This window comes from Cucumis melo, chromosome 4 (genome assembly GCF_025177605.1).
Source record: "Cucumis melo cultivar AY chromosome 4, USDA_Cmelo_AY_1.0, whole genome shotgun sequence".
Lineage (NCBI taxonomy): Eukaryota > Viridiplantae > Streptophyta > Magnoliopsida > Cucurbitales > Cucurbitaceae > Cucumis > Cucumis melo.
In genome coordinates this window covers 14,552,496-14,696,674 of record NC_066860.1, presented here as the reverse complement: position 1 = coordinate 14,696,674, position 144,179 = coordinate 14,552,496, and the positions used below count along the sequence as shown (strand labels likewise).

General features: G+C 32.6%; 9 protein-coding genes and 3 non-coding genes across 14 annotated transcripts; 3 read left to right on the top strand and 9 right to left on the bottom strand.

Annotated features, from left to right (window-relative positions):
• Window positions 1-28,398: 28,398 nt before the first annotated feature.
• LOC103490076 (polygalacturonase At1g48100) lies at window positions 28,399-31,256 on the bottom strand. The gene is made up of 5 exons (XM_017044912.2): window positions 30,514-31,256; window positions 30,373-30,408; window positions 30,049-30,256; window positions 29,160-29,241; window positions 28,399-29,056 (listed from the first exon to the last, which is right to left on the bottom strand). The coding sequence occupies exons 1-5, from the start codon at window positions 31,162-31,164 to the stop codon at window positions 28,555-28,557; spliced, it is 1,479 nt and encodes a 492-aa protein (XP_016900401.2). The 5' UTR covers window positions 31,165-31,256; the 3' UTR covers window positions 28,399-28,554.
• A 6,912-nt stretch (window positions 31,257-38,168) lies between these two features.
• Window positions 38,169-42,151, bottom strand: LOC103490075 (glycogen synthase kinase-3 homolog MsK-3). Of its 2 annotated transcripts, none has more exons than XM_051084320.1 (13): window positions 41,820-42,151; window positions 40,777-40,978; window positions 40,564-40,656; window positions 40,426-40,485; window positions 40,037-40,309; window positions 39,796-39,870; window positions 39,612-39,668; window positions 39,384-39,524; window positions 39,245-39,295; window positions 39,035-39,130; window positions 38,862-38,945; window positions 38,682-38,784; window positions 38,169-38,590 (listed from the first exon to the last, which is right to left on the bottom strand). In XM_051084320.1, exons 2-13 carry the CDS (start codon window positions 40,888-40,890, stop codon window positions 38,508-38,510), a joined length of 1,230 nt encoding a protein of 409 aa, XP_050940277.1. In that variant the 5' UTR covers window positions 40,891-40,978; window positions 41,820-42,151; the 3' UTR covers window positions 38,169-38,507. The 2 variants fall into 2 exon arrangements, with proteins under 2 accessions (XP_050940277.1, XP_050940278.1); XM_051084321.1 differs by having other exon boundaries at window positions 41,781-42,109.
• Window positions 42,152-53,976: 11,825 nt separating this feature from the next.
• Window positions 53,977-57,011, bottom strand: LOC127148930 (uncharacterized). The gene is made up of 2 exons (XM_051083364.1): window positions 55,035-57,011; window positions 53,977-54,948 (listed from the first exon to the last, which is right to left on the bottom strand). Exons 1-2 carry the CDS (start codon window positions 57,009-57,011, stop codon window positions 53,977-53,979), a joined length of 2,949 nt encoding a protein of 982 aa, XP_050939321.1.
• Window positions 57,012-67,848: 10,837 nt separating this feature from the next.
• Window positions 67,849-72,316, top strand: LOC103489896 (uncharacterized). The gene is made up of 8 exons (XM_008449230.3): window positions 67,849-68,467; window positions 68,662-68,695; window positions 69,487-69,699; window positions 70,149-70,238; window positions 71,317-71,382; window positions 71,498-71,589; window positions 71,675-71,722; window positions 72,140-72,316. Exons 1-8 carry the CDS (start codon window positions 68,187-68,189, stop codon window positions 72,255-72,257), a joined length of 942 nt encoding a protein of 313 aa, XP_008447452.2. The 5' UTR covers window positions 67,849-68,186; the 3' UTR covers window positions 72,258-72,316.
• Window positions 72,317-73,232: 916 nt separating this feature from the next.
• TRNAA-UGC (transfer RNA alanine (anticodon UGC)) lies at window positions 73,233-73,305 on the top strand. Its single transcript has one exon. It is a non-coding gene; the product is annotated as a tRNA-Ala (tRNA).
• A 57-nt stretch (window positions 73,306-73,362) lies between these two features.
• TRNAF-GAA (transfer RNA phenylalanine (anticodon GAA)) lies at window positions 73,363-73,435 on the bottom strand. The gene has a single exon. It is a non-coding gene; the product is annotated as a tRNA-Phe (tRNA).
• A 4,499-nt stretch (window positions 73,436-77,934) lies between these two features.
• TRNAA-UGC (transfer RNA alanine (anticodon UGC)) lies at window positions 77,935-78,007 on the bottom strand. Its single transcript has one exon. It is a non-coding gene; the product is annotated as a tRNA-Ala (tRNA).
• Window positions 78,008-78,451: 444 nt separating this feature from the next.
• Window positions 78,452-90,571, top strand: LOC103489892 (uncharacterized). Of its 2 annotated transcripts, XM_008449225.3 has the most exons (20): window positions 78,452-78,717; window positions 78,822-79,108; window positions 79,182-79,308; window positions 79,496-79,578; window positions 79,887-80,089; window positions 80,184-80,295; window positions 80,920-81,002; window positions 81,615-81,824; window positions 82,229-82,588; window positions 83,492-83,657; window positions 84,866-85,057; window positions 86,048-86,260; window positions 86,353-86,445; window positions 86,546-86,745; window positions 86,921-87,475; window positions 87,562-87,642; window positions 87,730-87,815; window positions 88,411-89,133; window positions 89,555-89,708; window positions 89,800-90,571. In XM_008449225.3, exons 1-20 carry the CDS (start codon window positions 78,594-78,596, stop codon window positions 89,879-89,881), a joined length of 4,134 nt encoding a protein of 1,377 aa, XP_008447447.2. In that variant the 5' UTR covers window positions 78,452-78,593; the 3' UTR covers window positions 89,882-90,571. The 2 variants fall into 2 exon arrangements, with proteins under 2 accessions (XP_008447447.2, XP_008447448.2); XM_008449226.3 differs by lacking the exon at window positions 78,452-78,717 and having other exon boundaries at window positions 78,887-79,108; window positions 79,207-79,308.
• A 311-nt stretch (window positions 90,572-90,882) lies between these two features.
• Window positions 90,883-92,274, bottom strand: LOC103489893 (chlorophyll a-b binding protein of LHCII type 1-like). Its single transcript, XM_008449228.3, has one exon. The coding sequence runs from the start codon at window positions 91,793-91,795 to the stop codon at window positions 90,998-91,000; it is 798 nt and encodes a 265-aa protein (XP_008447450.1). The 5' UTR covers window positions 91,796-92,274; the 3' UTR covers window positions 90,883-90,997.
• Window positions 92,275-97,547: 5,273 nt separating this feature from the next.
• Window positions 97,548-99,865, bottom strand: LOC103489895 (S-adenosylmethionine synthase 2). Its single transcript, XM_017044940.2, has 2 exons — window positions 99,698-99,865; window positions 97,548-99,002 (listed from the first exon to the last, which is right to left on the bottom strand). Exon 2 carries the CDS (start codon window positions 98,991-98,993, stop codon window positions 97,812-97,814), a length of 1,182 nt encoding a protein of 393 aa, XP_016900429.2. The 5' UTR covers window positions 98,994-99,002; window positions 99,698-99,865; the 3' UTR covers window positions 97,548-97,811.
• Window positions 99,866-105,569: 5,704 nt separating this feature from the next.
• LOC107990887 (uncharacterized) lies at window positions 105,570-106,553 on the bottom strand. The gene has a single exon (XM_051083363.1). It carries the CDS (start codon window positions 106,551-106,553, stop codon window positions 105,570-105,572), a length of 984 nt encoding a protein of 327 aa, XP_050939320.1.
• Window positions 106,554-112,956: 6,403 nt separating this feature from the next.
• On the bottom strand, window positions 112,957-125,189 carry LOC103489891 (squamosa promoter-binding-like protein 1). Its single transcript, XM_008449224.3, has 11 exons — window positions 124,417-125,189; window positions 123,406-124,335; window positions 122,843-123,024; window positions 121,282-121,856; window positions 120,642-120,716; window positions 120,457-120,564; window positions 120,236-120,353; window positions 119,989-120,130; window positions 119,753-119,903; window positions 113,810-114,442; window positions 112,957-113,556 (listed from the first exon to the last, which is right to left on the bottom strand). The coding sequence occupies exons 2-11, from the start codon at window positions 124,008-124,010 to the stop codon at window positions 113,104-113,106; spliced, it is 3,042 nt and encodes a 1,013-aa protein (XP_008447446.2). The 5' UTR covers window positions 124,011-124,335; window positions 124,417-125,189; the 3' UTR covers window positions 112,957-113,103.
• Between the last annotated feature and the right edge of the window lie 18,990 nt (window positions 125,190-144,179).

The following is a 144,179-nucleotide window of genomic DNA, read 5'->3' as shown; positions in this document are numbered from 1 at the left end:
CACCACCTATTGAGGACTGTGTGGTCCGACGGGACACCAGTCTAGCATGGATATAGATATGACTCGAGTGACTCGACGGGGTCCTCGCATCCCGATTGTCCTAGGTGTCCCCCGGGCCACCGAAGACCAGAGTTACATTCCTACGGGAGCGCATGTTGCACGTGTTCGGGAACGTGCCAGAGATTGGGTACCAGTTACAGGACTCTGACAGGAAGTTAACAGGCAACTAGTGGGACTAGTAGTGGGTCCCTTACTGAGTATTTTATACTCACTCTCTTCATGTCATGTTTTCAGGTAGAGGACGAGGCAAGGCAAAGGCAAGCTGGCGAGCGACCCGAAGTGACCGTGGCGAGCCATAGGGACTCTGCTTCCGCTTATTCTTGTTTCTTTGACTTTAGTACCTAAGCTTGAGTATTCTTCATTACTTACCATCTTTTATGTAGATAGGGCCCGAGTAGGACTTTAGAACGCATTTCTTTTTTTTTTTTGCATATCTACCTTGTTTGAATTTTCATAAATAAAATTTCTTAAACCTTATGCGTTTTACTAAATTTTATGACTTAAACCACTTGTTCTATATTTAGTAATGACTTCGATTCAGTATAAGGAGTTGGGTCGTTACAGTATGTCCTTATAATATATACAATAACAAAAATAATTATCTTTGAAGATAGCGGTTTGTAAAGATGTAGTGTAAATTTGTAATCAATTTAGGTGTAACAAATTGGTAGTGTGTACCATGTTTCTTCCAACAAATTCAATACAACGAAACCTATAACCTAAAAATTGTGTGGAATGGACTTCATTTTCCATGCAGGCACAGTAGGCCCAGAACAACCTAAGTCAAAGGCCCTTTCTATCTCTCACTTACTTTCTTACTTCAATATATATATATATATATATATATATATATATATATATATATATACATACATACATATATATATATATATATATATATATATATATACATACATATATATATATATATACATACATACATATATATGTATAATGTATATATGTATGTATGTATCGTGTTCTCAACCAAATACAGTATTCTTTTTTAAATCTTCTTCTTCACATTTTAGGGTTTGTTAATTATTTACTAGTGGAAATTTGGAGATTTCATATCACCCAATTGTCTCAAAAGTCTTTAGGTTGATTTTTTAAAACTCATCCAAATTGTCTTATTTTGGCATTTTTTAAAAGAATAAATTTTGATGGAAAAGAAAAAGAAAGAAAACTTAGAACAAAATTACCATAAAAAAAAAATCTTTATAACTAAACGTAATTTACAACACCAACGAATTTACATAGGGATTGGTCCCCTCACATTATCGGTTTTTGTATTTTAATATTAATTTTAAACTATCAAATTACAATATATATTAAATAATGTTTTATTTTAAACAAAGTATGATCGTAATGCATCGACTTGACTTTGATTAATCGATTTTGTTGGATTAAGTTTGATTGGCCATCCATTTATTGCTCTTAATTTCACCAAAGACATACTCCAAATTTAATAAACATAAAGAATTAATAATTTTGATTCCCATATGTATATAGTTTATGATGTCAACACAAAATCATTTGAATTGTTTTGTTTTCTCTATGAAAGAGAATATGAATAAAAATAAATATTTAGTTTAGGATGGTATTAATTTTTTGTTATTATCATTATTTATTTATTTGTTTTTCCAAATTCTATAATTACAAATGTATAACCAAAATTCATTTGTGAATTTTGTTAGTACCTGATTTGTAACTTAATAGACATGTAAACATAGTGATTGGATTTACCTCTACTTACCCCTAAGTTAAAATTTAGAAAATAAAATCCCAAGTCCAAATCCAATAATCCTAATATAAATTTTTTAAAAAAAAAATGCCACAAGTAAAAAGGTGTCTTTGATTGTTCATACAATTAAAATTACATACCCAAAAATAAGCAATAAACAGAAAATTTTGGATAAATATTGTATATTTTGAAAATAATTATCAAACTATCGTAGTTCTAAAAATATGTGTGGTAGGTTTTTGTTCTCTCTCTAATGTCTAAGACCTTGTTTTATATTTTAAAGACTTTCTATGAAAATTTAAATTTAGTTATTGTCCTCTTTCTTTCTCCAGTTGACTCTGCCTTTTGTTTTTTTTAATGCTTTTGTGAAATTTTAAGTTTGATTATTGTCTTCTTTCTTTGAATATGAAAATTTTGTATGAATATTTTTAACTAATTAAATAACTAGAGATTTTTGCCTTTTAAATCAAACCTTGTTGAAATTTTAATTCTTTTATAGATTATGTATTTTTTTTCCTTCGTTTGTCATTAATTTTATAAAAATTTATAATTGTATTTTTTTAATTATTAAAAATATGATTGTTGAACCATTTTCTTAATAATAACCGATAATTGAAAAAATCTAAATATAAATTTATTTTTTTAAAAGCAAATTCCATTCATATGAAAGATAAAAGAAATATTTAGTTATTTAAATATAGTAAAGGAAATAAATATTTAGAAATTTAATGGAGTATAATATTGTAGTTCTTAGAAATGTGAAGTTTTAAAGAACAGACAAAGAGTAATATAAAAAAGATTAAGAAAAAAAAAAAGAAGGTTTGGTTTTAAAGACTATCCTTCCCTTATTAGCAATCTTCTTTGGCACTTTCTCTTCACTTTCTTTACCATTCCATAATAATTCATTTTAATTATTGTGCTTTTTTTTTAAAAAAAATAATCCCTCGCATTTATTTCCTTCTCTTTCTTCCATTTTTATTTATTGTCACTAATTAATCTAAAGTTTGTCTTAATTATAGATTTTATTTATATTTTAATACCATTGTTCTGGTAGCTATTTGTTGTTCTCTTAATTGATGACACTTTCCCTCTTATAAAATTTTTTAAAGAAATGTTTTTCTTACTTTACAATTCCCGAGATCCTTGGTCAAGAATCTTTAAAGATTATTTTAAACGAGAAATCTTTAAAATTTACTTTTTCGATTTTGGTTTCAAGTTATTCATTCTCTATCTATAGAAAGGAAAATTCATTCTTCTTTAAGGTATCGAATCAAGACGCTTTCAAGCTACAATCCAATGAAATATTTTTATGAAGGTAAGTCCTTGACTTCTTAGATATATTTTAATGAAGACCATATGATTTCTTCAAATCAAGGGGAGCTTGATATCTAAGCTTCAATTATTCAATTCAGGGAAAGCCTTGGAGTTATATAAATTCAAGGGAAGCCTGAAGTTATATAAGGATAAGAAATTCAAAGAAGACATTGATACGAGTTTAAGGGGATTAATATCAAAAAATGAAGAATCATCATCAATTTAAGGAAAAAGTAAATTGTTCTTCCATTTGTAAGTTTATTTTTGAACGATCTTGAATATTTCTGAGATTTAAATAAAATAATAAAATGTTTAGAAATAGAAGAAAGAAAATTTGGAAGTGGAGCTTAAGAAGCCAATAAGAGAAGATGAATAAATCGCAAGAAAAAGAATAAGAAGTGATGAATCGTTTGCAATATCAAAGGTAAATCTGGAATTTATGAAAAAATTCTACGGACTTCATGAGCTTTTGATTTTGTTACACATGCCGTAATTATTTTGGTGTTTTGTTATATTTATGAGAATTAACCTTTTTTTTTTTTGTTTACTTATTTTAATTATATTTTTTATATTGTATAATAGGAACATAGATTTTCTTCGTACAACGAAAATTTAATAATCAACTACGAAATGGGTTTTTGTTTTTTTAAAACATTAATATGTATATATATATTTGTTCAAGTTTTAATTTTCATAAATGTAACAAGCATCAAAATATCAACGGCACGTGTAACAAAAACAAAAAGCTCATGAAGCCGATAAAATATTTTCAAATTTCAGATTTGTTCTTAATATTGTAGAACGTTTGTCACTTCTCTTTCTTCTTCTTTGCAATTAATTGATCATCTTCTCTTCCAAATTTTCTTTCTTCTATTTTTATTTGTATTATTTTTCTTTCTTTCTTCGTGATCTTCTCTTTCTTTCTTCCAGCTCATCTTTCAGAATATCAAAATCATTTAAATATCACTTTGATATGATCTAAACCTTACCTAGTTAACATGATCGTTTAGCATCGCCAACACAATTGTTTAGATTGGAGCCATTTTTCTATCATTTAAAAAGAACTACACAATCGTGTGGATATGATCCAAACAATCGATTATCTAGTCAACATAATCGTTTAGCGTGGTCAACATGACCGTTTAGATTTAAAGCATATTTCCTATCGTTAAAAAGAACTACATGATTGTGTTGATATTACCTATAAAATAAAGTATCATTTTTTATACAATCGCATATCATGATCGTTTAGAAGAAGAATTACATACGCGCATATGACTGATTAATCACGTGTTGACTAGCGCATTTTTTAAATTTCTTATCGTAGAATTGCGATTTTTTTTCGTTTTTAAAATTATTCTATGCAATGTAAACATTTGGTATTTTCTAAAGACTCACGATATAATGTAAAAAAAGAAAAGAGAAAGTAATATGTGCTTACGTAGGGTAGATGACGTGAGGGAGTGAGTGAGAGCTTTGTCTCTGGCGGTGTCGTCTTCATGGGAGTAAAAACGGTGCCGTTTCATAGGAATAAAGTGGAAATTTCATTGAATACACCCCCATTGGCTGACGGATCACAAACCATGGAAAAAATATATCCCTCTTCCTTTTACTAATATTCAACCAACTTTTTTTTCTTCTCTTATTTCTTTTTTCTTTTCTTTATTAATTAATTATATTTCAACGTTTTTTTAAATTTTTTTTCAAATTTGAGAATATAAACCATATTTTATATGTTAACAAATTTTTCAATATTGTATTCCTAAACTAAAATAATAAAATTTTGTCGGTTTAAACCTCGTTTGGAAATGATTTTGTTTTCTATTATTTAGAAAAAAACTAATCACACAATTATTCGCACTTAATCATAAAGAAGAAGAAGTTGGATGAAATAAAATAAGTATAGGTGAAACATTTATACATATCTATTATTTCCGATTAATGAATTAAAATTTGTCTTTTTTATAAACTAAAGAATGACAAACTTAATTTTATTAAATATATATGTGCGAATGAAGTGTTATCTTCAAAAAAAGAAAAAAAAAGAAGAAAGGGAAAAAGAAAAAGAAAAAGAAATAGAGAAAATAAAGAAGCAGATGCCATATTTACTACTTTTTCTTGATAATAATATTTTTTTTTTTCTAATTAACATTCATATGTTTTGCATTTTGAATATTAATTTCACCTTTCCAGAAAATATCCCATAAATAAAACTAAAGACAAAGCTGAAGGTTTAACTTTTCCTCACTTTTACCTTTCTCTTCCACACTTTCAAATTCCGCTGCCGGAGCTTCCGTCTCTGACCTCGGGACCGCCCTAGCTTTCCACGACTTAATAACCTCCTCTTCCTCGAAATCCTGCAGAAGAAAACAGGGCATCCAAACATCGTCGTCGTCGTCGTCGTCGTCATCATCAGCATCATCGGCTTCAGCATCAGCATCCTCGTCCCCACTTTCGCCGGGCTTCTTCTCCTTCTTCTTCCGATCGCTGCCATTATTCGTTACAGCGGCGGCGGACGAATCAGTCGACGTTCGAGCTCTAAACCAGTTGTAAGGAGTTCGAAATTTCTCGACGATTTCGCTGAATTTCTGGATTTCAGCTTCCTCGCTTTCATTGTTCTCGTTCCTCTTCCTCTTCCCCGAAATCTCCATTTTCTCTGATTTAGGAAATATTTTGAATGGAAGTGAAAAGGAGGACTTGGAAATTTTGTCGATTGCTTCCTTGAAATCTCTCGGTGCTTCCGTACGTAATGACCCCGACTCTCTCGCACATTATTTATGCTTTTTTTCGTTGGTGTTTGAAGTTTTAAAGAATATTTTACTTGTCTTTAAGTGATTTTAAACGAGGATGAAAACATCAGCTTCATTCGCATCTATACATATATAACTAAAGTATTATATTAAAATATTTAAGCAAATTTTGGTAGAGGTAATAAAATACCTAATTATTTACTGTATTGTAACAAAATTCATAAAATCAGTCGATTTTTAAATATTGCAGGTTTGCCCTTCCATCTTTTTTGTTTGCATCGCGATCAAATCGTCTCTATCGTGCCATTTTTTCTTCCCCTCATATTTCTTATTTTTCAATTCGTTTAATATGTCTTCCTTGTTTTTCTCTTTTTCCATGTCTTTCAATCCTCTTTTGTAACCAAAACTAAATGACTATCTAAAAAAACAAAAGATTGTGTATAAAAATCTTGAAAAAAAATCATTTAGATTGGAGTAGCTAAATGTAAATGATCAACTAAAGAATTTTGAAAAAGATCATTTGGATTGGAGTAGTCAAATATAAACGATCGTGTAGAAAAGAATTTTGAAAAAAAAAAATAGATTTGGATCTCAAATCTAAACGATTGTGTAACCAAATTTAAACATAATTAAATTAAAAGATCGTGTAAAAAACATAAAAGATCGTGTATAAAGAATTTGAAAAAAAAAATCATTTGGATTGGAGTAGCCAAATGTAAACGATTCTGTAACAAAAGTAAACGATCCTATAAAAAAATAAATCTGAATGAACATTTTTGGTATTTTACATGACTGGTCTCCGTACTTTTTCCGTTTTCAGAATTGTTTTATAGATCGTAAATAATTTACTTTTTTTTTTATATTTTCGAAAAGACTCTAAATATTAATCAAACTCTATTTTCTTATAGATTCAAAAGGGGTCTTTTGGAGAAAAGGGTGAATTTAAAATTAAATTTGAAAAAATGGGTGAGTTTAAAACAAATTAGGTAAAAGGGTTGTTTTTTTGCATTTAGTAAAATCAAATATTTTTTATTTTTTTATTTTACAAAATGAAATTTTCTCAATCCTTGTTATATTTATTATTTATTATTTTAATGATTTCTTAATCATTATATATTTAATGATTTTTTTTAATTTTTTACAAATTCATATTTACTTAATTTATATGCTTAATTATTTTTTATTTAATGATTTTTTTATGATTTTTGTAATAATTTATTATTCATAAATTTTTTTACTATGCACCTCCTTATTTGTATAATCTCTTGGACAAATTCTTCTTTTATTTTATTAGTATATTTTTCTCCTCGATCTATTTAATAACAATATTTACAATGATTTGATAATTTTTCCAATAATTTAGGGTTTAGGAAATGATTTACAAATAGTCATACTTAGGACACCAAGTGAACAAGCCACCATGCATTTCATTCAAATCTATATGGTTAAAGGCTTCAGGGACATCATGAACACCGAATAGTGCAGCAGGTGGCTGATCTAGATCACTACCATCATCATCTACTTTAGCCTCCTATGCATTTGTAGCGATAGTGAGGTCGGAACAATCATATTCCTCATTACGAGTTTCAAACTCGTTGATATTATCAATCACTGAAACTGAATTTGACAAATTTGGTTGAAAAATATAAAGTTCCACTGTATGTGGAATGGGTGGAGCATTGTTCATCATAAACCGTAAGTCAGGTTCACTACATAAAGAGATGGGAATGTAGAATGTGGACCCCACCATGTAACTACCATACCTAAATATTATCTCTATCCCATCATTTCTATTTATAGACAAAGCATCACATAATGTCTCCATAAATTGGTTGAATTCAATTTGATGGAGAACATTTATGTGCAAACATGGTGGAACTGGAACGTCATGTTCAATCCCAGATGACCCATTAATAATATTTCCATTCATGTAGCATTGAAATCCCACCACGTCGAATCACAATTGATATTTAACGAAAAATAAAATGGTAAGGAGATATATTTTGTTGCAATAATTACAACAACGATATGAAGAAGCATTAACATTATCATTAATTTTTTAAATGTGGTATATTTAAACATTCAAATATGACCATTTTTTCATTTTACAATATTAGAACTCAAAATTGTGGGTCACCCTTCATTTACACTCAAACTTCTCCCCTCCCCACTGCTTTACTTTATGTCTTATATATATTAGATCTAAGTCCTATACATACACACACACATGTTTTTAAATTCGATTTTGTGTACTTGTTTATTAAATATATTATTCCTTTGTTCCTTCCAGTTAAGGTCTTTTTTTTTTTCTTTTTTGGCTCTATGTATAGTCAATAGCCAAAATCATTTTCTATTCTTTTTCTCTCTCTCTCTTTTTTTTTTTTTTCTTATTGTTGCAACTTCCTCAAATTTATCATATAGTTAAAAAAATGCAGAGGAAATCAAATATATGTTTATTGGATTGCAAACAAAAAATAAGAATAACAACAACAATAATAATAACAATAATAATAATAACAACAACAACAATAATAATAATAATAACTTTTCATATCTAAAGTTTGTTAATAAACTTATCAAAGTGTAAAATTATATCTCCGATATTGTAATTGTACAAAGATAGTAAACTTGTGTTATTTTGTAAAATAATAAAACGAAGTATTATAAAACTTATATAAAGGAAAAATATATTATTGAATACTTCGAACATGTGACTAAGTGAGAAAATTAGAAAATATGAGATATTATAAAATAGAAAGAACGAGAGTAGACGGAAGAAAATATATATATATTTTAAAATTGAAGAAGTAAGATGAAAATTGTGGGAAGAAATGGTGGTTTTATAGAAGAAGAAATGTGAAATAATGGTGGAAGAAGTGAGATGGGGAGAAGTGAAATGATGGAAGAAGTCAGATGGGAAGAAATGAAATAATGGGAAAAAAATAAGATGGAAAGAGGAGGTTATGGGAAGAAGTGAAATAATCGAAGAATTCAGATGTATTACGGTTTGTTAAACAAATTACAAAAATACAAATGTACATAATAATAAAAGATTAAAAATAATAAATTACTAAAAAAATCATTAATTAAAAGATAATTAAGTATATAATCATTAATATATAATTAAGTAAATATGAATTTGTGAAAAAAAATCATTAAGTATATAATGATTCAGAAATCATAAAATTAAAAAAAAAAATATAATAGATACATTAAGAAGTGAGAAATTTTAATTTTGTAAAATAAAAAAATTCAAAATAAATTGATTTCACTAAATGCAAAAAAAATAACTTTTTTATCTAATTTATTTTAAACCAATCCTTTTTTATATTTAATTTTAAATTCACCCTTTTTTCTAAAAGACCCATAAATAAAATGAATGGTGCAATATATTAAAAAAATTATTTTACTATATTTAGAAAATAATTCTAATAAAAGTTTTGTTGTATTTTTTAAAAAAATTTCAAACATTTAAAGTCCATATAGTATTTTAAAATTGGTGTTTGATTTTATATATTAATGTTTTAAAAAACCAAACTAAATTTTTGAAAAGGATTATTTTAGAAATAGAAAAAATAACAAATTATTTACCTTTATAAAATAAAACAATTAAAAAATAAAATTTATTATACTTAATTTTTCTATAAAGTGTAAATACTTTTGGATGGTTTTCCTTTTTGGTCGATTGAAAACTAATACGTAAAAGTAATTTAAGCAATCATTTATCACATTTGTGTATTTGATGTTTTTATTTTATAAGTTTTGGACACAATTATATTGGATTTATTGGAGAAAATATATTTATATTTATATTGTAAAGGGAATATCTCAACATGTGATTGTACTATATAATGACATTATTAATGGTCATGTGATATAGTTAGACTAAAGAAACATGTAACAAATGACAATATTTTCCGACTCACTTGTTTGATACAAAAAAATAAGAATTAATTTGAGAAAAAAAGTATTTCTTTCAAATTCATTTTTCATTTAAATACTTTTGATTAAAAAAATAAATGATGTGTTTAACAATTCTTTCTCAAAATTGCTTTTATATATATATAAATTTATTTGGTTCTTTTAATACAAATTGGAGTGTAGGGATTTAAACCTGAGATCAAATATAGGTGTCAATTGAGTTGAGTTATTGTTGATAATTTGTTATATGTTGAGAGTACTTTTATTTATATCGAATTATTATAAGACAACTATAAAATACTATGAACTAATAATTTAAAATAATGATCGTCAAAGTTAGTGGATGTGATTGTTGGAGGTAGTGGTTGTAATATATAATGATATCGAAAATATCAATGGCAATGCATCGTGCATATTGACTATAGTAAGAAGTTAATAGAAATGAGTATAAAATACCGGTGACATATACAAAGTTTGGACCCCAAACACCGCTATCTCATATGGCATACTAACTTATATCCTGACACCATTGATGTAGTCTTTTGAAACTTGTTTAAAAAATTTAGCTAGAAATTCCATTTTCTTTTACTTAGAATTTTGGAAAAAATAATAAGAATTAGTTGAGAAAAAAAATAGGTTTAATTTTCAAAATCCAACGATTAAAAAAAAACCCGAGGATATAAGTTATTTCCTTTCAATTTCTTCCGTTGGTATGCATATTTCTTAAGTACAAGGATTCTATTCTTAGGTTAATTCTAAAGATAAAAACTACTTTCTTCCATTTTCAAGCTTCATTTTATCGATATCTTTTTGTAAGATTCTGAGTACCTACTAAACACACAAATAAAATTAGAATTTGAAGGTTTAATTTGGATATAAAACTCAATTATATATTTAATAGATCCATTATCAATTATTTATTTGTAAATATATTAAATACATAAATGATCCAATTAAACATTTTTAGAATGATACCATCGAAATAAACATAAACTTAAAACTAAACTTTTAATTTAACCTTTTTAATATTTCTACTTTGAATTTTGTAGCAATTTAGTATCATGATCATGAAAAATATCAATAAAATTTAGTATAATTTTTCATATCAACACACCCACCGATTAAGAATAGACCGCTTAAAAAAGTATTTACAAATACTTAAAAAGTCAATTTAAACACATCCAAAATGTGTTTACGAAAATGAAATCACCAAATAATATAAGTGTTGTCAATCGAGATCAATGAAGTTTTTCTATAGTAGAAGTTAATTGGAAATTATTACAAATTTCAAACTACAATTACATTTTATTATAAGAAAAAAAGGGTTAAATATGGTTAATTGGAAGTGTTTGTTTATTTATTTATTTATACTTTTAATTTCATCAAATTGGACACTTTTTTTTTTCCAATTGGAAGAATCCTTCAAAGTTGAAAAAGAACATATTCTCATATTGGGTAGTTGAGAATATTCTCATATTTCGTGTTTTTTTATTTAACTATCAAAAAATTTCTCATTCAAACATTATTATTTTTACATTATTTTCTTTAAAAAATATTCGTAAAGTTTATATATTTTGTAAATAGATTTTTATTTCTTCTTTAAATGTATGCTCGTGTATCGATATTTACGCAAATATTTACTATTTGCAATTTTATATATCTATATTATGTTATACTTATATATATTACTAAAATCTAAATACAATTTCTCAAAAAAGGAAAAACAATATGACTATCACTGGGCCTAAAAGATCATATGATATCATTTTATCTTAAATTATATTTGTTGTTTCTAATTTTTAGAAAACAAGACTGCTTTTTTATTTGCTTTTGTTTCTTGTATTTATATTTGTTGCTGCATTTTATATGAAAAATTGAGTTTATAATTAAATTTGACCTTTAGTAATAGATGATATAACTTCAAAGACGAATAAATAACCAAATACGAAGGTGTAAAATGCCTTTGTGAGAAAAGTATTAAAATTTATGTGTATGTATAGTGGTTGAAATATTTGGCAATGTTTGTTGATATTTGGCAGAAATTATTGCTCATTAATTAAAAGGGAGTAGCAGAGAGTAGTAGACGTCAAGAACTCTCAAACAAAGAGTATAATTCATCGTCAATTTTATTTGTTGTTGTTATTATTTATTTTAACACTTTTACTAAAACCACTCTCAAATCCAGTTTCTAAACCTTTTTCTAAAAATGTGTATAACATGGTACTAATAGTAAATTAGAAAGTTCAGTTTAACTTCCGTCTTGGTCCGTGGAGTTTTAAAAATGTTTCATACGTAATATGTCATCGTCCTCGTACATACTTATCGTTATTATTACTTACTATTGATTATTTACATTTGTATATGTTCATTTGTAAACATGAAATATAGTTTTCTTTTTGGAGAAGAAATGAGAGATAAATACTCCCAATTAAAATATAAAAATAATTTGATTTTGTTCGTGAAGTATTAAGGGTATATATTTTATTTTTCTAGTGTCGACGTTTTTGTCTTTGTTAGGGGAAATTGTGAAAAAATAGATAAATTTTAAAAGTGAATGAGAAGAAAATCGAACCAAGGGAAATAGAAGATGAATTAGGCGTAGAGAAGAAAGTTGAGTATTTGGTCGTTCAACCATCCGTTAACCTCAATCTTGGCCTTTAGAACTAATTACCTCCTCGATCTTGGTCTTAGAGGTGCTAAGACAAGACGAACTAGGGCCAAGGGAATAAATGGTCAACTTTTGATGCTTAGGAAGTCCAAAATGCACAGGGGGATATGTCCAAAATGCAAATGCCTTTAATTTAACAAGTTTATGAAAGGTCTAATTCTTGAGTTGAATTCTATTATTTAATATATATTATAAATCTTAATTAGTACTTTTTTATTATACTCTTAAATTCTTTAACTTAAATAACTTTTAACATCCAACAAAATAAAATCTCAATAATTTATGATAATAATATTGAAAATTTTTATCTCAAAATTTTGACATTAGGAATTCAAATTAAGAATCTCAACTTGATGTATTAGGTGTGTTTTTTTCGTAAATAATTTTAAAAAAATAGTGAAATTAATAGATTATCCATTATCTTTGACATAATTTTAGTAATTCAATTTTGAATCTAAAATTAATTAATTTATGTATATTTTTTCGTAAATAATTTGAAAAATAAGAAAAATGGTGAAATTAATTGATTTTTCATTATATTTTGCATAATTTTAGGAATTCAATTTAAGAATCTAAAATTAATACATTGTATTTTGTATCCTAATAATTAAGAAATGTTGAACCTAATGACATATCTTTAAAATTGTTGGAACAATATAATATATTTTTTAATTTAGTTAAGAATTATTGTTTACAAATACATTGTATCTGTAATATGTGATATTTTGTTTGATTTTTTGATCTCAACAAATACATTGTATTTGTATATGGACAATTGTCATCCGTGAAGGGATAATTTCGGATCAAAAAAAGGTGGAAAAATATTTATGGTAGTTAGTTTTGCCATAAATCAAAATAATATAACAGTTTGCTATTTTTCTTTTTTCTATTTAAATATTTGCTATTTCCACGGATTTTCCTTTTGGAAATGGGATAGTTGCAAATATAGTAATTATATTCAAAATAATGAAGTATATAGCAACATTTTAAAAAAAATTTGTAAATATAGCAAAATCTGTCAAAATCTATCAATGATAGGAGTATATCATTGATAGACCATGTAGTAAATGTTGGTCTATCACTGATAATTCATAAGAGTCTATCAATAATAGCAGTCTATCATCGATAAACTTTGTTGTATTTGCAATTTTTTAAAAATATTGCTACATACTTAATTATCGTAAAAATGGCTACCAATTATAATTACCTTCTCATTAAATACAAAACCAACCATAAATTCTCATCTCACCAGGCTGACAGATTCTGGGCCGTTACTGGGCCACATAATATAAGCCCAATTTCAAGTAGTCCTTTTTTGGGATAACATTTCATATTGTTTAACCATTTTATAAAATTTGTTCGTTTGAATAATTATGGGCTTGTTGGGTGGAAAATCTAAAACACAAATTTGATAACAAATGATTCAATAGAAACGTAGTTGTATTTTATGTTTTCACATAACACATACGTGCTTTGTAACAGATTCAAAAATTAGATTATAGTTTTAAGGAGATGTTTAAATGCATTTCATATTATATATTTATAAATGGAAAACTTTCCTAAATATAACAAACTAGTAAAATATTTACAGTCCAACAAAGCTCGTAAAATTAGCTATTTTTTAAATATTTCAGGTTTGCCCTTCCATCTTTTTCTCGATTTTTAATATCTTCTTCTCTGTACTCTTTTCTACGATTTCTTCCTTTTTTTTTTTTTTTTTTTTTGTTTTTTAGATTTGGGTAACCAAATATATTTCTTTCTATCGTCTTTTTTTTTCTTTTTTAGATGCTAGTATGTCTTTTTCCTCTTTCTTCTTTTTCCTTTTTTTCATTCACTTCATGCATTGTATCGTCTTTCTTCTTTTCTTTTTTTAGTAACCAAATCCGATAATATATAAAAATCTTGAAAAAATTGGTTAGCCATTTAAATTAGGATAATCAAAACTAAAAGATTGTGTATAAAGAATATTCAAAAAAATCGTTTATACCAAATTTTGAAAAGAAATCATTTAGATTTGGAATAGTCAAATCTAAACGATCGTATACCAAATTTTTGAAAAAAAAAATGGTTTAGACGATCGTATAACAAATTAGTCAAATCTAAACGATCGTGTCCAAATCGCATTACCAAATATATTACGCGCTTTGTTGACGGGGCATTTTTTGTATTTTACACGTTGGTCCTCTGGGCTTTTTCCATTTTCGGAATTGTTATATACAGTGTAAATACTTTGCGGATTTTTTATATTTTTGAAAAAACCCCTTTATAAATCATAAAACTAATATTTAGTTCACAATAAACAATTATTTATGAATATAATTTGTCTAAAATATTGATTAATTTACAAGTTTTAGTCCCTACTGTTTAGAGAAATTAAGTTAGAGTTTAATCTATAGTTTGATAAAACATCATATATATAGTTCTTATGATTTAACAACATTTGTATAAATAGTACCTATGAGCACGAAACAATCTTTTATGATTTTATCAAACCAAAAGAACTAATTTTAGTTGTAAATTACATAAAGATTAAATTCTATCCTTTTAAAACCATAGATTGAATTTGTAATTTAACCTAAAACTTTATATAATTATTAGTTTGTATTATTATCTAATTTACAATACATTATACAATACATATTATATTAAAAAAATTGAGTTTATAACATAACATATTGTATTTCTAAATGTTTTTACAACGTAAAATTCAAATTCTTGATACAATGGTAGAAAAAATTGATTTCAAAATTTGCATTGTTTGGATGACAGAATTCGAAACAATTTTCAAAAACAAAATTTGAACTGTGCGTGTTTATATTTCATATTTCAATTATGAATTTCGAAACATTTTGGTGAGAAACTAGGGGAGGATTTAATATAGGAATTAAAAAGGAATTAGTCAAAAATTATTTTTTTAAAATGGCTATACAAACAAGTTTGAATGAAGAATATATAATAATAACAAATTTAGCCTAAATAAATGGCATAAAATGAAGAAAATAGGACAAATTAAATGTGCTATCAGTTCCCAAACATGCAACAAGAAAATAATTAGTAGACAGAAAAATTCGAGTGTTTAGGGTGGGAGCTTGTAAGAATAATGCCTCTTTATTTATTTAGAATCCTCCTCTTATATATATGTTCAATATCCTTCACTCTCTCTATGTAGTGCTTCATTAAATCTACATGCCTTCATTCTCTCCTACTCTACGTCTAATTACTTTTAATTTCATGTCTAATTGCTTTTGATTAACGATATAGAAGATGGACAGCCAACAAATTATATTGAAGTTGATATTCAACTTTGGCTTCCTGGATAGGTTAGCATAGTGCCACTTGTCGTACCTCTTTATCCCTACCTTTTTTCATATATAATTATGGATAGTGTCGCCACGTACCCGAGACGACGCGGAGCGGCCAACATCCTTAAAAAGGTTTGTTTTTTTTAAAAAAAAAAGAGGAGTCGCCACCAATCTTTTTTACGGTGTGATTGGACACCGAAATAAAGTGAATCATTTTAAATAAAATAAAAATTGGTCTACGAAAAAATTAGAGTTGAGTTCGGGAGTCATTTGTGTACGGGGAAGGTGTTAGCACCCCGTAACACCCGTTTTAGAAAACGGTGGCCAAATTTAATGTCTTGAATAAAATTCATTTGTTTTTAAAGAACCATGTCTTATTTCATTGCTCACCACTCCAATATTTAGAGCAATGATCCCATAAAATAAGTGGGATTTACCCATTAGTTAGACTATATTGAGGAAAAAGTTCTCACCTTAAGAGAATGAGAAATTATTACAATTTCTCAAATTCTATCATAGGCTAGTCTTCGAATAAAGTTTTTTTTTTTTAAAAAATATTAATTAAAATTTTTTTTCTTGGGATCAAATCTCGGACTCCCAAAGATATTGATCCCTCACCTCAAGAATCTAGAAATAACGGACTCCCAGAAATTTTTAGATTCCATCGTAGGATGTTTTTTAGTGAAATCGATGTGGGTTATTATAAAAAAGGTTGATTAGGAAAACCTTATCAAATATCTATTTAATTTTGAGTTTTAAAATAAATAATTTTAAAGCAAAAGAAAAAAAAAAGATTCTAAATGGTTTAAAGAGAAAAATTTAAAAAAAGATTTCAAAATTAAATATAATTATGGTTTAAAATATTTTAAAATTTTCAAGAAATTTTTAATGAAAGTCAAATAGAAGCAAAAAATATACCACACAATAAATTAGACAAATAATTTAGGATATCAATGTATGCATATACTAAATATAACAATAATAATAATAAATAAATTAAAAGAAAAGGAAAAGAAAAGATACATAATAACGATAAAGAAAATAAAAAAAAAAGAACTAAATGAAATAATAAACAAATGAATATGTAAAAAAGAAATTAAATAAATAAGTGAAGAAAAGAGGACATATGGATGATAATAAGTTAAAAGAGATAAAAAAAAAATTATGAAAGGAAATAACGATAATGATATAAGAATAAAAATAGCAAAAAGTTTTTTTAAAAAAATCATAAATATAAAAACACTAAATAAATAAATAAAGTTATATATAAAAAACATAAAAAAGGTTAAATATATATATATATATAATAATAATAATAAAATAATATTAATAAAATTACAAATAAAATTAAATTTAAATAAGTAAATAAATAAATTAAAAAAAAAAGAAAAAAAAAAGGAAATAGAGGGTGACGGCAAACCCTAAAAGAGAAAAAAATATATATATAATAATAATAATAATAAAAAGAAAAATGATAATAATAGAAATTTTCTTTTGTTTATAACTTTTCTTTTTCTCTATTGTTTTAGAGAGAAGAAAAATGTTAAAAGATCTTTTTTTTTTTCTTTTAGCATGATGATAAAAAGGTAGTAAAAATAAAAAAATAAATTTTCCTTATATATTTTTTTTCTTTCTCTTTACATTTGAAAAGAGAAGAACAAATATAAGGATTCAATTCCGAAGAAAATTACTTGTTGTATGAGTTGCGGATCATTGGGAGTAAACCCTACCTAATGCAACCTCCAACTAAGTTTTTTCTTCCTTATGGGATTAGAATTAGGATAAAAAAAAAAGACGATATGAAGATAAAAATAAAAACAATAAAGCGAAAAAGCTAATGACCCACCTTTATGCAGAGGAATACGTTTCTTCAAATTCTTTTTAAACACTTTTTTTTCGTAGAGATTCTCTCTAAAACAATTTTTTCTCAAGACTTTCTCTAAAACAATTTCCTCTCCCCCTTTCGAAATGACAAAGGATCCTATTTATAGACCCGGGGTGTGCCACAAATTAGGAAAATTTAATAAGTATAAAATCAAATTAGATATTGTGTAATTTTATTAATTTTCTATTTTCTAAAATAGTAAAAATATGATATTGAAAGATTTTGTCCAAAATAAATTTTTTGTTTTTTTTCCTAAAGTGATAAAGATAAGTCAAATATGGTATTAAAATTTTTTTGTATAAAATAAATTATCTTGCTTTTCCTAATATGATAAATCAAAAGAGATTTTGTATAAATAAATTAATTTGTTTTTTTTTCCTAAAGTGATAAGTCAAAAAAATGATTTGAAATTTTTTTTTAAATAATAGATATTCTCATTAATGACTTTATTTTCTATTTTAATAAAAAGATAAGAAAAAACATAAGATTTCATATTATTACAAAAAGATTTTACCTTTTTCTTTTTTTAACAAAATAAATTAATGAAATATCTTAACCGTTGCTACAATTAATAATTTAAAGAATAATAAAAAATGTAGGATAAAATTAGGTGGCTACAGCATGCCCCCCTTCGTGCATCCTTATAGAATTAGAAGGTGGACGAAGGTGTAGCCACTAACTCATCAAACTAAGATATTTTAAATAAATTATCGGCGTCAAGGGCCAGGGATAAAACAAGTGGCTCATTACAAAAAAATGAATAAGCTGGAGGCCAGGGATAAACCAAACGCCATCTCACTAACATGGTGTCAAGGGCCAGGGATAAAACAAGCGCCTCATGACAAATGAATAAATAAACTGGAGGCCAGGGATAAAACAAGTGTCATCACAGTAACATGGTGTTAAGGGCCAGGGATAAAACAAGTGCCTCATGACAAAAGAATGAATAAGCTGGAGGTTAGGGATAAAACAAGCGTCATCGCAGCAACATGGTGTCAAGGGTCAGGGATAAAACAAGCGCCTCATGACAAATGAATAAATAAATTGGAGGCCAGGGATAAAACAAGTGTCATCTCAGTAACATGGTGTCAAGGGCCAGGGATAAAACAAGCGCCTCATGACAAAAGAATAAATAAGCTGGAGGCCAGGGATAAAACAAGCGTCATCGCAGCAACATGGTGTCAAGGGCCAGGGATAAAACAAGCGCCTTATGACAAAAGAATAAATAAGCTAGAGGCCAGGGATAAAACAAGCGCCATCGCAGCAACATGGTGTCAAGGGCCAGGGATAAAACAAACGCCTCATGACAAATGAATAAATAAGCTGGAGGCCAGGGATAAAACAAGTGCCATCGCAGTAACATGATGTCAAGGGCCAGGGATAAAACAAGCGCCTCATGACAAATGAATAAATAAATTGGAGGCCAGGGATAAAACAAGCGCCATCTTAGTAACATGGTGTCAAGGGTCAGGGATAAAACAAGCGCCTCATGACAAATGAATAAATAAACTGAAGGCCAGGGATAAAACAAGCGTCATCGCAGCAACATGGTGTCAAGGGCCAGGGATAAAACAAGCGCCTCATGACAAAAGAATAAATTAGCTGGAGGCCAGGGATAAAACAAGCGCCATCGCAGCAATATGGTGTCAAGGGCCAGGGATAAAACAAGCGCCTCATGACAAATGAATAAATAAACTGAAGGCCAGGGATAAAACAAGCGTCATCTCAGTAACATGGTGCCAAAGGCCAGGGATAAAACAAGCGCCTCATGACAAAAGAATGAATAGTCAAACTAAAGGTCATATATATTAAATTATCATATCAATAATGTATACCATGCCACCTATGGAAATGCAGACAATGTGAAAAGTCATGTATGCATGAACAATGTTAAAAAAATTGAATCATTGTTTACTTTTCTCAAGAAATAAAACCAAAAACATGCGTAATAGCCCAATAACGTTCATGAGTACTAAAACCTCAAGTACAAACCCATATCCTTGAGATATTAGGGACTTGACGAGAAAATGCTAGAACCAAAAGTTAATCGTTGCTCCATGCATAGTATTTCTTCACATAGTTTGCACTTATCGGGTTAGGCAAGTCGTCTCCGTCCATATTTGTCAAAATTAAAGCTCCTCCTGAGAAAGCCTTTTTTACTATATGTGGTCCCTCGTAGTTAGGAGTCCATTTTCCTCTGTGATCCTTTTGAAAAGGCAGGATCCTTTTTAACACTAGATCTTCTTCTTGGAAATGGTGATACGCTCATGCTATTTTCTTTTGGTACAACTGTCCTTTACATAGTGCAGTCAGTCTCCTTTCTTCTATGAAATTCAGTTGCTTGTACCTTACTTGAGCCCACTTTGCTTCATCTAGTTCTATCTCTTGGATTACCCAAGGGATGACACCTCAACTTCAACAGGTAAAACTGCTTCGAAACCATACACTAGTGAAAGAGGAGTTGCCCCTGATATTCTATATCCATATAATGCAAAAGGCAACATTTCATGTCAATCTTTATAAGTGACAGACATTTTCTCGAGAATCTTTTTGATATTTTTGTTTGCTGCTTACACTACCCCATTCATCTTAGGGCAATAAGGAGTGGAATTATAGTGTTTAACCTTGAACTGACTGCATAACTCCTCCATTAATTTATTATTTAGGTTTTTTCCATTATCGGTGATGATGCGCTCAGGTAAACCATACCGACATATAATGTTCTTTCGTATGAACTTGACAACAGCATGCTTGGTGACACTTTTGTATGAAGCAGCCTCTACCCATTTCGTGAAATAATCTATGGCTACCAAAATGAATCGATGGCCATTTGATACCTTTAGCTCAACTTGCGAAGCTTTTGTCGTATAGGTTTACATTCTAGTTTAAGTGGTAATCAATGTGTTACAATCTCTATATCAAAACCAGACATATTTCGATGGGACCATGCAAAATATTTTTGAACTCGTGAAGCAGGATCACCAGATCTGATTGATCCTGCTCTTGAGCTAAAGTGTCAATTCACACTTCTTTCACTTCTTCTGGTATTCCCAAATTGGTAACCTTCAAAGTCTCTTGATATGACATAGTATTTTTTTTTCTTGCTCTATCGATCTTAGTAATTCAGAAGATATATCATATTCATCCTCTTCGATATTCTGCTTAAGATTATAGATTGAAACCTCAAAATCAATAACGTCATCGATGTCACCTTCAACTTTGGTGCCCCTTATTCTTGAACTCACAACAATCCTCAATGAAATGGTCATCTATCTCGGGGTGGAATAAACACTGCTTCTCGTTGATGCATCCAAACTTCTCCCCCTCATCATTGCTAAACCTTGGTGACAAATTGAAGTAGTCACATCACACACCTTATTCTTGTATCTTTCCGTAAATGTGTCAACAACATTTATGGCCGGACCCTCATGATTTGGTAAAGGGTTCTTGTTAACATTGTAATATTCTTCTGTCCTCTTGAATTTCAACCATCCGACCTTGACTAGACTTTGCACTTCAGCTTTCAAAGGAAAACAGTTACCCCCAACTTAAGACTTGTTCGTCCCGAGCAAGAAAATTAAAAAATGTGCTAACATTCAGTCATTCATCATGCAAGGGATTCAACATTATTTTGCAAGAATTAAACTCAAACAATCATGCAAAAATTTTGTTGATATTTTCAAACAAATATGCAAAGGATGTTACTCATGCCTTAACAATTCAACAAAGTAATTTTTTATTAAATATTCAAGAGAAGCAAGTAGTCAATTTGAGGTTGATTTTTAATAAAGTTCATTTATTGAAATCATGTTTAGATAAAACATCTAAGTCTTGCTATTTCGACTCATTAGACATGCTTCGAAAGAATTAAAAAATGCCCTAGGCTTGTTTTCCCTCTACTCTGAAGCGGGAAGGATCCCTCCTTAAACTCGGCCCTCGGTCAAAACATTGAAACTAGCTAGAAAATTCTAAGATAGAATTGTATGGGTTTTACTAAGGCAAAGGATAGGCTTTTTCCATAGGGATTCATACCTCACTAACATCGAGTAATCCTAACTGATCACGGAAAAAATCCTAATGTTCGACTTAATCGTACTCTTTCTTTCTTTCTTTCTTTATTTCTTTCTTTTCTTTTCTTTTTTTTTTTTTTTTTTTTTTTGATAAAAGTATTTTGCTAAAAGTATGCATTTTGCTACTTTTTTTTTTTATTGGGATTCTATTTTTGGTAAGCTTTTTGTTTAGCTCCGGCTTGGCTAATTCTAATCTTGGATTTAATCTATTAGGTTCTATGATTGACCGTTCTTTCGAGGTTACAACAAGCGAATTTAAGCATTCTATCCTTTTCTAAAGACTTCTAGGTTCGTCATGGCTCGACAAAGGGTTTTTTTTTTTCTAATTCATGAGTCAAAGAGATGAAAAGTTTAAAAATTAACCTCAATTTCATAAATGGTTCTTTATCCTATTTAAAATACAAACAAAAATTGCTGAGAGAGGTGTATCATAGGCAATCATCATAAGAAACTTTGCAAAAACGTTAACATCTATGCATTTTCTTTTGCAAGCATTCATTCAAGCAAACAACATTCATTTCATTCCTGCATTCAGAATAATAAAAAAAAATTAGTCAATTTTAATCTACCCAAGTTATGCAAATGATTAAACGAAGAAAAAAAAATTAGCACCCACTCCCAACTTAAAAACTTTGCATTGTCCTCAAAGCATATTTATGTAAAAGAAATGTATGAAAGTACCGAGGAAAAGCTTGCTTCAAAGCGAAATTCTTTGATTTCTTTTCCATCCTTTGAAGATCCAAACGATCGGGTGCCATATCAATGTTGTACTTATATTGTTTTAAGAATGAATCGAGAAGATCCTTCCACCTATGCTCTTGTGAACCATCCAACTGCATGTACTATCGAGAAGCGGGGCCAACCAAGCTGTCTTGGAAGCAATGAATCAACAATTTATCATCATGAGCGTAAGCTGACATTTTCCGACAGTACATAACTAGATGACTTTTTTTTGGACACGTGGTTCCATTGTACTTCTCAAAATCTGGAATCTTGAATTTGGGAGGGATTACCACATCTGATATCAAACATTGTTGTGCTGCGTCGATACTCTAGTACATGTCTGCACCTTCAATGGCACGTAATTTTTCTTCTAGAAATTCTAGTCTTTTTCTACTACCCTACACTTCTGAAATTTTCTTACCACTTTCCGTAATTGGAGTAGATGTGGGATCGCTGACCTGGGCTGCCTATTGGGTGGTTGTGTTTAGGATTTTGCGCGGGAAAGGATGTAGGATATGTCATCCATTATTTTCTTCTTGTCCAATATGGATGTTGATGAGGTGAACTTAGAGCTATTTTGCAAGTTTTGGCTTTTTATCTTTTTAAAAAGAGAATAATGATTCGGTTAGGATGAGTCTAGATGTAAATGCTAAATGTGAGAAAGAAAACCATCAGATAATGCAAGGGCTCAAACAAACTTAGTGAAGTTAATGCTAGTATCCTATCTGACACAGGCCCTCAAAATGGTGTATAGTCACACTTGATCATACAACCAAATTAAGTGAGAATTTTTCGTGTGCCTGCACGGGAGCAACAACTCCTCGAAGGTCAAACACTACTACATCCTCGAATCTAATCCTATAGGTACAACCCGGATAGAGGGCTTGTGCTAGTGTGTGAGAATAATATAATTAATAAGACAAAAAAATTAAAATTCTAAAATATACGAATTAACATGATATGAGAATCATAATGAGTGAAGCTGAATATAAGTCCTAAAAGATAAAAGGCCCTCAATTTGATCACAACCGTCACATGTGATTGCATGACTAAATTGAGTGAGAATTTTTCGTGTGCCTGCACGGAAGCATAAGCTCCTCGAAGGTCGACACTACTCTATCCTCGTTTCTAATTCTATATGGTAGAGCCCGGACAGGAGGCTTATGATTGTGTGTGAAACAACAATAAACAACACACTAAAAAGAAAATAAAACAAAAAAAAAAAATGTACAAGATCAAGACAAAGAAAAGGCCAAACTCTCAAGGTGGAACCTCATGTCCCCAGTGGAGTCGCCAAGCTGTCGCCACGTACCCGAGACGACGCGGAGCGGCCAACATCCTTAAAAAGGTTTGTTTTTTTTTAAAAAAAAAGAGGAGTCGCCACCAATCTTTTTTACGGTGTGATTGGACACCGAAATAAAGTGAATCATTTTAAATAAAATAAAAATTGGTCTACGAAAAAATTAGAGTTGAGTTCGGGAGTCATTTGTGTACGGGGAAGGTGTTAGCACCCCGTAATACCCGTTTTAGAAAACGGTGGCCAAATTTAATGTCTTGAATAAAATTCATTTGTTTTTAAAGAACCATGTCTTATTTCATTGCTCACCACTCCAATATTTGGAGCAATGATCCCATAAAATAAGTGGGATTTACCCATTAGTTAGACTATATTGAGGAAAAAGTTGAATGAGAAATTATTACAATTTCTCAAATTCTATCATAGGCTAGTCTTCGAATAAAGTTTTTTTTTTAAAAAAATATTAATTAAAATTTTTTTTCTTGGGATCAAATCTCGGACTCCCAAAGATATTGATCCCTCACCTCAAGAATCTAGAAATAACGGACTCCCAAAAATTTTTAGATTCCATCGTAGGATGTTTTTTAGTGAAATCGATGTGGGTTATTATAAAAAAGGTTGATTAGGAAAACCTTATCAAATATCTATTTAATTTTGAGTTTTAAAATAAATAATTTTAAAGCAAAAGAAAAAAAAAGATTCTAAATGGTTTAAAGAGAAAAATTTAAAAAAAGATTTCAAAATTAAATATAATTATGGTTAAAAATATTTTAAAATTTTCAAGAAATTTTTAATGAAAGTCAAATAGAAGCAAAAAATATACCACACAATAAATTAGACAAATAATTTAGGATATCAATGTATGCATATACTAAATATAACAATAATAATAATAAATAAATTAAAAGAAAAGGAAAAGAAAAGATACATAATAACGATAAAGAAAATAAAAAAAAAAGAACTAAATGAAATAATAAACAAATGAATATGTAAAAAAGAAATTAAATAAATAAGTGAAGAAAAGAGGACATAGGGATGATAATAAGTTAAAAGAGATAAAAAAAAAATTATGAAAGGAAATAACGATAATGATATAAGAATAAAAATAGCAAAAAGTTTTTTTAAAAAAATCATAAATATAAAAACACTAAATAAATAAATAAAGTTATATATAAAAAACATAAAAAAGGTTAAATATATATATATATATAATAATAATAATAAAATAATATTAATAAAATTACAAATAAAATTAAATTTAAATAAGTAAATAAATAAATTAAAAAAAAAGAAAGAAAAAAAAAAGGAAATAGAGGGTGACGGCAAACCCTAAAAGAGAAAAAAATATATATATAATAATAATAATAATAAAAAGAAAAATGATAATAATAGAAATTTTCTTTTGTTTATAATTTTTCTTTTTCTCTATTGTTTTAGAGAGAAGAAAAATGTTAAAAGATTTTTTTTTTTCTTTTAGCATGATGATAAAAAGGTAGTAAAAATAAAAAAATAAATTTTCCTTATATATTTTTTTTCTTTCTCTTTACATTTGAAAAGAGAAGAACAAAGATAAGGATTCAATTCCGAAGAAAATTACTTGTTGTATGAGTTGCGGATCATTGGGAGTAAACCCTACCTAATGCAACCTCCAACTAAGTTTTTTCTTCCTTATGGGATTAGAATTAGGATAAAAAAAAAAAGACGATATGAAGATAAAAATAAAAACAATAAAGCGAAAAAGCTAATGACCCACCTTTATGCAGAGGAATACGTTTCTTCAAATTCTCTTTAAACACTTTTTTTTCGTAGAGATTCTCTCTAAAACAATTTTTTCTCAAGACTTTCTCTAAAACAATTTCTTCTCCCCCTTTCGAAATGACAAAGGATCCTATTTATAGACCCGGGGTGTGCCACAAATTAGGAAAATTTAATAAGTATAAAATCAAATTAGATATTGTGTAATTTTATTAATTTTCTATTTTCTAAAATAGTAAAAATATGATATTGAAAGATTTTGTCCAAAATAAATTTTTTGTTTTTTTTCCTAAAGTGATAAAGATAAGTCAAATATGGTATTAAAATTTTTTTGTATAAAATAAATTATCTTGCTTTTCCTAATATGATAAATCAAAAGAGATTTTGTATAAATAAATTAATTTGTTTTTTTTTCCTAAAGTGATAAGTCAAAAAAATGATTTGAAATTTTTTTTTTAAATAATAGATATTCTCATTAATGACTTTATTTTCTATTTTAATAAAAAGATAAGAAAAAACATAAGATTTCATATTATTACAAAAAGATTTTACCTTTTTCTTTTTTTAACAAAATAAATTAATGAAATATCTTAACCGTTGCTACAATTAATAATTTAAAGAATAATAAAAAATGTAGGATAAAATTAGGTGGCTACAGATAGAATGAACCAAGACTTGATTTAGTTGAGCTTTATGCATGTGCAAAAGTAAACACGATTCAAATTTAACTGTCAAGAAGTCGTCAAGATTATTAAATCATTTCGAATCTCAAAAAAATTGGAGTTTTTACAAATAAAAGTGTGTTTTTTTTTTTTTACTTAGATCTTGTTAATTTGAATCCAACAAGTTTATCACTTGGAGCTTTTTCTCAAGGCTCTAGAGGTTGTCTTTGTGGGAGACCAAAGCCCCATAAGGCCTGGAATACGTTATTGATGATTATTAATGACATATTTCCTAATAAGATTAATCATGCTTAGAAGGGAGTTCAATCTAATATGTCGCGAATAGATATAGGGTACATACAGTAGCACATCGATATTTTACATGAAAATATCAATGAGGGAGAATATTGGCTTAGATTTTATATATTTCTATTAATGCTAATATTTTTTAGGGTGTGATAGGTCATAGTAGAGTTACCAAGATTGTTAACAATAGATCTTTGATAACATTGCTCCGGATTTAGATAAGATCATGATTATTTCTAGACACATTTAGGAGACAAGGAATAAATTGATATTTTAGATGAAACCAAGTTAATGCCGGATATATTAGTAATTCCATAGGCAAATGTATTCTTGATACTCTGGTGTTGTCAGGTCGATGGTAAAAGCAACGGAGACAACCCTTCCTATCAATATCTCATCGTTACTCCACTGGCAATTCTCTTACCTTGCCAACTATTTTTGGAAGTTGAACAATGATGCAACTTGAAGTCCTATATCCAACTGGGGATGTGTTTATATTGTCTAGGGTAGGTGTTTCAAAATCACTTGGGATGTGTTTATATTGTTGGTTTGAAGTTCATCCCTAGATGTAAGGAGGTGAAACTCTCCTTGAAACAAATGATGATATGGTCTAGTCTTGAGAGTACTTCTTCTCTCTATTTCGTATATTTTGATTGACTCTAAATATTTATAAATCATCAATTTGCTTGATGATGTTGTTGTTGATATTCTCAAAGTCTCATTTTTTATTATTGTAAAAACCATGGTTTGAGAATATTATCTTGGATTTGTTGCTTTCTCATATTTGTCACAGTTAAAATATATGTTGGTTCACTTTGTTATCCATAAAGTTTTGTATGATCAGGTTCTACCATTCTCAAATTCCTTATCTTAGTAGTTTTATGTCGTGTTTTATTTATATCAAAAATAGTTAATTTGGTTGGACTTTTACCGTTTTGGTTTAGATTTTCTTTTCTTACACAAGAAAAGTGTTATAATCTCTCTCATGGACAATTGATGCATGCTAATATTTTCTTTTTTTTTTTCAGTGCTATCAATTTCATAGATCTAAGGTCAAAGTGAGTTTCCAATTTTCCTACCAAAACTTGTGATGTAATTAGTAGTAAGCTTCTGTTTTTTTTTTTTTTTTTTTTTTGCCCTTTTTCTTTATCTTTTATTGGGTTCTTTTTTCTTTTTATTTTGTGTCTGTGTTGTTCTTTAAATGCAATGATAAAGATTAATATAATAGAAAATCTTAATTTAGGCAACTATTCATAAGATAAAGATATGATAAATTAAAAATCTTTAGAGGGAATAATTTGTAGATTCCCATTAGGTGTAGGCGTGCCCAAAGCCATAAAAAGAGTGTCTCTCCACTTCTTCACCATTCAATTTGTCAACAAAACTCAGTGCTTTTCTATACAAAAAATTCACTCTCCCCAATTTTTGTTCTCTACCTCTCTATTGTCTTTTTCTATACTCTAACCCTATTTCCCTCTTTATTTCTGTCTTTTTTTTACTCTAAATTTACATTTTAACGTTGAGAAAAACCCAGGAAACTGCACCTATGTTTATAGGTTCAATTACTCTATTATAATTTGTTACATGACAATCATTTTTATATTTTTTAGTTATGTGATGAATGAGATATATAAAGATCGTTGTTGGTGCATCTAATTAATATTGTTGTAATATAGGTATGTTCAATTTCAAAACGACTTTTATATATTCATGTCTAGAGTTAGTGGATTTGTAAACATTATAAATTGTGTAGAAGCTTTTTAAACTTTCAATTTTGTATGACAAAAATCTCTGCTTGAATTTGAAAGTTTCAATATCAGTCTCTAATTAATAAGTTTTTTTGGTAAAAAAGTCAAATTTATCAAATATCTATTATACTTTCCTTCAATTGGCTATTACAATACATAACCACAATATTTGGCTTACTGGGTAAAAAGTAGATATCATAAAGAGACATATTATAATATCATTTTGCAGAGATTCATTTTTAAGGAGATACTTTCAAAATCACTCTCCTTAATTAGCAGACATCTCAAGTAATGATATACATTTTGACTATATGTTACAAAGTATAAATGGTATATCAAATGATGAAGGTTAACAATAATCCTTCTCACTTTCCAAGAAAGACCTTGAGGAGGTTTCAAGCAAGCAAGAAATTGGTGGTATTGTTAGGGTTTTCAAATTCCCATAAGCATTCCAACAAAAGGGGTCCAACAAAATGTCACCTTTGGAAGGAAAAAGCTCAATATTGGCAAGTGTTAGGTTCATACAAGGCATAGAATCACTACAACCAAAATGCATTGGTGGGCTTCTAATATCATAAGTTCCTTTGATGTCAATATAGCTTATATCTGATACAACCACGGCTGAAGTTTGATTGAGACATCCTTTGTTGAGGCAATAGAATTGGTCAATTATTATAGGGTTCCTAACGTTATCCATGTTAATGTTGTTGAAACTTACTCCTCTTACCGCTCCATATCCACCCTGCCATGTCTTGATTCGAACACCGTTGTCTGAGACCTTGATTATTGAGTCTCGAACTGTTATGTTCGATACGCACGCTCGAGAGTTGTGATTTCCTAGGCTACCAATGCTGACATGAAGAACTAAGGTTATGAGTATAAAAAGGAATTACATGTTATATAAGAATTAATTAGAAGAAAGTATATAATAAGGTCGTTTCATAATTTGTTTACCTAATTCCATGACCTGGTCCACATGTAATGTTTGTTATTTCTACGTTATAAGAACCTGATCCAATTGAAATGCAATCATCACCTGTGAGCAAAAAAAAAATCGCCCAAATAGTTAGGTTTTGCTTCATAAGTTCTTTTTGAAATCTATTTGGGAGTTATTTCGGTGATGTTTACGCTTTTCATTTTCAGTTTCTTATTTTCAACTACTTAGAAACATATTTAATTGTGTTCGTTCCCAACATAAAAAAGAATTATTAAACATTTTTTTTACCATTCATGATTATAAAATCACTAATAATTAAATATTTAAAAATAAAAACAATAACTTAAAAGTTTTGGTATGTTCAACTTTATAAAACTACAGTTTGAATGGAACTATTTAGTTACCAAATACAATTATGTTTTTTTATTAAAAGTGAAACCAAGCAACAAAAATAGAAAATGATAAACGAGAAGCCAAAATACAAGAATGTTATAACGAATCCAACAAATTTCTTCAAGTATCACTTCATAACATTTTATTCTTGTTTCTTAATTCTTGTTTCTAATTCTTAATAAACGTGTCATGAGTTTAATATATATATTTATCGATGTCTCTTTCTTTAGCTTTGAAACACACCAAAAGTTTACACAATTTTTTAAAAGAAAAAGAAATAGTTTCTTGTTTCGAGTCTAAAAATATATTATATATATTTTAAAAACAAAATCATACTTTTGTAATAAAACACTAGAAACGAGAACGTTATCCAACCGTGACACATCAACCACTCATTTCTAGGGTGGTTTTTACTTTTAAAATTGAAGTCTATAATTATTCTGTCATTTTTAGAAATTAAAATGCAAAGAAAAGATAATTAGGAAACAATATTATATATGTGTGAGGACTAACCATTGGCAACTATTGAATTGAAAATCTGAACACCATTTGTATTCTCAATGTGGATTCCATCGGTGTTTGGACTCAAAGCAGGAGATGTTATGTGAAGAGAATCAATGTAAACATCTTTACAATTGTCAAACCTAAAATGAAATTGAGGACTGTCTTTGATTCTAACTCCTTCAACTCTCAACTTTGAGCTCATGAAAAATCTTATAGCCTGCCAGAAAAAAGAAACACTTTTACTCTTTTCACTTGAATTTTTCATATATATTTCTAAACTTTAATTAAGAAGAAAAAAACAATTTTATTTTAGAGAACTAAACTTCAACTTACAATTGGGCTGTCACAAGGTCCTGTCATTGTTTTCCCCTTTAAAATGGAATCAAACCTCGAGTTAATTAGCTTTCAAAACGTCCCCGAAATGAAGTAAAAAATTTATAGTACTGCAGAAGTATGATCGTTGTTGTCCCTTACCTTGTGAGGTTTGCAAGGAAGATCCCACCATTTCTGGCCTCGACCATCAATAAGGCCATTTCCTTGAAGGGACATGTTATAAACTCGATAAAAAACCAACCATTGGTGAGCACTATAACCCTTCGGCCAAGCGTCAGGCCCGTCAGGAGCCATAAGAGTGCCATCAACTTGAAACACAATGCCGTTTCTGCACGGTCCCGTGAATATAGTCGACTGAATCATGAAGGAGAAGCCATAGGGAACGAGAATAACTCCATAGTTGTTGTCGTCGTCGTCATTCCTTTGACATGCCGTGTCCCATGCCATCTTGAACGCGGCCGTGTCGTCTGCAGTGCCATCTCCAATGGCGCCAAAATGACGTACGTCAAAAATGATAGTGGAATTGATGGACGAGGCCGGCCCTCCATCGTCTTCCGGAGGACTCTGCGGTTCTGACGAAGGGGAAGGGGAAGGAGAAGGGGAAGGGGAAGGAGAAGGAAAAGGAGAAGGAGGTTGGGAAATGGTGAAATGGTAATGATGGTGAGAATGTTGTTTGTGTTTCTTTGCATGGTTATGCCAACGGCCATTAACAGGAAACAGAAGGCAAAAGAAGAAGATTATGAATGTAATACAAAAGGTAAAGGAAGAGATCAAACGACCAAAGTTATACATTTTGAAAGGGAACAAGACTCAACAAGTAATTAATGCCCATAAACTGAAAGATGCTGACAAATTAAAAGGGGATGATGTTCTTTATTTTTGGATAAAATGGATTGGAGAATCTAAATGGAGAATGATGATTTATATATAACAAGAAGGGAAATGGTGGAACATGATCATCATTGTTTTTTGTTCTATAACATCTCAACCTTTTTCATATAAAATATAGTTTTTTTTATGTATTAGGGAACCGACCATTTCAATTTGGCCATAGGTTTTCTGTATGTGGAGTTTGCTAATGATGATGATTGCCCAAAAAAATAAATGGGTGGGAAGTCCACGATTGAATCTGGTTAAGGAAATCTAATTGCATGCTCCTAAGCATATGGTGGATATAGAGACGAAATCAAGAGATGCACCATATATTTCAACTACATTCACACACTTATAACATCCTTATCATATTCTAGATACGACACAATAGCACAAACAACATTATGATAATTTAAAACTTCCTATGTACAAGACTCTCTTGCCAAGTGAGTGATCTTAATTGAAAGGGATTGGTTAATTACAATTGTATTTTTCTGGTATTTCCAATCACTCTAAAATATCATTTTCGATCCTTCAAAATACATTTAGCATTTGATTTGACACTTTTAAACTTGGTTTTGCATAGGATCATGATTGATTTTGAATGATTTAAAGTATGTTTTAGGGTGGCTTTTTTCCCGTGACAAAGTAATTTTTATTATTTTATAATAATTATCTCAAAACATACATAAAGTTTTATTTAAAGTTGTTTAGAAAGCTTCAATATAATCAGAATTACTTGGAATCAGATGACCTTGTTGAAAAGTGTGAATAATTGAAGATAAAAAGTAGAACAATGATATATATATCTAAAGCTTAAAAACAATGAAAAAAATGGTCGAATTGAAAACTTTCAAAACAAAAAATAAATTTTATATTACAAATCAATCCAAAACCCTCGATCCAAACACATGTTTTTTTATTATAATTACATATTACAATCTTATTCCATTACCAATCACCAGACGTATATGTTTTATTTGATAGGTTGAACAAATTTATTAAAAGTTTTACATAACAATATAATAGAGAGAGAGAAAAAATCACATCTTTTATTTTAAACCTGAAGTTTTGACATCCTTTAATTTAGTTATTAGAGGTGATAGAAAGAAGTTCTCGAGTATAAATATTGACCCGATTCAACTATAGCTAACAAGCAACCTTAAAAAAATACTAAATAAATAGCTAAACTTTACCGAATAATCCTCAAATTTGAAGTAGTGTTTCGATTTATAGTCAAAACGTTCAAAAGTTTTATTTTTTTATCCTTTGAACTTCGAATTTTTGTTTCAAAATTAGATGCTTTTGAACTTGAAATTGTTCCAAAAGATTTTTCTTTATAAACAAAAGATAAAAATTGACATTAAAATTTATATATAAAAATATAGAACACATTATCGTCACAAAAGTTTAGAAATGGAAAGAATATTGCGTTTAACCCAAATTTGAACCATGACACATGAGGGTAACTAAATTGTTGCTTTTATCCAAGATTAAAGGTCGAAATATATATATATATATATATATATATATATATATATATATATATATATATATATATATATAGCTTTAGTTCAACTGAAATTTGAGTGTACTAATAACCAGAAAATTGAACGATAGTTCGAATTTCCCCACCCAACTCCAATTGGTATAGGGAAGAAAATAAAAACAATTCCATAAAACGTAACCCACCACCTACCCAAGAATCTACCGCAAAAGAAGAGAAGAAATATAATAGAAAAAGAAAGAGTATTTTGAGGGTTAATATTAGTGGGAGCAATGTGTGGGTTTCAAAGCTGCCATTGCTGCTTAATGGCCACTGTGTGTTTCACTCAGTGCTCTTTCTTTTTTTCTTTCCTTCTTTTAATTTTAATAATACCAATCAAAGTGGGTTTTTCTAAGCCGACCTTATCTTCCCTTTCATTGTTTTTCAGTTTTGTTTTGTTTTTTGTTGCTTCAAATTTTCATTTCAATACCATTGGCTCTTGCCCTTTTCTCTAATGGCAGTCAGTGTGGTTGGGGTTTCAGTTCAGGAGCATTAGGGTTTTGGCTTTTTCTATATTTTCAATTTTTTATTTACTCTACAACTTTGGTTCATTTACAAGTTCAGACACTTAGTCGTTTTTCTTGGCTAATAAAATCACATGTTGGTTTACTTTCAAAAGCCTTTTTAACTTTTAGGTTGTATCTATTTTTGCACAAGAGATAACTAGATGTTGATAATATGTTAACAAAGAGAAACAAAAAATGCATTATGAGGCCAAAAGGTAAGGAAGTTGAAATAAAAAAAATGTGATCTTCTTGGAGCAGGTTGTTGGATGAAATGATGTTGAAAAACAAGGATAGGTGATCACACATACTAGAGTCACACGAGATCTTCTGATAATTCAAAGACAACACAACAATCTAAAACATATGCTATAAATGAAAGAATGAAACGTAGAAATTAGTTATCCAATTCGGTGGTAATCCACCTACTGTTTAGGATAATAAGCCTAAGAAAGATAATTCATTAACATATAATAATCAAATTTTTATAATGTTGTCCTTGTTTATAAGTTAAGATAGTTACAATTACATACGTAGAGCTCAATTGAATTGCACAGCTAGACTCCTCCAACTAGATGTGAAACTTCTTTTCTAGCGAATTAATTAGACTCTTTCTGAATGAATGTATTATTAGTGAAGTTATATTGAAACTCCTCCCAAGTATGTGAGACACCTTCTCACCGCCAAGATATCTTTTCTTCTTCTTGAAGAACTTTAAGGCCCCCAAGTTTCTTTCACTGAAAAAATTAGCTCCTTCTAAGTTTGAGAATTTCTTAAAAGTATGATGTGCTTTAAGATCTCTCTAAGGATGAGAATCCCTTCTAGATATCCTATGTAATTAATATGCTCCACTAACACCAAATAATACTTGAGAAGATTGAAATTTTCACAACAAGAACTTATGAATAATAAGCCAATAACCACATGTGAAGAAAACTCACATTCTTTTTCAAATGTTCATTATTTATCTTTGCTTCAAAAATGACGATCACACCTGAAACAATTTCTGTCACATTATTTGAGACATTACACAATTTCCTAAGAGACATTCATAAGCTTTAAATAAATATTGTTGATGCAAAATTTTCGCCAAGGAAGTCGCACTTGATTTTCACATAATATTAATGGTAAATTTATAACTTGGAGAAAGAGAACCAAAAAAAAAAGCTCCAATTTCTAAGTTAGTTAAAAAAATTAAGACAACATGAGCGATAATAACATATTTACAGATGATTTGATTCAAGGTTTATCTTAGTCCAACTAAGATTAAGATATGAGTCTCTTAATTGAAGATTAAAAATATCATGGCGTGTGTGCATTCGGTATGCCTTGTTCTTCAAATTCTAAGCCTCCCTCCCTCATCCTTGGGTCGAGGTTGAGGCCAAGAGATTAGTTTGGATTTTTGACCCAAACCATCGTCTTCTTGAGGCCCAAATAGGTCAGCCTAATTAGTACACTTCCTTCATTAATAAACAATGAAGGTCTAATTAACCTCGATTGAAAGAACATTTGGGTGAAGCAAAGTAATTTGGGAGTTAAGATTATAAATTTCAGCCAGATTTATCAAATGTGACAAAAAGAAAGAAAAGAAAATTATGTTAGATGGTATCTACTACTAGTAAACAATAACAAACTTACAAACATAATCAAACGAGACAGCTCACCTCTTAAATTATGATTGATGAATTACGTTCTTAATATTGATATAATTTTAAATTACATTACCTAAAATTATAAAATTATTATGTAAATATGGCCTACATTTATACCGTAAATTCATCGATTAGTTATAATATTCCTTTTTATATTAAAGTGGTAAACTAATGGAAGTTAAAAAAAGAAAAACACTTGATGCCATGCCACCTCCATGTCAATTACATATTAACAATTTATTTATATGAAATTAGGATGAAAATAAGGGTGGGAATAGATATGATCATAATCATACCCTTATTTAGTACAAAATTTTGTAGTTTAAGTATATGAATGAACTATTCACATGCATCGTTTATGCCCATTAACTATACTAAAGGACGAGTTTTTTATTCTCTACTCTCGTTCTCTCTTTTAATATATTTTTATTTTTTATTTTATATATTATTAAAATTAATTATTTTAAATGAATTAAAAAAATTAAATTTATGGTTTATAAAATTACATTAACATTTAACTATCCTAATTTATATATATATATATATATATATATGGAATTTTTTAATATATACTTACTTTTTATTTAATTAATAAATTAGTTATATATACATATATATATATATATATACTAAAGTTTATTTTTAAATAAACAGTAAAGAACTAATACAATAAAACTATTAATTAATTATATTCTTAGTTAGCTAGTGATCATTCTCATTAATATCTTTTAATAATTTTATAATTAGTTTGTCATTAACTAATTAGAATTTTGTTAATTATTTTATTGATTAATACATCTTAATTATATAAATTGATCGAAATTATCCTATCAAATTACTTCTTTTATAAATATTAATAATTAATAATTTAATCTTTTTCTATAGTTGTTTCAACTTCTTTTTTCTTCATTCTCATTTAATTCTCTCGTTGTTCATTGGTTACTCTTTTTCTTTTCTGAAAGGTGTGAATCCTTAAGTCTCAATCTCGGAAGAAGTTGAGTAAAAGGTATTCGTACGTTTTCTAGATCGAAGTAATAACGTATACAAGACTTCTTTTCTCAATGCTACATAGTTTATCTAGATTGATATTTGATTGTTAAATAATTAATTTTTCTCAAAATTTTGAATTAGATTTATTGATTATCAATTAATGTATTAAAATTTTAGAGAGTTTTCATGATCAATTTTACAAATGAAATACAAAAAAGATTTATTCTCATACATTCTAAATATCATTTTCATATACAGCCAAACATAGACATCCTTAATTTCCAGCAATCTTATTCCCAGACTTACTATTCTCAGGCATCATTAATTTTTATCGATGTTATTATCATCTACATTCCCTCAATCCAAACGGTCCCTTACAATTATAACACCAATTATCTTTTAGAGACGCGTTTTAACATCGATTATCATTTTCTCCTAAATAGTTTTGAATGTATTCATAAGTATCCTAGTTTTTCGATTGACCCTTTAGTCTGCCGTTTAAATAGAAAGTAGAATCTAACGTTATCCAAGCTAAGTGATAAAAACAAAAATTCATATAAAAATTTCTCTTGTTTTTAAAGTGGAAAAGAATGGATTTTTTTTTTTTTTTTGGACAAAAGTTATATATATTTTTAAGGAGAAAAAAGAAATAAAAAAAGTTGTCCATTGAGTCAACATTAACGGCTTCTAAAGCCTAAATCTATAGGATTTCAAAAGCTAAATGATTATGTTGAGTTCCTACTTCAGCCTAAACCACTTCTTTTCTTTTTCTTTTTAGATTAAACAAAATGTGGGATGAAACTTTATCCAAAGAAAAACTTATTATAACTACAAAATTACCATTTTTTTGTCCAAGTTTGACGATAAAATTAATTAAATTATTTCACAATTTAGCTGTGTAAGGAAAAAAAACGATAGATAGTATTTCATAACTAATAATTATCAAGTGTGCAGCAATATTTTTTAAATAAATTTTATAAATTTGACATGAGTTTATTGACTAACCATTAAAATTACGTTGAATAGGTCAATGATTGAATCATATACAATATTGAAAAATCTAGGGTTATATGGAACACAAATGAAATTTTAAAACAAGACTTAAAGTTCAAGAACATTTTTTTAAGTTCGGTAACTTACTTGACACAAAATTGAATGTTTTAGCAAAACGTTTATTAGAGGTTTTAGGTAGTTCATAGATAAATGAATATAAATTTTAAAAAGTTGAAAGACTACGCTTAAACAATCCTAAAAACGCTGATTTTTGGGACACGCCAAAGCGTTAACATGTGGGTTTCTTAAAAATGGAAATTAGCTAAGTAGCTTTGAAGCAAAGCCGAAAGTGTCACAAGTCATAGCATAGGGGACCAAAGGTAAGGTCGGCTCCCTCTCAAACCACTTTTTGGCCTCCCCACCATACTTGTTTTCCTTTTTACAATATTCAAAACCCCCCTTTTTCCCCCACCGCACCCTTCTTAAAGTTGTTCTATGTCATCCTTTCACCTTACCCAAACAAAATTCTCTATATGTCAAGTTGAAAGGAATATCGGTGTCTCCATTTCATTATCTACTGATATTTTTTGTATTTTGTTGGTGTTATTACGATATGATCAAAATTCTTCTTCCAACAACACCACTCTTTTTTGTATTCAACTTTCTTAAACCAAACGGGTAACCCGAGGTGGGGTTGGTTAGAATTGGTGTTTTGCTAACAAGAACCAAACCAAATTTGATATTGATGTAAGAATCCAAGTTGGCCTAGTTGAGGTTGATTGGTTTGTTCAACTTGATTTGTTCATTCAAGAGATATTAGAAAACTTGTTTATTAGACCAAAATTTGTTTAACCAAATCTTCTCAAGGATGACTACTGTAACTACTTATTCCATTAGGATAGATTCTTATGGTACTAAAAATCACATTTTCCACATTCTTATCTTATCTCGACACACTATATCAAGAATTTTGCAACGCAATAGGATGCTCTTTTCGACATTTCTTTGCTCCGATAACGTCATCAAGGTTCCTTGAATAAATGATACCTCATTTAGAAAAAAATTCTAGTACTACAATAAGTAGTGGTTTGTTTTACAATAATTCAGTTGCAAACAAAGGAAAATAGGACTTAGATAACCAGCAAATTTAAAGTTTTTGGAGTTGGCTCAACATCCACCAATAAAAGAAGAATTTTGCGGCATCAGTACAACTTATATTCAACTAAAAACAGTCAAAAGTGAACAAATCTTCATGAAATGGTAATTGAAGTGGCAAAATTGCTGCTGAGCATATTCCAAGGTTATGTTCATTTGCAACAAGGAATTACAATCTGTTTGTTAACTACAAATGAAGGGCAGGTATTAAGAACATACCAAGCAGAACCATCTCTCAACTTGATTTCTACACGGACAAACAAGGGGCGGCCATGGATATGAAAAAATAATAGGGGAATGGGAACAAATTAAACAGGGAAGAAAATAACAAATAATAGGGGCTTCCATTTGTAATTTTATGCTAGCTACTACTTTCTACAGGCTTATGTGTCACTGCAGGGTTTGGACTACTACCAGACCGCTTTACGACCCAAGAAAATTGCATTGTTTCCTTGCGTGTTCTGGAATAAGCCTCACAAGCATCTCAGGAGGTACTCCCTTCAATTCTGATTGGCAACACAATTGAAATAAACTACAGTTAGGCATATATATATCAGCTGAAGGACCAGTAGTTTTCAAGTAATTTGTGGTTTTTACCATGAGCCTTGAAGTTGAACAAGGGAGGAAGGAAACGTCCGTTTGGCAGACGAGTGTTTGGGTCACGGAGTTCGTTGAAGAACGGATGAATCAAAGCCTCCAACTGCATTAATGTGAAACAGAAATTAATGGGTATCCACACTCACGGGTTGACTGAAATTTTAAAATCTTTCTACTTACCGCTGTGCTTCGGAGGTTCGGAGAGTACTGAAGTAATCTTGAAACGAGATCCACAGCTTCCGGAGGCATTCTCTTGTGGAATATCTGGTAACATGGATATATACACTGTTAAATTGGTAAATTACTTAAAAGGAGGAACAGGGAACATATTTAGTGTAAGTTTTTTTAAGTACCTTGTGCCATGGATGAGCTTTAATTTGGGGAAACTTGAATTCTGTGTAATTAGGGTTCATGCACTTAATTTCCTCCCTGGTTGGGGTTCCTAGAACCTGCAAGAGTTGTCAAATTAAACAATAAAGTCAGATCAAAATAACAACAGAAAAGACTGCAAACAAAAAAAACCTTTACAGCTCTTTAATAAAATAAATTAAAGCTCAAAATACCTTGATTATCTCGACAAGCTGATCAACTCCACTTTCGCCGGGAAATAGCGGCTGAAGAAGTCCAAGAATGCTTCTTAGAATCGTTTCTTCTTAATAGTAACAATAATTACACAGCAGTCATGGGAGGAATTTTACAAACCTGTCCAAGCAATAATTCAGCTAGAACACAACCAGCTGACCAGATGTCGATGGCTGTGGTGTACTCGGTCGCACCAAATATGAGTTCGGGTGCTCGATAGTATCTAGAACAGATGTAAGCTATATTTGGTTCACCTCTAACCTGCCAGATGTAAACTAAATTAGTCTCCATGTCACAAGTAGATCCACAAAATAAATTGAATATTTTCCAAATTCAAAGAAAACGAACCAAGACTTTTGCGCTGCCAAAGTCACAAAGCTTGAGTTGGTGGGTGTGTGGATTAACCTGTCAAAAGGAGAAAGTGAAAACAATCAGCAGACAGAAACGGAAACCAATTCAATCTGTGGGTTTGAAATATAAAATCAAGTTACTTATCAAAATATACGACACCAGAAACAGAATGAACGCTAACCAGCAAGTTTTGAGGCTTTATGTCTCTGTGGCATACTCCAATACTATTATGAATGTATGAAAGAGCTCTGCAGATCTGTATAGAAATGAAAGTAAGAAAATGAAGAATATTAAAACCAGGCACAGAAAGATATTCTCAAGAGGCCCGTTCATCTTAAATATAGCAGTTCATATGCAAATGACTCAATACAAAACTTGACTATCCATACACACAAAAATAAAGAGGGCTGTTCGGCAAAAACCTGATAAAAATAGAGTTTGACGTAAATCAGTGGCATCCTTTGGTTCATCTTGTTGTAATGTTTGATCACTCTATGAACAGTCTCAGGGACATATTCAAGAACAAGATTAAGATAAAGCTCATCCTTCTCTGTCGTTGAGAAGAAACAATGCTTCAGGGACACAACGTTTGGGTGGTCTAGAAGACGCATGGTCTGCAACTCCCTATTCTTGTACCTCTTGTCCTGAAGAACCTTTTTAATTGCAACTGTTTCACCAGTTTCCAAGCATTTTGCCTGCAAAATTACATTGATAATATATCTTGTTTCTTAAAAATAAAAAAGATGAAATGTACTCTACTCTTAGCATGCTCACTACTAATCAAAAAGCTTTAAAGCTCTGAACAACATACCTGAAATACAACTCCAAAAGAACCGTGTCCTACAGCTCGCTCGGCCATGTAACTGATAGTCTAAAACAAGTTTTAAAAGAGGAGTCAGAAAGGAAGTTAAATAACAGTAGTCTTGAGAATAAGTTTTTTGACAATCACCTGCTTTGGTTGGCCATTCTTTCCACCAATGGTTGTTACAATTATATGGCCTGTTTCAGTACCGTTTCCATCAACAACGGTGGCCTCAATTTCCTGTTCCATCCAATTATAGGTTAGAAGAACTGTATTGTCCAAACTTATATGAAAAAAGAAAGTCAAAGTAGATTTAACTAGCGCCATGGAAGGAAGAAACTAAACAAAATATTTGGGTACCTTATCATCCCTAATTTTCATATCATTCATCTCATCAGGCAGCCGATCAACACCGATTGTACTCCCACCATGATCCCTTATCACAGAAGCTGGAGCTACGGTTACTGATGTCATTTGCTTCAAGATGTATATGCAGAAAATATCCTTCAAACTTCACGTTCTTAACTCTGAATACAACCACTTATCTAAAGAAGTAACCAACCTGCGACAGTTGGTAAAAATGTAAGAAGCAAATAGTGGAAAATAACAAAATAAGATAAACAAGTCTACAAGTATAAAACTATTCAAAGAAATTTCTATCGCAAAACAAAGGATAATGTAAAAGGAAAGCAAAAAACACCAAAGGATGAAGCTCAGCTAGTAGCTCCAAAAACATAAAGACTTCACAATAACATTTAACAGATATTTCAACAGAACTCTTGCTCCAAAAGAACAAAATAATAATAATAATAATACACCTTCCTGAGAGCAAATTCAACAAGTATCATGTTGTTCTACAGCCTAAACAGCAAAAATAACCATCTTGACTTGAAAATTTTCAATCAAAAGGAGACGAACATATAAAGTATCTTAACAGCCAACCCTAATGCCGTTTCCTAGAGCTTCAATAGCTAATCAAAACCCAAAAAGAAAAAACAGAACCATAGGAAAACAAACCCTAGCTAAAACCCTTATAATACGATCGGCGAAGACAGAAATCTAGAAAACCACCACCAACGGAAGAGGCTTCACCGTCTCCACTAGATCATCAAACGTGAAACAGAAAAAGGAAACCTAAATCCAAGATAACCCAGATTCGATTTCCGAAGAGCTTAAGACAAAATGAAACACAAAAATAAAAAATCCAGGAAGAAAAAAGATTCCACAACCTTGAAAACAGAGAAAAAGGAAAAGAGAAAAAACGACATGCAGAGATCAAACAAACCCTAATAAGCAAACACAAAACAAAGCAAAACCCATGATGTATTTCAATTAGAAGAGATCAAAAAGAAAAAAAATCAAACCCATCAAAGAAGAGGGGGAAAACAGAAGAAACCCTTTACCGATCAGCTCAAAGGCAGAAAGGAAATGGATGTTTTTAGAGAAAACCCAGGTCCAAAAAACAGGTTTCTGCAAGCGAATCTTCTTAGAAACGAAGAAGATGATGATGATGGAGACTTGTTTGAAGAAGAAGAAGAACAACAAAAACAACTGATTGTTTGTTGTGTGCAAATGGGGTTTTCCCAATTTGCTTGAGCAACCAAGTTAGAAGGGATAAAAGAGAGAGAATTGACTGAGAGAGAAGGAGGAAGAGGAGAATGAGAATGCTTTTTGAGGGGGTTTGTTTGTATTTGTTAAATGTGTTTGTGAGTTGGGTGGATAATGGTGTTGGCTTTAGCTTTTTGGCTTTTTTGACAGTCAACGAAACGACAGAGCTGAATTCAAAGCTCTCATTTTTATATTTATATATTTGTTTATCAATTAATCTAATGTCCATTCTTTCTTTGTTTTGTTTTTTGTTTTTTTTTTTTACTTTTCTCTTCTTTCCACAGTCTCTTCCTTTTTGACCATTCAAACCTCCCTGTCCCCACTTTTCCACTTTCAAAAACCATTCTCTCTCTCTCTCTCTGTCTTTTTTTTTCATTCTTTTCCAAAAAAGTACACAATTACTATTTTACCCCTCATTGTGTTCTTCTTTTTCAATGGTCATTACCAATCTTTTTCAAGCTTCAACTTCCCAACTTCAAAAAAGAAAAAATTGTTTTAAACCCTTTTTAAACGTCTCTCAATTCACCAAATGTTAATAGTTTTCTTATATAATATGTTCTCTAAGAAAACATTTAATGATATTATATTACGATTCAAAATTTTCACACAACTCTTTATAGCAATTCAAAGATTTAATGAATACAAATTATAGAGGTATATTAAAAAATTATTGACCTCAACTTGAGTTAAAAGATAAATGTGTTACATGTACTCTACAAATCTTTATTAAGTAAGTCGGTGATTAACTTTAAATAATGTTGTGAGTGATTTATAATTTACGATTGTTGACTTTTAACTTTTTTAAGTTCTAAGGATTGAAATGACAATTTATTGGTTATGTGAAAATGTTTGATATTATATAGCTTTGAATTACTTAAATATATCACGTTCAAACTATCATGTTGAATTGTTTTGTGGGTGCAATAATTAAAACTCTTAAACTTGTTGAGAAATGATTACTATTATAGAACTTTTATTATTTTATCTAATAAATAAATAGCATACCAAACTTACTTTCCACGTTCCGTTATTGGACATACTTTTCTTTTTTTTAGTGTTACGTCCAAGATTTGGGATCTTTTTCATTTATACTTAATTTACTGTTTGAAGTCGAATGCCAATGTGTCTTGGTTTAATTGAAAGGGGACGAAGAATCTGCTAGATCATTTGTGACTCTATTGAATCTCTTATCTGTGATAGTTGTGAGTAGATGGGTTTGTGTTGGACGACTATTAAAAATTTTGAGGTCTTGACAGTGATTAGGGTCTGTCTAATTTGTTGCTTAAAGTTAATGGTTGTTCTTTTCACCTTTTGATTGCAGAATTTGACTATATGATCTTATTTATGCCTTTAATCATGATGAATTTGATTTATCTATGTTGGGTGGTTTGATGGAGGAGATTATCTCCTTGGCTGACGTGGTTGAGTAGTTTCTTTTTTCTAATGTTCTAGATTAGCGAATGGGGTGACCCATCATCTCGCTTGTGTGATATTGTTATATAGTAAATTTAGAATCTTTCTTGTGAACCCCTCTTCTTCTTATTTTAAAGAGGGGGTTTGTTGTATTGCTTAATTAGTTTTCATCTACTGTTTTACGAGGATATGTGTATATCGAATTTTGATTCTTTTATTAATTCTCATTTTCCTCTTGAAAGAAAAAACATATTTTCTTCTTCTATCTTAATATGAACCCTTTAAATTAGGGTTGTAAAGAGAAACGAAGCTTGTATCTATTGGTTCGTGCCTATTGTTTTGAACCTCTATTGTTTTGAAAAATGTCTTATATTTCTTACATCAAATACGTCTTTTATAAATAAATTCGTGCCTATTTAATTTTTAAATTTTTAAGATTATGAATCTATTCAAATTTTATTCTATGAGCTTAAATTTTTAAAATTTTACGAAGTTTATACACACAAAATTAATAATTTAGAGTTTCATCCAACAAAAAATTAAGATAATTTTTATTTCACCATCAAATAACTTTTTGAAGAAATAAAAAATTCCAAATACTTATTAGATATAAAATTCACGATCGAGTGATTTATCAAAGAAGCAGAAATAAATCATAATATCAACCAACTTATGAGCCAAAATAAAAAATATAAAAAATCTAGAAATTCATTTGTATATTTAATCAACATATTTCTTTTTTTATATATATAAAAAAAAGTGTTTACACTTCTTCTTTTAATTTGGTTGATGGAAATCTAATGTGAAATGGATATCAAAATTACCCTATTTATTTTACGGTAACGTATGATATTTCGACATACATCTAAAAATTTTCGAGTATACTAAAATATTTTTATAAAAAGTATTTCGAAAGTGTTAGATGTTCTCTTGGAACGTAAGTTTCTTTTTTACCTTTTCAACCCTTCAATTTTTATATACATATATATATAAACATCACTCTTATTTATTTTCCTTTTACAACTAAAATCAATATTATCAACAATGTATTTCACTTTTTTTTTTCTTTTGCCATATTCCTGTTGTTTTTATTTTTTTAAAAATCAAATTTATTCATGAGAAAACTTAGCACAGAAAATAATAAAACTATATTAATTTTAAAAACCACAGATTAATAAAAATAAATATATTATATAAACTCAACTATTGAGTGGATTATGAAAAATTACGTACATTTAAAATATTATCAAATAAAAATTCTAAAAAACAAACATTGTATCGAAGTATTATATTCTTAAGATGACTACAAAACAAACATAATCACTTAAGAACATCAGACGTTCGACATATTTATACATCGGAGCTTCTAAATATTTTGGTCATTTACAATTTAAAAAAACAACTAACGTTTAATTGTTTTCTTAATACAATACGAGGGAATATTCAACTTAATTAGAAATACTGAATTAGTTATCAAAAAGAAAAAACACTATGTTTAGAAAAGAAGTATAAATATTATTTGGTTAATATATAGACAAGAGTACAGAGTCCATGTTTTTAGGTGTTTAATTTATTAAAAGGGCTTTGAAATAGTTTGTCTCATCATCAACCAATATGATTCATGAACATTATTAACAATAATTGGTCTCACCTATAGCAAAGGAATCTTTTTAAAATAATACAATTAATTACTCAGAAAAAAATAAATAAAGAATAATTCTCAGAATTTATGATGAATGATACAAATAATTCAACATAATTAAATTATTCCAATGTTTTTCTTTTAAAATTTTTATACCCTAAAAAAAAGGGAGATTTGAATCTAGAGTGTAAACAAAGGTACACTCCACTATACTATAAACATTTGTGAGTATAACAATATTGATATCTATTAGTATCTATCACACTGTCTATAATAACTAATACATTGTAATATTTTGTTATATATATAAATATGCCCGTTGATTTTGTATATTTAGAAACAATTCTAGAATGTAACTAAAATTAGGGACATTTTCAAATATAAATTATTTTTTTTACTATATTTCGTAAATAGTTTTATATTGTTTTATTTTGTTGCCTCTAAGAGAATTAAAATTAGGGTTAAATTAGGGTAAGGTGATTAATAAGGATTTAATCATGTGAACAAGACTAATAATAATGAAGCAAAAATATAATTAGTTAATTATATGATATACTAAAAAAAAAGGGTTAATTAGTTGCCATTCTTAGAAGCCACTCATTTCATATTGATAACTGTTGAGCAATAAATTTTGGCCAATTAAATTATGCCACGTCATCACAATAAATATTGTGATAATCATAATTTGATTGGGTTTGGATAATGAAGCTTTCTTGTACCTGATCTAATTAAGCCCTAAATATAAATTAGGGTAAGAAATAATGGACCAAGCCCGTCAAACAATTGGGCCCGGACACGAACCCAACAAGCAAATGGGCCCAAGCCCAGAGTGTCAGGTGGGCTCAAGCCCAAGCCCAATAAGCAAATGGGCTAAGCCTAAGTCCAACAGACAAATAGGCCCAAGCCTAACAAACAAACAGGCCCAAGCCCACTTAAAGCCCATAAAATTTCTCTATAAATAGAGACATCTACCATTCATTTGAGGGGACCTTTGATTGAAGAGAAGAATCGAAGCTCTGAAGAATTGAAGACAAAAACTTCTGAAGACTCTCAAGACGTGCAAGTTATCATCAACCTCAAAAATCAACCTTCTGAAAGATCGAAGACTTGGAAGATCAAACTTTCCTTGAATTCCAGAAGATTGAAACTTGAATTGACTTGTAGTTACAACTTCTTGAAGATCAAAGACCACGAAGTTTTAAATTTTACTTTTTGTATTCGAGAGAAAGAATCAAAGGAGTAAATATTAGAGATTGTATCCACAATACATAAATCAATACAAAGTTCGATTCCACGAATTAAATTTCTCCTGAAATCTCGTGTGAACAATTTGGCACGCCCGGTGGGACCTTCTCTACCTTTCATCTCTTTCTCTTTTCGAAGAACATCCAAAGAAAATCATGACATCTCAAGGCAACACTTCCAAAGCTCTCAGTGACATCGGTAAACGGCCAAACACTCGTAGCCGCTCAAGGGAGATTCAGTCATCTGAAGATATGCCTCCTTTTGACGTTGCAAAGAATATTTGGGAGCAAATCTCTAAGCCACCAAAAGGTGGAATTGTAATCAAAGAGAATCCTGCGATGGACGAACACAACTCGTTGTCTGAGCGCTCAAACGAGGAGGTTCCACAGCCAAATATAATGTCAGTTATGGTAACTGATGTGGATACAAGCGAAGACAGGATGGCAGAGCTCGAAAAAAAGGTTAATATGCTCATGAAGGCGGTTGAAGAAAGGGATTTTGAGATCGCATTGTTGAAGAATCACATTGAAAGTCGTGACGCTGCTGAATCAAGTCACACACACACTATAAAAAATGCTAACAAAGGGAAAGCGATCATGCAAGAAAGTCAACCACAAAATTCCACCTCGATCGCATCATTGTCTGTCCAACAGCTGCAAGAGATGATTGCAAACTCCATCAAAACTCAATACGGTGGACCTGCTCAAACATTCTCTTTATATTCTAAGCCATATACAAAAAGGATTGACAATATGAGAATGCCACATGGATACCAGCCACCCAAGTTTCAACAGTTCGATGGAAAGGGCAATCCAAAACAACATGTTGCTCATTTCATCGAAACTTGTGAAACTGCTGGTACACGAGGAGATTTGTTAGTCAAGCAGTTTGTTCGAACCCTCAAAGGAAACGCCTTCGACTGGTACACCGACTTGGAGCCTGAATCCATTGATAGTTGGGAGCAGCTTGAAAGAGACTTTCTCAACCGTTTCTACAGTACCCGACGTATTGTTAGCATGATAGAGTTAACTGCAACCAAGCAGCGAAAAGGTGAGCCAGTCATTGACTATATTAATCGCTGGAGAGCATTAAGCCTCGACTGCAAAGATAGATTAACCGAACTATCAGCTGTTGAAATGTGCACTCAAGGAATGCATTGGGGACTCCTGTACATCTTGCAGGGAATAAAACCCCGTACCTTTGAAGAGTTAGCAACCAGAGCTCATGATATGGAGCTAAGTATTGCTAATAGAGGAAACAACGATCTTTTAGTCCCAGAAGTTAGAAAAGAAAAGAAAGAAGTGAAGAGCACCCAGAAGGCATTGAAGGGTGTTACCAAGGAGGCTATGGTCGTCAGTACGACCCCTTTGAAGCTTGTCTCAAAGGAAAAGAAAATGGAAAAACGCCAAGACGAAGGCGAAAAAAGACGTCCAACATTAAAAGAAAGGCAAGAAAAAGTTTATCCTTTTCCAGACTCTGATTTACCTGACATGTTAGACCAACTACTGGAAAAACAACTCATTCAACTCCCCGAATGTAAACGACCTGCAGAAATGGGGAGAGTAAACGATCCCAATTACTGCAAATATCATCGGGTCATCAGCCATCCCGTTGAAAAATGTTTTGTGTTGAAGGAGTTGATTCTAAAGTTAGCTCTAGACAAAAAAATCGAGCTAGAACTTGATGATGTGGCACAAACAAATCACGCCGCAGTAATCATACAGTCAGATAGTAGACTGTCTGCTATAGGGAGTCTAATCCAATTTGGATCGTTGGAGCCTGTTGTTATATATTCTTCACCGGAGGATTTACAAAATAACGACTTCCGGGCTGATGGTCCTAAGGAAGAAGAAAAACAAGTAGATAATGTTGAGGAGGGATGGACGCTGGTAACGCGTCGAAAGAAGCGCAAGCAAAGTTTTTCCCAAAAAGAATCTGGCACGTACCGAACGTACAGGAGCAAGGGTAAGTCCCAGAGAAGAAACACAAGAAAGAACCCGAGAAAGTTTCTACCGATTATTGAAGAAAGTGAGGGGCTTTCTCGACCACGACGACCGATAATTCTAAAGGACTTCTTCCCTAAAAACTTTCCAATGGAAATAGTCTCGTGTCATACTACTAGTACGACGGAGGAGGACGCTTGTCCATCAAATGCGATGGAGGAGACACCCAAGCCAGAGGATTTACTTCCTTTAGGCATAAATGATTTGTTAACACTATCGCGAGAAGTTAAGGATACAATCATCGAGATATTAAAAAATGATGATGTCTCGACTATTGTTACATCACCAGCGATGACGTATGATTCCTCTTGTATGTCGATATCATTCAGTGATGAAGATTTGCTACTTGGGTCAAAGCTCCATAATAGACCTTTATATGTGTCAGGGTTTGTTCGGGAGCAAAAGCTCAATCAAATTCTCATAGATAACGGTTCCGCCGTCAACATTCTACCCAAGTCAACAATGAATCAATTAGGTATCTCAGTAGAAGAGTTATCAAGTAGTAAACTGGTGATTCAAGGCTTTAATCAAGGAGCACAACGGGCAATAGGCACTGTTCGTTTGGAGGTCGTCATAGGGGATTTGCAGGCAAGCACAATATTCCATGTGATCGATTCGAGGACTACTTATAAAATGTTATTGGGACGTCCATGGATACATGAAAATGGAATAGTAACCTCCACGCTTCATCAATGCTTCAAATTTTATAAACAGGGAATTAAGAAGGTTGATGCTGACTCTAGGCCATTTACAAAAGCTGAGTCTCACTTTGCTGATGCAAAATTTTACACAAAAAGTGAAGACGTGAGTGAAATCATATCAACTGAAGTTCCAGTGACTAAGGGCACTTTTAAGAACGAGCAAGAAATGATCACAAGCAAGAAATCAAGTAAAGAGGATGCACTTAATAGTCAACAAAACGGTGAATTGACGACCGAAACTAAGTTAAGGGCGCCAGAAGCTGAAAAGATAGCAACCTTACAAAAGGAAGTCTCAAATCCCCCTGTTTTACGTTATATTCCTTTGTCCCGACGTAAGAAGGGAGAATCACCATTTACAGAATGTTCGAAAAACCTGACGGTCAAAAATACCGAGATATTAAAGGAAAATTTCACCGCGCCGCTTACCAAGATAGAGAAAGGAGAAGCGAAAAAAATTGAGAAAAACGACATACAAGCATACCTTCCAGAAAGACGAACAGTGGAGGGATTCGACCCAAAGGCATATAAGTTGATGGCAAAGGCGGGTTATGACTTTACAACTCGTACTGAGCTTAAAAGTGTGAAAATATTTGATGAAAGGCCTGAGCTTTCCCCTACTCAAAAGAAGCTTCAGAAACAAGGATATTCTATACCTAATTCCAGAGCTGGAATTGGATATCAGTCTTCTGAACCAGTCCGAATAACTGGTAAAGGAAAAGCAAAAGTTGCTAATACATGCCACATTACGGTTGAAGAAAGCAAAGATTCTGAAGAGGGCAAAAAAGTTAGAAGTCAAAGAAGTTCAGTTTTCGATCGCATTGCTTTTTCTGCTATACGTCCTTCAGTCTTCCAGAGGGTGAGTACATCGATAGCGAAAGACAGTAATCAAGTTTCAACCTGCAGCTCCACTCGACTTTCTGCCTTTCAAAGGCTAAACACAGGTGCAAAGAAAGTACGATCTATCAGCCCAACTCCGACCACAAGAAAATCTGCCTTCAAAAGGTTAAGCGTATCAGTAACAAGAGACCAAAAGAAAGCCTCCATGTCCGTCTCAAACAAATCTAGCCTAGTGACAGGAGACGAGGAAATTCGTAGTGCATTTCCATCAAGAATGAAAAGAAAGATGTTCGTCTCAGTAAATACAGAGGGTTCATTGAAAGTAAAGCGACATGATGTTGTTTTTACTCGACCTGAAGATAATGAACCAGAAGATGAACCAGATGTGGCAGGTTGTTACCATGTTACAATAGAAGAGACATCTGATCATGATATATTTGAAGAGGATGCCGAAGCAGCTCCGTTATCACTTGAGGATGGGGGTCAATCAACGATTGACGAGTTAAAAGAAGTCAATCTTGGTACGAAAGAAGAACCTCGTCCAACCTTCATAAGCACCCAACTTTCTGACAATGATGAAAATGAGTATGTAAACTTACTCAAAGCATATAAAGATGTCTTTGCATGGTCATACAAGGAAATGCCTGGGCTCGATCCAAAGGTGGCCGTTCATCGCTTAGCAATCAAACCAGAGCATCGGCCGGTCAAGCAAGCCCAACGACGATTTCGACCAGAACTCATTTCTCAAATCGAGGAAGAGGTAAATAAGCTCATTGAGGCTGGATTTATTCGTGAAGTCAAGTACCCGACATGGATAGCTAATATTGTTCCCGTAAGGAAGAAGAATGGCCAACTACGTGTTTGTGTCGATTTTCGCGACCTAAATAACGCATGCCCAAAAGATGACTTTCCTTTGCCTATCATGGAAATCATGATAGATGCAACTGCAGGGCATGAAGCTTTATCTTTCATGGATGGGTCGTCAGGATATAATCAGATTAGAATGGCTCTAGAGGACGAGGAGAAAACAGCATTCCGAACTCCAAAAGGTATATACTGTTATAAGGTAATGCCTTTCGGATTGAAAAATGCAGGTGCTACATATCAGCGCGCTATGCAAAGGATCTTTGATGATATGTTGCATAAACACGTTGAATGTTATGTTGACGATCTCGTAGTCAAGTCCAAGAAGAAATACGATCACTTGAAAGACCTAAAACTGGTACTTGATCGCCTCAGAAAATATCAACTAAGAATGAACCCTCTCAAGTGTGCATTTGGTGTAACTTCAGGGAAGTTTTTGGGATTTATAGTGAGACATCGCGGCATCGAAGTTGATCACTCAAAAATTGATGCTATCCAGAAGATGCCAAGTCCGAAGAACCTGCACGAATTGAGACGATTGCAAGGTCGCTTGGCTTACATTAGAAGGTTTATATCTAATCTTGCAGGTCGATGTCAACCGTTCCAGAGACTAATGAGGAAGGATGCAGTCTTTGATTGGGACCAGTCATGCCAAAATGCATTTGATAGCATAAAGAAGTATCTGCTCAACCCTCCGGTCTTAAGTGCGCCTGCAACTGGAAAACCATTAATATTGTATATTGCGGCTCAAGAGACTTCACTCGGGGCATTACTTGCACAAGAAAATGATAAGGGTAAGGAATGCGCACTCTACTATCTAAGTAGAACTCTGACAGGAGCTGAATTAAATTATTCTCCAATTGAAAAAATGTGTCTCGCCCTCTTCTTTGCAATAGATAAACTGAGACATTATATGCAAGCCTTCACTATACACTTGGTGGCAAAAGCTGATCCTGTCAAATATATATTATCGAGGCCAGTCATCTCGGGACGCCTCGCGAAGTGGGCTATTATACTCCAACAATACGACATTGTATATATCCCCCAAAAAGCAGTAAAGGGCCAAGCATTAGCAGATTTCCTGGCTGATCATCCAGTTCCATCAAATTGGAAGTTATGTGACGACTTACCCGATGAGGAAGTATTGTTTGTTGAAAGCATGGAGCCTTGGATCATGTTCTTTGATGGTGCGGCACGAAGAAGTGGAGCTGGTGTTGGCATTGTCTTCATTTCTCCTGAGAAACATATGTTGCCATATAGCTTCACACTCGGTGAATTGTGTTCAAATAATGTTGCCGAGTACCAAGCCTTCATTATCGGTCTCCAAATGGCTTCAGAATTTGGGATAAAGTGCATAGAAATATTCGGCGATTCGAAGTTAATCATAAATCAGCTCTCTTATCAGTATGAGGTAAAACATCAAGACTTGAAGCCTTACTTTAGTTATGCTAGAAGATTGATGGACAGATTCGACAGCATAATATTGGAGCATATACCGAGATCAGAAAACAAGAAAGCTGATGCACTTGCAAATCTAGCCACTGCTTTAACAGTCTCGGAAGATATACCAATAAACATTTCCCTTTGCCAAAAATGGATTGTGCCTTCAATTGAAAGTCAATACGAAGAAGCTGATGTGATATCTGTATATGCAATTGATGAAGAAGATTGGCGCCAACCCATTATAGACTATTTGGAGCATGGAAAACTTCCCACCGATCCTCGACATAGAGCTGAAATACGTAGAAGAGCTGCGCGATTTATTTATTACAAAGACACACTTTACAGACGCTCATATGAGGGACTTCTACTGCGATGCCTAGGAAAAGAGGAATCGACAAAGGCCTTAGAGGAAGCTCATTCAGGTATTTGTGGTGCCCACCAGTCTGGTCCAAAGCTCCAATATCAGTTGAAAAGAATGGGTTACTATTGGCCTACCATGATCCACGATTCGATGCATTTTGCGAAGCATTGTGAGGCTTGTCAATTCCATGCAAATTTTATACATCAGCCACCAGAACCGCTCCATCCAACAATAGCTTCATGGCCTTTTGAAGCTTGGGGACTCGACCTGGTTGGACCTATCACGCCTAAATCAACGGCTGGTCATTCTTACATCCTTGCAGGAACTGATTATTTTTCTAAATGGGCTGAAGCCGTGCCATTAAGAGAAGCAAAGAAGGAAAACATTGTAAATTTCGTTCAGACACACATCATTTACAGATATGGTATTCCTCATCGCATCGTAACTGATAATGGAAGACAATTCGCTAACACTTTGATGGACAAGCTATGCGAAAAATTTAACTTCAAACAGTTCAAGTCTTCTATGTACAATGCTGCAGCAAATGGATTGGCAGAAGCATTCAACAAAACTTTGTGCAGTCTGCTTAAAAAGGTGGTCTCTAAGACAAAAAGAGATTGGCAAGAAAAGATTGGGGAAGCATTGTGGGCCTACAGAACTACCCATCGTACTCCTACGGGTGTTACACCCTATTCCTTAGTTTATGGCGTTGAAGCAGTACTCCCACTAGAAAGAGAAATTCCTTCCTTAAGAATGGCTATTCAAGAAGAGCTAACTACTGAAGACAATGCTAGATTACGCCTTGAAGAGTTGGAAGCACTTGACGAAAAGAGACTGGAAGCTCAACAAGCACTCGAATGTTATCAAGCACGAATGTCAAAAGCCTTTGACAAACAGGTAAGGCCCCGATCATTTCAAGTTGGTGACTTAGTGCTCGCAGTAAGAAGACCTATTATCACGACAAGGCATACGGGAAATAAGTTCACATCTAAATGGGACGGACCCTACATTGTCAAAGAAGTTTTCACGAATGGAGCATACAAAATCATTGATCAAGACGGATTACGAATTGGCCCAATCAACGGCAGATTTCTCAAGAAGTTTTATGCTTAATCCAGTTATGTAAACAAAAAAAAAATTTATTATAATAATAAGTAAATAAATAAATTTTGAACTACGTCATGACTTGATCCCTATAGTATAAAAAGGGTACGTAGGCAGCTTAAAGTTCACTTTAAGTTCAGTCACATGTATTAAAAAAAAAAAAAAGAGTCATGTTTCATTGTCTGCTCATATGAAAACACGGCAAAACAAATGTAAATGTGTGTATATATATATATGTATAAAATAAAAAAAAATTCCGTCTGCATTATAATTCAAAAAAAAAAAATCACATCTACAAGGTTTGCAGCAAAAGAAAAAGGGGGCAAAGGGGGGCATAAATCAAAGCCTCCACTTGAAGTTCTTGAATTCTTCTCGTGCAGCTTCCATGCTCTGGCGGACAGTAGCTAGTGCCTCAATCGCTTCCTCAGTAATAGCAGGGGTGCTTTCAAGGGTATTGACTTCATCCTGGAGCTTGGCAACTTCTAGTTCTTGTTGGTCTATGGCCTCCGCTTTTTCACAAGATAAGATCGACAGCTGTTCAGATTCAACATTTATGCTCTGAAGTCTCTTCTCCAGTTCTTTCCTTTCTAAAGATAACTCTACGGTTCTTTCCTGAATAACTTTGGCATCTCCTCGTAATTGTTTCACCAAAGTCAAAGCTTCCTTGATGGCAGATGTCTTCTCATTTAATTGACGAGCTTTGTCCGTCGACGACAACTGTGCAGAATATGAAGATTGCACATCGTTAAAATTGTCTACCCTCTTAAGGTAACTATTTAGATACTCTTCAAGAGAAGTCAGGCCATCCGCATGAATCTTCTCAATCCCGGAGAGAACCGTCGCTATTTCTGGCCTAAGTCTAGGGATATATTCAAAAGGAGTTCGCATGATCTTATCTTGGATATCCTCCCACATACATAAGGCTGTTTTCTGAAAGAAATTTGAAACCACCTTTTCACCAACCCACTGAGAAGGTTCAGGGTTTCTCATAGTCTGTTTATTAGAAACGTCTAATGGTAATTCAGAAAACTTAAGGGGAGCATGTGCTGAGCTAACTTTTTGTAAAGATGCTTTAGGACAGGCACCTTCTTTGGATGAAGGGTTCTCAAGGTCTTTTCCCCCCACTGTCATCTTGCCTCGACGAATCTCCTCGAGAAGAGCAGATGGGCGTAAGGATTGTTCAGTCGGTTTATTGACGGGAGTTCTCGAGGTACCAACTTCCTCAAATGCTGAATCAACTGCGTGAGGTCCCGTCAAAGATTCATCACTGTCTGGCTCTATAAGTCCTTCAAGATGATCGTTTAATGGTGACTGCAAAAGTAAACAATTAATAAGTCACTTAGGAAGAAGATGAACAAAACAAAAAAAAAAAACGTTAGAAGGGAAAACGTGCAAACCAGTGGTGGAACATCAGGAACTTCCAAAGCACTTAAACCCCTTCCGTCGGGATGATCACCTGATACCTTCGCTTTCTTCAAAGGTCTCTTCCAATGACGATCACTTTTGCTGCTATCACTCTCATCTTTACGCTCCTTTACCTCCTCCTCAAGATTAGGAGCCATCGCCTCAACCAATCGAATTTCTTTACCACCTAGGTTGCTCCCTCGGTTCTTCGGTAGTCTAGGCTGTGAAGGGGGAGGAATGGCACTACTCACCAAATGGTGTCTGTTATCCTCAAAATAGGTCCCGTGCTTCGTAGTCCACCAGTCTGTAAATCGCTGAGTCACATGCTTGCAAGGCTCTAATGAACGGGCGGGCAAGTATAGCTCGGATAAAGTGTTACGCCTCGTACATATTCTCCAGTGATATAATATATTATCCAGCGTGATCGCAGGTGACATACCCCCTATATCATTAGGAAGGTCCTGGTAAAAACCAAACTGTCGTCCAAATCGATATGGACTGTATGATGTTATGATCCAGGTATTTTCGCAACGAGAGGACAAGTAGCAAGAACGCATGCTTACGAAATATGACGTTTGCAGAAACGATGAATCATGGGTATCAACCATGCGTTCATGTTTACTTCTGTTCTGGAGGCTAGCGTGCCACTGAATTCTCGCACCATTATGGATCAATTCGCGTGCCTCATATTCGCCAAAATAAATAGACCCGCCTTCGCCTGAAAAGTTAGTCATCTTGGGCCCTCGAACTTCCGTGGGAAGTGGATAATGTGTGCCAAAATAATGAGCTAACCAGCCATGGACGTAATGCATGGGAAAGTGAAAGTCCATGCGTCCTATCGGATTGGAGGCTTTGGTTATCAAACCTAGCCCATGGTATATGTTCGCCAAAACTGGAACTGCAAGACTATAAATAGTGCCAGCGGCCATTAGGCTTGCAACCCTAAACACTCCAGGACGAAGAAACGATCCTTTCTGAGGAAATACAAAAAGGCATAACCAGCAAGATAAGAAGGCAGCTAAATACGTTTCATCCTTCAAATCATCTCTGATCCCAAATTCTGCGAATAACATGCTCTCCCTAGAAGACCACTCACGAGCTTGGATCTTCGAACCATCAGGGTTTTGAGTAGATTTGGAGCGCGACGCCTTCTTTTGCTTTCGCGTTGTTGGCTTATCATAGCTCTTAGATCCAAGATACCAGAATGAAATCCAAGAGCCAATAGTTACTTGAGAGTCATTCTTAGAAGAGGCCGAGCGATCATTCCTCTGCGTACAAACTATTGAGTAATACGCCTGGAAAAGATATTGACAGGTCGTCGGAAGACACTTCGTCTTATCCCGCGATGTGGAGGTCAATTCTTTAAAAGAAGGGATCCTTTCCTCGTAGAAATCTCCCTTAATGGGAAGACCCCCAAAGGACCATAAGTCCCACAAAGAAATGGATAACTCGCCTGCCATAGTATGAAGAGTATTAGTCGAAGGACACCATGCTTCACAAAATGCTCGAACAACATCACTGTTGCGGTCATAAGTGTATAAAGAAGCTGTTACGGCACCATATAAACGAGTACTGTAAAGAAGTCGTGTATTTCGACCAACTACAAGCTCCAACCACTCCCAATAACAGTCAGTAAAGCAAAACTCTCCAGGGACCTTGGTCACAGTACCCCAACGTGTTTGGCCTTCAATTAAACGTTGTCCAAGAGTGAGAGCTCTACCAGAATTAGGAGCCTCATTGTGGATAGAAGATTGCAAGACCCATGCGCTTTTTCCCTCGGACAAGGGTACCTCCACGGATAACCTGGGAAGAACTGAGTTGTTGTCTAAGCGTGGCCAATGATCTGCAAAAGCGCCAGCCCACGGCTTCTCCACAATGAGACTAAGTCCATCTTCTCTGGGTTGATTTCTGTCAGAAAGTATTACGAGATGTCGAACTCCAGACAAGAATCGTTCCGTGAAGTAAACCATCGTCTGTAAAAGAAAATAATCACAAGCAAGTTAGTGTCGATGACATTGTCTTGGAACAAAGAGCATATGAAAACAAAGTCGACGAATCAATAGGGCGTCATGATAGAGTTGCATCGTCTATCACAAACAAACCCTAGGCGTCAAGAAAACAGCAGGGCGTCATGATAGAGTTGCATCGTTTATCACGAACAAACCCTAGGCGTCGAAGAAGCACCAGGGCGTCATGATAGAGTTGCATCGTCTATCATGAACAAACCCCATGAGTTGATGAATCAGTAGGGCGTCATGATAGAGTTGCATCGTCTATCACAAACAAACCCTAGGCGTCAAGAAAACAGCAGGGCGTCATGATAGAGTTGCATCGTCTACCATGAACAAACCCCGAGAGTCGACGAATCAATAGGGCGTCATGATAGAGTTGCATCGTCTATCACAAACAAACCCTAGGCGTCAAGAAAACAGCAGGGCGTCATGATAGAGTTGCATCGTCTACCATGAACAAACCCCAAGCGTCGAAGAATCAGTAGGGCGTCATGATAGAGTTGCATCGTCTATCACGAACAAACCCTAGGCGTCGAAGAAGCACCAGGGCGTCATGATAGAGTTGCATCGTCTACCATGAACAAACCCCAAGCGTCGAAGAATCAGTAGGGCGTCATGATAGAGTTGCATCGTCTATCACGAACAAACCCTAGGCGTCGAAGAAGCACCAGGGCGTCATGATAGAGTTGCATCGTCTATCACGAACAAACCCCAAGCGTCGAGGAATCAGTAGGGCGTCATGATAGAGTTGCATCGTCTATCACGAACAAACCCCAAGCGTCGAGGAATCAGTAGGGCGTCATGTTAGAGTTGCATCGTCTATCACGAACAAACCCTAGGCATCGAGGAAACAGTAGGGCGTCATGATAGAGTTGCATCGTCTATCACGAACAAACCCCAAGCGTCGAGGGATCAGTAGGGCGTCATGATAGAGTTGCATCGTCTATCACGAACAAACCCCAGGCGTCGAGGAATCAGTAGGGCGTCATGATAGAGTTGCATCGTCTATCACGAACAAACCCCAGGCGTCGAGGGATCAGTAGGGCGTCATGATAGAGTTGCATCGTCTATCACGAACAAACCCTACGCATCGAGGAAACAGCAGGGCGTCATGATAGAGTTGCATCGTCTATCACGAACAAACCCCAAGCGTCGAGGAATCAGTAGGGCGTCATGATAGAGTTGCATCGTCTATCACGAACAAACCCCAAGCGTCGAGGAAGCAGCAGGGCGTCATGATAGAGTTGCATCGTCTATCACAAACAAACCCTAGGCGTCAAGGGATCAGTAGGGCGTCATGATAGAGTTGCATCGTCTATCACAAACAAACCCCAGGCGTCGAGGAATCAGTAGGGCGTCCCCAAAAGTTGACATTCATAGAAGCAGCGCATCAGGAGATCTAACTTCATATATACTTGCATGGGATCTCCATTTTTTTTTCTTTTTTCTTTAAAAAAAAAAAAATTCGTTAATAGTAAACAAAAAAAAATGGAACCAACCTTTGATAGAGCTTCTGGTTGGTGCAAACCTGAAAAAAAAAATATAGGTAAGTTGAAAAAAAAAAAAAAGAGAGAAAGAAAAAGAAGGGATTAACAAACAAACAAATAAATAAATGAAAAGTCTTTCTTTTAGAAAAGGGTAAATATATATATATATATATATATATATATATAGAAAACAAAGAAAAAAAAAAGATAAAAAAAAAATAAAAAGAATTATAAGTAAATAAATAATAGACTAAAAAAAAATGCCGAACAAAATGGAAAGTTAACAAAAAGGGAAGAAACTAATTTTAAAACAATAATGATAATAATAGCAATAAACATTTATGAAAAATAAAAAGTAAAAAAAAAAAAAAAAAAAAAAAAAAAAAGAGAGAGAGAGAAGAAAGAGATTAAAAAAAAAGGGTTGAAAAAAAAAAGGGGGGGAATTTTTCTTTTAGAAATTATAAAAAAAAAAAGAAAGAAAAAAAATACGTACAAAAAGAAAAAGAAAAAGAAAATTATAAATAGATACTTATTAAAATAAAATAAAATTAAAATAAAAAAAAAAAAAAAAAGAAAAAGAAAGAAACACCTAGTCTGCCGCGCCCCCCCCCCCCTCTTTTCTCTTTCTTTTCTCCTTCTCTTTTCTCTGCCACTTCTCCCTTTTTCTTCTTCTTCTTTTTTTTTTCTCTCTTTCTTTCCCCTTTTCCATTTTTCTTTTTTTTTTCTTCCTTCTCCTCTACGTCTCTGCACCTCTTCTTCTTCTTCCTTTCTCTTTTTTTTTCTTCTTTTTTCTTTCGCCGCTGACTAACAGAGGACAGCCGGCGGAATTAAAAAAAAAAAAAAAAAACCAAAAAAAAAAAATCAACAATAAAAAAAAAAAAATGAAACAAAGAAAAACCTTTTTCTTCTTCCTCCCTCTTTGACAATAAATGATGTGAATGTTGTGCCTCTTTGCACCATAGCCTCACGTATTTATAGGGACTAAAAATAAATCATATCTAGGATTGTTGAGATTTAATATTTAAATTGGTGAGATTTAACATTTAAATGGTTGAGATCTTCATCTAAAACATTTAAATTGTTGAGATCTTTATCTAAATCTTAAAAAAAAAGTTTTCTTTTAAATCTTGGAGAAGTTTGAGATTTTATTTATTTATTTATCTTTTTCTTTTTTTTTTCTCTTCCGTTTTCTGGAAAATATGTATCTATATATTCTATACAAATAATAATAATTCAAAAGAGGAAGATATATACATATATATATTAAATTAAAAAAAAAAAAAAAAAGAAGAAAGATTGTCATTCATATACACATTTTTATCTTTCTTATTTTTATTATTATTATTATTATTATTTTTCTTTCTTCTCTTTTCTTCTAAATATGTAGAAAATATAATAAAATAAATAAATAAATAAGTACTAATTTTACCATCCCATTTCTCTTTTACACAAAAAAAAAAAAAATAACATTAGAGTCAATAATAATAATAAACAACTTACATCCATAAATTGACAATATTCCAATTTTATTACTTTTAAGCGTCAATTTTCCAATTACAATTTAAAAATAATGATAATAATAAATTAATTAATTAAATTTCACGTAGTGTTTTAATCACTCATATCCAAATGCATAGTGATTAATTTGACATTTTTTATGGGAGCCAAAATCAAGAACAAATCGCTTGTATTTTTGATCTCAGATTATTGTTTTCGAAATTCATCCACTCATGCAGGTGTACGAATCTCGAAAAGGGGGCATTTGTTGAGCAATAAATTTTGGCCAATTAAATTATGCCACGTCATCACAATAAATATTGTGATAATCATAATTTGATTGGGTTTGGATAATGAAGCTTTCTTGTACCTGATCTAATTAAGCCCTAAATATAAATTAGGGTAAGAAATAATGGACCAAGCCCGTCAAACAATTGGGCCCGGACACGAACCCAACAAGCAAATGGGCCCAAGCCCAGAGTGTCAGGTGGGCTCAAGCCCAAGCCCAATAAGCAAATGGGCTAAGCCTAAGTCCAACAGACAAATAGGCCCAAGCCTAACAAACAAACAGGCCCAAGCCCACTTAAAGCCCATAAAATTTCTCTATAAATAGAGACATCTACCATTCATTTGAGGGGACCTTTGATTGAAGAGAAGAATCGAAGCTCTGAAGAATTGAAGACAAAAACTTCTGAAGACTCTCAAGACGTGCAAGTTATCATCAACCTCAAAAATCAACCTTCTGAAAGATCGAAGACTTGGAAGATCAAACTTTCCTTGAATTCCAGAAGATTGAAACTTGAATTGACTTGTAGTTACAACTTCTTGAAGATCAAAGACCACGAAGTTTTAAATTTTACTTTTTGTATTCGAGAGAAAGAATCAAAGGAGTAAATATTAGAGATTGTATCCACAATACATAAATCAATACAAAGTTCGATTCCACGAATTAAATTTCTCCTGAAATCTCGTGTGAACAATAACAATTAGTCTTTGTTTTCATTATTATTTGAGCAAACCTTTAGGTCAAAAAATTACAAATTAAATAACAACTATTGAGCTTTTTCATTTTCTTAGGGGTTTAAAAATATTTCAAACACCTTTCACATTTATAAGTCTCTTTGTTTAATTAGTTATTCCTATATGAATTAGTATATAAATTATATATGACAATGTCTATAACAATCTAATATGCCAATTTCAATGGGTTTGAAGATAATATTTAACATGAAACAATATAATTTTAGGTTTCAAAATTTTATAAGTCATAGTTGAGGTGATAAAGTTGGTTTATAACTTAAATAAATACGAGTTGTGATTATAAAAAAGATATATTTGTTGATGTCAAAATTTAGACAAGACATAATTTTAACTTCATAGAGCAACAACAATATGATGATTTTATTTGTATGAGAGAGAACAAGATATTTTAAAGAAGAATGATCATACTTCACCAGTGTGGTGAACGTCACACAATGCTTTGGTGCTTAAGTTTAAAAGATGGAGAAAACCTAGAGTTGAAGGTTTTGCTTACTTTTTTAGAGAATTTATGGTGTATGTATGGAACTGTTTGCTTGAATCTTTTAAGATTAAGTTTCAAAATTCACTCAGAACATCATTCAAATTTTCTTAGATCAGATAACTCATGCAATGTGCATTTTACAAGGAGCTTGGTTAAGGCTTGACCTCAACCCCATTCCCAAACATCTTTTCTAGATTCATTAGTGTTGTTTTCGGTCTGAACTTCTCATCTTGACTCGATTTGATGTATGTTAAGTCTTTTTAAGTTAGTCTTATCATTTCTTCTAGAATTAGTGTCTCAATAATGTAAAACATGTTTCAAACTTAAGTGAGAGGAAGAGCAAATAGATACAAATTGAAAGGAAGTAAAAAAAAAAAATCGTCGTTAAGTAACAATTTTGTTTTTAGGTTTTTAAATTTATGTTTGCTTCATCTCACTATTTTGACGATGATTTTTACATTTGTCAAAGAATCAATTGAAACATGGCTTGTTTTTTCAAACATTAGGGATAGTAAATACCAAAATATAAAAAGTAGAAGTAGTGTTTATATATAAGTTTAATTTGAAAAAACTAAAATTTAAGGATTCGTTTGGATTGATTTTCTTGGTGCATATAAACTTTTTTAACTTCACCTAGAAACGCATATTTTAAACTCGTAAAAAAAATCAAATCTATATCTACCCTAAAAATCAATTAGTTATCAAACGTCTATTCTTCAAACAGTGGGTTTAAATCTCTTTCCATTACTTATAATTTGATTAATTGATTGTAAAATTTAAAAGACGATAATTACGTGGATCTACGGTCTTTTCTTTGAATAATGGTATGTGGGCTTATTTTTTCAAATTTAAATTTAAAAATTTATAGCAAATAGCACAATCCAAGAAATAAATTAAAAAATATAGCACAAGAATAAAATATAAGTAAAAAGAACAAATGTTGAAAAATCAACTGGTAAATTTTTTTAAAATATCAAATTTATCTTTCAGTAACTACCATTTATAAAAACTATCACCATAGTCAACATCAATAATAGCAAGAGATAGTTTTTCATCAAATTGAAAAATAACTAATAGTTACTATCAATAATAACTGTCAATATGATAAAACATAGCACTGGAAAGACTCATAAAGATAGAAAATAGAAAACTATCATTAATAGTAATTATCAACACTAACAAATGGTAGTATCTATCAACGATAACTTTTAATTTCAAAAGTTTGCAAAGAAGTGTACAAAATAGATATTTGTATTATATATATATATAATTATTTTAATTTTGCGTTATATATTTTATTATTATTATCTTAAATGTGATTTATCCAAATAACACAATAAATTAACATCAAATCTTTGAATAGTAATAACAACAAACAACAATAAAGTGATTTTTATTTATCTTAATAATTTGTAATTTTCAATATAGCCCATAAAAAATTCCAATGAAGTCATGTAGTAGAAACCATTTGTCAACATAAAGTGGAGTGTGTCATTTAACTAATAATTTTAATGCAATAAAATTTTCCAATAAACACAACATACAAACAAAAAATTTAAAAATTGAAGCCACTTTAAAATCACTCGATTAAATGTGACACATAAACACAAGGCAAATGAAATTCAAATACCTTTCAATTATTGATGTTATAAATAAAAAAAAAATGAAATGGTTTTGAATAAATATAATTTATTTGACCCACCCAATCCATTCCAACTTCTACTTTTCTCTTTATTTATTATTTAGTTTTTCTTTTTTTTTTTTTTTTTGTATGATTATGAACTGCGGCGTTGATTGGCTATCTAATTTTGAGGCTAATTTAATTTCTGACCCCATAACTATATTCTCATTCAAACAAATTGAGCATATATTATTTTATGACGTTTGAAAAAAGAAAATTAAACCCACCTTTTTCGATTCTTTTCCTTCTCTTAAATGCCCCTCTCTATTCTTTTATCTCTATATAATTATATTCCTCTTTTCTTTCTTATGGATTTATTATGTTTTCGTACGAAGTTTTCTACTTTTCAATGTAGTTGATAATGACTCGAGTTCAGGAATTAGAATACTGTTTGAAGTGAAATAACGTTTGAATGTAGTATACGGTTGGATTGGAGCATGTCCTATGCATATTGAGTTAGATCATGCAATTTAGATAACAGTATGCATGGGGCTTAGTGACTTTCACAAAACTATTCATTGTGACTAATTAATTGTTACAACGGCGAATAGTGACTTCAATAGGAAAACTAAGTATGGGGATGTTGCTACCTGTGAAGTTGTTGATGGCCAATGACATTGTATGCCCATAATGATTTCAACAGCTCCTAACATGTTTCATATTTTCTAAAACTATCGTATTCACATTACTCATCAACATAATCAACTTTCAATTTTGTATACAAAAGTGATACATGATATCTTAAATTAAATTGAAAGTTCAACAACCTAATTTGACGTTATAAATGAAACTTTAAGAACCTATTAAATACAAAATGAAAGGATCGATCTAGCTAGTATATGCGAACTCAGAATTTCAATGCTAAACTTGTTGTTTTTATTTTTTGGTGAATAGTGAACATTAAGTATTATTGCAATTACAAGTTCAATCGAAACTAAACTTAAAATTTAAGATAAAAGAATTAGCATCTTGAAACCAAATTGGAAACTAAATTCAAAATCCACAAAAAATTAATGGACAAAAAATTGTATTTTACTCTAAATAAAATGTTCCATCAATTTTTTACTCAAACAAAGACCTCTTACCACACCTCCTTGCTTATATGGTACGTTTTGCTTTTGCAAGTAAAAGTAGGAGAGCCCTAATAGGGAAAAAAATTGTATATCGGTAAGTAGGAAACTCATTTTTCGTTTATTTATGTATAATCAAAATGTTTTGAAATAGAATGAAATCCACGGACATTTATGAAAATTAATTTGTAGTGTTGATGGATATAATATAATAATACAAGAATTACTAAAAATTTCTTCCTAAATGGGTACGAGTCAAATATTTTTAATAAGTTAAGAGAGTTTTTGAAACGTTTTATGGCATGGACACTTTTCAAAATTAAGTGTAATAGATTTTTGTCTTTTAATGGAGTTTTCTTTGTCATGAAATTAATTTTTTTTCCTTAAAAGAAAAAAAAACTTTTGAAACCAAACGTGGTTTTTATATAGAAATAGAAATTGAAGCTTTGAGGCAGATAAAAGTAATTTAAAGTTGAGAAGAAGGCAGATATCATAGTAAAACTTTCCTTGATTGTCACAACATACCAAAGAGTACATTTCCTCTAAAATCCCTATTCAATTGTGCATCTCCGTTTTACTAAAATTCCATCATTTTTATTTATTTATGTATTCTCTCTCTCTCTCAATCAACTTTGGTGGCTTTGGAAATAAATTAAACCCCTTCTAAGCAAAAAAAAAAAAAAAAAAAAAAAAAAGGAAATAACATTCCATTTAAGAAAAGTTTATATTTCTATTTCTTCTTTATAACTTTATTTAATATATATTCCAAAACCTTCAACTTTGGATCATATAAACCTCTAACCCTTACTGTTTTCGATTCATTTGATCCTCAATTCAAAGTTACAAGTTTAGTACTTCATTTTGATTCTTTTTTCTTTTTTCTTTTTAAAAAAATTTACAAATATGAATTTATATCTACTTAAAGAATTATTTTTTTAAAAAAAATTATCATAGACTAACTTAGGACTAAATTAGCACAAACTTCAAAATTCATTGACAAATTTGTAATTTATGGTTTTAATTAAGTTTACCTAATTAAGGCTCCCTTCGAGATTGCTGTAACTTTTAAAATAATAGAATAATTAGGTGCGAAAAGAAGTAAAATAACGTTTAGTGAATTTCAATTTCAATAATAGAATAATGCTTGCTAAATAAATATAAACACATCTCTTTTTTTATATAATAACTAAAATAAACTTTTAATTTGACTTTTTTTACTAAGAATAAATTATAAAGTTTATAGAAGAATTTAAAGATAGATTAACGTTTTTTTTAAGTGTGATTAATTTTAAAGAAAATTGTATCATATGACAAAAAAAATTTCATTTTTTTTTGTCTATTACAAGTATGACAAATATGATAAATAATTTTAATTATATTTAATTTAAACTTGTTTTACCAAACCGAAAAGGTAGTGGAGAATTTTTTCAAATGGCACTTAAATCGAAAAAAATATGATATTTATTTAATTTATGACTTCTAGAAGAGTTTCAATTATATCTTTTATCTACAAACTTGAAGTTAGTAAATATTATTTCATGTCAATTTAATTTAAGTAAAATATTTTTAAATGGATATGATTCACAATATGAGATTATTTTTTATAGCAAGCCCAAAGAATATTAGGATTTATATAATTTAAGTGTGGGAATGAATATTATTGTATTTAACACTTTGAAAAAAAAAATGCATTTAAAAGGTACATGTAAGTGTCTTTGATAAGAGTTACCACCCCATGAAGGCAAAAATTAAATCTCCAACCATATATATGAGAATTAGTCTCATTCAACATCAGACCAGCATCAACTTTGTTTATGGATCAGTTGAATTTTAAAGATTAATTGAATTATACCTTTGTGATTTGCAAATTGGAATTTTTATATCCAGATTTTTCATAAGGTTGGCCAAGTCAAACCTTATGGAAATTTCATAGAATTGCGTTCTTTTCAAATTTTCTTTCATGGTGAATCTTGGTTGCATATGCAATATAGTTGACTTTTTTATTTATATATATATATGCTTTTATCTTAATTCACTTCTCTTTGGTGTATTTAATTATGAGTTTATTTCTTGTTTTTCTTTTTGTAATGTCTCACATATTTGTGTTGCTAAGAAGGTGCTATTTGATAGAGGATGGACAAATTTAGACTTAAAGGGTGATCTCTCGGGGAATTGGGAGTAAGATGTAACATTGGATATGAGGAATTTGTGGTTAAGTAGAATTGACCCAAATCATCATGATCTTATATATCCTAAGATGTTTATACAATTTTATTGGATAATCTAAAGTTCCTACGTATTTAGTAAGAAAGGATTGTGAATTAGGTTTCCTTTTAAAAGGCAAGGATGCATGTATGCCCTATATATATATTAACCCCCAAACTAGTGCATGGTAGCAATAGTGGGTTGAGATGAAGTGATATAAACAAACCTAGCTAATTGATCATATCAACCCAACTTTACTTTCCATACAACTTAGTGCAAAATTCATCATCACTGGCCTCTTATTCCCCCACACCACCCTTGACACCTTCCAACAAAATTACTTATCACTTGATTATTCTTTTGGTCATATATGATCACTAACCCCTTAACCAATGACGTATAGATCCATATAACACAGTTGATGATAGATTTTACGTCGACTACAATTTTGAATGACAAAATGCATTACCTCTCTAGATATATACGAAATAGAAAATATTTTTGGTGTATCTACAAGGGGACTCGGCCGATATAAAATTAATGTCGATGAAGACTGCATATGTGACGAATATAGGAATTTGATGAATTAATTGATGAAGTTAAGAGAGAGGATGTTGAATAGCGTGGTGATGAGGACTCATCACATGATGGTTGGCACTAGTTCTGAACAACCTAAAATTGATTAGATCGAGATGTTGATGACTATACCAGGTTCAACATTTTGGTAACTGCGATATTGATATTAAGCATGGACTAAATATGTATCTTTCAAATGAAGAGCTTGAACATTTATTATCACTCGTGGTAATAAATAAAGAATTGAAAAATAAGAAATATGATAGAAAGAAATCGCAAGAAAAAAAAAAAGAAAGAAGAAAGACGAATAACGAGGAAGAGAAGAAAGATAAAAAGACAAACCTGAAATATTTAAAAGATGGCTAACTTTATGCACTTTGTTACACGGTAAATAATTTGATATTTTGTTATATTTACGTAAGTTTCCATAATTGAATTTGTGATTAAATTTTTAACAATATTAAACGATAAGAATCTTGATATCTTGGTAAGAGAAAAATGAGTATTAAATTTAAATTTGTTTAAAGATTAAGCCAAAATCTAAATATAAACTATGTTTTAATTTTATGGTATTTAGAAATGATCGTATTTAGATTACATTTTTAAGTGTTTAATTTAAAAAATAAGTTATTTTAAAAAAATTAGGGTGTTTGAAACTATTCAAAACGATTTTTTAAAATGTATTTTAAATAATTTCATAAGAATGAATTTCTTACAAAAACAGTTTTTTTCTTTTAAGACGGATCGGACGTATGGCGTGTGAATGGATTAAATCTCTCACGGCTTAAGAGAACAAATGGTTTAGGCCATGGTTGGGTTGGCATGGCATCGTAACGAAGGCCCATAATCGGATCCAATAGAGTCAACCAGTCAAGAAGCGACAAATTGCAAGGTGCCGAATCTGCTGATTGGTATTACCAACTGCAACTTCCTGCTTCTCTTCCAACCTCACAGGAATCCAAATTTATGTGACCACTCCCCATTAATTATATCATCAACAATAACCAAACCCCATTTCCCCATTTGATCTTAAGCCCATCCTTCACCCATTTCAGCTTGAGGGGTTGGAGGATTCGTCTTTGATTTCTCTTAAAAATGTTCGAATCGCCTGTGGAAGAAGGGTGGCGGTATTGGGTCAGATGGCAAGTGCCTGTTTGTGGTCTAATAATCGCCATTCCATGTGTTTTTGCTTTGAAATTCATAAGAAAGTCAATGACTAAGCCTCTGCTTCTCTCTGATTTGTGGTCTACTCATTGGAGGCATCTTAGTCCTTCATGGCTTCTACTTTACAGGGCTTTTGCTTTTGTTTGCTGTGTTCAGTTACTGTATGAGATCGTTGCCTTACATGGACCTTTTGTCTTCTTTTTCTACACTCAGTAAGTTTAATTCACTTCTAAATTGTCTTCTCCCTGACTTGGTTTGTATGGAAACAATGGAACGTGAGGGAGTTAGCATTGATTTTTTTGAATAAGTTTGCAACAAGAGTTCTTAAACTATCTGGGCTGTTTCCTCTTTTTTTCTTTTCTTTTTGTCTAATGCTTTGTTTCTTTGGTGGAACTGATTTTTCTAGGTGGACAATGGCTTTAGTAGCAATCTATTTTGCGGTATGTCTGCTATCAATTTGGTCTATATGGTTTTGGTTGAGTTTCAATGTAGTCCCTTTAATTGTTTAGTTTTAATGTACTTTTTATAATGTTAACATTTTTCAATTTAGCCCGTAGTTAATATGTTAGAGTTAGCAAGTTTATATTTGAAGTGTAATAAGTAAGATGTAGTTATTTGATAAATATGCAAAATAGAAAAGATATTTAATAATGGAGTTCCTGATAAATATAAAAAGTTTGTTGTTTAACTTTGTGCTTAATAACTTCAATAGTGTTTACTATAGAAGTGAGTTGTTTAACACCAATTTATGGGCTAAATAGTTCCTTCACATTCATGGAAAAACTTCATCCTAAAACTTTATACTCAAAACACATCCTCACTTCAACTTATTTAACTTCAAAATATTGAACACTAATGTTTAGTTAAACCTCATCTTTTTACTCTCTCCAGATACTCATTCTCACTTATCTCACTCGACATTAGGCCGTAGAAAGAAACATTAGCTCATTCCCACATACTTAATATTATTACAACTTGTAAGGACTCTAAGAACGAGGGCAGACAATTTGTGAGGTTCAATCAAATTTTAGGGTGTATATTAGAACTTTTGAAATCATTGGGATCAAGTTGAAAGTCAATAAGTACAAGGATAGGAACCCAATAGAAACTAAGCTCAAACATAAGAACCAAATTTATAAGTTAATCTAAAAGTTTTGTAGAGTGCTTACAAATTATTTTAAATTAGTTACTCTGCCTGAAAACTTTTCTGATAACTCTTGTTACTTTGCAGCTGGGGACAGTTGTATCTGCATATGGGTATTGGTGTCCTTCCAGGAAAACCCGGTCCAAAACTGAGGAGGATGTTAAACTCATGGAAAAAGATCTGAAAAAGAATGTAGACATTGTTAAAGAGGATACCATAAAAGTGCAAAACGAATGTGCTCAACAGGAATTTCAGGAGAAAGCAGGATGTTTAGGAACTCTTATGCAAATGGCATATCTGGTTAATTCCAAATCACCTCTCTACACTACGATCTTTTGTTAGCCTCAACATTTTGATCAAAATAGTTTATGTATACGTGTCTATCCTCAATATATCTCTTTTGCTTAGTTGGTGTATATATCATACTTCATAAGTGCCTGCATTGTTGCTAAATTGCTTGCTTGATGCATCATAGCTCATGAAGATGGAAAATTTGGACTCTATCAAATTAAATTGAAGTTCTTTCTGTAAAGAGTTTTCTGATTTCCCTCTTTTCACCCTTTACGACAAATTGTAAGCTCATTGGCGGTTCTTGAGGATCTTGTCTCCTCTTTTGCGTTATGTCATTACTAATAAAAGTTGTTTGTTGTTCTTTTAGAAGAATCTGTAGAATACTTGGGACATTATACTCTTTTTTTCTTCTTCTTTCTGTGAGCTTTTGCATTACCTGTACTTTTGATGCATTGCAGGCAGCAGCAGGTGCTTCTGTATTAACCGACGTAGTGTTTTGGTGCCTTCTCGTGCCATTTCTACTTGGTGAAAATTTCCAAGTCAGCCTGGTGTGTATTGACTTTCCTAGGTCAATTTGATTATCAGCCTGCAACACAATCTTTTCAGTAGTTCAGAATCCTTCTTATCCTTAGTTCCATTGTATTCTTAATCAAGCTTGGTGACCAAAAATCTTGGTTAAATAACTTCATTATCATTCATAAGTTCACATTATTAGTTCTTTGGATTTTGTTAAGATGCACACATAACCTGCAGAAACTGGAACATGCACTACTATTACATTATGTATCTCACTATCTCCTGAATTATACAAAGTGCCTCTGAACTTTTAAAACAGAATTATTCTTAAAAGTTGTAATATTACTATTGACTTTTCATAAATGCTTCAAATCTAACCTTGAAGTAAAAATCCATTAGAATGTTGGATGAAAATTAGGATTTGGAATGATGCCCTAGTAACCTAGGATTGAAGTTGGTACTCAGATTCCAACTCCAAGGTAGTTTTGAAACATCTATTATATTGAAGGTTAATATTACAACTTTTGAAAGAAGAAGGTTCTAGTTGAAGGGGATTCTTGTAACATTATGCTTGATGTATGCCGTTTATTAGCTTATTATTTTCTTGAGCTGCTCTCATACGATAATTTTCTTATATTTGTTGCATTAGATTGATGGAAGTAACAGGTTATATGGATGATAAAAACTCATTCTACTGCAAGTTTCATTTGGTCTAGCATGTTATTGTTAAATCATCACACTACATCTACGTGCTTGAGCTAAAAAGATAGTGCAAATTAGGCTCAAATATCAGCACAAAACCAAACACACTACGCATGAAAATGAACTTAAAATCACTGGTTTTGATACTATATTGAATCACTGCTACATCTGAGTGCTTGAATTGATAGGCAAGAGTAAATTTGATTTGCTTTTATCTCTACATTTGTTAAAAACCATTCTCTTAGCTGAATTTATAAAACTATGCATACTTTTTGTTGAGTTTACATTTATGTTAATAACAGTTTGATTCCCTCAAAACTCTTTTCATCTTACACTAGAGTAGAACAACATTCTAGTTTCCACTGCATACTTCACTTCCATTCCTTTTGTGTTATTTGTTATTGGCAGTTGATTGGTTCCATCCATGCTCTGAACGCTGTTTTTCTTCTTGGAGATACTGCTCTCAATAGCCTTGTAAGTATCATCACATGTTCAAGAAGAAACCCAAGTTCATATCGTTTCACTTTTTGGATCACAAAGACTCTTCAATCTCTTGTCCATGCTCGACCGAAGTGCTTTGCTTTTGCAGTCATTTCCTTTCGGTGGTTTCGCATACTTCGTGGCCTTCGGCGGTCTCTATGTCATTTTCCAATGGACGGTGCACGCGTGCTGTGTAAATTGGTATGCAATCGATTCTTGTTCTTGAGTTTCCTTTTAGTATCTTTCAAAACTGAGAAAATAACAAACTTCTGTTTACTTACCTCAGGTGGCCATATCCTTTCTTTGAGCTCAGTACACCTTGGGCTCCTCTCTGGTATGTTGATTACAACTCTTGTCAGAATGGCACAAAAATTTAAATTGATAGTTTAGAAATTTATTTTCTTATATATTGACGCTCTCCGAAGAAATTAGATAAATGAAAATTAAGAATTTCAATCGAGAAATCGTCCTTTAATACCATGTTAAGTTACTACTAAGCTAAACAACGTAAACTAATAGGTTAAGACTTGTTTGGATAGTTTATGTATATTATCAACACTTCCTCTCGCTTTCAAGAATAAAAAATGAGCATAAGTTTTAAAGGGTAATCGCTGTAGAGAAAAAGAAAAAAAAGACACTATAGGTATCTTGAACACGGAATGTCCTTTTCGAGCTAATATAGGAGAATACGTTTAAACTTTTACATACCATTTGAACAGAGAGATTTGATGTGTGATAATTTCCACTACAGGTACCTTGGCTTAGCAGTGATTCACATCCCCTGTTATGGAATATATGCTCTAATTGTGAAGGCAAAATATTCACTTCTACCAAGATTATTTCCTCATGCTTTTGTCAAATCATTTTAGTTCTCTCTTTCTCTCTCTATATAATAAATAATAATAATAATTAAAAGTGGCTGCTGTTATATCTATAAACTATTGGAAATGCAATATTTTCCATTAAAAAATTTAAACTGCCATTTTCCTCAGCTTCTACTCTATCTATGCATTACATAAAAATTGGATGAGAGGAATAGTGACATGTGGTGGCTTAAAAATAAACATATATGTTAATACTTATAATACCAAAAACTTTAGGGTTGATTATATAAAATAGGTATCGTTAGAATCTTTACCTAGACTTGCTCTAATACCTTTTGTTGAGTCCAACCGATGTTAATTGGATGCAATGACTACACATTGAATTGGTGCATCGGATTCGTATTCTCTGCGAGATGCATGATGTGTAATATAAAAAATGCATTCAATTTTCAAATTGCTCAAATCTATAAGATGTTATATTTTACAAATTCGTTGATAAACTAAAGATGGTAAAATTGGTAGGTCAAGATAGAAATATTATTGTTAAAATACTAAGGACTAAATTCAAAATACTGAAACCATGTTAATTACTCCCTAAGTAAGTGTTTGAAGTATCATAATAGAATGAGAATATTATGTAACGTAATCTAGAATTCATGTTTGGATTTAACATTTTAGGTTTAGTTTGTAACATTAACTCATTTCGTTCTCCCATTTTTCAATCCCATATTCTTTACCACCGGTTTCTTCCTACTTGATTTTATTTTTCTATCTCTTATTATGTTCATGCTTTCTAATACTCTTTAAATTTCCAGTGATTTGATTGCATTTTATCGTCCAAAATAGCTTTGAACTTTTTGTGGATGATTATTCTCCTACTATCCAAATATGAATGTAGTATATTATTTATATATATATATTTTAAAATGGGGTAAATTAGAAAAATAATGGTTTGTAATACAAAACAATAATCAAATATTGAAAGATTATATACAAATAAAATGCCTTAATTATCAAAACGGGGATGTAGCTCACATGGTAGAGCGCTCGCTTTGCATGCGAGAGGTACGGGGTTCGATACCCCGCATCTCCATCCATTCTTTTATTCTCTTTTCTTTTTCGTATTTTGTAAATTTGAGGAAAAAATTAATGCGGTGAGCGTGGATCGAACACGCGACCTTCAGATCTTCAGTCTGACGCTCTCCCAACTGAGCTATCCCCGCATTTGTTGATAATAATCGAACTTAAATTTATTTGATTAAGATTAAATGAATGAGCTCTTTCACTTAGTTCTTAATCCAATATTTTGTTTCCAATTTATTCTATAAACCAAAATCATATCTGAAAAATGCGTTTGGCGTGAATTTAATAAATTTGAATTCAAAATGGAATCGGTTGTGAATTTTAAAATATTTATTTGAAAAAGGTGAAATTATTACGTAATTTTTAAAAGTTTATTATTTAAAGAAACTTCTAATATCAATGTACTCGATGGTAACACGTCTATTGCACATGAAAATATCTCAATTTATTCCTTATTCATTAATTTAAAGTTAGTTTTATGGTCTAACTAGTGTTAAAATAAATAAAATATGGACTATCAAGCTTTTATTTCCCATGTTTGATTGATTATTTGAAATCTCCATAAATCCTTCTAAAATAAATAAATAAATAATTTTATTCATTGCACCCAATTTTCTTGTCATTGAGTCATTAAATTCAATACCTGATAATTTAGATCTTATTTGATTATCACCTTTTGATTTTTTATTTTTTTAAAAATCATGTTTTTCTTCCTTGATTTTCATATCATAACCTCTGTTTTTCTTTAGTTAAAATCTAAAAAAAATATGAAGATGGTAGTTTTCAAATTATATATTTTTTTTAATAGTAGATAAAAAGTGGAATTAGAGACAAAAATAAAATTGATAAGTTAAAGTTTCAAAAGAGAGAGAGAAAAAAAAAACAAAGTTTAAAACAAATGTACTATTCAATTTCTTGTTCTTTGATCTAAAATAAAGGAAAATAAGTATAATTTATTTATATCAGGATACACTCTAAAATTAAAATATGTATTTATGGTTTAAAAATGTTTATGTTGTTTTTTTTAAAAAAAAAAAAAGAATATATTTAAATAATTTTATCAAATAATTGGAATAACCAATGTTACAAATTAATAGGATTTAAAAATAAATCATATGTAAATTTTTAAATAAATGAATAAAAAGTAAAAATGAGTAAGAATGAGAGGTAGGAAAGTCTTAAAAATAATAAGAATAAAACAAACTCAAATGTGTAGATTGGATACAAGTTATTATTAGCTCATAATACCAACCTCACATAAGATATTTTTACCATCGTAAACTTTAATGTCCTTTTTCTTACTTTGCTTTTTAATTCTAATTTGTTGCTGAATACACAAATGGAATTGTTTAAAATTGAAAATATTTAGAAAATAAGGTAGCCTTTTACAATTGAATTCTTTTCTGTATTCTCTCGTTCATTTTGCATTCCATTTATGTATTATGTTTGTTTCCATTGACACTATATATAATATTTAAAGAATATCTAAGAAGCCTAACAGGTCAATCATATTTAATTTTGGATGGTAATGACTACCTCATTATATCTCAAATTAATTGTATTAGAACATGGGTTATGGGTTAGGGAGTGAGAAGATCAAGATTACAAAATTCAGAGTTGTTGGTTAATTATTATTTACCATATTTAAAAAAATTACATATAATCAAACAATGCTAAATATTGCCGATAATCTATATCTATATCTATAGTATATATAAAATTCTCAACGTGGAGAAACTTTTTTCTCTTTATTATACCATTGAGTTTAATTCTATGTTTCAAAGCACTAGTTTTATGTAAATTCATTTTTAATTTTTTTTTGTAATATATATAATTATAAAAGGCATCGTCCTTTTTCATTACTTTTTGAACTAATTCTACTTAAAGTTAAGTGGAATTAAAACATATACAATCTAAAAAGTTTGAATGCAAATGATTTTTCATTTACTCACTGCTTTTTAATTAATTATACTTAAGTTTAGTGAAATTAAAGTAAATGATGTGAAGAGTTGAAATTTATTCATTTACGTTTGAGAAATTAGTTAAAAATTAAATACCTTATTGATTCTAATTAACAATACAAATTTAAACACTTGAAAGTTGAAAAGTTTTTTGTAACATTTTTTTCTACTCTATAAAAGGGTTCCTTGATTAAATTAGGATTCATCAAATGGATTGTGTAATGGGACAAGATTGATATGTTGATCATTGAGCAAAAATATTATATATGTAAAATAGAAATTGGTGATCATGCAGGAAAACAAGTTTTTTCTTCCACGATTACCATTAAGCTCGTACAATGACTATGGATATCCATTCAAGTTTAAGAGAAAACAATTCCTCATTCATTTATGCTTTGCAATGATAGTTAACAAAGCACGTGGACAAACAATTCCTAATATTGGAATATATCTTATTGGAATATATCTTATTGGAAAATGTGTTTCCTTATGGATAACTTTATGTTGCACTATCTAGATAAATTTGAAGACAATAAAAGTTTGGATCAAGCTCATAGGTGACAATAAGTTACCTTCAAATTGTATAAAAGATATTATTTATAAAGAGATTCTTTTTTTATATATGCAAGTCTTATATTTAAATTTTTATATTTTAATCTAATTATTATAACTTCTTTCCGTATATATCTAAATCTATTATATTTAGAATTTCGTACCTTTAAATTTATCACAACCTAAACATATACATGCAGTCGGAATATTGTGAGCTTAGTGTTTTATAACTTGATAATATTTCTAACGTGCTTTGCATTACAAACTTGAAAGTCTATTTATAGACCCCGGATTTCAAACATAATTGAAATTTGAAAGATTAAAAGATAAAATTAAATCAGACAGGACATGACCCCTTATCTGATAAGATTCTTGTTGATCTTCAACTCCTAAAGGCTAAATTTTATTTATAAGAGTAGGCAATTAATAAATGATGGATAAGAATCCACCTTCGTACTAATGTGTGGAAATTTATTCCACCTAATATACAACCTAATAATTGCATTATTGTTCATAATTAACAACTAACCTATTTATTATTTTCCTACATTCATTATTATCATTATTATTATAAAGGCCATTGATCCATGGAGAAATTGAAGCTTTTTCCATGTTTGTTGTCCTTTCTTGCAAGTAGTAAATCATGTATCAATTAAATGTATTTCCTATGGCGGATTATTGACTGACCAACAAACTCACCGTGCTTCATCATTGTAAGTCCGGGACCATCAAACGTAGTCGAACACTCCATGAAATACATAATTTCATCTTAGCTCTTTGGGCTTGGTCTTTATTGGCCTTTGTTGTCTTAAATTTTTCCTGGATTTCTGGATGACAGAATAATATTTACAAAGTAAACTAGATTTTTTACAAAAGTTTACTCATTAATTACACTAAAAATAAGAATTTACATTTTCGTTTTTATTATGAATATGGATGATTAAATACCATTGGTTAGGCATGTTTAAAATTAGATATATTTAATATGTTTTTGGATTGATTATAACTTTATTTGTTATTATTACATCAATATTAAAAAGGAGATATAAATAAATCAACTATTGTATTCAAATAAGAGGAATACTAAGATCTTTCATATCTTAAGAAAAACTGATCAAAATTGAAATTTATTGTATGTAGGTTAGTTTTTTTTATTTTGAGAAAAGGGTTGATTTGAAAAAAGTGTAATTTTTATGGACATATAAATCATAAAATCTAACATGTTTATGTCATCCTTTAGAAAAGACAATCATATGGTTGAAATTATCTCACACAACGAGGATGTCTCTTAATTGGAGTAAAATATTAAAAATGTTGTAAGACAAAAAAGAAAGAAACAACACAAAGAGAAGAATAAAAAAGAGATGAAATAGAGAAGATAATAGATCTCAAATGTGATATGAATACAAGTGATCTTTACGACCTTTATTTATAGGATTGTGAGAAATAATAGTTACAAAACCAAACATAAAGAGAAGACAATAAAGTTATGAAGATCGATGAGAAGGTTAATGGATGAATTTGTAACATAAAGAGGTTACGAACATATAATAATATTCAACTTTAATTTAGAATATTCATCATAAAAAGTGTGATTTATTTTACGTTGACAAAAATTCAATATCATTTTTAGATAATCTTCTTTCGGTTGTCATTTCTTTTTGCATCTATTGTCCTACTTACATTCCAAATGTCGTAAAAATAAGACATAATTGAAACACAAATATCAAAAAATATAATGTTAAAATAAATAGAATAAAGAAACTATTAAAAATACTCAACATTTCAAAATTTCTCCGCTTTTCTTCGAATTTCATAGGTTTCTCTCCCAACATGAATGTGTCTTACAAATATGCAATTATTTATAGATAATTTGACAAGCATGAAATGAATTACATGACAACTAAAAGTTAGCATCTTCAAAATATTTGATTTGAAATAAGAAATGAAGAGTGACATGCGGTGGACACTAAACTTAATAATAAACATATATATTAATACTTATAATACCAAAAACATTTTGAGTTGATTTTCTTTAAATATTTAAATGTGTATGTATTGAATTATTTGTGTGCTCCAAATTTGGGTGAATTATAAAAAGAAAAAGAAAGGAGAATAAAAAAGAATGGAGATGCGGGGTATCGAACCCCGTACCTCTCGCATGCAAAGCGAGCGCTCTACCATCTGAGCTACATCCCCTCTTGCATAACAAATAGATATTTATTAAACTTGGATTATATTCTAATTTTGCCATTAACAATGGACAAAAAAGCACATAACAAATAAATGAATTCAAATTGAGAATAAAAAAAAAATAGTTAATTGTTATTTAAAAGTCTTAGAAATTCCTTGAATAAATTTAAAATTAAAATCATAACCAGAAATAAAAATTTTGAATTATTAGAAATACCGAATCGGAAAAAATATTTATAAAAATTAAACAAATAAGAAAAGAAATTTTTGGTTATTTTCCCTTCGTTAATGAGGTACTTTTTTTTTTTTTGTGTATTTTAATACTTAATCCCATTATTAAAGTTACATTTTACCTAAAAAAATTTATTTATAATAATTTTGCATTATTTTCTTTTGTTATTGTTATTATTATTTTTTATTTTTGACAATTTTTAGGTTTGCCAATATTTTGCTAGTTCTTGAGTTCGGCGCATGCATACCTTCAAGCTCAAACCTTCCGGCTCAAATTTACCGCAACTTTCCCACTTGAGACGACTTCTACGTCTACCTAAGTCTCCATCTCCGACAGTAACATCACCAAGACGTGGCTTCCATGGCGGGGAAGGAGGAGCAGAGCGAGTGGCACTTGCACAGCGGACAATACCTCGGAGAAATCTCAGCTTTATGCTTCCTCCATTTACCTCCTCAAATTTCCTCTTTCCCAATTCTTCTCGCAGGTACTTCATGTTCTTTCTATTCGTACTGCTATTGCATTCCTCCATCTTAATGGGCTTCTTAACTGACTGCTATTGACCTCCATTTTACTCGTGGAAAAACACAGGGTCCGGTTCCGAGGTAATGGCGTATAACTTGGAATCTGGAAAGATGATGGAATCTTTTCGGGTATTTGAAGGCATTCGCGTTCATGGGATTTCATCTATCTCTTTGAATTTCAATGAAGCATCGTCTTTTGCTAAGCTTGATTTCATACTCGCTGTTTTTGGTGAAAAAAGAGTCAAGCTATATCGTATAAGCGTTGAAGTGATTGCTGAAGTATGTGTGAATATGGTTCTGTTATGTTCTTTGCCGAGGTTCAATCATTGGGTCTTGGATGCATGCTTCTTGAAGGTACCAATTCAGTTCAGAATCCTTTGCTGAAGTGGCTTAACTACCATTAACTTAAAATTTTGATCGGGAGTAGAGCCGTGACTCTTCTTCCTTGGCAGGCAGTGATAGATGTGGTTATATTGCCATTGGATGCGGCGATAACTCTGTTCATGTGTGGGATACTTGTGAATCTAGAATGATTCTTAAAGTTGAATCGCCAGGTTAGAGCTTCATGCTAATTTTTCCTTTTTTTTTTTTTTTTTTTCTAATCAAGATGACTCAAGTTCGTCATTCGTGCTGTACTGCTGTTTTATTTCTCTTAATTCAGAGGTACCGAGTGTTAACTTTTTGTCTTTGTTCCATTTAACTTTTTCTGCTTCTGATTCTGTTTGTATTTATGTATACTAGAGAGATGCCTCTTGTACTCGATGAGGTTGTGGGGTGATGATATTGATGCTATTCGAGTTGCATCTGGTACTATTTTTAACGAGGTGCCTAATCTTTCTTTGTATTGGAGCTCATGAATTCTATGTTTTAAATTCTTCTTCATATCTGTTTTTAATTTCAGAATCCTTTTGTTTCTTCATTTGGTTTCTTTATGTAGATTTTGAATGTTGATTCTTTTTCACCACTTGTAGCTTCAGTACATCAAAGCTGTAGGCAGTAGCTTTCACTGATTTTTTCCCTATTATGCCAACAGATTAAAATTTGTTAAAAAGGCTTGTGATTTCCTACTATTCCTTTTATCGTTGGTCCCATTTCAAATTCTTAACATTTTAGTGATTATCACTTCTTGCAGATAATTGTTTGGGAAGTGGTTCCTTCAAAAGGTAATAAGAAAGATCTCGATGAAAAGAGTCACGAGACTCATGACATTCACTTTCACCATCTGCAATATGAGGCAATTCATAAAAGTAGGCTTGTTGCACACGAGGGTTCAATCTTTCGCATTGCTTGGTCCTCTGATGGATTCAAACTTGTGTCTGTTTCTGATGATCGTAGGTGATTGGTGACTTTGTTACTTGATTTTCACCAAATCAGGTCTTAACAAACTGTATTCTAATTCATGTTAATGTCCTTTTTGGTTTAACTTCAGTGCTCGCATCTGGAGTCTAAATGCAAAAGGGAGTGATGCCGATAACCCTGGGGAGGTCATTGTGCTGTTTGGTCATAATGCTAGAGTTTGGGACTGCTGTATCTATGATTCTGTGAGCCTCATTCCATGCTTTTATTTTGGGTTGCATTGTCAGTAGTCTGAACCCTGTCATCTCCGTTGTATGTGCTAGCATGTCTGTTACTGGAAACATGAAACATTATCTTTCATTTCCCTATAATTTATTGATACCTCAAATTTTATCTAGTAGGGAATCCAGAATAGAATATATTGAATGGTAGGGTCATGGTTCATAAATGTACGAATTGTCCTTCTCCTTATTTAAAATTTGGATCCACCATCATACTGTCCACCCCTTGGGTTGAAAATAGTCGCAACTGTATATTTTTTTTATCATAAAAGAAGAAAATAATTTTCATTGATTTTGGGAAAAACAATGGAATATAGACCTGAAAACTAAAACCCCATTTGATAACCATTTAGTTTTTGAATTTAAAAAATTGTATATGTTTTCTCACTACTTCTTTACCTGGTCTTTTTATCTTTCTTTCATTTTTTGTTAATGAAAACTTGATTTCTTACAAAATGTTCTTTCTTCCATCATTTATATATATCTCCATTTTGAGTTCTGTTTAGCTATATCAAACAAGAAGCCTCGTTGTATTTCCTTGTTTGTTCTTGCATATGCCCTGAATTTTCTTATGGGTTATCCTTGTAGTTGATAATCACTGCCAGTGAAGATTGTACGTGTCGTGCATGGGGAATAGACGGCAAACAACTGGAGATGATAAAGGAGCATATGTAAGTTGTGAACACTTTTCCGTTTTGCAAGAGTATTGTATACTTTGTTTAAGTGTACTCTATGCATGCCCATTACTTTATATTGTTGATCAAATACTTAGAAATATTTTTGTTTGATTCTTCTCTAATAGTGGATTTCCATTTTAGTTGCTTGCCCTCTCTCTCTCTCCCTCCCTCTCTCTCTCTTTCTCTCTTCTTCCTGTCTTCTTCCTCTAATGTTCTATACTTATTTTGGAAGAACTACATGATATATTTCTTGCTACTTTCGTAGGATAATAATAATTTTGTTTTAAGTAATTATGATTCGATTTTACTTGTAACCAAGTAAAAACTAACAATAGCACTGAATTACTGGCAGACAATCTAATGTGATTTATTTACTGGAAGTTTGGGAATTGAATAGATACTATTCATTAGTTTTGGGGTTTACAGTGAATCAACATGTAAAGAGGGGTATAAGTTGATTTTTCCATATTTAAGTATTAGTTTAGGTATGGAGGATCATTGACATATTTACCACTCGCTCTGCTGATTAGTTATGCATATATTATATAATGATCTAGATATTCTTGCCATGACAAACTTTATGTTTTCTATTTTAATTTATTTCAGAGGGAGAGGTGTATGGAGATGTTTGTATGATCCAACGTCCAATCTTCTTATTACTGCTGGCTTTGATTCCTCTATTAAAGTGCATCGGCTCAACAATTCTTTATCTGGGACCTCCAATGAGCCTGCTGAAAGTGCAGACCATAGTATGAAAAGAGAGGTTTTCACTAGTTGTATCCCAAATTCATTGGATCATAACGGGCATATGGACAGGTGAGCTTCATTTTCAATATTTCTGGTAGATTCTTAAATCACTGATTGACCCCAAAAGCTTAGTTGATGGGTGAAGATGAATTTTATTATATATCATCTAACACTCCCATCACTTATGGGCTCGAAATATGAAGAAGACCCAAAAATCGAAAATTGATTTTAGTAGGGGTGGAAATAATGTTGCAGGGGTTGAACATAGAACCTCCCTAGACCATCTGTTTTGATACCATCTTAAATAACCGATTTACTCAAAAGCTTAAACAGATGGGTGAAAGGAAATTTAATTATATATAATCTAACATGGATATATACTCATCTTTGAATTTTACTTTATTTCCCTGCTTGTATTTTCTGAAGGCGGGAGTGGCATCACCATTCAATATAAGCTTACTTTCATTTTGCAGTAAAAGTGAGTACGTGCGCTGCTTACGGTTTTCGTCAGAACGTACAATTTATGTTGCCACAAACCATGGTTATCTTTACCATGCTACATTGTCTGCTTCCATGGGTGTAATGTGGACCAAACTTGTTCATGTTGGTGAAGAGGTTCAAATTATTTGCATGGATTTGCTAGTCTGTAGTCCGTTTGAAGTTTCAGGAGGAGCTGAGGATTGGATTGCTCTTGGAGACGGTCTAGGAAGAATGACAGTTTTAAAAGTTCTTCACGATTCAAATGCACACACACCTGACATCTCATTTACCTGGTCAGCTGAAAAGGAGAGACAGCTTTTAGGAACCTTTTGGTGCAAGTCACTTGGATTCAGGTTAACCCCATTTCTTATTTTCAACTTTTATAATGATGGAACCACCCGCTGATATCTTTATATAAGCTGTGGTTGGACATGGATTCATGTTTGATAGAACCTTCTTACCAAAAGAAAATGATACGCCCCAAGTCACTAGAGTGTTTGTCGTAAGCGTGGTAAGAGAGGGGGGGCAAATTTGGGTAAGGGAAACAAGTAGTTAGTATGTGACCCAAAGGAATATTGTAGTTGAGGGTCGTGGGGAAGGGGTATGTGTACTATTTGGGGTGTGTGGTGAGGGATATCTTTTTGTGGATCATTGTAGTTGTTCTCTTTATGAGACCTTGGAGAGGATGGGGAGCTCTCGAACCCTCCCTCTTTTTGTTGATAAATAAATTGAGGCCGAGGGCTATCAAAAAACAATGTGATGTAATAGGATTGGGATAATTTGGAAATTCAAATTAATCTTGGTTAATCCTTGATTAATTACATTTTAGTTTCCTTTTAGTTATCTTTGTAGCATCCAATTTTACATTTAATTCTCTATGAATAGAGGATTCTTCTCTTGTAAACATTGACTTTTAATTGATAATGAAGACTTCGATTTGATACTTAGAGAAGGTCATCCTTTAATCTTCTCGACTACATCACAATGTTTTATAGAACCTTGAATCCATTATTTCATTTAAAGCTCTTCCAGACATGAGATCCTCATGAGACTGATTGATGGTCTGAAAGAAACATTCTAAGGAAATTAAATTGTGCAAGGTTTTCTTTTTGAAGTCTGAAGATCATTCCTTAATTTCTTTAAAACTTGGGGCAATATTCACCTCTTAGGACCTTGTATCCTTGACAAGAACGAGAGAGAGTGTTTAAATTTAAATGCCATTTGCTAGATATAAATTATTTCTATCTATTTTTTAGGTACATCTTTACAGCTGATCCTAGAGGTGCATTGAAACTCTGGAGATTATACGATCACGTATCAGCTTCTCAGAATGGCAAAAACTATAATCCATCTCTTGTGGCAGAATATGTATCATGCTTCGGCATAAGGATTATGTGTTTGGATGTTTCGTGTGAGGAAGAGGTACTTACCTTGTTCTAAACTTTATGTAATTGCAGTACTTGCATTAATGTTTTCATCTTCTAGAATTGATCTCATGATCAATGGCAATGCATAAACTTTGTTCAAACATCCTCAATTGTGGTATTTTGACACCATTGGCTTGGTGTATTATGTCCAAATGTAATCAACTAGGTTCTAGACACCATTGGCTTGGTGTATTATGTCCAAATGTAATCAACTAGGTTCTAGCCATCCATCTTTGGTGGCTCGGTTTGCCCTGTTCTTGTTTTCCATATGGACTTCCCTGGTTCTTAAATTCTAGTTTATGTGCAATGACGGTGGAAGTTGTTTTGATTTTTTTAAAGGAGAAAAAAATCTTCTAGAGAAAGGCTGTGTATTTAGGTAAGCTGTTTTTGTTGCTATTTTATGGAATATTTGGTTACGGAGGAACTGGAGAATCTTTTTGGGTATTTGAAGGTCTAGGAGGAATCTCGGGGGTTGACACATTTTGACGCCTGGGTACACTTGCATAACTGTTTTACAATTTCTTTAATCCCTTTTCTTTTCTTGTCTAATCACCAACAAGTAGTGATGTAATTAGGACCCTTTCAGTTTCTTAAAATCTTTTTGGTGAGGATTCCACATTGAAAAGATCAACCCACTTCACACTTTTTTATAGGATAGATGAGTACTCCTCTTATTGTTGATTGGTGTTGAAACCCATGTTATATAACGTGGCATTAGAGCACGTGCTCCTAGAGGTCCAATCTTCAAACTGCTGCAATGTCATTTACTCCTCAATTAATGTTGATTTCCACTTGTTTTAAAGGTAATTATTAATAAAATTCGGATTTTTTTAGAACATAAATAAAGCCTTGATAATCATTGCAATAGTCCAATTCAAGCTCCTTTTTTTTTTAAAAAAAAAACAACAAAAAATGCAGATAAACAAGAGAGAGATAGAGAAGAACCACCCTGAAACATACATTAAATAAACTTCGGATTGTTTTCTTTGTTTTATCAGCTAGGGCCTCTTTTTATGTTCTTTTCCTTTTCTTTTTTGCTCTCCTTGCGCTGATGGGCCTTTTTGTGTGGTCCCCTAGGTACTTCCACTCATCTTAATGGAAGTTGGCTTTTCCATTAGTTGTTTTTAAAAATTCGCATGTTATCTTTACATGGATGACGATGTTAATTTTTTCCCTCAATTTTCAATGTACTTATTTTTGCAGATTGTGGTGTGTGGTGATGTACGTGGTAATCTTATTGTATTTCCTTTATCAAAGGACCTATTACTTGATACTCCAGTTACAACAGGAGTGAAGACAATTCCAACCTGTTACTTCAAAGGAGCTCATGGTATATCAACTGTTACCAGTGTTGTAGTAGCCAGGACGGGGTCGAGCCAAACGGAATTACACTCGGTACTACCTCTTCTTTTTCTCTTAATAATTTCTCTATTTTTGAGGTATCTATGCATTAAGTTTTTCATTTATGTACCAGTGGAAATAAGAAAAATAGACTGATAATCAAATCAGGTCATCAGTGAAATTTGTTTGTTCTTTAAGATCATTATCTCAATTACGAGCACTAGCATAATTCCTCATGTATTTACTCCTTACAATTTCCTTTCGACGTGAAATTGTAATGCTAAAAAATCACGTAAACTGAATTGGTGGCTTGTTTAACTTTCTTATATTCTCCACTGGACAATTATATAACTATGGAATCATACTAGTCGTTTCTTTCCTTGATTACTAAGTTTATGACTCAGAAGGGTGCTAGGGTGCCAAAAATAAAATGAACTCCATTTTCCTTCTATTTTACTCTGTTGCTGCAACTACTATGTTCTAAACTCAATTTGAAGAAATTTACATCGAGGCCATACACTACTCAGAAGATATTGATGATTCTGATTGAAAAAGTTTCAAATCATGTCCTCAGAAGATGTGGAGGAAAGAATAGCATTTATTATACCATTTGAAAAAAGTGAATTCCCAACTAGTTTGTCTACAGTGATATAGGGCCTAAAACTTGGTTCATATTCTCTATCAAACTCATCTGCGGCAGTGTTCCTAGAGTCATGGCATCCCTATTGTCATCGACTGATTCGACTGATACAAAGGTGCTTTGTCACAGTCCTTGTAAAGTTTTTGACGACAGCTGTTCCTTCAGCATTTCTTTCTTCTTTACAGGATCCTGAACTAACTTTTTGTTATTTTTGTTATTATTATCTATATCTATATTGATATAGGGATAACATTAGTTTCATGGTTCCAAGTGTAGATTATCGAATACGATGATATCTTGTCCATGGACAATTTTATCTGTGAATGGGTGTTTAAAGTCATCTTTGTTCTTATGGAGATTTCACCATGACAGTTTACAGTATGTTGCTATTTGCTCTTGTTCAGACTGGTGCAGATGGATGCATATGTCATATTGAATATGTCCAACTCAAAGATCGGAAAGTTTTGGAGTTCATAGGGATGAAACAAGTTAAAGCGTTGACTTCAGTGCAGTCTCTCTTCTATGATCAAACTTCTCTTGATTTGACAAGCAATCTTTATGCGACTGGCTTTGCATCCACAGATTTCATTATATGGAACTTAACTACCGAAGCAAAGGTTCACTCACACTCTCTCTCTCTCTTCAAGCACAAACACACACTATTTGCAATTATTATCTTTTGGATCTCAAACAACGAGGATCGAAGCAGGTATTACAAATTCAATGTGGTGGATGGCGGCGTCCTTATTCTAATTATCTAGGAGACGTACCAGAACTTAAGAATTGTTTTGCATATGTCAAGGTTTTTCCACACCCCTTCCCCATTCATGTTTTTTTCTCTCTTCTGTACAGATATTGATAATGTTTCTTAGAGTTTATAACTTTTCCTGTTTATACTTTAGGATGAAACAATCTATATTCATCGGCATTGGGTTTCAGACAGTGAAAGAAAAGTATTTCCTCAAAATTTGCACGTACAATTTCATGGCAGAGAGCTGCACTCTTTGTGCTTTGTACCTGAAGCTGACAACAAGCTTGGCATCTCATCTAGATCTAGCTGGATTGTAACTGGTTGCGAAGATGGAACTGTTAGGATGACTAGGTATATTGTTGTTGTTGTTGTTCTTATTTAACTTTAGCATCTGGCACAACATTAATGAACCACATGTATTTGTAGATTCCCACCTTATTGGAAAAGGAAAGTCACCTCAGTTTTCCTTGTTCCAGAATATAGTGCTAAGACTGCCTGCAATTGATGCAATTATTTGATGGTATAGGTACACCCCTGGCATCAATAGCTGGTCTGCTTCAAATTTGCTCGGAGAGCATGTTGGAGGCTCAGCTGTGAGATCTCTATGCTACATATCAAACGTACACTTGATTTCATCAAATGGGACTATTACACCCGATGCAAAAGATACACAAGAATCTGACTTAGATGATAGAGAAGATCCTGTTTTACTAATTTCAGCTGGTGCAAAGCGGGTGTTAACTTCTTGGCTACAGAAGCATAGGAAGCTGGAGAAAATAGCAAATGCTTGTTTACACCATAATGCCAAAGTTAGTTGCGAGCCCTCTGGATTTGCCACATCAATTTCCTTCAAGTGGCTTTCTACTGATATGCCAACCAAGAATTCAACTTGCCATAGAAATTCATTCAATACAATGAAAGATGAAGCCACGACTGGTTCTAGCATAAATCCTGACGCTGAATCCAAATTACTCCAAGAAAAAGAGGAGTCGAGTCTTAAATCTTGTTCCGTTGAAAAATATGAAGATGATTGGAGATACATGGCAGTTACTGGCTTTCTCATTAAACATTTTAATTCAAGGTGTGTGTTGTTTCCCATGTTCTTTTTCTTCATTTTTATTATTTTCTTAAATCTTAGTTTCCACTATGATTGCCCCCTCTTTCCAGGTTTACTGTCTGTTTCATCATCGTTGCTTGTTCAGATGCCACTCTTTCTCTTCGAGCTCTAATTTTACCCCATCGATTATGGTAAATATGAGAAAAGTGATTAACTAACTTTGCAACTCACTTTTTGTTTATGTTTCACTGTCGTTTTCCTAATTAGTTTTTCTGCAGGTTTGATGTTGCTTCACTGGTTCCTGTCGGATCACCAGTTTTGACGTTGCAGCATATAGTTTTTCCGAAATTTCATTCTAATGGAGGTGTGTTTGTCTATTTCACTTTCCCATTATATGTTGCAGTTGGAAAGCCTCATGCTAAGTTTTGTCTTGTATTTTTTAACGTTCAAGGCTTGTTTTATATAATCTTGTAGATTCTAATCCTAAAGTATGGTTCCTTTGGGGATACACATTAAAATGGGCACGACGTAGATTCCTGAAGTTTGAAGCATAGCTACAAGATTCATGATGGATTTTTTTCCCAATAACTACTTGACTTAAAGCATAGCTAATGTATAGTTTGGGTTTTAGCAGCCCTTCTAATAAGCAGCAAAACCAGAACACCTTTGTTTCCTTTTGCTTCTCAAGCAACACGTTAGTTTTAGCTAAATAGTAAATGGTCAGCCAAATGGCTTGCTTGCACTATTATTCATATTTCTCATGTTTGGATCTAAAGTACATTTCTTTAATATAAATACCATCCCAATACTTATAAAGTGAATTTAGGATGTTTCAGTTGAAGGGGGAGTTTATGCCTACTACAAAGGGGGAAAACGTATAAGTCAGCATTGAATAATCTTTTTGTTAAATGTTTCATACCTCAAGTCTATTCTTCATTTTTTAATAAAGTTCATTTCAGGTGGAGAAACTCTGCTTGGGAATGTTTACATTGTCATTAGTGGAGCCACTGATGGAAGTATTGCATTTTGGGATCTGACTGGAAATATTGAAGCATTTATGAAACGCCTCTCTTCTCTTCATCAGGAAATGTTCATTGATTTTCAGAAAAGACCTCGTACAGGAAGAGGAAGCCAGGGTGGCAGACGGCGGACAACTTTAAGTACTGTGACCAAAGATCGATCGAGCAAAAAATTGGTTACTAAGAAAGGTGAAGACGATACCAACTCAAGCATACAAAATCAAGTTCCTTGCGAAAGCTCATCTAAAGTGGACATATCTGAAGCCAATACAGCAGGCTCTCAACCTGATTGTTCTACGTCTTCTGAACTGATTCTAAGCACCAGCAATTCCTCTTCTGAGTTGTGTGACATACAGCCTATTCATGTTGTAACCAATGCACATCAATCTGGCGTGAATTGTCTCCATGTAGCAGCCGTGAACAGTTCTGAATGTGTTAATAACTGTTACTTGTATCATGTGATCAGTGGTGGTGATGATCAAGCACTTCAATGCCTTACGTTTGATTTATCATTGCTTTCTGAAAGCCCTAGTTCTGAGAAAAAGGAATCTGAATCTGAATGTGCAAAGTTTATATTTCATAGTGAAGACCATAATCACAAATATTTGGCTAGGTTTCTCAGACCTCACAAAATTGAATCAGCTCACAGTTCTGCTATAAAAGGTAAAAGAAGTCCAATCATTTTACATAGATTCTTTTTTAATGTCGACCCATATTTCCCTACCTGCTAGTTTCAATTGAAATTGCGTGAAGCAAAATGCCTTACCCATCTATATACTATATATCTACTCAATCCCACCTAATGTGGATATTCATACTCTGTTTCATCATCCTATGCCCACACATTATAAAATGGTGTCTGCCTTCCATGTCCTATAGGTGCCTCAAACTAAGCACATATTTAACATAAGCTTTGTGCTATGAACTTTATTTTGAAAGCTGGTGTTCTTTTTTAGTTGAACGTGCACAACTTTCTAAAACTTATTTGCTCACATGGCAATTTTTTAAAAACTTCGTAACGGCATTTCTTTTGTAGCATTTTTGAGATACTAGTGAAGATCTGATGTTTCTTTTCCCTTTGCAGGTGTCTGGACGGATGGAATTTGGGTGTTTTCTACTGGTCTTGATCAAAGGATCAGGTGCTGGAAACTTGAGGCACAGGGGAAGTTGGTCGAGTATGCTTACTCGATTATTACTGTGCCAGAACCAGAGGCCATTGATGCTAGAGCCTGTGACAGGTTAGTGGAACATTTGATTGAATATACACGATGAAACTCATCATTACATTAGTTTGACCCTCCCTCGTTCCTTTTCTTTATTTCTATCCAGGAACCATTATCAAATTGCTGTAGCTGGAAGAGGCATGCAAATTATTGAGTTTTCTACATCTTGCGATTTTTGCAGAAGATGAAAATAGGAAAATAACTTGATTCGTGTTGCCTTGTAAATTCAATTACAAGTCAGAACAATCCTACATACCCCTCACAAGGTACTCGGAATCATCAAGACTCCTAGCCCATATGATCCAACTAATTATGAACCCCTTGGCCTACCCCGTGTGCTCTTCCTCTTTCTTCAAGTTTCACACAATAACTGACATTCCCCATACTTAAACCAATTATTTAATTAGAAAGCTGAGAAAGCTTCTAAGCCATTCTCTTTCCATTAAAGAGTTGTTTTCAGTGGGTCCTTGACTCCTCTCTTCCATTCTTTCCTTGATTTTTCTTTGGCCTTAAATGAATCTAGTGGGGCCCTATCAACTTGCTTTTTGATCTCTCCCTACCGTGGATTCTGCATATGGTCTCTTTTCAAAACAATCAGTAGTCTGACCTTCTAAGAGAACTAGAAAGCTTTCCCCGTATCTTAATTTCTTTTGAGTCATTTATAAGACATCGATGAGGAGAATTATAGGAGAATTAGTGTATTTTAGTTAATATTAGATTAGTTGTTAATTTATATTAATTAATTAGTGATTAGTATTTTTGGATTATTTCGTTAGTTGTCATTTCTTTCTTGCAAGGCTATAAATAGCCATTTTAGGAGTGTAATAAGAAACTTTTGATCATCATCTTAATATAGAACTAAAGTTCATTAGAGAGTATTATCTCATCTTAAGGTATGGACTTCCCTTCTCTGACCATGGATTTGGCCTAATACCTTTGCCATTGCATCATATATGTGTTTTGTTGTAAATTATGACTCTAAATAGTCATTAGGCTTAACGAACTTTGACCAATAGTTTTCTCTGGATTGTTATTTTGCTTAGTTTAATGGAGAGCCATAATAAGATGCACCCCCAACTTTGAGCTGCATATGGCCTTTCACTTAAGTTTACAACTGTCTGTCAATGGTTTATATATATATTTTCTGTTCTTTTAATGGATCAATCAAACACTAACTTGCTCGAGATAGTTTCAGTGATTATAACATTGATTGTTGATTTTCAACATTTTGATTGTACATTTTACATTTTACAAGCTAACACCGTAGTGAAATTGAAAGCTTGTTTGAACATTACATAGTAATTTCACTTTCCAGGTACAAAGTTGGTAGCATAAGCCCATGCATTGTTGTTGACAGGATCAGCAAGATGGTCTGCAAGGTTCTCCAAAGGACCTTTTCCTGTTACAATGGCCTGTACGAAAAACCCAAACATGGAAAACATTGCAAGACGACCATTCTTAAGTTCTTTCACCTTAAGTTCTGCAAATGCCTCTGGATCATCAGCCAACCCAAGGGGATCAAAGCTACCACCTGGGTAGATGGGATCGGTAATCTCTCCAAGTGGTCCTCCGGCAATACGGTAACCTTCAACAGCACCCATTAACACTACTTGAGATGCCCAAATTGCCAAAATGCTCTGTGCATGAATAAGACTTGGGTTTCCAAGATAGTCTAGGCCACCCTCACTAAAGATTTGTGAACCAGCCTTGAACCAAACTGCTTCACCAAAGTTGACTCCATTTCTTGAAAGAAGCTCAGGGAATACACATCCTAGAGCCCCAAGCATGGCCCATCTACTGTGAATCACTTCGAGCTCTCGGTTCTTGGCAAATGTCTCTGGGTCAGCTGATAGACCTGCAGTGTCCCAACCATAGTCACCAGGGAATTCACCTTTGAGGTAAGATGGAGGCTCACCAGAGAACGGTCCAAGGTACTTGACACGGTCGGGACCATACCATGGGCTGCCTGAGGAAGCTGCTGGCTTTCCGGATTTCCTCATTGAGATTCTACCGTTGCTTCGAACCGAGGATGAGAGCTCGGTAGGTGCATTCAAAGGAACAACTTTTCCTGTGAATGTAGATGAAAGAGCCATGGCTGCCATTGCCTACCAACTTCAACTCAAAGGAAGTAAGTCCTCGTAAGTGCTGAGTTATTGATGAAAATCCATGAAAGTATGGAATCTACTTATATAGTGTCTGGTGAGTCCCACAAAGTCTATCCTTTGTGGAACTTGATCCTCTTCTAATTGGTTGATGAGAAGATATCTAAAACTCCACAATCTTCATTATCTCACTCAACCAATCAAGGAACCATTAGAGATTTCTTCTAACTGATTAGAATATTAATCTTGTGAATAATAACTAATCTATAGTGGTCCTCAAGGTGACACCAAGAAAATATTCACAGGCTGTATTAATTGACAATTGAGTGGCACTTGCGACAAATAAGGCAGTTTAGAAATAATCTGATGCTACAAAAATGCCCATACTCTTTGGAGCTACATCTTTGAAAGCAATTTCATTGAGTTTTATTTTTTGTATTAACGTATTTTAGCAATTAAGGTTAGAGTTCCATTTCAAGGTGAAGTACTTTTTGGATGATGTTAATTTGAGATTTTGCATGGAGGACTTAAACCTAGTCGTGCTAATGCTAAATGACCTAGAATACGAGCATCCACAATTGCGAATGGACACCAAGGGAGAGTTTTCTCCTTTTTTTTTTTCTCTCTTTTAAATGCATCACTTTGATATCATTTTAAGGAACTTTAACAATTGAGATGGGTGAAAATCCACGATCATGAAGGGTAATTTTATGATGTTACATCGTTGTTTTTAGAATTTAGACCATTCAACATTAGTAATTAGTTTTGGCCATTTATTATATATATATATATATATATATATATATATATATATATATATATATAAGTTTTGTGATTTGGCAATGAATTTAATTTTTTTTAGAAAAGATGAAATTATTGAAACGAAGGTGTGAGAATAAACACAAATTTTTAAATTAAAAAAATCAAATGGTTTATCAATTTTCCTTAAGATCGCTTGATTTTAAGTATATTTAAAGGGTCTTTTTTTATTATATAACTAAGCATCTTTAAACAAAAAATTACATAAGTAAATAAATAAAAAGAGTTGGATTTTTTTCTTTTTATTATTTTTGTTGGAAGGAATTTACTCAAAAAGGACAGTCATACCTCAAGCAATGTTCTCTAAACACCTTTTGGACAAACATAATTGACCCTGAAATATTTAAAATTATTTTTCATTTTTAAAAATTATTTACATCAAGGGATTTCTAGGTACTTGGATTATCCAAAAATTGAAACTTCCCCTGAATTAAAGAAAAGAAAGAAAAAGTGTTAAAAAGGGCCTTTCAGACAAAGAAATTGTTATTAACCTATTATAGTTTTAAGTTATTATATATGAGTTATAATCATTTGAGGTTTAAAATATTTTGGTTTGAGTATGCATTTTAGGTTTAAACTATTTTAGTTTGAGAAAAAAATAATAAACGTCATTGTAAATTTAAAATAAATGACAGAAGGTAAAGTAGTAAAAATTATAGTAAGTAGTAAACATTATAGCAAACGAAGGGTTTAGAAATAATGTTCACTGTACCAGAAGGTAGATATTATAGTATTATATAATTCTTATCTCAAACGTTTCTTTAATGTTTATTAATATTATGTAAGTCAATCTTGGTTTCTAGGTTAACAACTCTCTAATATTAATATCTATTTTTTATATATATTGTAGCTTAAAATTGAAATAATCTAAGATTCTTTGAGAAAAGTTAATTAGAGTTAGGAGGTTTAAAAGGGCAATATATGTTCTCTCATGCATCAAATAAGTTAAAGCTAGAGAATTCTAACCCGAAAGTTTAGATACTAAAACTCAAGCTGATGTTTAGATATTCGAAAATTCACATTTAGCTGATGGAGCTGTTTCGTGGAAGAGTGGTAAGCCATTTGCCATCGCTACTTCCACTATAGAGACTACATTTGTAGCATATTTTGAAACAGTTTTATTGACGGTTTATACCACATTGATACCATTACTAAACCAATCAAGATATATTATGATAATGCGACCATTGTATTCTTTCTATAACTATGATATACATTTAAGGGTTCAAACATATGGATTTAAAGTATCAATTTGTTAAAGGAATGCAAAATCAAAGAGTTTAAACAGTGCATACTAATATTGAAACAAAGTTGTTGTGACATTATTGTATAGTGAATGATTAATCATACATATAAGAATTTATGATTAATGTGTTTATGTTTATTCGAACCTTTAGATATCAATAATGCTTGTTTGGATTTCTGCGAATTATATTTAAGCTTTGCCATCTTTTTTTCTTTTTTAATGATTATAGACATTGGGTCTTATAAGACACGGTAAGGTAAGATATTTTCGAGTGTCTATCTTATCAAATTACGACTATTTGAAGTAGATTGACTTGTTATACATAAAAGAAAGTATGATGCTTTTCAAGTTTGAGATCACCATAATTCGATCGATCTAGTTTTCACGAAGATATGAGTTGTATATTAGATTATTTAAGTGAGCTCAAATTTCGTTAATATGTTAATATGTTTAACAGTACATTAACTAAGTGGGAGAACGTTATAAATTTTGATTTCAAACATTGATTCATATAATTTAAGGAATTGATAAATTGTTATTGTTGCACAGACGATAATTAAAGTAGCATTGAAGGGACAATTATGAAGTGCAAATTCCTCCTTCCCATACCATGAAAAAGATATAAGTTTGATTGGTGTTAACTGCAGTTGAAGAAATAGAAGAGTCTGTAGATTATTTTGTGAAATTTAAAACCTAATGGAACTAATTTTTGAAATCCGTAATAGACATTTTTAAATAGAAAAGGAGAAACCCAATCATTACTTTTAGGAGATATTTGGAGATATATAGTTAATTATTATAGTTTGTGATTAATAACTCTGTATTATTATAGTTTGTGTTTGTCGAGCAAAATATTATAATATGAATTATTATAGTCTGTATGTGGTGTAGATAATTTATTTGAAGAATAAAAATACAAATCATAAAATTTTGAATTTTTATGCCACTAAACTTTTTCCAAACTTTTCCCAATATTAAGATTTTTAAGTTTAAAAGATAATTCTTTGCAACAAGAACAAAATAAAATAAAATAACATAAAAATGTTAAACTAAATTTAGATTTCGATGCATATAGCCTAAATAAATATACTAAATTATATTTTCTAGGAGTTTTCTTGACACTCAAATGTTGTGGGGTCAGGCGAGTTGTCTCGTGAGATTAATCGAGGTGTGGGTAAGCTGACCCGGATATTCTTGGATATAAAAAAAAATACTAAATTATATATATTAGTACAAAAAGAGTCACGTATATGTGAAGTTTATTTTGATATAAATACAACACTACATGTGTGTGTGTGTATATATATATATATTAGCATATTCCCTGCAAGTAATGAAACATTACTTGAAACATTACTTTTAAACAAGGAAGAAAAAAGAGACGATTTTCATAAATTCATTTTTGTTCAAACACCCTTATAAAAGCACTTCTTAAAACAAAAACATATATGTGTTTTAAAACTTTTTTTAGAGTATTGTGAATGTACAAATTTTTCGATAGGAGGTTGGTTGGTAACGACTGTCGGAGTTGTTGTCGAAAGTTCATCAGAGATTGGCTTTATTAAAAATTTTCAAGGTTGATTGATGGCGATGGTAACAAGAGTTAGGTATTAAAAGTTTTTCAGTAGAGTCATCAAAGGTGGGGGTCGGGGTCGGAGATTGGCCATTGACAGTCAACAAAGAGGGTATTCTAAAGTTGATAGACGAACTTTTCAATCCTTGAAACAAATATCCCTAGAGTTAAAAGATTAAAGAATGGTAAAGACATGTGATATTGAAGAAATCGACACTAAATAAAGAGACACTCACTTTCTTAGAAAGAAAGTTTTATTAAGACAATTTACAAGTGATTAACACCTTTAGAGAGAACACTTGCTCACTTTTACTCAAAGTTTTTTACTAACTCTCTTTCTCTCTTCCTCGCTTTGATTTTGCTTGGTCCACAAATGAGATCACACCTCTATTTATAGGCATGAATTCCATGGAACCCAAGCCAAAAGAGTTCTCTAGAGTCATACCTATTCTAGATATTTATCTCTTATCCTTATCTAAAAGAATTCTCTAAAATTCTTTATCCTAAAAAAATCTAAGATATTTCTAGGTTTCTTCCTTAATTTACATAATTCTAGAATTTTAATCTACTCATTTAATATTTTTAGAAGATTCTAGTTAGGATTGCTATATATTTTAATATGTAAGTTATTTTAAATACCAATCCTCAATTGAAACTTAATATTATCCCAAACGAGGAGTGAATTATTGCCCAAACATGTATTTATTTAATCGAGTTATCAAGAATTAGACAATTTCTTACATCATCGAAGGGAATATTGAAGACATACAATGTTGGAACTAGAGAACATTAATCATCAACCAGAATATTTAATTATCATCATGGAATCCATCAAGCAACTTTTTGTTCGTTTTCACTTTAACTTTATAATTATGATTCATTTGTGTTTAATCAAAATTAAACACTTCTCCCCTATAAATTAATAACAACCACCCCCTACAGATTCAAGTCAATCAACCTTCGATAAAGATTCACAGATTTAATAGAGTTCCACAACCCTCCTTCAGTAACTTCGATAATGAAAGTTCCTATGAAGTTAAGGCTTTACATCAGCTTTCACTCGTGAGATTTAGTTGTGAAACAAGATTCTAATAGGAAGAGGCTGAAATCAAACTAGAGAGAACACCTTTTGGGTTTGGAGATTGTCACAAAGGTTGATCCATATGTCTTGTATCACGTTTCTATGTTTTACTCAACTTTTATTATTTATAAAGTCAGACGTATATGTCTAAATGTTTTGGCTTATAAGAGTACTGTAAACATTTGGAACCGTTGTTGTCGAGGACTGTACACATTGTTGCTATCTCAAAAAATTAAACTCAGGTTTGCATTATTTTTCAATTCAAGATTAGTGTATAACCAAAAAACCATTGCCTTCTTTCTGAGATAGAACTCTAACCAACAACCAACCTCAACAAACAAAAGAAAGGCAAAAGAAGAAAGAGGAAGAGAAGCATCTACTTTTACCCTATCCTATGACTTCCAAACCTTAAACCTAATTAGTTCACAAGTGATGACACTTTTTAGAATCAATATTAGGAAAAAAAAAAAAAGAAGTAATTTTTACCTTCACCTGACTTTGATTGTAACATTACATTATAATATAGTTCTTTCTTTTCTCTTTAGTAGATGCAACATGCAATTTCCAATGGGACCTAGCTAGTAAATTCTTTTACTAAGAGTGAACGTAGCAACATAATAATTAATATAATCCTACCTTATATAGAAAGGTAGTTCATACCCAACTATATTCTATTCCATACCCAACTGTATAGAAAAAAGAAAAAAAAGAAATCTTCTAATCCATGCTTCTAAAGGAATAAATATATAAACAAATAAATACCCAAAGAAGAAACCTAGTTTCATATCCTTGGAAGGGGAGAAAAAAGGAAACTAATTTCAACTTTCAACTATAAAAGAACCTTTTAGAAGGTTACTAAATATTTATAAATAGTCGGTTGTGTATGAGCATATTAAATTAAGCCTAAGATAATAGGCAAAGAAACTAGAGGTCATACAGCCAATGCCAAAGGCCAATACCATCATGAATTAGAGATTATTATCAGAAATCACAATCGATGCAGTCATGATCTTAGTTTCATCACCAGCAAGAATTTGAACTTGAACAGAATCCCCTTCCATATTATAAAAACTGATTCAAAATGGATACATCATGAACGTAAAATAAGCAAAAAGAAAAGGAGAAAGAAACAAGTAAAGGCGAGGACAAAAGGATCTCACATGTGGGAAAAAAAAAAAAAAAAACATTAGCAGCTACTACCTTAGATTATAAGGGGGCAGCACACACATTATTCATCCCGTAGTAAAAAAGGTCGGTTTTCCAATTTCCATGGCGGCTTTCAACAGACCAACCCATCTCAAGATTGAGGTTTCTCCCATTTGAGGGGCTTCACAACTTCCCAGGTGAAATCAGGGTCATCCCTTCCAAAATGTCCATATGCGGCTGTCTTCAAGAATCTGTTATTACCACCTCTTTTTAAGTCCAGGTTGATCGTGATCATTCCGGGTCTGAAGTCGAAGTTCTCCTTCACAATCTTAAGAATTTCCTTGTCGGGGATCTTTCCAGTTCCATATGTGTCAACGAAGACTGACAACGGTTCCGGCACACCAATGGCATAAGAGACCTGCACGATTGCCCTCCTAGCAAGACCAGCTGCTACAATGCTCTTGGCAGCCTGCCTGACAATGTAAGCACCACTTCTGTCCACCTTGGTTGGGTCCTTTCCAGAGAAAGCACCTCCACCGTGAGCTCCCCATCCACCGTATGTGTCGATGATGATCTTACGACCAGTGAGACCTGCATCTCCGTGTGGGCCACCAATGACAAAGCGACCAGAGGGATTGAGGTGGAAGATGGTCTTCTCATCAAGGTACTTCTCAGGGACTACAGGCTTGATGACATGCTCCTTAAGATCAGCTGCAATCTCATCGTTCGTGACAGTTTCATCATGCTGGGTGGAGATGAGCACTGTGTGGACTCGAACAGGGACCATAGCACCATTGTCATTGTAGTACTCCACAGTAACTTGGGTCTTACCGTCAGGTCTCAACCATGGGCAAGTACCATTCTTCCTCACCTCGGTGAGACGAGCGCCGAGCTTAGTAGCAAGGACGTGACTAAGGGGCATCAATTCTGGGGTCTCATCCGTAGCATAGCCGAACATGTGACCCTGGTCACCAGCACCAATTTCCTCAGGTCGCTTAGTGAAATGGCCATGGACACCTTGAGCAATATCAGGGCTCTGCTGCTCGATGTTGACTAAGACCTTGCAGTTATCGGCATCAAGACCCACATCATCCGAGATGAATCCAATGGAACGGCAAGTGTCTCGGACGATTTTCTCGTAGTCTACGTCCGCCTTGGTTGTAATCTCTCCAAAAACCATAACCATGTTGGTCTTGGTGCAGGTTTCACATGCAACCTTGCTGTCAGGATCTTGGGCAAGGCAAGCATCTAGAACTGCATCTGAGATCTGGTCACAAAGCTTGTCTGGGTGACCCTCGTTCACAGACTCAGAAGTAAATAGAAAGGTCTCCATTCTCTCAACCTACAAAAAAAAAAAAAAAAAAAAAAAAGGAATACACAAACCCCTCCTTCAGTATTCAAATATAGAAAGTTTGTGAGTCCAGCAAAACAGAATAACCATAAGCATATGAGCATATCTCAGAAGCGATTCTTGCGAAGGTAATATTTCACCTCGCGAATCAGCATCCTATAATTCGATAAACGTTTATACTATAAAAGAAAAAGAAAAAAAAATCCACGGCCCTAGAGTTCAAGAAACCCCCCAAAAAGTGACAAGGCCACATCTCCACTCCACTGTGAAACAAATATAAGTAAAGATTACAACAGAACATTCCTTCTTTAATCTTAAGTGACAAAGCAAGAAATAACCAAACAATCAACAAATTCAAATAGAAAACAAAGCTCATCCAACAGATCAACAACGCATCACACTAACAAGAACCAGATCTTCCAAACAAGACCAACCCCAACAACAAAAATCCCAAAAGCAGTCAGATCCAAAAGGATTGGCACAGAAAACAACACCCCACAACAAAACCAAAAACAAAGAAAATTCCAGACACCCTATAAAACTTAAAAGCAGGAGCAAACAAACAAACAAACACAAAACCCAATGACCTGAAAAGCAGAAACATCCATTCTTCCTCAAATTCACACACAAACGAACAAAGAAGAAGCCATTAAAAGAAAGAAAGAGAAAGGGAAGGAGAAATGAACCTGGAAGAGGAAAAATGGATAGAGATGTTAAGAGAGAAGGCGAACTTTCAGAGCAGAGAGACTCAAAGAAGAAATCGGCGCTCGATGACACGGAGACACTGAGCTCTTGATGCTCATATTTATAGAGAAAATTTGAGCTGACGACCGGTTACCTATACAGCCGGTGGGATTTTTCCCCATCTGGAGATTGGTGTAGTAATCTTCCACTTCAAGTATGGTATTTGCTTCCTTTGCTTTTTATCCATATAATAAATCAAATTTTCATTATCCAAAATTTAATTTCTTTTTTATCTTTTTAATTAATTAATTAATTAATTAATTAATATATCATTTTTCATCTCTTCATTTAATTCCTATCTCATTTTAGGTTATGAATCTTCAAATTTAGTGGATTTTCCTCTCAAATAACTCTCAAACCACTTCTGGATAATGAAAATAATTCTTAAACCATTTTTAGTTAATTTTTTTTTATTGAAATTAGTTCAATGCTAAAAAATTTCAAGTAAAAAAAAATGAAAAAGACATTGGGTGAATTTTTTTCCGATAAAAACTTATGATAATTGAGTTATAATAATATTTTTGTGTGTATATGCATTAATTTCGTAAGTATAACAAGAGTGGAGTATGAAATTTTTATCGATTATTTCAACGTTGTTTTAAAGGCTTTTATAATTCTTTTAGAATTTTTTAGAATCTTTACACGTTCAAAGTTATAAGTATGAATACAAATGTTTTGACATTTTTGTAAAAATAGTTTGTTTATGTTTAACTATAGATTTTGACTTAAATTTGCATATAATGTTTGAATAATGTTTTCATGATTTTTCATGTAATTTAGACATCAATTTAATATAGAAATTTAGGTTTTAAAAATAACTAAAGAATAATTTCAATAGTTGCTACATGTATAGTTTTAGTAAAATGTATAATAAAAAGAAAAAAAAGAACAATAAATTTAAAATCTCAATTAATTGAAAATAAATTGAGATATTATTTAATTTAGCAAAAGTTTATTTTTGCATCTAAATGTAAAGTATTAATATAATAAATTATGAAAGAAAATGAAAATGAGGCTTAAAAAAGTCATTCCTATGTTTCTATATATATATAGGATAAAAAGACCTCCCGTTCTAAAAAGCATCCAAATTTAGATAAATGTCTCTCCTTTGTTCGAAAATGTTTTCAGTATATGGTATTTCAAGAAAGTTAAAAGGGTAATTCAAACATCTATCCATTCCATAAGAACCTCGAAATTCCTACCAAACAAACTATCAATAGTGCGTAATATTCTAATTAATTGATAGAAACTTTTATTTAATTATGAAAGACTAAAATTAGTAGCCAAAACAAACATAACTCAACTGATATGTATGAAAAGTGTCTTAGCGACTATAAAGTATACAATTTGAATCCTCCACTTCTTTCTTGTACCATAAGAAAACAAGTAGAAGTTTACTATACTGAAACATCGTTGATAACTATTAAAATTATCCAAAGATTAGTAAAACCTAGAGATTACAAATATGATCGGAAAGAAAAGAGTAAATGTAAATTTGACAACCTTTTATCACTTTAGACTTCTCTATACAAGACATTGTGAAGATGGTTGAAAAACTGAACAATATTATATTCATCTTTATGTTGTCTCTCGTTATTATGTCTTTAACATCATCTACTGTCGGCTCTTACTTTACCGTCGATCAATGATTTAAAGATTTATTCTATTAGTTAAATTTTCAACACACATCGATTCTTTTATATTTATCTGATTCAATAATGGTAGAATAATATCATCACAAAATTGTTATTCGTTTTTTCCTTCAACAATCGTAAAAGTAGAAGATAAAATTTATTGACTTTTGAATCACGTGGTTAGTCTATTTTTTAGTAAAATGAAAATTATTAGAGAGGAGAAAATAATGGGTGAAGGAATTAGTTGAGGTTGGTGAGCTTTATGAAATTAAATTATTGGTTTTAGGTTTTACCGGCAGGTGGCGGTCATTACCAACCCCAGACTGTAGCTCCTTTATTCATCTACCGGTAGTCTTCGAAGTTCAGATTTTGGAACCTTTTTCGGTCCTTTCAATTTCTTCAAAGTTTAGATTTTATTAAACACTATTTCTTTTTTGTGTTATTTTAGTACATAAAACATAATTCATTTGAATGATTTTTTTTTTTTTTTATAAAAATAATAATAATAAAGAAATCAAAAAGAGATTTCCTTTTGGAACTCCTTTTTCTTTATTGTTCAAATCTGTTTTGATTTTTTTTTTATTTTTTTTTAATATATTCAAGTATTTTAGATTTAGTCTCTTTTCTCTTTTATTTTGTTTTAATTTAAATGTTTTAGTGTTTAAAATTTAATAGAAATGTGTAGAATATGTATTTTGGTCAAAGTTGAACACAAAACAAATTTAGAAATTTTATCTTTCAAAACATATATATTCACCACAGTCAAAGTGGGGCTATACATATAGTATTACTCTCTCCTTATCATAAATAGTCAGTAACATATGGTGTGATCCATATGAAAATTTAAATTCTAAGAGCAAAATATAGAGAAGTTAACTTCTTCCTTTTTTCCTTAGTCCAAATTATAACATACTATTGGATTTCTTTGTTTTAAAACATGATTGGTAATAAATATGAACCAATTATATAGGAAAGACAATAGTATAAATGGAGAAATAATAATAATACATCTTCATTATCTAAAATAAGTTTTCAAAATTCTCAATACTTTATGGTTATGGTTTCATGGTTCCTTTAACAACAAAAACTTTTAGGTCCCAATTTAGTAACCGTTTAAACCATTTCTTTTATTTTTAGATACTACTCTAAATTTCTTCTTTTATTATCTACATTTTACAACGGTTTAAAAAACATTAAATTCTAAAACCTAAAGGAAAAAGCAAGGGTTGTTTAAGAATTTGTTTTTAATTTTGAAATTTAATTAAAAATTTAATTTAGGAGTCTTTTCAAAAATGTAAAAAAAGGGCAAAATATTTGTACAACAATTACGAAAATGGAAAAAGTCCAGATGCCCAACGTGTAAAATACCAAAATGCCCCGTCAACAATGCGCGTAATATATTTGATATCGCGATTTGGTATAATTTGTTACACGATCGTTTAGATTTGTCTAAACGATCGTTTAGATTTGGCTACCCCAAATCTAAACCATTTTTTTTTTCAAAATTTGGTTACACAGTTGTTTAGATTTAGCTACAGTACCGTTTAGATTTGGGGCTCTAAACGATTTTTTTTTTTCAGAATTTGGTATACGATTGTTTATATTTGGCTACACGATCGCCAAATCTAAACGATTTTTTTTTTCAAAATTTGTATACGATCATTTAGATTTATCTAAACGGTCGTTTAAATTTGACTATCCCAAATTTAAAAGATTTTTTCTTCTTCAAAATTTGGTATAAACAATTTTTTTGAATATTCTTTATACAGGATCTTTTAGTTTTGGTTACCTTAATTTAAATGTCTAACCAATTTTTTTCAAGGTTCTTATACATCATCAGATTCGGTTACTAAAAAAAGAAAAGAAGAAAGACGATACAATGCATGTGAATGAAAAAAAAAAAAAAAAAAAAAGAAGAAAGAGGAAGAAAGACATGCTAGCATCAAAAAAAGAAAAAAAGAAGAGAAATAGATTTGGGAAAATAAAAAAAAATGGAAAAAATCGCAACTAAAAAAAGAAAAAGAAGAATATAGAGGAATACGATTAGTAAATCGCAACAAGGAGAAAAGGATGGAAGGGCAAACCTGAAATATTTAAAAAATTGCTAACTTTATGGGTTTTGTTTGACGTGCCGTAAATATTTCACTAATTTGTTATATTTAAGAAAATTTCTCTTTAATTTAATTATTAAACTTAAAAAAGATGCAAATTATGGTAAGAAATTAAGAAAAAATAGTCTTAATTTTTACAAACAAAAAACGAACGTTCAACATCGCTACTAAACGAGCCTTAATTTGTTTTTTTTTTCTTTGTTTAAAAGATTTGAATCATTTTATAAAAGAAGATTTAAATTGTGATCACTTGCCATTTGGGTAACTGAAAAAGATAATGCATGTAATTGTAATGATTTTTTTTTTTTTGTCATTTTATACATATATTGCACTAATTTGATGTGCAAAAGCCAAAAAGTTGCAACGTTTATAGTACTTATTGAACTAAAAAAGATACTTATAAATGGTTACATCTCATTAGTGAAAAAAAAAAAAAAGAAAAAGAAGTGTAAAGATAAAATGAAGGGTTGTTTTTTTATATATAGCAAAATGACTCATTTATTTATTTACAATACAGTAAAATAGAAAAAAAAAATTCTAACTAGTTGAATTTATGTTTTTTTATATTTAAAAATGTTTCCAATGATTTTATCATTTAAAATAATTTATTTAAATGAGCATTTTCAAATATAATAAAATGAACTCAAATAATAGCAAAATTTTAGATAATGATAGATTTCTATTAGTGTTTATCAATGTACTTATACAGATTGAAGTCTATTAGTGTTCATCGTTGATAAAATCTAAAATTTTGCTATATTTTGCATAATTTTTCTTATGTAATTTGAATTGAATTTAGATATGATAATAGTTTGATAAATCGTTCAACAAAATAATCATATTCATGTTATTTCAAGTTAAATAAAAAAAAACCAAGGTAAAAATTCCAATTATATTAAAAAAATAATAATAGAAGATACAACCTAAAGTTAGAGTAAAACTTGGTACAAATCATCTCAAGTTTAGAGATGGAAGTATTGTCTACGTAAATAAACATGAAAGTATGAAATGATATGTTGTGATGAATTTTAGCTGACTCAAGAGAATTCATGTAAGAGTCTAAGTGAGTTTAGAGAGAGCTCAATGAACGCATAAGGTGAGCTCAATGGAATTAGGAACCTGGAAAAACCTAAGAGAGCTTAGAAAACTCAGTAGGACTCATGATAGAAGCTTAATAGAGCTTTGAAAAGCTTGAGAAGAGCTAGAAGTCAAAGACAGGAGCTCACTAGAGCCTAGGAGAAGGCTTAAGAAAAGCTCATAGCAACCAAGAGAAAAAGCTCAATAGAGTTTAGTAGAGGAGCTCAACAGAGTCTAGAAGAGAGCTTGTAGAAGTCTAAGAGAGAGCTTAAAAGCACCAAAGAAAGAGAGGTTAGATAACTCGATGGGTAGGCCTAAGAGGAGTCTAGGAAAGAGCTCAAAGAGAAGCATCCATGGAAAAGAGCTTCGAGATCTCAGTAGGATCCATGATGTAGGCTTAGGAGAAGCTCAAAAAAGCCTAGAAGAGAGCTTAAGAGGAGCACTCATGGAGGAGAGCTTAAAAAGCTCAATAGGAACCACGAGACAAGCTTAAAAAGAATAAACTCGAAGGAGCCTAAGAGAGAGCTTAAAAGCACCAATGTAGAAGAGTTTGAACAGTCAGTGGGACCCATGAGATAGACTCAAGAGGAGCCCAAGAGAGAGTTCAAGAGGAGCACCTATAGGAAAAACTTAAAGAGCTCAGAAAGACTTATGAAGAAAGTTCAAGAAGAGTAAGCTTGTAAAAACTTAAGAGAGAGCTCAAGAGGAGCTCAAAGGAGTGTAACAGAGAATTCAAGAGGATTTTAAAGGAGCCTAAAAGATAGTTATAAGAGGAGCTCAGGCAAGTAAAACCACATGAGCCTAGCCTCTTAAAAAGGAATAGGAAGACCCACAAGGAGATTCAAACCTAAGAGAAGTTCACTAAAGGAGGAGAACCCACAAGAAGTGGCGTATCCAGAAATTTTGTATATGGGGGCAGTATATAATAAACGCACTAAAAAATGTAAAAAAAAAATATTAATAGCTTCAAAAATTAATTAATTTAATACGTATTACAATTGTCCTCTACGAGTTTTCATATTTTGAAATCGATCCATGATAAGTTTATTATCTAACTTATCCAATAAATCTTTCTCAATATAAGCTATAAGACAATCATTCATCCATTGATCTCTCATTCGATTGCGCAGTCGAGTCTTCACAATATTCATAGCAGAAAATGTTCTCTCTACAGTAGCTGTTGCAACCGGTAAAATCAATGCCAATGTGAGTAATCGATAAACTAATGAGTAGACCTTATTTCTTTTCGTAGCGACCATTTTCACTGCAAGATCACCAATGTTTTTTAGTTCAACAAACTCTGAACGTATATCAATAATGTAATTTTGAAGTTGATCATCAAGCATAGAGAGTTCAATAGCTGAAAAGTCTCTTGGATAAAACTGAGCAAGTCGACTAAGTTTTTGTCTATCAAAAGCAGCAAATGAATTACTTGGATTCAAACAAGCCATACAGAGAAGCAATTCAGTACTTGATTCAGTAAAATGATTATTCAACTCTTGAAGTTGCATATCAATGACAGTATAGAAGACTTCAACACGATAATAATGCAAATTTGTAATTGGTTGAGATTTTTGACTTTTTTGTCCTTGAACTAAAAACATAGCATCCATTTTAAGAACTTCAATATCATGACTATTGCAGAAATAAGAAACTCTTTCCAATAATGAATCCCAACCAGATTCTCTCATTGCTTGCAGTATACCTTTACAAATGTTGACTAAATTCATTGCATTCACAATATCCTGATCTTTTCTTTGTAAGACTTGAGACAAGTCATTAGTGATTCTCAATATATTTTTCATGAGATGCATATTGAAGACAAAGTCAAATGAAAAGATTGAAGTCATTAGAATCTGTGCTTCATATTTTGGTTCTGAATTTGATCCACTGTCTACAATTATCTCAAGCACATCAACTACTGAAGAGAACATTGTGTAACTAAACTCGTTAAAGGGTTGTAATGTGATCCCCATCGAGTATCTCCTGGTCTTTTAATCATTATCTCTTGATTTAATCCTCGTCCACTTGATATTTCACCATTATTTAAAGCTTCAAAATTTTCATGCTATGTTTCTCTCGTTGAATATCTCGACATTTCGCTGATGCTCTAATAACATTCACTACATTTGTAGCAATAAAAAAGAGATCGGCAATTTCCACATGATTTTTTGCAGTATTTACAAGAGCTAATTGAAGTTGATGAGCAAAACAATGAATGTAAAAAGCACATTCATTTTCTTTCAAAATAAGTACTTTCAAGCCATGGAACTCACCTTGCATATTACTTGCTCCATCATATCCTTGTCCTCGCAAATTAGCAATACTTAACCCATGTTGAAAGAAAAAACCATCAATAGCTTCCTTAAGTAATAGGGCACTTGTATTATTGACATGGATGATTCCAATAAATCGTTCAATCACATGACCTTCATCCACATATCGTAATATAACTGACATCTGCTCCTTTGAAGATATATCTTTTGATTCGTTTATCAAGATAGAAAATTGTTTGTCACTCATATTTCTTATAACTATATTAACAATTTCTGTTGCAATTCAGTTTACTATATCTTTTTGAATATCAGGTGCATTCAATTTCAAATTATTTGGAGTATTTTTCAAAGTCGCGGCTTCAATATACTTGTTATGGTTGCACAACCATCGCAATAGTTCAAGAAAGTTCCCTTTATTATTTGAATCATCAGTCTCATCATGTCCACAAAATGCAAGACCTTGCCATAATAAAAATCAAGTACAATCAATTGATGTGCCTAATCGAGTTCGATACTTAGCTCGTACTTGGTCATACATTCTATTTAAAAAAGTCTCAATATGTTGCTTTTGTTTTAAAAGAGCCTCACATTTTCCCCAAGCTTGATTATGTGCACTATTAAGACCACCAACATGAGTTTCCAATCTCTTTGTTTCTTCCAATTGGAAAATCCTTCACTAACAAAACATTCCCCTCCCGATTCTTCACTTACTTTTGGTTTGAACAAGTAGCAACATAAACAAAATGCAACATCCTTAGAAATACTATATTCTAACCAATTGGAATATTCTTTAAACCAAGCTAGATTAAATCTTTTTGACTTTGTCCCAAACTTCTTGAATGAAAAAATATGATTTCAAGGTTGACAAGGACAGATCAGGATCTGCATGTAGTTCTCCTAAATTGATTTCTTTATAAGATCTATCAGAATCAGAAATATGTATCTTTTTTTAGGAATATGACTCTATGGTTTCTACGATTGTTTTTCTTTTAAAATATCTCTCCATGTTGATACGTTAACTCTACAAAATTAGTATTAAATAATATAAGTATTGTGATTTATCACATAGATTGAAAAAGTATTAAAACTAAAAATACTACGAAGAATTTGAACTTAGTGGCAAATTGATATGGTACGTATATTTTAACGATGATGAACGAAAAAAAAATTATCTTCTAGCCTTTAATTCTGAAATTAAATAAAAATGATTACAATTTGTAGGATTCAAACCTCTAACTTGAAGGTTACAAAATAAAGGTACAACCACTACACTAGAATTAAAATTAATATTAAAATACAAAAATCGATAATATGAGAGCTAGGGCCACTTGTCCCCGATGCCCACAAGAGTACTATCTATTGAAGCAATGGTAGGAGGGTTAAAAAAAAGAACCTATGATGAAAGACATTTGAAGATTTTCTAGCAAAAATTAAAAGAAGAAAAAAGAAAAAGGTTAAATCACTTTTATAAATGTTAAAAATGAATGCAAAAGTTACGTAACCAATAAAATGGATGGTTTTGAATAATAATGAACAACAGAGTTAGAGGAGAGGCATGAATTTCACAATTACAAAACTACCCTCCACATTCCCCATTTCTTCAATTCAAATAAAACAACAATTGCATTTCGATACTTAATTCTTTTTCATTCTTCTAAGAATATTAATGGAAATGTCAATTTAAAATTTTGTAACCAAATTATTTTCATATACTAAAAGGTGAAAATAAATTCATAACACACATACATATTTAATATATAGTAGTAGTAGTAGTAGTTCATTATTGTTTTGGGTCTAAAAAAAATAGTTCATTATTGTTTGGTAAGAGATCTCAAAACATTAATTTGAAAACAAACAATTTTTAGTAAAACCAAATTTGTATTTCATGTTCTCATATGCTAAATTCTAATTTTAACAAATATTTAATTAAAATGTGTTTATACTAAGTTTATAAATTTTATTTAATAATAAGTTATTATTAATTTATTTATAAACAAGTTTTATCTTTAAAATTGTGTAAGGTCTTTTCAAAAATATATAAAAGCGGCAAAGTATTTATACTGTATAGAACAATTTCGAAAATGAAAAAAGTCCAAAGGCCCACCGTGTAAAATACAAAAAATGTCCTGTTAACTACGTCGTTAATAACACGCGCGTAATATATTTGCGATCATTTAGATTTGACTATTGTTTGGTACACGATCGTTTAGATATGACTACAATTTATTTTTCAATTCTATCATTTAATTTTGTTACACGATCGTTTAGATTTGGCTAAAGGATTATTTTAAATTCTTTTTCTACACGATTGTTTAGATTTGTCTACACGATCGTTTATATTTGGCTAAACGATTTTTTAAAATTCTTTTGCTACACGATCGTTTATTTTGATCGATTAGATTTATCCATACGATCATTTAGATTTGGCTAAATGATTTTTTTAATTATTTTGGTATACGACCGTTTAGATTTGGCTACTCCAATCTAAATGATTTTTGTACACGATCATTTAAATTTGGTTATCCAAATTTAAACTACATAAAAAAAGAAAAAGAAAAGAAGAAAGACGATGGAAAGAAATCACAGCGAAAAGAAAAAGAAAGACGATGGAAAGATTAAACGACGTAAAAAAGAATCAGAAAAGAAGAAAGATGATGCAAATATTAAACGACATAAAAAGGAATAAAAAAAAGAAGAAAAGACGATTGAAAGAGATCGCAAGATAAAAAATAAAAAAGAAGACGATGAAAAGAAATTGAAGCGAAAAAAAGAGAAAAAGAAGAAAAAAGGATTGAAAGATTTAATGATGTAAAAAAATAATTGAAAAATAAGAAAGATTACAGAAAGAAATCGCAGAAAAAAGAAGAGAAAAAGAAGAAAGACGATGAAAGAAATCAGATGAAAGAAATGGCAGTAGGAAGAAGATGAAAGAAATCGCAGGAGGAAGAAGACGATTTCATCGCGAGGAAGAGAAAAAGATGGAAGAGCAAATTTGAAATATTTAAAGGCTAAGTTTATGGGTTTTGTTATACGAAGTATAAATAGTTTAGTATTTGTTACAGGTAAGTTTTCCATTTATAATTGGTATTTTTGTTTTTAAGAAATAAGCTTTTTTTTATTTAATACAAATGATACATTGTATTTCTACAATTTTTTTTATCTTTATTTAATATAAATTTTCATTTTAAAATTCACAATCGACGTACAATAAAAACATAAAAATATTTATTTTAAGAATTTTCACGGCTTATATTACAAAATTTAGAAACAATTTTCAGCAATAGAATCCAAGTAGTTTGTCAAACAGAAATTTGAACAACATAAAATAAATTCAAATTGTCAAACAAATAAGTCCTAGTTGTTTAAATTATTTTTTTTTCTAGTTGAATTAAACTTTAAGTTTATAGAATTCTATATTTTTATACTATTTTTGGATATATTCCATCATCAAATTTGATTTAAAAGAATTAGTGCTAAGAATATCACAACAACTAAGTGAGACAGCCTACTGTTACATAAAAGGATGCCATCTTCATTGTTATATTTAACACCACATCAACTAATAATGACTTAAACATTGAATCATGTTAGGCATAACACTAAATCAACATAAAATTTTAACATCATCCAGCTAGCGATCATTTAAAATAAGTCAAAATACGTTTTCTCGTAATACAAACATGTACTTATATGGAATTTGAAGCAAATTTGAGTAACTTCAATTATTTTGGTCGTCTCAATAAGAAAATTGAAGTGATTTTAAGATGAAGGTCAAATATGATGGATTGCTTTACCCCTTTTCTTTTTATCTACCTTTTCCTGTTTTCTTTGTGTTGCACATAATTTTCCTCAAAGTTGCAAGAAAAACTTGGATTCATAGGGAAGAAAATGTAGGTGGGTGGAAAATTCTATTTTCATCCTCGATTTTCTCGACAAAAAAAAATTATTTCCTAAATTTTGAATGGTCTTCTATACGATCTAAACTCTAACCTCAAATTATGTTCCTATTTTAGTCCATCACTTATACGTATATATAAAATTGTAAATCCTAACTTCAAACTATGTTTCTAGTTGTAATATTCTTTTAGTCTCTATATCTTATAACTAATATACCCACCTCATATATTGCTTTCATTGTAACATCAAAATTTGTAAATTTAGCATATTGTTACGTATTTCATCAAAATAATAAAATTATTAAAAAAAATTACTCAAAGCTTCATTATTAAGCCATTTTCTTATTCTCGAGAAAATAAAAGTAATTTGAGTAATTTTATTATTTTGAATGAAAGTATAAATAACAACAAAATAATAATCAAAGGAATGAAAGAGATTTTGAATTTGAATTTTACTTCTTTTTCAGTCAATTCCCATCTCAGTTATCCCAAAACAAATTCTTTCTACAATTTTATTTCCCAGTTCGGATGTTGTATGCTTTATTTATTGTTCACCATAAATTGACTCGAACGTTGTGTTAAAAAAAAAAAGAATAAAATAAAAATAAAAACTTAAAAGGCATCCCAAAAAAATAATCTCTCTCAAGTAATTTATTTACATTAATTTATACATTCTAATTTAATTTGTATAATATAATAGCATATTTTAGTGTTACGAGTTCAAATTCTTTCTTGAAAGATCTTGAACTACATTTGACCAATATCAAGAATCATATAACTCTATTTGAGTTCAAGGTTAATAGTAATTTTTGTATATCATCACGACGGTGGTCTATACTAAACTATTATGGTTTCTAGATTAGATATACCTTTTTTTTTTTTACCATATTATGAAGTTAGAGAAATAGTTGTGAAATTTTCTTACTTAACCAATTATATAAATTTCTAATTTAATCCCACATATTTTGTGCATGCTCCACCCACCGATAAATCCCAAAATGACAAGGTAGACGAAGAATAATCAACTTCAAATCCAACATATTTTAAAAAATTGGTGGAACAAAATCCTTTTATTTTCTATTCACAAAATATAATATTGAGTTAAGTAATTTTTTTTCTTCGATGTTTTTAATAATAACGAACATAATTATTTGGTCGGAATCATGTATTTAAGTTTATATTATTTTATATGTCATTACAGTTGTAGCTTGTATTATGTAATATTCACTCTAGCTATGCAGTAATTTGGTAATTTATGTTTTGAAATATTCACTCTAAGTATGCATTTTCTCTTTTAACGTTATGAAATCAATTATTCGCTCTGAGTATGTATTTTCTCTTTCAACGTATAAAATTAAATATTAACATATTTATGAATGGTAACTTAATCTCCTGTACCTTTAACATGATCATTAATATTAATGGCACATTTCAGAATGATCAAATTTAACCTAAAATCTAACACATTCTTTTAAAAATTGACAGAACAGATGCTTTTATTTGTATTATATGATAGATTAATATACTATTACTTGTATAATAAAAATAGATAGACGAAGACGTAAACCCCTAACTTAAAATACTTTTTATTCCACACCAAACTATTAAAATCCTAACAAAAATAATCAAAACTCCAAATACATTACTATAATCTAGATTGTTTAGCGCTAAACACAAACTATTATAACTCGGACTTAAGTTGTACACTATAAACACAAACTATTGTAATCTATAAAATATTCTAACCTTAGAGCAAACTATAGTAACCAACTCACAACCCAAACTGTCTCCTCTAAAGTGAAACAGATGAAAATAGGAAAGCCAAACACATTTGAATGAGTCTTCTTCTAACATTTGTATAGAACAATTTGGAAAGAAAATATCACAAAAGTTCTTCAGAACATATCAGCCAAATCTTTAGCTCCTATATATATTTGGTAGAGAAGATGAGAATCTGTCCCTTTGTTTCCATTCTCTGCTGGAAACAGAACATGACATTGAACCATACACTCATAAAAGCCAGCTAGAAACTGAGAATTGTTACATGAACTAGAAAGTAAAAATAAAAGAATACGAGAAACCCTTTTGGACGCTCCTCAGCTCCCGTGGACCACTTGGCAATTATTGTCCGATGAACACACTATACCTGCAGTTTCTGGGAACTAAAATTTGCAGAGCAGTCACACACACGCACACACAAAGTCAGATGGCCGAGTATAGCGAATTTCGATAACACGTAAATAGAGTAGTATATCAATCTGGAACTCATTACAAGTTCTACTGAATTTCAACTTCATAACTCCATACAAATACATTACCTATAATTTAGTCAGGTAGATAATTAATAGATGGGTCTAACTAGTACCGTAATCTAATAGTTCCCATCGGAAGGGCCGGAAGACATAGAGAACCTCGGGCGAGCTTTTAAATAGGAGTGCCACACAAACACAAACAGCAGCAATGGCCACCATCGAAAGCATTGCTGGCCTGTAGACCAAAGACGCGCTAGATGATGTTCCACAACCCAGCGGTTTCCTAACACAAAGCTTGCAATGCTGCTGACTAGGTTTTAGTTCCGTCCTACCAATCTCAAACCTGGAGGAGGTAAAATCAGTGTTCTGCTTTTGATTCCAGCTACCATCTGAGAGAGAACTAGGAATATCCAGCACTACATGACCAGCTGCAGATCTCTTGTTGATTTTCCTCTGGACAAGGCGAATATAAGAGTAATGGCCACGTAAACGGGCATAATCCTCTGGCGTTGAGCCTGTGCTATCTCGAGCACTCTTCCAAGCCTCAATTCCCACCTAAAACAAACCATTCAATTCTTCAGTTTCAATCTCCTAAAGCTAAAGCATTTTGGTACCAACAGGAACACAGATTTTGTGAACTAAAACAATTCAGTACCAACTTGCAAGTTTCGTTCCTCAAAATATCAACGAAAATGGACAAAAGGGAAATGATTTTCAAATAATCAATAATGTTCCCCGCGACTGTGATGTGGCTGATGCATGAAAATATGAAACCATGTATCAAAAAACATATTGTGAAAATCCTTACCATTCCCGGGTCATTGGTTAATGCATCAAGAACGTCCTCGGAATCATCTTTACCAGCTGCAATGTGAAGAGGGGTTAAACCAGCTGGGCCTACGACATTAGGTCTAAACAGGAAACTATCAGTCTCTCCATCAACAGATGCACTGTCTTCAGAACTTGATGCATCGTTCACTTTTGAAGGATATCTCAAAAGGAGCTCTACCAGTGATCTACTATTTTTTCTCACTGCTCGGTGAAGTAGACCCATCTCCATCAATGCGAGGTTCAAGGAGGGGTGACCTCCAGCATCCACGGTCCCATCTCGAAGAATATCCAACAGCTTTTTAACCACAGCACACCAATCATGATCCATGGAGAACTCCATGAGCCACTTGAACCGTGGCAGTGAAAAGAGATTTTCATTAGGATCCAAGTGGCCTAATCTAGATTTCAATTGATTTCTATGGAATAGCCAACCAATTTCATGAATAAATTCCATCGCATTACTCCTTCCTTCCAGCTCTGCAGTTTCCCCGGAATTTGAACATGTTTCAGTTAATTCTAATGCACTCTGAAGTGAGCAGATCTCAGAACAAACGTCCTCCTCTGCAACTATAAAAGGAAAGGAGCTGCTGCTAAAACCATCATCTTCAACCTGGATATTTCAAATCAAATTATAAATGGAAATTTCAACTTTGAAAAGTGTTTATAAATAGAGTGTCCACCTTGTGTTAGGCAGCATACGACTAAGGTAGATAATTAACAGAAGAACACATCCTTGGAATGCTAAGGCATAAATCTAAATATAATAAGTATGAAGACGTAGCCAATATGTTCTTTGAGGAATATTTGATGAAATACAAAATATCAAATTAGCTTACAAACGCTGGAATGGAGACCACTGAGGCTACCAAGTCTAAATGCATTTTGGGATGGACTGATTTTGGAATGATTATATACTGTCCTCCTGTGATGTTTAAAATCTCTCCAAAGCACACCTTTAATTACTCAAAATTAATTCAATGTTTAATTGACACTTATAATTGTATTTTTCGAGGGATTTTCAAATCAATAAAAGTGATGTTGACTATTTTAAAATCACTCTCAAACATGTCATACGCTAAAATTTATAGTAACACTTTCTGTTACACAAGAGTAGGCAATAAGTAGTGTCTGTGTAACCTGTGGGAGAGAATGCTGTTCTGTAATTAGAGTTCAGGCCAAAGAGGTTCACTAAGATTGTGAGACTCGGCCATTGAATGAAGCAAAGAATATAAGCCGAGACAGATGTTTCAACAGGCTAAACCAATGTAATGATCACCTAAAAGAGAGAAACAACCGAACAAACACTAGAACAGAGGAAATGTATATTGCTTTCAAAACATAAACACATAAAAACACCCCGCCAAATAAGAGGCTTGTTCTCTCTGCGGAGAACCCTGTTCGTACGCACAAAAACCAAGATAACTAACCCTAGCACAAAACAACAACATAAATACTAACATTTCCCTGCCAACTCAGCCCAACGGACCACAACCAATTACCCCTTTGTCTGGGGCGTAAAGTCCTTTTACTCCACCTCTTGAAAACTTGCCTAATAGGGGGCCAAACAATACCCCATGTAGAAGAGTCACTTGTCCTCAAGGTGAAAATCCGGAAATTGGGCCGCAAATACAGCATGTGACTTCCAGGTAGCTTCATGCTTAGGCTGATTTTTTCCAAGTAACAAAATATTACCAGTCCCTCTTGACTTCATTTCAACGCATCTGATCAACCTTACTGGGTTGTAGCACCCATTCCATCCGATCATTCATCATTGAAATATTTGGTTGAATTGTATGCTTATCTTTCACAAATTTCTTCAATTGAGATACATGAAAAATGCGGTGAATTTTCACGGTTGCAGGGAGGTCCAGTAAATAGGCAACCTCACCAACTCATCCCATAATCGGATAGGGGCCAAAAAATTTTGGGGATAATTTCTCACAGCACTTCTTAGCTAAGGATTGCTGGCGGTAAGGTATGATCTTCATGTGGACCCAATCTCCCACCTCATAGCCCCACATCCTGACGATGTAGATCAACAAACTTTTCATTTGCTCGTGTGTGTCTCAAGTGCTCCTTCAAAGTAGTTAGTATCTCATCCGAGTCTTTAATTGGTGTTCCACTGAGTCATTGCCTGTCATATTGGGCTGCTGCATGAATTAATGGGAGGAGGAAACTGTCCATAAACCACAGTATAGGGAGTGGTTTTCATCGTAGCATGATAGATTGTGTTGTACCAGTATTCGGCCCATGCCAGCTTCTCACCCAAAGTTTTGGGCATCTTGCTGCAAAAACAACGCAAGTAAAGTTCTAAACACTTGTTAACCATCTCCGTTTGACAGTCGGACTGAGGGTGCTATGCGGTGCTTGGCTCCTGCATTGGAAATAGTTTAGTTCCTTCTAAAATTGACTAAAAGAAACTCAATCATGATCCGACACAATGGATTAGGGATATCCATGGAGCCGCACAACTTCCTCCACAAAGACCATTGTCACAACTTTTGCCAAAAAAGGATGTCCTAGAGCCAAGAAGTGAGCATATTTGCTCAAATAATCAACCACCATAAGAACCGTGCCATATCCCTTTGATTGTGGCAACCTTTCGACAAAGTCCATAGAGATATCCTACCAGATTCAGTTGGGGATGGGTAACAGCTACACCAAACCAGTTGGAGAGAGAACTTGGATTTATTCTATTGGCAGGTAGCACAATTATCCACATACTTCTTTATATCATTCCCCATCCATTCCCAAAACAACTCTGCCGCACTAAGTTTGTAGGTGCGCAAACTCCCCTAATGACACGCTATCACTGAATCATGGAACGTGTGAAATTTCATGGGAATCAAAGCTGGATGTCTTAGGTAGAACTAACCTGCCCCTGTATGGCAATCTCCCTTGTCGAACTGCATATTATGGATTGTGGAACACTATCGGGGTCTTGAACCACTCGGTCAAAAATACTCCACAACTTGGTGCCAAACTGGACTTCTTTTTCTACCACCCCAACATCAAGCAAAAAAGGAACCGTGATAACATTCAATTGCGCCTCACTAGGAATGCCAGAGAGTGCATCCACAGCCTTATTCTCAGGGACAGCTCCATAAAAGATTTCAAAGTTGTACCCCATAAGTTAAGTGACCGATAAGACAATGGCCATCAGTTCCATTTCATACACATATTTCACCTAAGCTGCCATGGATAATTTGTGGCTGAAATATGCAGTTGGCTACTTGTTTTGCGATAACACAAATCCCAACCCGATACCACATGTATAAGTTTCAATCTCAAATGGAATGTTGAGTCTGAGAGAGCCAAAATGGGTAACGTCACCTTCACTTTCTTCAAAGCTTTGGAAGCTGTGGCTTCCTTGGACCACCTAAACCCATTATTCTTAGTCAATCGTGTCAGGGGTGCCACAACAGTGTCGTAGTTCACCATAAATCATCGGTAATATCCAGTCAGACATGATATCCCAAATACTTAGTCCTATTCTTTGCAAATTGGCACTTCTTTTTGTTGGCGTACAAGTAGTGCTCCCCTAGAAGTTGAAAGACCAACGTCAAGTGCTCTACATGAGCTCCTACATCGGCACTATACACAGGGATGTCACCAAAAAACACTAGTAAAAATTTACGTAGGTAGGGCTGAAAAACCTAATCCATCAATGCTTGAAAAGTCACAGAAGCATTGGTTAACCCAAATGCATAACGAGAAACTCATAATGGTCTTTATGTGTGCCAAACGATGTCTTCCTCACATCTTCATCGTGAACTTCTTATGATAGCCTGATTTTAAGTCAATTTTTTAGAATACACAAACTCCATTTAACTCATCAAGTAGTTTGTCAATCATCGATATAGGGAACTTGTCGAGAATCGTGGCTCTGTTCAACACTTCATACTCTGCACAAAACCACCAACTATCGTCTTTCTTCTTGACTAAGATCACCGAGTTTGAGAACGGGCTAATTTTAGGACAAATAATGCCGATTGCTAAACATGTAGCTGACCAGCTTCTCAATCCCATTCTTGCGAGCATGAGAATGCCGACATGGTCTCACATTGATTGGGTTTGTCTCCTCCTTCAATTGAATCTCATGGTCTATTTAGCATATCGAAGGCAGTTGTTCGAGCATATTAAAAACATCAACGTACTCAAGTTTTAGTTGCTCAAATTCCGTTTAGAGCTCTTTAACCACCTCGAACCACCACCTCTTGATCTTTCTTGGGATCCCCATGGCATGAAAGTATATCGAAAACCCGTAGTCCTCCGATTGCCACATCTTGGACAATATCTTCAAAGATACCTCCATTCGAGACAAGGAGGGGCTCCCTTTCAGTATAACCTTGGTGTCCCCAACTGAGAATGTCATTACCAACTCCATCGACCCCTGTTTTTGAAACCATTGCGTCCTTAGAACCATGTCAAGGTTACCAAGTTCTAGTGGAAGAAAATCTTCCATAATAGTCATCACTATTAGGCTCACGATGCTAATTTGAACGGCTTTCCCAGAACCCATGAAGACCCCGTAGTTTGACGTTTCGACAATGGGTAAACTAAGAACTTCCACAAGCCATAGGAAGATAACGTTGTGAGTTGTCCCACAATCTACCAAGATAACAATCTCCTGATCCTCTTGCGTCCCTTTGATCTTGAACGTACCTGGTATAGTTAATTCTCCCTATTAGGCGTGTCAAGGTTTGGAGTCTTTTATGCCAAGGTAACAAAACGAGTTATCATACCCTCTGAATTTTTTAGCGTTGGATTCTGAGCCGATTTCCATTTCTTTCCATATGGGCCTTGGGCCATGCAAGCTATTTCAATTCTCTCCTCCACTAATTTGGATGCATCCATCATATCCTCCAGGCCCATTGCTCTTATCAAAACCCTTTGTCCGTATCACCGAGTCTAGGCCATTAGTAAATGTATCTACCAAGACATCCTTTACCATGTTCGGAAGCAGCGTCGAGAGTTCTTTGAAATGCTGCAAATAATTGGTCATCATTGCCTCTTGCTTAATCGCAAAAAATCTTGCACAAGGAGTCCCTTGCTCTCTGGGACGAAAACGAGTATATATCCTTTGTTTTAGCTCTTTCCACGACCCAAACTTCTTTTGATTTTCAGCCCACTGAAACCAGCTCAAAACCTTCCCCTCTAAGCTCACTATGGCAATTTTCAACTTCTCCTTCTCGTTTAACAAATGTAGCTGGAAATAGTGTTCTACCCGATAGAACCACCCATTTGGATCATCTCCGTTAAACACCAGCATCTCCAACTTCTTGAATTTGATTTCATCTTGCCCCGGTTCCAACTCTCGGGGTTGGGACGATTCCCCCTCTTCATTTTCTTCCGCCAAGTCAAATTCATCCTTTGTTCTCACCTTCCTCTTTCTAGTTCCCATTCCCGTTACCTTAGATGACCCTTGTGGCCGTTGCTGCTCCCAAACATCTTCACCAACTCAGCCTAAAGGACCACAATCAACAACCCCCATTTTTCAAGGGTGTAAAGCCCTTTTTACCGCTCCTCTTGTAAACTTGCTTAATAGGAGGCCTAACAATCAAACCTTTGCTTAAAAGGAAATGGCCCAAAAGAACAATAAGATTGTCTCTTCTTGTGCTGATTAAAAAGAATTTATTTTTAATTTTCTTAGCAGGGATTAAGGCCTTCCCTTTCTTTTATATGTTTCATTCTATCAATATATTGTTTCTTACAAAATAAACTTAAAGAAAATTGCGAGAAGTTGAATAAAAATATTGATCAAAGGCATCAAACACTCTGAGAGTAAATTGAAGCCATCATCAAAAAAAAAAAAAAAAACTAAAATCCCCTCCCTCGTAAAAAAAAGGTCAATTTGTCAAATTCTTGGTTAGTATGATTGTATGAAGATGTATTGTAAGAAGAATATAAAATAATGCACCTCAATGAATCCCCTTCCATAGACAACAGGAATAGAGCAGGAAAAGGTAACACATTGGCTGTCATCCTGCGCCTTCAAGTTATCATCACTTTCTGTTGACTCATCTGAAGCTTCCCGAGTTAGATATTTCCCTTCAATTGCACAGAGTAACCTGGAAATTGGGTTTAGTATTTGCAAATATGAGACGAACAGAAGTAAAAGGCAAAAGAAGAAAACAGACAAAAAGATGATGTTACCTAGTTGTAGGTTGGCTCAAGTTTATTCCTTTGACTGAAAATATAGCCTTCTTAGATGTAGAAACGGCAACTGGGTTTACACTTGTGATCCTACAGTAATTATTGTTTCTAAGAGGCAAGGAGGTGTCAACTACAACCTGACCTGCAGCACAAACAAGATGATCGTTACCTCATTGTTGCATAAAAAAGGTGGTCATAATGAGTATAATACAACATTCAAAATCATTTTAAATAAAGACAACCAGACCATGATAAACAAAAGCTATTTGATGCTGAACCCGCACATAAACCCATCCAGTTTTCCAGAAAGCATCATCCGAAACATCAAGAAGCCTATTAAAACTGGTACTGAGGTCATGGCAAAGCTGAAGTACAGAAAAAAAAACCATTAAAAAAAGGTCTATGATAACTCTAAGAAGGCACCATAATTGATAGATCAGACGAGAATATACAAATATAAAAACTTACATTGTCCCAAGCAGCTTCGGTCTGCCGTAAGTATATTGTTAAAATAACACAACCAGGCCTGATATAGCTCTCTATCTCTGTGGGACTGTGCGATAACCAATCGAGAACCTGATAGAAAAATTCACAGAGATTAAGGAGGAAGGTCTCAAACTATTTCAAATGCTTGGTTCCAATGTTCCACATACCTGAGCTCGCAAAACATGAGGAAAATCATTCGGTGCTTTCCCAAATAATTTCAAAATGATGCGATCTGTGCGGCTCTGGAAGAATAAAAAAAGTTGCGTTAGGCTACGTTTGGCATTGTGTTAGCTGTTTTAAAAAATCATTTGCAAAAAATCTTAACCGTTTTTTATGTTTGGTAAAAAGATATAAAATAAATGTATTAGAGTCACTTTTAAAAACACATTAATTTTACGAGTACTTTAAAAGCAGAATCCTACAGGCTATTAGATTCTCCTAAAATCATATAGAACTTATAATTAATATTTAATTTTCAATTTAATACTTTAACAAGATTTATTTGATATATTTATCTATTTTTCACCTAATTAAATTCATTTTATATTTTTCATAAGTTAAATACGTTAATTTTTTAAAAAAGTATACAATATGATTTTTTGAATATAAACTACTTTCCTTAATATTTACAACTAATTTATAACTAACAAATTTTATAACACCAAACAATGATTTTAAATTTTAAATTACAAAAAAGAAAAGTTGATAAGAAGTCTATTTTAGTTATTACCAAACACAGAGCTTGAAGGTGAGACAGGAAGAGGAAAGGGTAATGAGAAATGGCCTGAAATTTTTGGACAGCATTACCTGGGCTTCTCCAGCAGAGCTTGAAGGTGACTGGGCAGAAGCTGAATCTGAATTTCCACTAGTTTGAGGAGGACTTGACTGATGAGAGTCCTGTTGCACCCAAGAAGGACATTCAAGAGAACTTGTTCCCATGTGCACTGGGAGTGTTTGTCTTTCAATATCTTCCATGCCATCGTCTGAGTCAACATAAGCATCGTTCAGATCGAAGTTCATCATCTTGCACTGCCCAACTGTACTGTCCCTGATTTCAGAATATGCGGGAGGGCTGTTTGAAGTGCTTGGTTTAATAGAAGATATAGCTGGTGTATCACCACCCCTACCAATGGCTTGTGCCGGTGTCTCAGGTATAGGGGTGTCATGTTGTTTAGAAGATCTCAAAGGAACCTGAGGACCATTTGAGAGAAAAGTAGAAACTAGATCTGATTTACCACTTAATGACCCATTGTTCAGCAAATTCTGGGGTTCGTGCAGAATCCCAGATAGGTTTTTTCCCCCATGCTCACTAGATTGGCAGGCAAGACTTCGTATAAGATGAGAAAGAAGATCCTGATCTGTGGTCTGATTTGATCCATTGGCTATGCCAAATAACACAAGATCAATCACATACTAATATGCTGAGAACAACAAGAGTTCAACACAGAAAAAGATGTGCATATATTTCTGAATCTGGCATGCATGGTTTTTATAGTAACAAACAGAGAATAAATGAGATATAAAAACTTTTCAGTATTAGATATCTTTTACAGGAAAAAAGGTTCAAAGAGTTCTCAAATAATAGTTATGAACGGAGAAAAAAATTGAAGTCGAACCATATTGTATTTGTGTAGAAAAGGGGGGAATAGATTATCATACTAACTGAAGCCATTGGAGCACCAACCTTATATTCCAAAATACACACACACACTCGATAAATGGTGGCATTACTAAGAAGTAAGAATAAATTTAAGAATTGAAACAAAATTATATAAATGTAACATGTTCTTTTATGAAGGCCATAACAATAAAAATGTAATTAATGATAGTAGAAAAGAAATGTTTACGCATAATATTGGCTTTGTACACAAATAAATAACGGTTATGAATGAATTTATCTCATTACAAAAACAAATCTCAAAGATGGAGTAACATCTAAGGACGATCATCTTAATTCTCTAAGTCGACTCATGAGATCATAATACCAAGAGAACTAGGAAGAAGCAATTTAAAGTGCCAGTTTGAATATAAGAAAGGATGTTAAATGTCATTTTTGAACTTTGTTGCTTCTCTTTCTACGGGTTTAAATAGCTTGCTTTGCAACAAAGTTCAGACATTATTCTTCTTTCGTTTATTTGGTTTATGAAATATGATCTAAGAAGGCAAGGACTTTAGTAGCTAAAATTTCTGTACTCCAACTAGTTAGTGCCTAAAGGATTTGAAAAAAGGGTGGAAACTCATATGGGTGGCCAGTAGGGAAGGGTAAGTAGACGAGAAGCATAGCTAAGGAGAAAGAAGAAAATAAAAGAATGACAACTACAACAGATCAATTCTCAAAATGGTTCCAGGGTGATGAACAGTTACTTACAGTGTAAATTTGCAAGTATTCGCAATAAAGTTAACAGTAAATAGCTACTAGTCTGCTCGTCAGGTGGGGAGTTTCCATTAACAACATTATCTGGATTAATTTTTCTTCTGCGCTTATTATGGCCAGCCAAACGCCTGCGACAACTTCGTTTCCCTTCATCAAACTCTTGAAGAACATGGAACCTGCCAACAGATTCCACAGAGTAATATTACACCAGAAATTTTGCAACAGATTCCACAGAGCAATATTACACCAGAAACTTCATCAGCAATGCCAGAAACTTCAAAGAGTCAAGGCAAGAAATTGTAAGTGTAGGAATAAGAATAACTATGGAGCCAAAATCTTTGATGAAGTTACAGGTTCTGATTTTTTCAAGCAAAAGAACAAATTTCATTGAAAGAATGAAAGAAAAGTTGCAGGTACTGATACAAAGTAGACAATTTCAATAATCAATTTGGAAGGTTTACTCTGAAAAAACAGTAGCATTTCTCAACTATGACCTGAGCAAATAGATAGAATGAATTAATGATATAAGTTCTAAAACCAACTAAAAGAAAGATCACCTGCTACATTGTTGACAGAATCGCTGCATAACATTAGCAACAAGTGCATTACTCGCCTTAGAATGTGTTTCACAGACTTTATGTCGTCTGTGGTAATCTTTCGCATTGCTCAGATCTGCTCCACAGTCCTCTACCTGGCAAACTGCACGATTTGAATTTCCCCCAGCCAATTTTGTCTTCTTCCCACTGGTTCCTTCCCAACTCCCTGCATCTCTCTCAACAATCTGAGAACCATTTCCACCAACCTTCAAACTCAAATTACGTGCTTCATCATTAAGATTATCATCTTCTATAACAGTAACCCTCCTCCTCTTCTCCACTTCCCTTTTCCCTTTCTCAATCCCCATGTTAGCTTCATCAGAGCATGACGAGGAACTATTCGACGAACCCCCGTTCGTCAGGGGAATCCCAGAAACGATTGGGAAAAGTTGCCTACTCAAATGACCAGATTCAACCGTATTTAAAGGCCTAGCAATGAAGAGATCTCCATCCCATTTCCAATCATTCAAATCCCATTCCAGATTCCGCTTCCCAACAGCAGCCCTCAAGTCCATAGTACCCATACCATATAATTGACAAGCTTCGCCTCCATATCCAGCCTCCATTTCTCAAAAAGTAGAGGAGACTGAGAAGATCCAATTATTCAGCTCAACTTCCTTAAACAATTAAGCACAAAACGGTAACCAAATCGCAGCAACAGATCAAAGCTGAAAAACCCCTCAACTAAAACAATTAAATTCCTAACGTGCTCTAATCAGCTTCACTCCAGCCCCAAAAGTCCAGAAACAAGAAACCGACGCATCCACAATTCCAATTAAGAGCAACCCACAAACCCATAACAAGAATTCAGACCAAATCATGAAAAACCAAGGAGTTTCAAGAGCTTGAAGGGCTCAAAACACAGGAACCCAGCTGGAAAATACTGAAACTCTGGGCACCCAAAAGCAATAAATCAGAAAGAAAGCATAATTAAGGAGAAATTCACAAAGAAGAGAAAGAATTGAAGGATACCAAGTAGAGTCAACAGAGATCAACGGCCGGAAATCCGTCGGAGAGATGGGGAAAGTGAGGAAGATGAGGAGAGACGAAGACGAAGACGATGACGATGACGATGACGAAATGAATGAATGTAAAAGCGTGTGGGCTTTGATTCGTATTGGGTGTTGGGAGTGGGAGTAGTGATGGTAAAGGTTTGGTAATTGTATGAGAAGAACAACAACACCCATGAGATTGGCAAAACAAGGAAGAGAGAGAGAGGGGGGGGAAAAAAACAATATAGAAAAATATAAGAAAATAAACAAAATTTGGTGTGCATTATTTAGCCTCCCTCCACCTCCTTTTTCTTCCTTTTCTTATTTCATAGTTAAAATTACACATTCCTTCACCTTACTCACTCACTCACTCACTCCCCAAAGGGTCAATTGATAAGTATGTACATTAGTAACCAACATATTTAAAACTTTTCAATTTCCAATCTATTAGAACCTAGATGATGTAAGAATTAAGTGTAAGAAAAGAAAAATATTACGAGCATACATCGAATATCAAAGAAAGTATAGACAGTTGATAATCCCACGTTTATAAATTTTTTTTTTTATATATATATAAAATAGATGAGCTACATCGGTTATTACTTTTAGAGATTCAAATTCTCTGTAGAAGCTTACAATAAAACTAAACAAATAAAAACCAACCCAAATTAACTGATTAGTTTTGAAGGAGGTGAAAAAAGAAAAGAAAAAGAAGAAAGAGGGTTTAGAATGAGAATGCATAGCATAGAGTGGGATACATAAAAGTTGATAGAGGAGGGGATAGATAGAAAGAAAGGGGGAAGGGGTAGATAGTGGGGGATGGTTAAGAGGGAGAAAGTGGTATTTTCAGAAGCGATAATAATTGAATTAATTAGTTTAAGTATTGAAAAGTAATGATAGTACAAAAAATGAGTAAGAGTCCTTCCATTCCAATACTTAGAATGGAGGGAGAGAGAGAGAGGGAGAGGGAGAGGGAGAGGGAGAGGGAGAGGGAGGGGGAGAGTACAATACAGAGACATACACACCAAAGCAAAGAGGAAGCAAAATGGTGGGACCCAATGTTGCAACACCGCGTGTCCCTCGCTCTCACCCCATGGCTAAAAAAAAGATGCCTTTTTTCCCCCTTTTTTATTTTATTTAATTTTCTTAGTTGCGTTGCTTCTAGGGGAGAGCTACGGGTTCTTATCCTCTGCTTCGCGCATCTTCATTTCTTTCTTTTATTATCGTTAAACACCTTCCGTCCCTTCTATTACGTTCACTCTCGTATCAATTATTGCTAAACTAAACTCATTTTTACTTATCTTCCTTTTAATAAGTAGCTTCTACCCAATATTAAACATAGGTTATTGTTTGGGTTCAAAATGTTTTTGGAAAAACATATCTAGATAAAGTATATTTAAAATAAACTTTTTTTAAAACTATTTTGAATGTTTTATGAATTGATTCAAACAATTTTCTAAAATGGCTTTTAAACTTAAAAACAAATAAACTAAACAAACTTTAAAGTTGGTCTTTTATTCTTTAAATTGGTTGAGAAGTTATAATCAAAATTCTAAGAAAATTATCAAAAATAGAGTATAAAATTTATCAAAAATAGAACATTTTACGTCCTTTATTTTTTAAAAATCCCAAATTTTATATATTGAAATATATATGAGAAAATGATTTTTAAATATGTTGTTGAAAACAATAGTGAATAATAAAAAATTGTTGAAAAATCAGTTGTAAACAATTATTTTATAAAGAAAATTTTCATAAATATAACAAATTGATAAAATATTTATGACCTATGTAACAAAATCCATAAAATTAGCCATTTTGTAAATATTTTAGGTTTGTCATTATGTCCTTCTTCCCCATTCATTTGTTCCATCATATTTCTTCTTTTCTTTTCTTTTTTTCTTTCTTCCTGTTTTCGTCTGCTCCATCATCTTTCATTCTTTTCTTTTCTTTTTTTTGTTCAAGATCATGTATCAAATATAAAAAAAAATCAAACTTTTATTGGTTGTTCAAGATCGTGTACTGAATATAAAAGACTAAAAAAAATGTCGTTTAGATACGATCGTGTACAAAAAGTAGCCAAATCTAAATAATCGTGTACAAAAAATCCTTAAAAAATCGTTTAGATTAGGTAGCCAAATCTAAACGATCGTGTAAAAAAAAATAAACCATCGTGTACCAGAATAATTTTACAAAAAAAATCGTTTAGCCAATCTAAACAATCACGTACATCGTGTACAAATAATTTAAAAATAAATCGTTTAGATGTGGCTATCCAAATCTAAACGATCGTACCAAATAATAGCCAAATATGAGCGATTGTGTACCAAATATATTACGCACATTATTTACGAGACAATTTTTTGTATTTTTCATAGTAGGTCCGTGAGTTTTTTCCGTTTTCAGAATTATTCTATATAGTGTAAATATTTTGCCGTTTTGTTATATTTTTTAAAAGATCCATCGTTATAAGCTAAATTTAAGATTTATTGAAATTATTAGGAATAAATCGAATAAATTTGGAAAAAAAAATGAAATGGTATATTTATTTTTAATAGTATTTAAATTTTATGAAATATGGGGGGTGTGGTTTTAAAAGGCCAACATTTGATGTGATGTGCTGCAGCCCCATGGGAGTTGTCCCCCTATCCCTTTCTTTATTATCATCATTCCTTAATATAGAGTTTGGTATATCTATCTTTTCTTTTAATTTTCTTTCTTAATCATTTTTGAAATAATCAAAATTATTTTTAGGAAATATTTTGTATTTGGTCTTTAAATTTTTTTTGTTTTGTTTTTTATTTGGTTACTATATTTAAAATGTTCTATATTATTCTTAAATTTTAAGTTTAGTTTTAATAAGTAAAGTTTGTGTTTTGTTTTGTCATTTACATTTGTTATCTCTATTTTTGTTAAGGCTTCTTTTATGTTTTTAAAAAGGATTAGAATCATCACTATATTTCATAATTATTAAATTTAAATTTCATCTAATAATTAATTTAAATTAACCAAAAATAAAGCATTACTGGTGTAACATTTTGAAACTTAGGAAGAAAACTAGACCCATGAGATAGGATCAAAAATATTATCTATTTATTTTTATTTTAAAATAATAGTTTATTGTTATTGTTTTTTTTTTCTAAATGTATTGAGTAGCAAAAATGATTTCATAGCTCAATGTCAGGTACACAAATAAAAAACTAAAGGACTTTACATAAAACGAGATTCAAAACAAAGCAATAAGGCAATTAGAAACCGAAGGAAAAAAATTCCAAAGAGTATAACAAGCACGAATTCATTCAATAAAAGTCTCGAGCCAATGCAACTAACAAAGAAAAACCTAAAACCCCACAACCTAACAACTTGGGATAAGGGATAACAAGGCAGCTCCATAACCACAAAAGATTACACTCGTGCCAAATATGATAGATAACAACACATTTCACAACCCTCCAAACCATAAGTCTCAATCTAATTATTTGCACTAAATCAACAAAATTCAAATAAGCTCGATATCTCACTGTACAATCTTGTGAGAGCACACTCCCCACGAGAGCACATCCCTAAAATGACCTAGCTAAAATAATAATAAAAAACAGATGATCTTTAGTCTCTAACATCATCTATACAAAAGGTAAACCTACTAAGAATTTAGAGAACCATCCGCCTATACAATCACACATCTATAATCACTTTTGAAGACATAAAAAATGTAGCCATTGTTGATGAAGGTAATTTTCAAGTAAATTTTTACTATATATATAATACTTCCCCTACTCCACTTTCTTTCTTTTGTGTTTAACATTTGTGAAAAGTTGTACTAAAAAAACATTTTGGGAATAGTTTAATCTTTTTCTCCTTCTAAATTTTTATATAATTCTCTATTTCTAGTTTTAATTTCTAAAAATGTATTTATTTATTTCTCTCTTTAGTACTTTGCTACTCTCTCTCTAACCTCTCTCTCTCTCTCTCTCTCTCTCAACCATTTTAATTTCCCTCTACTTTTGTACTCTTTTGCTCCCTTTTCACTCAACCTTAGGGAAAAAAAACAATGGCAAAGCAAAAAATGTCTACAAAATTCTCTGTCCTTTCCATCTTATCCTCTGTGAACTTTATCTTCCTAAAAGTGTATTATAATCTCCTTTTAACTCTCTATATAGTTTGGATGAATTAATAGAAACATCAAGTAAATGAATCAAATATTTATAATTACAATAAAATTTCAGATACTTTTAGTGAAATCAAAATTCTTTTTACAAAGTGGATTCAATTGTTAAATTAATGCATAACTAAATACTTTTAAAAAATAATTATATTTCATTCCATTTAGAGGGCAATTTTTAATTCTAAATCTATTTTCATGGTATAAAAATTACTTTTAAAAATACTTCTATCATTCCCAACCACTTTCATAAGGGAAAAACCTAACATTTAAAGCTTATTTGATAGCAAATTTCTAGCTAAATCTATTTCAAACCATTGAAATAAGTTCTTGAAAAACCACTTGTGAACTTTAAAGTAATGTTGGATGAATTACTAACTTTAAACATTAACAAATGATATGATGATGGTGATGAACACTAATGAATACTATTAGAAATGGGTGACGATATAGCAAATTAAATGTTATGAAATGTTGTTCATGTTGTGAGGAACCATTGAATATGACTTGAAAAATATTTGGGACATAAAAGTCAGAATCTTTCCAAAAAATATTAATGCAATTGGAAATATTTGTACACATTTAAAAAGAAAAATTATTTCGAACGGTAAATTAAGTGAATATTTACAAAATATAGCAAAATTTTATAATATATCAATAAAAGGTACAAAATCCACCGATATCTATAATTGATTGATTCTAAAATTTTGTTATATATTATAAATATCTTAGATAGTCGATTTGAGAAGGTATGTTATTCCTTCATTTTTTTTTTCTTAAATTGGATTTCTTTTTAACTTTCTTAATAAACATTTTTTTTAATTCAAAGAAAATTCTCGTAACCAACAATTAAGTTCTTAAAAAGTTTTCTTCTTTAGGAAAAACATCATTAGATAGTGTTAGAAGTGAATTTTGACCTAATGAAATAAAATAAAAAAATCGATAACTACTTTCACAATGGTCTAGTTTTATTTCATATACATCGATAAATATATTAACACAAGTTATAATTGCTTGTTCTTAGTTTTTCTTTTGATGAATGAGTAGATTGGAATTGTAGGATATTTAAAACAAAAAGAAAAGAGAAAAGAAACATCACTTTTCAAAGAAAATTATAAATAAATATAACATATTTGATCAATTTAAGAAAGATTAATTTTTAAAAAAAGTAGTACTTGAAGGCACATGTTTAATGGGAAAATAAAAGCATAAAAAACTGTCAATTTTGTTGTTATATTCATTCTTATAAAGATGTCTTACTTTTATTTCATATTGGATTATTTATGCCCTTTTTTTTTCCCCTTTTATTAAAGCATCATCAAATTTTTGTTTAAAGACACAAATTGTCAATCAAAAGTTTTCTACTTCAGGTGGGTTTTCAAATTTTTTAAATATCGATATGCTCAAATAAAATTTAATATTTCACACCCACAACAAATAAATTTAACTTCAAGTATATGGTCTTTAGATTAATTTTTGGTTAAAATATCTTTTTTATTTACTTTAATGTGAGTCTCATTCCATTAATTTCAAATGTCTACTAAATCCTGCGAGTGATAAGTATTTGAAAAATTCAAATCAGCTAGTAATGTTTTTCGTATCAAATATTTTCAATATGGTCAATAATAAAGTAAAGTTTTCAACTGCCTAAACACATGACTTTATTGTTCTCCAAACAAAAAAGAAAATGTACACCTTGTTTGGTTTATGCATACAAGTTTTTAAAACACATATACTTTTGTTTTTCTAACAGAAATTAATTTTACGTTTTTAATAAGGTTAATTTTTATAAATTTAATAAATCGACAAAATATTTACGACCATATGACAAAATGAAAAATTCATGAAGTTGACCATTTTTTTTAAACATTCCAAGTTTGTTATTTCTTTTTATTGTCTTTCGTCTCTTTCTCTCTACGTTTTTTTTTTCTTTCCATCGTCTATTTTTCTTCTTCTCATGCCATTTTTTAAAAATATTTTCATTTTCCCATTCTTTTCCGTCTTCTTTCTACTGCAATTCGTCTTCTTTCTACCGCAATTCACCAAAGTTTAAAGATCCATTTTTATATGTTTTTTCAAAGTTGTTTAAGATCATATGTCAAATGTAGACGGTTGTGTACGAGAAATCTTAAAAAAATTGTTTAAATTTGGGTAGTTAGATTTAAACGATCAAATTTAAACGATTTTGTATCAAACATAAACGATCGTGTATATCAAAAATCTTCAAAAAAAAAATCGTTGAGATTTGGCTACCAAATTTAAACGATCGCATATCAAAAAATGATCAGTTACCAAATATATTATGCGCACTATATGCCAATCATGAGATAGTTTTTATATTTCTCATTGCAAACATGTGAATTTTTCTTCGTTTTCAAAATTGATTAATACATCGTAAATATTTTAGCGTTTCGTTGTATTTGTTAAAAGACCCTAACTAAGTTGAAAGAAAAATATATATACTTATAAAATTAGATAAAAAAAAAAATGTATTAGAAACTACAACGAAAATAAATAATATTTGAAGTCAATAAAAAAATAGAATAAAAGAAAGATAAAAAAAAGTGAAAAAGTACTAAGGAAATAAGGAAGTGACGTGTGTCATAATTTTTAATAATGGATTTATAACGTTGGAAACATCACAATGAGCTTCCTTTTCCGTTGGATCTTTTCTCTTTTTATTTTAATTTATTCTTTTTTATTAAAACAATGAGAGAACTCTCCAAGGTCTTCAAAACACTGCTACAAAGTTAGCATCTTTTGTTTACTGATAATGACACAAACTATTTACTTATTAATTTTAGACTTACCTTATCTTAAATGCTATCAAGTTTTTGGTTCACATCTACTTACCTTCCATATATTACTTTCTAAATTTTGTTAGTTATAATTGTATCATTCAATAAGTCCCTTGTAGTTTGTTGTTTGTTGCACCATTCTTTACCACTTAATCATAGTCATAACCAACCTCCACTTGAATGGCCTCAAGCATCAACATAAAAATCACATAAACATCTCAAAGGGAGACATCAAAGGGGCGGTCACACAAAACACGAAGTAACTTGATCAAACTCAAATCAATAGTTTACATAATCATCTACAAGAGAATAGGACCAGGAGCGATAGACCTGTGAAGAGAGATTGTGTTCCTATCGGTCCAAATAGTATAAGGACCTATGCAAGCCAATGGTGAAAAATCAAAAGGATGTTCAACCAGTATTCTCGATAAAACTACTAGAAAAGAAGAGAAGATCACCATTCATAAACTAATTAATTTTTACCTTTTGTAATGCTCTCTCAAATCTATCTAAAGTTAGTCATTACTTCGTTGAAATAAAAACACAAAAAATAAAACCTTTTAAGAATAACTTATTATTATTATTATTATTATTATTATTATTATTATTATTACTCTTTTAAGAATAAATCTACGATTTAAGACTTTAAAAACTAAAATTTAACATTTTTAAAAAATAAATTGTTTAAAATAGAATATTTGATAAAATATTTATACCACATAGATAAATTAAACATAAACCTTTTTTATCTTTTTAGTAATTTGTTTTACAGAGTATAAATAATTTGTTGAATCTTTTTATTTTTAAAAATCACCTTTAAAAGATATATATATATATATATAAATCACCTTTAAACTAATGTTGACAATAATATATAAATATTAAGAAATCTATGTTAGCTAAACATAATAATAATAATAATAATAATAATAATAATGTTTGATATGAATTAATTAAAGCGGATCTGAATCAACGGCAACTACTCCACATTGGACTTTGTAAAGATTTATGATCTGATTAATAATTAATTAATTATTTCGGGAAAAAGAATAATATAATCAAAGAAAATCTGACCATCTTCAATGCAACCAATCAAATTATATTCTCTTTTAATTTATTCATTAAACTCATCCAGTTTTGTGTTTCCAATTATCATATTGTTGAGGAAAATATACATATTTTTCACTCATTAAAGTCTCCGAGAGTTAGTTTACTTAACTTTAGATGTTTGGATTTTTTTTCTTTTATCCTTTTTTTTTTTTTTTGTGATATTTCTTTTTATCCATCTTCTTCTTCCATGTGAATATCAAGACTTGATTAAAAAAAAAAAAAAGAATGTTAGTAATTCTCCCCTCACAAATTTAATAACTCAACGGTTTAAATTGAGATACACACAAATACTAAAAACATAAAATGTAACCATATTTCTCATTAAGGTTCTGTTTGGTAACTGTTTTTATTTTTTAAAACCAAGTACATAAACATTGCTTCCACCTCTAATTTTTTCCATTATCTATATTTTTACTAATGGTTTAAAAAATTAAGCCAAATCTTGAAACCTAATAAACAACATTTACAAAATTGTTATTGTTTTTTTTTTTAATTTGACTAAGAATTCAATCTTTAAAGTATGTCGATCCTATCATTGGTAGATATGAAAAAGAAATAAAGCTTAATTTTTTTTTAAAAAAAGAAAAGGAACCGTTATCAAAACTAGGATTAAATTTCTTCCATTAAAATTAAATACTAAACCAAGACATCATTATTATCTTTTCCTTTTCTTTAAGATAAATAAAAAGTTAGAGAGATTTTAATATATACACATATATATGTATGTATATATATTAATTAGGTAAAAGAAATAAAATATATAGAAAGGAATTAATGGATAGTTAATGGAGACTAAAATAAAGAGCATAGGTTCAATGCACCGTCATTGAACTAATAATAAAACAAAAAGGCAAAATTATATATATATATATATATTATGATTTAAAAAAAAAAAAAAGAAAAAAGAAAAAAGATTTATCTAAAAGGAAAATATGTCGGAATTTGGGAGCTGGGTTTGACTTGGAGAGTCAATTGACCGTGTAATGTACAATCGGGCAGCGGGTCACAAATCGGTCAATTCAAACTCTCCCCGGTGGAGCATCCCTTTTTATTTCGGGCTGCCCCACTTACCCATTTCAAATTCCAAGTTCCAACCAACCCAACCCCCCCTCATCATAATCCATTATTCAATATATATAATTATATATGTACATTTTTGTGTTTAGGGTTTAAAAAGAAAAATAATAATAATAATAATAATAAAAAAAAAAAGGAAAATGGGATTCGAGATAAAATTGGAATTTCGAATGTAATGGGAATTGGGAATGGGAATGGGAATGGGAATAAGAATAGTATTGTTTAAAAATTATGAAACTTCAACCACACTACTTATTCTTTTCTTCTTTTGTTTTGGTTAAATTCGTGCTATAACTCATTCTTTCTAATCATATCTTTCTCAATTTATCTTATCTTTATCGTTTTATTTCATTTTTATTATGATCCAAAATTCTATTAAGAATCATTGTAAGGTATATAGATTAGTTGATATGAAACTATGGAAGATGTTGGCGTAGATTTTGAAAAACATTTAGGAGCGTTTAGGATAAAGATTATCTTGAGACTATAAAAACCCTCTTTCGTTCAATTAGCTATAGTTAACATTATTTTAAAATTTAGATTTGCCATTGGTTTTAGTCTTTTACATTTGTTATCATTTTCTTTTGTTACAACAGGTATACTATTTCATTTTCTCAAATTAAAATAGTTTACACTTCAACCACATATTATTATAACTTCAAACTAAAATAATATACACTCCAAACATCTAATTAGATTTTTTATTTCAATCAATTGCAAAACCACGTCTAAAATATGACGGTAATTGTACGATTATACTTTTTAAAATTTCAAATGTGAATTAATTAGCCATTATAGCCTTGCATGAGTGTTAAAATGGGACGCTTAAACTTGTAATAGTTGTAGAAAAACCCTCTAACATATATAATTGTCATAATTTATACAATTATGTAAGTTTGAAGATCTAATTTTAATACTTATATAAGTTTAAGTGCTCAATATGTATAGAGATTTGAGTGTCCAATTTCAAGTACTTTGGGGATGATTTTTGCAACAATATTAAATTATCCCTTTGTAAAATTTGTTTATTTATATACTCGATTATATACATATCTTAATCAGTAGAATTAATTTATTTTCATATTGTGTATTAAACTGATGTTGAGTAATATAGAGTAATTAAAGTTAGAGAGATGTTTTACTATGCTTGTCTTCCTTTGAACATTTTATAATTGTACTATCATTAAACTATTCTCTCATTTAATAAATATAATCATTGAACTACTTTATTGTTCATGTATGACATTATTATTAAACATTAACGATATTATTTACACCACTTCACATGTTGTGAGATCTAATTAAATCATAGAATATATTTAACATACTCCATTTTGTATTCACAATATTATTAATTAAAAAGCCCTTTTTTACCATTTTACACGAGATGATTTTTCATAAAACTTCAAATCTATATTTAGGATCCAATATATTTTCACATGGGAATATATAACAACAACAACAACTTAAGTGTTGTGTTTTTCTTTTGTTTAGGAAATTTACTCACCTCCTTAATCACAAATGGTGAAAGACCTCTTTCTAGATTAAAGAACAACCTTATAAGAGGATGTCAAAGTTGTTAACATTTTTGTTGTTGTCCAATATAAGGATATATGACAAAAAAAAGAGAGGTAAAGATTAATAAGGTTTCCAACACAAATAACATCTTCAACGACGACCCCAGTATCAACTCATAAGGGCTCCTTTCTATTTAGAAGATTTAGTACATCAAACACACCTTACGTTTTCTAGCATATTGGCACTTCTATGCTTGCTAATAAACTTGCAGCCCCTATATTATGGTCTTGAACAACCCACCAAGCCAACTAGCTAGAGCCAATTAGTTAGACCAAATTGTGTTAACATTCAACTTCCTACTAGCTTAACTTTGTTGGATACTAACTTGAATGAACGATGGATATAGCTAGAAAAATGCTTTTTTTGCGAGTATATAATATTATATATATATGCTTTGATTGTTTTCAAACCCTAATTAACCTAACATTTTTTACGTAAACTTTGTGGTCGCCACATTATTACGACAACATTTAAATATTGTTTTGATTTTTATATCTTTGACTTTATTTCATGTTTGTTCCTCTATAATCTTACAATGTTTAATTAATATTGGTCCTTGTAATCTCAATTTTTGTTCATTTCGATATTTGAATGAAGCGACCATTTTGGTCTCTTAAAAAGGAAGTAGAAGTAAAAATTGAATAGACTTAAAATGGTAATTTTTTTTAAATTATTAGGACTCAAATAAATATTTTCAAAATACATGAACCAAAATGATTTAATTAAAGTTGAAAGTATATTGAAAGTATATGAACCAATTTAAGGTTAAAAAGAAATTATAAATATCAAAATAGTATTTAAATCTAATGAAAATTAGGATGAAATGTGATTTTTTTCCCCTCACAGATATCAATAGAATTAGAGGGGGTGATCTCCACCCAAGTGATTGAGTTCAAATTTTATGTGTCTTTATAATGTCTTCAATAGAAATAAGTTGTAATGTTGGAACAAACACAATATTTGTTTGGTTGAATTATTTAAAATATTTTGAGCACATGCAATATTATATTTTAGAATTAATTGCGTATAAAATAATGATATAATTTGACTTTTTCTATGCCATGTTACCCATAAGTTTATGTATAAACTTGTTGCATGTTATAAAATATGAATTATTAGAATCTAACAAGAACCAATCAAACTTTGGGTTATGCGATATGAATTATTAGAATCTAACGAGAACCAATAGAACTTGGGTTATTCTATAATAGTATCTAAATATTTATGGTTTTTTTTACTGAAATTGATGAGATTTTATTAATAATATGCATCGATGTCTATCAATATATTGCTGATAGACACGAGCCGTTTGGGGGAAGGGTTGGGTTATGGAGGGTTAGGGTTATGATAAACCTAGTGTTATGATAAACCTAGGATTATGATAAAATGTGTTTGGGGGAAGAGTTATGGAGGAAGTGTTATGATAAAATGTGTTTGGGGGAAGGGTTATGAAGGAAGTGTTATGATAATGTTTTGATAAGATGTGTTTGGAAGAAGGATTATGTGGATAGGGTTATGATAGATTAAGGAAGAGTTGAAGAAGAGTTAAGGAAAAGTTGAAGAAAGGTTAAGAAGTGTTGAAGAATGATTGAGGAAAAGTTAAAGAAGGGTTAAGAAGTGTTGAAGAAGGGTTTGAGGAAGGATTAAGGGGCTAAAACTAGGGTTGCATAACCCTTCCCCCAAACGAGGGTTGGATTACATAACCCTAACCTCCCATAACCCAACCCTTCCCCTAAACGCCCCCTGATAGAAGTTTTTAAATAATTATCGATGTTTATCATTGAAGGGATATGAATTTTTGTTATATTCTATAAATATTTTGATTTATTATGATATTTTTGAAATTGTAAAAGAAATATTTTAAAATTAATATATTTTTTTTAGTGAAAATGAGTTTTTTTAAAAAAAGGGGAAAAGGAGGCGTACTTAGTAAAAGTATAAATTTTGAAATTAGGATCCACCAATAATAAACTTAAAACTTAAAAGTAAAAATGTAACCTTTTCAAAAATATATATGTAAACTCAAATATAAGAGGGCAAAAATGTTTCATTCAAGACCAAAATAAGCTTGAAGCTGAAGACTGAAAGGTATTTCTTTTGTTTGATTTATTTTAAAATAATATTATTACTAACGTGGTGTAACGACCCAACTCCTTATACTGAATCGAAGTCATTACTAAATATAGAACAAGTGGTTTAAGTCATAAAATTTATTAAAAACGCGTAATGTTTAAGAAATTTTATTTATGAAAATTTAAACAAGGTAGTTATGCAAAAAGGTGTAATGCGTTCTAAAGTCCTACTCGGGCCCTACCTACATAAAAAGATGATAAGTAATGAAAAGTACTCAAACTCAAATACGAAAGTCTAAAATAAGGATAAGCGGAAGCAGTAGCCCCTATGACCCTCCACGGTCACTTCGGGTCGCTCGCCAGCTTGCCCTTGCCCTTGCCTCGTCCTCTACCTGAAAACATAAAATGAAGAGAGTGAGTATAAAATACTCAGTAAGGGACCCACTACTAGTCCCACTAGGTGCCTGTTAACTTCCTGTCAGAGTCCTGTAACTGGTACCCAATTTCTGGCACGTTCTCGAACACGTGCAACATGCGCTCCCGTAGGAACGTAACTCTGGTCTTCGGTGCCCCGGGGGACACCTAGGACAGTCGGGATGCGAGGACCCTGTCGAGTCACTCGAGTCATATCTATATCCATGCTAGACTGGTGTCCCGTCGGACCACACAGTCCTCAATAGGTGGTGATCTCGAAGGACACCCATGCAGGTACGACTCTAACAGATTAAGCTAACAGGTACCCTAATTGCAGTATACATACACATGGCATCAGCATATAACATATCACATAAATGGTCTCTACACTCTCCGTCTCGACATTCGTCGTATAGCCATAACAGCTCTCGCCACACATAACAGGCTATAGTATAACCATATCGTCAGTTGCATCATACTAACATTTATTTCAGGCATCGTACTGTCTAATTCTTAGCATGAAAAATTGGAGCATACATAGTCTCATACTTCTAAACATGAAGCTAGTAGTAGAATCTCTTACCTGGAGATTTACTTGTCGAGTCCTAACCGCGAGGCAGTACGCTTTCCAAGCGACGAGGTCCTAACTGTTTAATATGCCAAAATTCGTAATTAGGTCGCCAACGACTAACGGTTCAGGACTCATTTGAACTAACTTACCCTAGAAAGAGGTTGCAGTGCTCGAGCCCCTACTGAAGAAATCCCGCGCTGCAGCAATTACTTGGTCCAAAACGTCCCTTAAGGAAAATAACTTAATTTAGTCCCAAATTAATTTAATTAACGTCCGAAGCATGGAGTCTTACTGGGAAATGCCACAATAATTAATTAAATTACCAAAATTTAGATGGATGGAGCCAAATTAGTCTTGGCGGCTCGGCTGGAAGAGGACAGAGACCGGCTCGGCTTGGCGCAGGCGCGGCTCGGCTCGGCACAGGGATTTACGCGTGCGGCTCGGCTTGCAACAGGAGGGAGACGCGGCTCGGCTACGCAGAAGCGCGCGGCGCGGCTTCACACGCGGACGCGGCTCACACGCGGATTCGGCTTCGGGTTCGGGCGCGCGGATGTGGAGCGGCTCCGGGTTCGGGTTCGACGGCTGGAGGCACGCGAGGCTTAGCTGTTGGATTTCCGTCGACGCGACGGCTGGCTGACGAACGTTTCGGCTGCGCTGCGTCGGATCTAAGCGGCGCGGCGTGGCTGGGCGTGTGAGCGACGGCGTTGCGGACACGGCTGGCTGGCGAATCGGCTGCGGCTCCTCAGCGCTGGATCGGAGCGACGCGACGCGGCTCGGCTGTCCTCCTCAGATCGAAGCGGCGCGGCGAGTTCCGGTTTCGGCTGGCTCGGTGAGTTCCGGCTTCGGCTTGCAGACACGGCGCGACTGGGAGGGTGGTTCGGCTCTACTGCGGCCGACTCCAACGCTTGTGTTTGAAGCTGGCGGCGGCGTGCGGCGGGCGGCGGCGGCGCGGAGAGTGGCGGCGGCTAGGGTTTTTCTTCTTTGGGGAGATGAGGAGTCTCACGTCTCCCAATGCCTCCTTTTTAAAAGAATTTAAAATAGTAAAAGAAATCAATAAACCCTCTTTTCTCTCTCTTCAATTACCCTCTTTTCTCTCTCTTCAATTAAGCCACCCTTGACCCTTTCCAAGGCAAATGATTAATTTGCTAATCCATTAATTAGATTATTTCACCCCTAAATTCAATAAAAAAAATCAACTTTAGTTTAATAAGGGCTTCCCCCAATTATTTCCAACAAAATAAAAATAATAAAATAAAAGAAATTCTTATTATCCTAAACAAATAAGGGTTCCCAACCTTAATTACTCGAGAAAATCAAAATGGTAAGGTTCTTCCAATAAATTTAAAATTCCCATAACCACACTTAATATTTATGACAATGGGCAAAACAAAAAGAAATATCAAATTGTTGGGCGTTACAATCTTCCCTCCTAAAAAAAAACTTTCGTCCTCGAAAGTTCTAATCCTCGAACAGCTCGGGGTACTGGGCTCTCATGTCCTCTTCCTTCTCCCACGTGGCCTCTTCCACTCCATGGTTCTGCCAAAGGATTTTGACCAGTGGAATTTCTCGACTGCGAAGCTTCTTGACCTCCCTTGCCAAGACCTCGACAGGCTGCTCCTCGTAGCTCAAGTTCTCGCTAAACTGTAGTGGCTCGAAGTCCACCACATGTGTTGGGTCTGCGACATATTTCTTCAGCATGGAGATATGAAATACGTCGTGCACTGCAGCAAAAGATGGGGGTAGCGCCAAGCGATAAGCCACGGGGCCAATCCGCTCCAGTATCTCGAACGGCCCTACGAAGCGTGGACTCAGCTTCCCCTTCTTCGCGAACCTCAGAACACCCTTCATGGGTGCAACCTTCAGAAAGACCATATCTCCCACTTCAAACTCGAGGTCCTTACGTCGTACATCAGCATAACTCTTCTGTCTGCTCTGTGCTGTCAGCATACGAGCTCGGATCTTCTGTATGGCTGCGTTGGTAGTCTGCACTAACTCGGGGCCTAGCATCCTCTGCTCTCCAACCTCGCCCCAGCAGACAGGGGATCTACAGCACTTGCCATACAGAGCCTCGAACGGTGCCATACCGATAGTAGCCTGGTAGCTGTTGTTATAAGCAAACTCCATCAGGTGCAGATGGGAGTCCCAACTTCCTGAAAACTCTAGCACGCAGGCCCGCAGCATATCTTCCAAAATCTGGTTCAATCTCTCTGTTTGACCATCAGTCTGGAGGTGGAATGTCGTGCTGAAGTCCAACCTCGTACCTAATGCAAGTTGAAGTCCTTTCCAGAACTTCGATGTGAAACGAGCGTCTCTGTCTGAAATGATGGATACGGGTACTCCATGTAGTCTCACAATCTCTGTCATATATAACTGCCCCCACTTACTGGCAGTGTAAGTGGATTTCCCTGGCACGAAATGGGCCGACTTCGTGAGTCTGTCGACCACAACCCAGATCACCGTGTAGCCCTTTAGGGTCTTGGGTAGTCCCGTAATAAAATCCATCGACACACTCTCCCACTTCCACCCTGGCACACTCAAGGGTTGCAACAACCCTGCTGGATGCTGCTTAGGTGCCTTCACCTGCTGGCACACCAAACACCTACTGACAAAGTCTGCCACTTCCCTCTTCATGCCCCTCCACCAATAGACACTCCTTAAGTCCTGGTACATCTTCATACTCCCAGGGTGCATGGTAAATGGAGAACTGTGAGCCTCAGTCAAAAGCTCCATCTTAACTGCGGTGTCTTCCGGCACACACAGGCGTCCCTCAAACATAAGGCCATCGTCAGCGGATATGGAGAAGTCTTCGCCTTGCCCTGTCTCCACCATACGACGCTTCTCGGCCAAGTAAGGATCATTCCACTGAGCAGCGATGATCTTTTGCCTCAAGGTTGGCTGAACTGACAACTGAGCCAACTGTGCGGTAACCTCACCCACTGAGACTGCAATCTCGGCGCTCTCAAAATCCCTGAGTAAGGGGGTCTGCTTGGTGATTAGCGCTGCTGAATGTGCAACCTTCCTACTCAGCGCGTCAGCCACTACATTTGCTTTACCTGGGTGGTATAGGATCTCGCAGTCGTAGTCTTTCACCAACTCGAGCCACCTCCTCTGCCTCATGTTCAACTCCTTCTGAGTGAAGAAGTACTTCAGGCTCTTATGGTCGGTGTAAATCTGAATCTTCTCACCGTACAGATAGTGCCTCCATATCTTCAGTGCAAAGACTACAGCTGCCAACTCCAAGTCGTGGGTAGGGTAGTTCTGCTCATGAATCTTCAACTGGCGGGAGGCATAAGCAACTACCTTACCTTGCTGCATCAGGACACAGCCCAGTCCCTTCTTGGAGGCATCACTATAGATCACAAAGTTTCCCGAACCATCGGGCACTGTCAGGACTGGTGCAGTCACTAGCTTCTGTTTAAGCTCCTGAAAGCTACGCTCGCATGCTGGGCTCCATACAAAAGGGGTTCCCTTCCTGGTCAACTGGGTCAACGGGCTGGCTATACGTGAGAAGTCTTCCACGAACCTCCTGTAGTAACCTGCCAAGCCCAGAAAACTTCGAATTTCACTAACCGTGGACGGTCGAGGCCAATTGGTCACCGCTTCAATCTTTGCGGGATCCACTGAAACTCCCTCACTGGAAACCACGTGGCCAAGAAACGTCACCTTCCTTAACCAGAATTCACACTTGGAGAAGTTGGCATACAGCTTGTTGGCTCGAAGAGTCTCCAAAACCTGGTGCAAGTGCTCCTCGTGCTCAGCCTCAGTTTTTGAGTAAATCAGGATGTCGTCAATGAAGACTATGAAGAACGAGTCTAGAAAGTCCTTAAACACCCTGTTCATCAAATCCATGAACACTGCAGGAGCGTTAGTCAAGCCGAAAGACATCACCACGAACTCGTAATGTCCGTACCTCGAACGAAAGGCCGTCTTGGGAATGTCACCGTCCCTGATCCTCAACTGGTGATAGCCTGATCGCAGGTCGATCTTGGAAAAGACAGTGGCTCCCTACAACTGATCGAACAGGTCATCAATCCTGGGCAAGGGGTAGCGGTTTTTTACCGTCACCTTGTTCAGCTCTCGGTAGTCAATACAAAGGCGCATCGACCCATCCTTCTTCTTCACGAACAATACTGGGGCTCCCCAAGGCGACACACTGGGCCGGATGAAGCCTTTGTCCAGCAACTCCTGTAACTGGACCTTCAACTCCTTTAGCTCGGCTGGAGCCATTCTGTAAGGGGCCCTCGAGATAGGGGCAGTGCCCGGCTCTAACTCGATGGCGAAGTCTACCTCTCTGGGAGGCGGAAGTCCTGGGAGTTCGTCTGGGAAAACGTCGGGGTACTCCCTCACCACTGGTTCGGAAGATAGGGAAACTTCTGGCTCTCTAATATCCACAACGCTTGCCAAGATGCCCCAAGTACCCTGGCTGAGTAGTTTACTAGCCTTCATGGCTGAGATGACCTTGGGTATACATACCATGCCTGCCCCCCTGAATTTGAAACTAGCCCCGGAGGGAGGGTTAAAGACAACTTCCTTGCCAAAACAGTCTATATTTGCATGGTTGGCTGACAGCCAATCCATGCCTAGTATCACATCAAAATCCTGCATGTCTAACACTAGCAAGGTCACGTCTAACATACGATTCGCTATCTCTACCCGACATGCCTTTATTTGTTCTTTGGACAACAGAACCTCCCCAGATGGAGTAGAAACCGACAAAACACTACCCAAGGGTTCTACCTCCAAACCCACATGCTGAACGAAAACAAAGGATATAAACGAGTGGGATGACCCAGAGTCAAATAGCACAAAAGCATAATGCCCCAAAATTGGGAGCGTACCTGTCACCACTGTACCAGCTCGCTCGGCCTCCTGCCGGGTAGTGGCAAAAACTCTCCCCTGCTGGGAAGCAGAAGGCTGGGGCGGTGTCGTCTCAAAGGGTTTCTGAGGACACACATCAGCAGTGTGCCCCGGCTGTCTACATCTGAAGCAGACTCCACTTCCAGCCAAGCAACGACCTCCGTGGACTCTCCCACAGGTAGTACAAGCGGGTAGCTCTCTCAGAGTCCTCCCGGCTGCTGCAAGCTCCCGTCGGTGTCTCTGAAAGACACCTCCTGACCTCAGTGTTCGCTGCGGTACTACGTCAGGCTGTGTCTCCACCTTTCTCTTCTGCCCCAAGGCTGACCCTCTGCCGACAGCCTTAGACGAATCGGCTCTCTCAGGTAGGCTCAAATCCAGTGCTATATGTAGTGCATCAGCATGCGTGGCTGGGCGGAGAGCTCTGACAATGCCCTGAAGGTCTAGCCTGAGTCCTCTAACGAATTTCTCCGTCCTGGCAGCCTCATCCCTTACCATATCGGGAGCAAAGCGGGACAGCATATCGAACTCGGCGTCGTACTGCTCCACTGTCATGTCGCCTTGCTCCAAGTTTAGGAACTCTTGCAGCTTGGCGTGCTTCACATTGGCAGAGAAGAACTTAGCATAGAAGTTCTCCTTGAACTGCTCCCAAGTTATCTTGCTGACATCGCCCCCCAGCATTCTCTCAACGGTCTCCCACCAGGCGGTGCCCCTGTCCTCCAAGAAGAAGACTGCACACTGCACCTTCTGGTCTTCTGGGCACTTCATGTACCGGAAAATAGTCTCTATGGACGTTAACCACATTTGGGCCTTTGTGGGGTTGTCCATGGATCCGTCAAAGGTCTTAGGATTATACTTCCTAAAGTCCCGTAAGTGTTTCGCCTCGGCCGACAGTTGAACTGGTACTAGTGGAGCTTCCTCAGGGGCTGGAGGAGCGACGACCTGGGCCTGAACAGGGGCGGCCTGTTTCTGCTGGGCGGCAAGGAAAGGCGCCAAAGCAGCTTGCAGCATGTCCTGATAACGCTGCTCCATCGCGGCGAGATCCGCCTGGGTGACCGGTGCGTTTGGGTCGACTGCCGGTGCAGCAGGTGGCGCCTCCGGCTGGCC

Bases quoted from the DNA above. Each gene is read 5' to 3' on its own strand.
- LOC103490076 (XM_017044912.2), bottom strand. From the start codon at position 31,164: ATGTATAACTTTGGTCGTTTGATCTCTTCCTTTACCTTTTGTATTACA. The intron at 30,409-30,513 runs GTAAGGGACAAC...TCCATTTTAAAG, and splicing joins TTCCTTGCAAACCTCACAAG to GGGAAAACAATGACAGGACC. The intron at 29,242-30,048 runs GTTAGTCCTCAC...TTTTGCTCACAG, and splicing joins CAATTCAATAGTTGCCAATG to GTGATGATTGCATTTCAATT.
- LOC103489896 (XM_008449230.3), top strand. From the start codon at position 68,187: ATGTTCGAATCGCCTGTGGAAGAAGGGTGGCGGTATTGGGTCAGATGG. The intron at 69,700-70,148 runs GTTAATTCCAAA...GATGCATTGCAG, and splicing joins TTATGCAAATGGCATATCTG to GCAGCAGCAGGTGCTTCTGT. The intron at 71,723-72,139 runs GTATGTTGATTA...TTTCCACTACAG, and splicing joins ACACCTTGGGCTCCTCTCTG to GTACCTTGGCTTAGCAGTGA.
- LOC103489893 (XM_008449228.3), bottom strand. From the start codon at position 91,795: ATGGCAGCCATGGCTCTTTCATCTACATTCACAGGAAAAGTTGTTCCT.
- LOC103489895 (XM_017044940.2), bottom strand. From the start codon at position 98,993: ATGGAGACCTTTCTATTTACTTCTGAGTCTGTGAACGAGGGTCACCCA.
- LOC103489891 (XM_008449224.3), bottom strand. From the start codon at position 124,010: ATGGAGGCTGGATATGGAGGCGAAGCTTGTCAATTATATGGTATGGGT. The intron at 123,025-123,405 runs GTGATCTTTCTT...ATCTGTTGGCAG, and splicing joins TTCTGTCAACAATGTAGCAG to GTTCCATGTTCTTCAAGAGT. The intron at 119,904-119,988 runs GTAACATCATCT...CCCAATTTCCAG, and splicing joins TTGAGCCAACCTACAACTAG to GTTACTCTGTGCAATTGAAG.
- LOC127148930 (XM_051083364.1), bottom strand. From the start codon at position 57,011: ATGGTTTACTTCACGGAACGATTCTTGTCTGGAGTTCGACATCTCGTA. The intron at 54,949-55,034 runs GTTTGCACGTTT...TTACTTTTGCAG, and splicing joins TTCCTGATGTTCCACCACTG to TCACCATTAAACGATCATCT.
- LOC103489892 (XM_008449225.3), top strand. From the start codon at position 78,594: ATGGCGGGGAAGGAGGAGCAGAGCGAGTGGCACTTGCACAGCGGACAA. The intron at 78,718-78,821 runs GTACTTCATGTT...GGAAAAACACAG, and splicing joins TTTCCCAATTCTTCTCGCAG to GGTCCGGTTCCGAGGTAATG. The intron at 80,296-80,919 runs GTGAGCCTCATT...TTATCCTTGTAG, and splicing joins ACTGCTGTATCTATGATTCT to TTGATAATCACTGCCAGTGA.
- LOC107990887 (XM_051083363.1), bottom strand. From the start codon at position 106,553: ATGGGGATCACATTACAACCCTTTAACGAGTTTAGTTACACAATGTTC.
- LOC103490075 (XM_051084320.1), bottom strand. From the start codon at position 40,890: ATGACATCAGTAACCGTAGCTCCAGCTTCTGTGATAAGGGATCATGGT. The intron at 39,669-39,795 runs GTTAGCGTTCAT...TCCTTTTGACAG, and splicing joins TAAAGCCTCAAAACTTGCTG to GTTAATCCACACACCCACCA. The intron at 38,785-38,861 runs GTAAGTAGAAAG...ACATTAATGCAG, and splicing joins CGAACCTCCGAAGCACAGCG to TTGGAGGCTTTGATTCATCC.